General features: G+C 37.5%; 9 protein-coding genes and 3 long non-coding RNA genes across 15 annotated transcripts; 9 read left to right on the top strand and 3 right to left on the bottom strand.

Annotated features, from left to right (window-relative positions):
* The first annotated feature begins 31,741 nt into the window (after nt 1–31,741).
* LOC110866663 (E3 ubiquitin-protein ligase SINAT3) lies at nt 31,742–32,647 on the top strand. Its single transcript, XM_022115806.2, has one exon. It carries the CDS (start codon nt 31,844–31,846, stop codon nt 32,645–32,647), a length of 804 nt encoding a protein of 267 aa, XP_021971498.1. The 5' UTR covers nt 31,742–31,843.
* Nucleotides 32,648–42,150: 9,503 nt separating this feature from the next.
* Nucleotides 42,151–45,557, top strand: LOC110868051 (glutamine synthetase). The gene is made up of 12 exons (XM_022117136.2): nt 42,151–42,325; nt 42,766–42,805; nt 42,907–43,010; nt 43,109–43,157; nt 43,836–43,942; nt 44,034–44,121; nt 44,233–44,361; nt 44,445–44,519; nt 44,616–44,669; nt 44,752–44,789; nt 44,874–45,033; nt 45,112–45,557. Exons 1-12 carry the CDS (start codon nt 42,252–42,254, stop codon nt 45,265–45,267), a joined length of 1,074 nt encoding a protein of 357 aa, XP_021972828.1. The 5' UTR covers nt 42,151–42,251; the 3' UTR covers nt 45,268–45,557.
* A 2,174-nt stretch (nt 45,558–47,731) lies between these two features.
* LOC110866316 lies at nt 47,732–54,487 on the top strand. 2 transcript variants are annotated; one of them, XR_004863252.1, is made up of 4 exons: nt 47,732–48,312; nt 48,422–48,808; nt 49,499–49,587; nt 50,580–54,487. It is a non-coding gene; the product is annotated as an uncharacterized LOC110866316 (long non-coding RNA). The 2 variants fall into 2 exon arrangements; XR_004863251.1 differs by having other exon boundaries at nt 48,422–48,824.
* Nucleotides 54,488–54,644: 157 nt separating this feature from the next.
* LOC110866315 lies at nt 54,645–64,319 on the top strand. 2 transcript variants are annotated; one of them, XM_035975569.1, is made up of 8 exons: nt 54,645–55,344; nt 55,455–55,841; nt 56,532–56,620; nt 61,373–61,484; nt 61,620–61,835; nt 61,939–62,759; nt 62,890–63,150; nt 63,830–64,319. In XM_035975569.1, the coding sequence occupies exons 4-8, from the start codon at nt 61,439–61,441 to the stop codon at nt 64,286–64,288; spliced, it is 1,803 nt and encodes a 600-aa protein (XP_035831462.1). In that variant the 5' UTR covers nt 54,645–55,344; nt 55,455–55,841; nt 56,532–56,620; nt 61,373–61,438; the 3' UTR covers nt 64,289–64,319. The 2 variants fall into 2 exon arrangements, with proteins under 2 accessions (XP_035831462.1, XP_021971204.2); XM_022115512.2 differs by having other exon boundaries at nt 55,455–55,857.
* Nucleotides 64,320–64,404: 85 nt separating this feature from the next.
* On the top strand, nt 64,405–66,444 carry LOC118480559. The gene is made up of 5 exons (XM_035975570.1): nt 64,405–64,536; nt 64,624–64,704; nt 65,177–65,357; nt 65,440–65,718; nt 65,817–66,444. Exons 1-5 carry the CDS (start codon nt 64,463–64,465, stop codon nt 66,234–66,236), a joined length of 1,035 nt encoding a protein of 344 aa, XP_035831463.1. The 5' UTR covers nt 64,405–64,462; the 3' UTR covers nt 66,237–66,444.
* A 10,344-nt stretch (nt 66,445–76,788) lies between these two features.
* Nucleotides 76,789–78,614, bottom strand: LOC110866314. The gene is made up of 4 exons (XR_002551325.2): nt 78,246–78,614; nt 77,613–78,169; nt 77,462–77,523; nt 76,789–77,233 (listed from the first exon to the last, which is right to left on the bottom strand). It is a non-coding gene; the product is annotated as an uncharacterized LOC110866314 (long non-coding RNA).
* A 13,683-nt stretch (nt 78,615–92,297) lies between these two features.
* On the bottom strand, nt 92,298–98,548 carry LOC118480558. Of its 2 annotated transcripts, none has more exons than XM_035975568.1 (5): nt 98,465–98,548; nt 97,371–97,456; nt 96,891–97,108; nt 96,756–96,798; nt 92,298–92,515 (listed from the first exon to the last, which is right to left on the bottom strand). In XM_035975568.1, the coding sequence occupies exons 2-5, from the start codon at nt 97,452–97,454 to the stop codon at nt 92,492–92,494; spliced, it is 369 nt and encodes a 122-aa protein (XP_035831461.1). In that variant the 5' UTR covers nt 97,455–97,456; nt 98,465–98,548; the 3' UTR covers nt 92,298–92,491. The 2 variants fall into 2 exon arrangements, with proteins under 2 accessions (XP_035831461.1, XP_035831460.1); XM_035975567.1 differs by having other exon boundaries at nt 98,157–98,536.
* Nucleotides 93,653–96,183, top strand: LOC110868050. The gene is made up of 2 exons (XR_002552138.2): nt 93,653–93,907; nt 95,777–96,183. It is a non-coding gene; the product is annotated as an uncharacterized LOC110868050 (long non-coding RNA).
* Nucleotides 98,549–111,180: 12,632 nt separating the features above from the next.
* Nucleotides 111,181–113,121, top strand: LOC110866662 (protein FAR1-RELATED SEQUENCE 5-like). Its single transcript, XM_022115805.1, has 2 exons — nt 111,181–111,214; nt 112,307–113,121. Exons 1-2 carry the CDS (start codon nt 111,181–111,183, stop codon nt 113,119–113,121), a joined length of 849 nt encoding a protein of 282 aa, XP_021971497.1.
* Nucleotides 113,122–113,207: 86 nt separating this feature from the next.
* LOC110868049 (protein FAR1-RELATED SEQUENCE 5-like) lies at nt 113,208–115,176 on the top strand. Its single transcript, XM_022117135.2, has 3 exons — nt 113,208–113,483; nt 113,595–114,158; nt 114,250–115,176. Exons 1-3 carry the CDS (start codon nt 113,232–113,234, stop codon nt 115,006–115,008), a joined length of 1,575 nt encoding a protein of 524 aa, XP_021972827.1. The 5' UTR covers nt 113,208–113,231; the 3' UTR covers nt 115,009–115,176.
* Nucleotides 115,177–116,346: 1,170 nt separating this feature from the next.
* Nucleotides 116,347–122,873, bottom strand: LOC118480200. Its single transcript, XM_035974923.1, has 12 exons — nt 122,837–122,873; nt 122,636–122,749; nt 121,804–121,923; nt 121,543–121,710; nt 121,327–121,452; nt 120,458–120,855; nt 119,748–120,041; nt 119,383–119,682; nt 118,005–118,624; nt 117,678–117,858; nt 117,345–117,593; nt 116,347–116,757 (listed from the first exon to the last, which is right to left on the bottom strand). Exons 1-12 carry the CDS (start codon nt 122,871–122,873, stop codon nt 116,347–116,349), a joined length of 3,018 nt encoding a protein of 1,005 aa, XP_035830816.1.
* Nucleotides 122,874–132,122: 9,249 nt separating this feature from the next.
* LOC110866661 (glutamine synthetase cytosolic isozyme 1-1) lies at nt 132,123–134,951 on the top strand. Its single transcript, XM_022115803.1, has 5 exons — nt 132,123–132,180; nt 134,318–134,349; nt 134,430–134,467; nt 134,552–134,711; nt 134,796–134,951. The coding sequence occupies exons 1-5, from the start codon at nt 132,123–132,125 to the stop codon at nt 134,949–134,951; spliced, it is 444 nt and encodes a 147-aa protein (XP_021971495.1).
* The last annotated feature ends 9,228 nt before the right edge of the window (nt 134,952–144,179 follow it).

Here is a 144,179-nt window from a genome sequence, read left to right as displayed (position 1 = left end):
ATCATTCAAGCCTTAACAGATTCAACAACATTCATCATACAACTTAACTCAGACAAGTGGGGGGGGGGTTTCCCCTGTTTAAAACTCAGATAGCACATGAGAAACAAATCACAAAACTAGGACAATAACATCAATACAAAAGTCGGGCAACTCATTTGTCTTGAAAGAAACTCTGATAACATGTTGCCTTACAAAACTCGGGCCATGGGTAAGGGTTTTGGGCCAAGAACTCGGACCAAACAGGTGGTTGAAACTCGGATAGGGGTGTGGGATGCTAAAACTCGGACCAAGGGAAATCCCTATCAAAAACTTCGGACCAAGTGAGGAGGGGTTAAAACTCGGATCCCCCTTAGCTTTGTTTGAAACTCGGACCTCTACAAGCTTAAAGGTCGGACATACAACCAACACTTAAACTCGGACATCCTACATGATTACTTCGGACCACTTGACAACTTCAAAGCTCGGACCTATCAATTGCGTCAAGAACTCGGACTTCTAACAAATCACAAAAGTCGGACATGTGTTTGGGTTGAAACTCGGACTATCAATGTATGTTATAAAATTCGGACTACATATTATGTTCATAACAGGAACTCGGATCTAAATGTTTTCATTGCAAACTCAGACAAAACATATGTTTATAAACTTCGGACCTTCATGCATTACCCAAAACTCAGACAAGAGCATCCAATAAAACTCTGACTAACAGCAACATACATACAAATGATCAAGTTCGACAGGATTATATCAGTTACGTTTCTTATATTCAACCAGTTACGTTTACATGCAATCAAAACCCTAATTCACATTACAGAAATCATAGGCAGTCAATCGATGATTACAATAACTATCACAAAACAAACGATCCATCAAGCATAAAGTTAATCATCATTGTCATCACAGTAATTCCGAATCAAATCAATAATCACAGCCTATCTCATGAAGAACTAGGGTTTTAACATCAATCAATCAATCAACAATTAATCATGAACAATGATTAAACAATTACCTTGATTCGATTCTAGATGGATTGGCAACCAAACTCGATGCAAAAGAACTTGTGACTCCAAGGATGATGAGGAGGTAGAAATACGTGCTTTGATTCTTTGTGAATGATTAGTGAATGATTAGGGTAGGAGATTAGGGTTAAGTATGATTTAGATTTTTCTAATAACTCCTTACACCCTTTACTATTATATTTTACAATAGTGCACCATCTCAAACAATTTCACAGTTTCACCACCAAGTTTATGTATTGGACAAGTCTAACACAATTAACACATAACCATACTTAATCACACAATACGCCTCATTGTATTTAAAACGCATACAATTCCATAGCAATTAATTGTGCAAATAATCAACTAAACAATACAAGAACGTGCAATAAATGCGAAATGGAAATCTTGGAAATTCGAGTTGTCACAGCTGAGCCCACTGCTTAAGGTGATCAAGGTAGCCAAACCGCTGCCTTGAAACCCACACCTAAAATCACCAAAAAGCCACAGAAAAAAAAATCAAACCCCCCCCCCCAAACCCACCAAAAAGGCAACTCTGGAGGATGAGATACCAGAGCAACTGCCTGTAACAGCACAAAAGTCACAACAAACCACTGCTGCTTCTTCTTCACAGCAGTTGGTAAAAATATCTCAACTCATACCTGAAAATCCTCCTGTCTCTTCACAAAAAGAACAGGTTGTACAAATAGGGTCACCACATCATGATGCTCTGGAAGCACTCGTTTCCATCAACCACAGCCCAATACCCGGGGGAATTTCGCTTTCTAAACCTACCTTCACATCCCCAATTCCACCAAATACCAAACTACTGTTGGATGCAATTGATCTGAACCTGGCACAAATCAGTCCTTCTCAATCACCTGTCCATGAGAATATACCTCAACAACAGACTGGGCCTGATGTATCAATCTTTGCTAACCCACCAACACAACCTGAGGAGGTTACACCCGTTGAGTTACAAGTAACTCTTGGTGGTAATCCAAGTGAAGCAGCCACTACAAGTGTTGAACCTACAGGTTTACACTTGGATAGTGGTTACATCAATAAGACTTCCTTGGAGGCAATTCCTTCCATAACACCTTTGTTATCTGCTAGTGAGTTTGTATTAACCACTGGTTCCATCAAAAGATTATCAAGTGTTGAAGGAAGAAGACCCCAGTACCAAGAAAAGGGGGCATCAGTTGTTGATGTTTGGAGTACACTCCCTACCTCAACATCTGATAAAACCACTGCTAGTGGGAAATCAGATGATCCCATTAAATTGGGTGATGGTTTAAAGTACCAGGAATTGACGGCAAGAGTTGAAAAGCTGGATACATCTGTTGTAGAAATCAAAGACATGCTGCAACAGTTGTTAACAGTTCATGTGGTACCATCCACTGCTGTTCCACCTCAAGCACCTGTTCCACCACCAGCAGATGTTACAAATGAGCTCTGGAATCTTTTTCAACCATTTCTCCACCAACAACAACAGATGGCTGAGCAGCAGCATGAAAAACATGTTCAAGAGCTCAGAGAAGCAATGGAGTCTAGTTTGAAAACCACACAAGCAGACATCAAGGCTCTAAAAACACATCTGTTGGCAACTACTGGCACTGCTCCTCCAACAGTTATTTATATTGATGAAATCCCCTCAGATAATGCCAAAAAGGGGGAGAAAATTAAGGAGTGGATAAAGAAAGGGATTGATAATGGGGTGTATCTTGAACTAGAAAAGGATGCAATGCTCAGAAACATTCCTTTGCCAGATGGTAGCAAAAAGGTTGATGTTACCCAGAACGCACTTGATGATGGTGTCATAAGTGTAAAAAGGGATAGAGCGGCAAAGGATTTATCAAGGTGGAATGAGGAGAAGAGAGCTTTCATGGAGCTGAATGAGCAGGGTTGTTCTGGTGAAAAGGATGATCAAAATCCTGTTCCAAAAAGAAATCTTACTAGAAAAGTAAGGAAACCCAAATCCACACCATCCAGCCTTCCTAAACATACTTCAAAACCATCATCCAAAAGACACCAACATCAAACCTCCACCCAAACAGTTGCTGAAACTTCTGTTGTTCCAACATCTGATGGTACTTCAGTTGTTACAGCAACTGCTCTCACTACAACACACACCACTTCAACACACACCACTACCACTGCCACTCAAATCACTTCCACTGTTCCACCCAAAACATCATCTGCCTCTCCTAAAATTAAGAGGAGAAGGATTATCATACCAGATGATGATTCTCCATCACCACCACCAACAGCTTCAAAATCCCAAGCACTTGTCACAATTCCAAAACCCATTTCTCTCTCTTCAACTCAAACTCAAAAGCCATTACTTCCTGCAGGTGTTGTATTTCCTTTAGAACTCATAGCAGTTAGAGATGAAATCAAATCTTTCTACTTTGAGGATAACCCTGCCAAAAGGAGGTTGCCTTCAGTTAAAGGATATCCTAGGCCAAACAACATTGAAGAATATTTAGAAATTAAAGCCAAGCAAGCAGAGGATATCGCTAACAAAAATAAACAAGGGAAATCTGATAGGGAATTTCAGCAAAACTCTCAGTTTCTTCTCACACAGGTCAGATCAATGGAGCAATTTGCCAAAAATGTTAGTCAACAAATTTCAGAAAGGGCAGATGAGACCCTGAGAAAAGACTACATTGAAAATATCATGACCTACAAGAAATACAAGGGGGAGAAAAACATGTACAAAAACTGGACCATTCCTGAGCTTGAAAAAGAAGTAGCCAGGATTCATGAAATGATCAAAAATAAAGTCCAGCAGACTCCTCCTGAAAAATTCAAACAGTTTGAAGCTGAAAAGGCATTAGAGTTGAAGAGAATGAAAGAGGAGCTTATCACAGCTGATTATGGGTCAAGGAACTCTGTGTCAAAGTGGGGAGAAGCTAGGGTCACGGCAACCTATAAAAGGTTGGAGGAACTTAGGAAGAAAGATCCAACAGCTCCACAAAAGCCTAACTACTCCAAAGCAGAGTTCTCGAAAAGACCACCAAAGCTGCAAGCCAAAAGAACCACTGCTCCTGCTGGTGCTTCCATCTACAAAAGAAGGAGTCAAAACTAGTTGGATGCTGAAACAGTTCAAGATGTAATTGCTAGTAATGACCTTGTAAAAGAGGGGATTATGTTAATGATGAAAGAAGAATCTGAACGGGAACAATCTGCAAGTACTGCTCAGCCAGTCATGAATAGGCCAGCATCTCCAAATACCTCATCAAATAAATAACTCCCAAGAAACCCACCAGGCTCAAAAGTACTAAAGTGGAAAACTGATAAACAGACCCACGTACTGACAGTGTTCAAGTCTAGTGGCGAAGTGAAGAAACTAACAAGGGAACAAGCTCTAGGCCTGAGTCTTGAAGATTTGCAAGATCTCCTTGATCTTCCACTTAGCAGGGATGATGATGATACAAATGCCTTAACCTTTGAATTACAACTCAAAGGGCAAATAAGGGAACTGCTGATGAGGCAATAAAGATCTACAATAATGGAGAGTTTTGGCATTATCTGTTCTAGTGGGGGATTGTTGGGATTGAACCCTACCAAAGGAACAGATAATGAAAGCCAAAACTGGGTCAGAGCAGTGGATCCAGAATAAGCAGATGTTTGGTTGCAAGTCTCTCCCCTTGGAAGTGGTTTCAACATCTGCTGACCTCCTATCTGCTGATCATGCAAAATGCTGACCTACAACTGCTGATCAAGTCAAAGTCTGTTGAAGAACTAAAGCTCTGCTGCTCAATCTACTGCCTTGTTTCAAGCACTGCTGATCATGACAAGTAATGTTGGGTTCACAGCAGTGGAAGGATGCAGCAACAGTTTATGTTTACTTTATGTATTGAGTTGTAACATCAGTAGTTAGCATAGCAGTGTTTGTATAGGTCAGTTGTTAAGAGTTTGTTAGGAGGCTAGATGTCACTTTCATGGTGACGTCAGCTTTGATGCTTAGTAGTTTGCTAGTGCCTATAAATAGAACAATGCTCTGTACTGTTCTGTTTAGCACTTTCACCATCATTCTTCCTGCACGAACAAATACTGAGCTCGGGCTGAGGGAGAGTTTGCAAATCATACATGCATTGTAATCAAAGTTTGAAATAAATTTAATCATTTGATTCTGTGTATAAAATGTATGATTGAAAGCATTTCTTCTGTTTGATTGTGAAAAGTTTGCTTCCATTTAAATTCCGCTGCACTACTCTTTCATTGTTCATCTAAATTCAAACACAAATCACAATCAATCCAAACTCAAACCACTGAGGCATCTCAGCTGACGTCACCATGATAGTGACATCTAACAACCTAACAACCTATAAACATTGTTCTATACAAACTACTGATGTTAAACAACTGTTTATAAGTACAATACAAAATAAAATAAAACTACTGCTTCACGTTCTGCTGTTGTAGCCTGAGCACTGATGTTGAGCATCAGTGCTTTCTTCAAAGGTGATCAGTCCTTGAATGAGCAGTGCTTGTGTCTTCAGCAGTACTTAGGAAACGACAGTAGATAGAGCAACAGTGTTTGTCTTCAGCAGTCTTTAGAGTTTCATCAGTGTTTGGTTCATCAGTTGTTATAGTGAGCAGTACATAAGATCCATCAACTGTTAGATTACCACTGTCAAGGGGAAAGCAAAGTGTAAACAGCTGCTTATTCTGAATCCACTGTTGTGATCTGGTTTTGGCTTTCATTATATGTTCCTCTGGTAGGGTTCAATCCCAACAATCTCCCCCTGGAACAGATAATGCCAAAACCCTTCATTATTCTGGACCTTTATTCCTCATCAGAAGTTCCTTAGCTTGTCTTTTAAATTCTTCTTCTAAATTCTTGGAACTTGTGTCATCTTCATCCCTACACAGTGTAAGTTCAAGGAGATCCTGCAAATCTTCAACACTAAGGCCTAGTGCTTCTTTCCTTGATATGTACTTCACTTCACCATTGGATCTGACCAAGGTCAGTACGTGGGTCTTTTGATCAGACGTCCACTTTAGTATTTTTAATCCTAATGGGTTTCTTGGGAGAGATTTATTTTTTGATGAGTTTGGAGATATTGACCTTGAGAACACTTGCAGACTTTCAGACATTCTTTTGAAGGCCATTTCAATGACATTGTTTGCTGCAGCTATGTCTTCTGCAGTCTCTCTTTCAATTAGCTCTTGCCTCTCAATGTTTGTCATGCCTGTTGAAGTGTTTGGTGATGCAGGTTTGGTTAATACCTCTTTAAAAAGGTTTTGAAGTTTTGCTGACGTATCTTCTTTTAGACCCATTTTCATGATGGTATCCTTGAAGTACTCAACTTCCTTTTCTTTTACCTCTTCACTAGACGACTGTTTTCCTTCTTCTTGGTTTGACACAAGAATAGGATTATCTGCTGATTTGAATAGTTTTTGGAGGTTTTCAATCTGCTGTTCAAGCTTCATCATTTGTTCATGCTTCTTTGAAGGGCCTGAAACAGTTATCTTCCTTTTCTTCAGCCTTTAATAGGCTTCATCAGTCTGCTGTTTTGACCATTTTGATATATGTCACACCCCGATTTCCACGTGTCTCACCGGTGGGCCCGGTGGGGGATTACCGTGACGTAGTTGGCAACATTATAGTCAAACCACACAATATATATGAATGCACAGCGGAAGCATAAAGATAAATATATTTCAACATTAAGTGTAATATCAATGTATCACCGTTGTTGAAATAATAATCCATAGGGGATCAAATAATAATAATAAAGTATTGTTCAACAGACTTCAGGCATCTTAAGCTTGCGAGACTTCTAATGATGCTAAGGAGAAATCCCAGCCAATTACGCATAGTACCTGCATTTAGTCTTTTTGGGGAAAATACGTCAGTTTACACTGGTAAATACATTCAACTGACACTTTTGTAAAGGTTTGATAAAATTGGTTTAAATGCTCGAGGCACAAACTCTTTATAACTTGGGATAATTTATAATCAAATCTTGTAAAGAATTACATGTTACTATGCGTTCGGTCGCCCGGGTCGTGCCGGGTTAAAGTTTAATAGACACACCACATAGCATAAAACCGTGGCGGGTAACCAACGGCTACACTTTTATAGTTATGGACATAATGCCGGGTGTACGCCTACACCGGGATGTCAAGGTCGTGGCCATTCGTAAATGCTGCCAAGGATATCCGGGACATGGTCATTAAGCCCCCAAAGGCGTAAAGCCAACAAAACAAGTTTTTAAACGGGTCACATTGATAATACCCAACTACTAATGAGTTGGGGTCAATTGCCCGACTAAGCGGTATTTTAGATACCGTAACCCAAGCCCGTATAACGGAAAATAAGTTAAAAGTATTTACCTTTGCAAGTATAATTCCTTAATTGAAATAAATTGCAGATAGCTTTTACTGGTCCCCTATTCTAGAACGAAGGTTTAAATTAACCTATTAGAATCCTAACGGGTCTTTAATTTAGCCGTAGCTTAGACCGGTCAGTTTCAAAGTATAGTTACGGTTTAATCGCGTGAAAGGCGAAAACCGTGAATGGAGTGTGATTTTGACCCAACAAGTTTGAAGACTTGTTTTATATGGGTATGATAATCATACTCTGGTTTTTGGGGTCAAAACAATATGGTTTGACCCGTTTCGGCTAACTTATGTAAACTAGTTACATAAGCCGAATCGTGCGCGCAAAAGGCGCAACGGGTAACCGTAAGAGTCCTACACTGTTTTCCTAAGTCAACATGCTTTAAAGAGGTTGTGGTATCAGTAGGATACCTTCCATAATGCCCGTAACAAGTTTAAGTTCATATTATGCCCCGTAGGGGTATTTCGGTCTTTTTAAAGATTATGAAAGAGGTTTATGAGTTCTACAGGAAATCTGAGTTTCCCGAACAGTTTATAAGGTCTAAAATACTTTATTTATTAATTAAAATCAGTGGCAACTGGAATCGGGTCAAAAGACCTTGTAGAACTCAAGTTATGGCCGAAAAGGGCATATTCGGTATTTACCAAACCGTTGCCATAACCGCAGGTTATGGGCAGGTTAAAAATAATTAAAAATATTTAAAAATCCCAAAATATTATTTTACATCAGTGAGTAAAAGGTTTGGTGTCGAAATCCGGGTTTAGATAGGCGTTATGCTAATTGCGCTATTTAATTACTAAAGTTTCGCAATTTGCGCTATTTAGCATAACTCCTATTCTGGACCTCGGATTGACATGAAATTTTAGAGACATGCTTAGAAATCAGTAACCAAGGTTATGGCTCTTTCACATGTCCGAAATTCTCGTTTTTAATTAAAAAAGGCGTTACGGTCAACTTTTAAGCATTTAACGGAAAAGTGTAAAAGACTCGGACAAACAACGAACCGGTCACAGAGGGTTATACCATCATGTAACCTGGTCCTAAGAGAGTCCTAAGGCATATCTAAATCAAACTTTAACAGGTCAGAACCGAAGTCAATGCAAAAGTCAAACTTTTGCGACTTTCGGCTCCGAACCGGGTCTAAACAGAAAATGGTCGGATCAAACAAGCTTAGACTAGTTTATGTACTTATTATCATGTTTTATGAGTGTTCAAACAGGTTACATATCATCTACATTATAGATTATGCAAGAATTCGCAAAATAACATTTCTGTTGACTTTTTCTAAGCATGTTTGACTCGATATTTGAACTAGTTAGAGTGGGAATCAGAGGGTGCCCTTTTAGGGGTTTAATGCCCACATGATTACCATCATATAACCATCTTTGATTCGACAAACCACTGGACCATTCATGATTTATCGCAAAGTCAACCGTTAATTACGACGGATTGACTTTTAAGCCAAACTAAGCAAAAACTAAGCCATAAAAGAGTTGGCATACTTACAGAAGCTTGGTGCATGACTTAGAATGTTAGAAGAGTGCTTGAGAGCTCCAGAGATGGTTTAGAATGCAGGTTTGAGGTGTGATTTACTTGTGCACAATGTATGGCCTTTTATAGTAACATTTCATGCATAAGATCATTACACATCAACCTACAAGGCATCATGGATGTTCAGCAGGTGGCCCTGGGTGCTAGGGGGCATGTAGAGGGCGCCCATGCTTCATTTATTGCTCAAATGATCGTTCACAACTTCAAACAGCAAGTCTGTCCAAGAATTCTGCATCTGGGACTTGTACGCGGCCCGCATTAGATTTAGGCTACATGCACGCGGGCCGCCTGAATCTTCATGTCAGGAAACGTATCCACAGGTGGCTCGCGGCCCGCATTAACTTGCTTATTTCACTCAGGCGGGCCGCCTGAGGCCTGATTTCCAAGATTTTCAAATCTTTTGTAATCATTAACCTGACCTTTCGGTTTCGAAGGGGTAACTTTGCGATTTGGCCCTCGATTATTTACCGTTAACGGCCTCGTGACCTTTACTCGCATTATTAAGTCCCCGGTTAGTTTAATTATTATCCGAAAAGCCTTAGCTTTCATTGTTGATGCTTTTAACCCCTCTCGTACGAATTTGATCATAACTTTCTTGTTTTAAAACGGAACTTCACGAAATTTATATAGTATATTCTAGTGAGTATATTTTACTGTTACAAAACCTCGGGTTCGTCAAAGGGTTACTCAGAGGTATAATTAAACATGTTGACACAGTTAACTCCTGTAGCTTGTAATCTCTCACTTTCTTTCGCGTTTCGCTCCGTACAATCCATGATTTATTCGTTTGAAGGTACGAGCATCGTTTAGGGTTACTATACAATATATTTACCCTTTGTTGACATTTATAACCCTCGAATTTACATACTTTCAAGGTTTGTCAACTTTAGTCCTTTATTTAATATTTAATGCCACGTGTAAACTCATGACACGTGTTAACACATTATTGGACACAAAATTTTGAGGTGTTACATCCTCACCCCCTTAAAATAAATCTCGACCCGAGATTTACTCAAACAAATAAGGGTATTTTTCTTTCATTGTGGATTCAACCTCCCACGTGAATTCGGGACCTCTACGGGCATCCCACTTGACCTTTACTATAGGTACATGCTTCCTTCAAAGCTTCTTTACCTGTCGATCTTCAATCGATAAAGGCTTCTCCACAAATTTCAAGCTCTCATCTATATGCACATCTGTGTGTGTGATCACCAATGATTCATCAGCGAAGCACTTCTTTAGATTGCAGATGTGGAACACATTGTGAATTCCATTGAGCTCCTCCGGTAAGTTTAGCTTATAGGCAACGGACCCGACACGTTCGATAACCTCGAAAGGTCCTATGTATCTCGGGCTTAGTTTGCCTTTCTTACCGAAACGCATTACCCCCTTCCAGGGTGATACTTTAAGTAACACTTTTTCACCTACTTCGAAGTGAAAGTCTTTACGCTTTGGATCCGCGTAACTCTTCTGCCTATCTCGGGCAGCTTTGAGATGGTCTCGAATCTGGACAATATTGTCCGTCGTCTCGAAGACTATCTCCGGTCCTGATAATTGGACATCTCCAGTTTCCGCCCAACAAACAGGCGATCTACAATTTCTACCGTATAATGCCTCGAAAGGCGCAGCCTTAATGCTGGTATGGTAGCTATTGTTGTAGGAGAATTCGATTAATGGTAGGTTCTTATCCCAACTACCACCCAAATCGATAGCACATGCACGTAGCATGTCTTCCAACGTCTGAATAGTACGCTCACTCTGACCGTCTGTCTGAGGATGGTAAGCCGTATTAAAATTCAAATGTGTGCCCAAAGATTGCTGGAAACTCTTCCAGAAATGCGACGTGTATCTAGTATCCCGGTCAGAGATAATAGACACAGGTATGACATGCAAGGCTACAATCTTATCAACGTATAACTGGGCTAACATATCGGAGCTATAAGTCTCCTTGATGGGTAAGAAATGCGCTGACTTAGTCAGTCTATCAACGATAACCCATATTGTGTCATTTCCTTTCCTCGTCTTGGGTAACTTGGTAATAAAATCCATAGTTACACATTCCCACTTCCATTCGGGAAGTTCAGGCTGTTGTAGCAAGCTAGATGGCTTTTGATGCTCAGCCTTGACTTGCGCACAAGTTAAGCATTTTGCTAGATAAGCGGCTACAGACTTTTTCAAGCCTATCCACCAATAATTTGCCTTTAGATCCTGATACATCTTATCAGCTCCCGGGTGAACAGAATATTTGGAACTATGGGCTTCCTGGAGGATAACATCTCGAAGTCCTCTTTAAATCGGAACCCATATTCGTCCATTCAATCGTAAAATTCCGTCCTTGCTAAGAGTTAACTGCTCCTCAGTCACTCCTAGCTTCTCTTGAGGATAGTTAGCTTCCAACACAGCTTCTTGCTGTGCAGCTAACAACCTTTCAATTAAATTATTCTTCACTTCAATGCTCTTGGCATTGATTCGAATGGGTTTCACCCTCTCTTTCCTACTTAAGGCATCAACGACTACATTCGCCTTGCCGGGATGATATCCGATTTCACAATCATAATCATTTAAAGTTTCCATCCAACGGCGTTGCCTCATGTTTAACTCCTTCTGATTAAACAGATGTTAAAGGCTCTTATGATCAGAATAGATCACAAACTTGATACCATACAGATAATGTCTCCACAGTTTTAGTGCGAACACAACGGCACCCAGCTCCAAGTCATGGGTGGTGTAATTCTTCTCGTGCACCTTTAACTGTCTCGAAGCATAGGCAATAACCTTGCCTTTCTGCATGAGCACACACCCCATGCCAGTGTGTGATGCGTCGCAGTAAACTACGAACTCCTCGGTACCTTCCGGTAGTGTCAGCACAGGAGCGTTGCTCAGCTTTTGCTTTAGAATATCAAAGGACTCTTGCTGCTTAGGGCCCCAAACAAACTTTACTTTCTTCTTGGTCAGGGAAGTTAAGGGCGCAGCAATCCTTGAAAAGTTTTCAATGAAACGCCTGTAATATCCTGCTAACCCCAGGAAACTACGAATCTCTGTAGGCGTCTTTGGCTCTTGCCAGTTCATAACTGCTTCAACCTTAGCGGGATCCACTTGGATGCCCCGCTCGCTGACGACATGTCCAAGGAATTGGACTGCTCGTATCCAGAGTTCGCACTTAGAGAATTTGGCATAGAGTTTCTCATGATGTAGCAGTTTGAGAATACAGCGAAGGTGTTTCTCATGGTCAGCTCGGTTCTTCGAGTAGATAAGAATGTCGTCGATGAAAACGATGACGAATTTGTCCAAGTACGGCTTGCAAATGCGATTCATGAGATCCATGAACGCAGCCAGTGCATTTGTGAGCCCAAAAGGCATCACTAGGAACTCGTAGTGACCGTAACGAGTCCTAAATGCGGTTTTATGTACGTCTTCATCTCTGACTTTCAGTTGATGGTAGCCTGACCTCAAGTCAATCTTTGAAAAATAACTTGCCCCTTGTAACTGATCGAACAAATCGTCGATCCTCGGCAAGGGATATCTATTCTTTATCGTGACCTTATTAAGCTCGCGATAATCGATGCACAGACGCATCGATCCGTCCTTCTTCTTAACAATCAGGACAGGTGCTCCCCAGGGAGACGAACTAGGTTTGATGAAACCTTTAGCTAGCAGTTCATCCAGCTGGGTCCTTAACTCTATCATTTCGGTTGGTGCTAGCCTGTAAGGTGCTCTAGCGATAGGTGCTGCTCCAGGGATGATATCGATCCTGAATTCCACTTGCCTATCTGGTGGCAAACCAGGTAGATCTTCAGGGAAAACTTCTAGATATTCCGAAATGACGGGAATGTCTTCTATCTTTGGTTTAGGCTCTTCAATAATCACCTGTGCCATGTAAATGACACAACATTTCTTTAGACATTTTGAAGCCTTGAGCATAGTCACTTGCTCAGGCAATCCGTACTGGGTATCTCCTCGAATGGTAAGCGATTCACCAGACGGAGTCTTTATCTCCACTTGCTTTCTGTTGCAGACGATTTGGGCCTGGTTGTGAGATAACCAGTCTATACCCAATACTAGGTCAAAACCGGCCAATTTAAAGGGAAGTAGAGATAGTGGAAAAGAATGGTTCTTAATGGATATCACACATCCATCTAACACAGTGGAGACGGTTTCTATGGTGCCATCTGCTAGCTCTACCTCGTAATTCACATTTAAGGTTTTGACAGGCATATTCAGCAATTTGCAAAATTTATGATCTACGAAAGACTCATCAGCGCCCGAATCAAAAAGTACTCTTGCAAAGATATCATTTACGAGAAAAGTACCTGTGATCACGTTGTCATCTAGCACTGCGTCTTTCGCCTCCATCCTGAAGACTCTAGCATTGCTCTTCTTGGCCTCTTCAGGCTTCTTGGCATATTTAGGGCAGTTGCTTTTAATGTGCCCTTTCTCATTGCAGTTATAGCAAGTTGAATCCTTTATCTTCTTGCAATCCACGGTCTTGTGGTCCTTGGACTTGCACAACCCGCAAGCATACGACTTCGACTGAGTCTGCGAGTTTGATTCGAGCCTACACTTTCCAAAGTGATGTCTCTTGCAAGTCTTGCACTTGGGCTTCTCACCAGACTGTTGCCCATCCTTCCTTGACTCTGACCACCTCTTGTTATCACCGTTTCCACGGTGTTTCTTGCTCGACCTCCGTGAAGTTTCATCTTCACGCTTTCTCTTTTCAGCTTCTTTGTTCCTTACCGATCTTTGTCGGACCGCATCCAGAGTAAGGGACAAAGATATATCGGCTACAGATCGAAAGGTCGCTGGCCGAGAGGCCTTTACGCTTGCCTTTATTTCGGGGGCTAAACCACCGATAAAACGAGCGATTCTCTTTGGCTCCGGGGTTACCAGATACGGAACCAACCGGGACATCGTGTTGAAGCTCGTTAGGTAAGCTTGACAGTCAAGGTTTGTCATCACCAATGACAGGAAGTCAGTCTCTATCTTTTCAACCTCATGTTGAGGGCAGTAATTCTCCTTGATGAGAGAAATGAATTCCTCCCATGTCATGCTGTATAGAACAGCCTTTCCCGGGGCCTGAACCAACGACCTCCACCAAGCCAGGGCCTCGCCCTTGAATGATTGAGACACAAACTTTACCACGTCTCTTTCTGCACAGCCGCTGATGTCCACCACGGTGTCCATCTCGTCAAGCCACGTCATACAATCGACCGCTCCTTTCTCCCCAGTGAAGTCTCGGGGTTTGCATGACACAAAGTACTTGTAGGTGCAGCCCCTGGCGCGAGACGCATCAGTATACACTCTCTCTTGACGGACACTGTTTTCATTGGACGAGTGATTATCATCGTCCTTTTTAGGCTTGGACAGCGGTTTGCTGTGAGATTTTGTGTGGGTTTTCGGCTTTGAGTGTGGTTTGGATATGGTTCGGCTCCGAGATTCAGTATATTCCTCGTATTGTCGATCCGGAGCAGCCTTAACAGCATTGTCGACAAGAGCTTTCAATTCTGCGCCCGTCAAATGAACCTGGGCATTATCATATTCGTCTTCTTTCGAGTGGATATTTTCCCCACTAGGATCATCCATGGTAACTTGAATCTGTTACAGAAGATAACGAAAATTTTATTTAGGAGTTTATTATGGAATTGTCTTTTATAGCAATTCATTAACCATGGTAAACAGAGACCATATCTGGTTAATTTGTTACTCACTTTTATTTAGGATTTGAATATACTTATCCTAATTACAAACAATATTGTTATCGGCACAAAAGCCTAGTCACGAGGACGTTTTATTATATTTAGCAGAATTACAGAGAATCAAGGTACGAAGGTTTGAACCGTAGTCCTTTTACCTTTTCTGACAGGGAGTCATAGACCACCACTGCCTTTTGTCTTATATGACAATAATTATGGCCCGTAGGCACGACATCACTAATGGATGTTTTATAATTTGGCCCGTAGGCACTACATCACTAATGGATGTTTATAAGTCTGGCCCGTAGGCACTACATCACTAATGGATGTTTAAATAAGTTTGGCTCGTAGGCACTACATCACGAATGTATGTTTTATAATTGATCATCTTTATTGACGATTTAACCCATGATTTACAAATCATTAATTAGGGCTTTTGGAATCCTTAGAAGGATTCTTATATAAGAATGACGCGTGCGATTTTTAACGAATCACATCTGCCATGAACGTTAACATGATTACAGAGGTTAACAGGGAATCTGAATCTTTTAATCAGGTCTTACCATCTTGGCCGGATCTTTATAAAGACACCTGGCTAGGTTTCACTCTTAAGATTCTTCATTTAGGCAGATTTAAATTTAAAATGAATGATTTTGATTTATTTCATATATAGTAATAACAAAAATGAAATTTATAACATAACATTCCATAAACTTCAAATACGATTACACGCTGCCCTAAGCGGGACTTTTAAATAAATAACTACCTACGCAGAGGTTTATAGCAAAAACATATCCACGCAGGAACCAAATACAAGATAGATGTCCGCGCAGGGACTAAGAGATAAGTCCACGTAGGGACTGAAATACGATAAATGTCCACGCAGGGACTAAATTGCAAATACAATATTACATAAGGATACTAATGGTCTCGTTTCTTCCTTCCTTTCAGTAGGTTTGCAAGGCCCTTGAGAAATCCGCGATTACTCTTTCGTTCTTGTTCGAAGTCGCGTTCCACATGGTTTAAACGGTGGAGTATTTCTTCTTGCTCCGGTGGAGAAAAACGTGGCTGCTGCGACGGTTGCTGAACCGGAGGTCTAGGAGGTATTGGATACCCATGAGCTGAGTAATCTGGTCTCCAAGAGGTTCCATGAAGGGCATTATAATTAGCCGCTACCACATATGGATCGGCATCATAGTTATAGTTGTAGTGCGTGTGAGTCGGCTGCTCAAACGGATTGTACGCCGTGGAAGCGCCGTACGCTGGTATCGGATTGTCATATCCGAATGGTGGCGGAGGTGGTGCAACTGGTGCAGAATTCACCTCTGCAGGGTGACCAGAAGGTTCCCCTAATTGTGGTTCTTCTTCAGGTACTGACGGAAAGTGACTCGCACTCGAGTGGCGAGGGGTGCTGAAATGAAATTCCCCTCCTCGGGTAGACATCCGTGCGCCTGATCTTCTACGCCTTGGCGGATCTGGAATTACTGGTTGAACCGGTGGTGGTGGTGGTGGCGGTGGCGTAACTGCCACAAACCGCGAATCCTCAGAAGGATCCTGTTGTTGCTGTTGATCATGAGGCGAGTAATGGTGTGAAGGTGTAAAGTACCAATTACATTGGTCGAACCTTGCCTGGTAACTATCGGGACCTTGATAGGGTGTTCCATGGAAGGATGACCCATCCGAGATCTCGATTGAATGATTGGGAGTACCCCGTGCAGGCTTGACGGGATCTGTATCCTCGTCCATATCCACTGCATTATCTTCAGAAAAGTGATCCTCTGGTCCTAGAGGGTTATAACCTATTGGCTCTTGGACATAATCCGCCGGGTTAAACTATCCTACGAAGAAAGGTGAAGGATCGCCATAAGATCGGTGCGAAGCAGATCGCTGGAGAGGTATAAAGGATGGTTGAGGGTTATTGGGATTGTTTTCCGAATCTGGTCCGAAAGAATGGCGGTATGAGGGTGTTGAGCTATGCGAGGTAGAATGTCTCGCAGGTTCAAAAAGGTTCCTTCTTCATCTCTGTGGTTCCTCACTTCTTGTACTGGAAGGAGCTCGCATGTTCGAAGGTCCAGCCTCGTGATCATTGTGAGTAATGATCGTTCCTCTGCCTCTTCCTCCTCTACCTCGTCTGATTGCAGGTGGCATATTCCTGCTTTCAAAACTTTAAATAACAATAAACAATAAAAAGACAAACTGGAATAACAATTCGAATTTATCCTATGTTCTTGTCTAGACTCAAGTATGTGCAATTGTGTAACTGAGATTAAACACAAAGGTTAGTGTTTAATTCACTCAGTGTTGGCTCACATACCAACCTGTCACACCCCGATTTCCACGTGTCTCACCGGTGGGCCCGGTGGGGGATTACCGTGACGTAGTTGGCAACATTATAGTCAAACCACACAATATATATGAATGCACAGCGGAAGCATAAAGATAAATATATTTCAACATTAAGTGTAATATCAATGTATCACCATTGTTGAAATAATAATCCACAGGGGATCAAATAATAATAATAAAGTATTGTTCAACAGACTTCAGGCATCTTAAGCTTGCGAGACTTCTAATGATGCTAAGGAGAAATCCCAGCCAATTACGCATAGTACCTGCATTTAGTCTTTTTGGGGAAAATACGTCAGTTTACACTGGTAAATACATTCAACTGACACTTTTGTAAAGGTTTGATAAATTGGTTTAAATGCTCAAGGCACAAACTCTTTATAACTTGGGATAATTTATAATCAAATCTTGTAAAGAAATACATGTTACTATGCGTTCAGTCGCCCGGGTCGTGCCGGGTTAAAGTTTAATAGACACACCACATAGCATAAAACCGTGGCGGGTAACCAACGGCTACACTTTTATAGTTATGGACATAATGTCGGGTGTACGCCTACACCGGGATGTCAAGGTCGTGGCCATTCGTAAATGATGCCAAGGATATCTGGGACATGGTCATTAAGCCCCCAAAGGCGTAAAGCCAACAAAACAAGTTTTTAAACGGGTCACATTGATAATACCCAACTACTAATGAGTTGGGGTCAATTACCCGACCAAGCGGTATTTTAGATACCGTAACCCAAGCCCGTATAACGGAAAATAAGTTAAAAGTATTTACCTTTGCAAGTATAATTCCTTAATTGAATAAATTGCAGATAGCTTTTACTGGTCCCCTATTCTGGAACGAAAGTTTAAATTAACCTATTAGAATCCTAACGGGTCTTTAATTTAGCCGTAGCTTAGACCGGTCAGTTTCAAAGTATAGTTACGGTTTAATCGCATGAAAGGCGAAAACCGTGAATGGAGTGTGATTTTGACCCAACAAGTTTGAAGACTTGTTTTATATGGGTATGATAATCATACTCTGGATTTTGAGGTCAAAACAATATGGTTTGACCCGTTTCGGCTAGCTTATGTAAACTAGTTACATAAGCCGAACCGTGCGCGCAAAAGGCGCAACGGGTAACCGTAAGAGTCCTACATTGTTTCCTTAGTCAACATGCTTTAAAGAGGTTGTGGTATCAGTAGGATACCTTCCATAATGCCCGTAACGAGTTTAAGTTCATATTATGCCCCGTAGGGGTATTTCGGTCTTTTTAAAGATTATGAAAGAGGTTTATGAGTTCTACAGGAAATCTGAATTTCCCGAACAGTTTATAAGGTCTAAAATACTTTATTTATTATTTAAAATCAGTGGCAACTGGAATCGGGTCAAAAGACCTTGTAGAACTCAAGTTATGGCCGAATAGGGCATATTCGGTATTTACCGAACCGTTGCCATAACCGCAGGTTATGAGCAGGCTAAAAATAATTAAAAATCTTTAAAAATCCCAAAATATTATTTTACATCAGTGAGTAAAAGGTTTGGTGTCGAAATCCGGGTTTAGATAGGCGTTATGCTAATTGCGCTATTTAATTACTAAAGTTTCGCAATTTGCGCTATTTAGCATAACTCCTATTCTGGACCTCGGATTGACATGAAATTTTAGGGACATGCTTAGAAATCGGTAACCAAGGTTATGGCTCTTTCACATGTCCGAAATTCTCGTTTTTAATTAAAAAAGGCGTTACGGTCAACTTTTAAGCATTTAACGGAAAAGTGTAAAAGACTCGGACAAACAACGAACCAGTCACAGAGGGTTATACCATCATGTAACCTGGTCCTAAGAGAGTCCTAAGGCATATCTAAATCAAACTTTAACGGGTCAGAACCGAAGTCAATGCAAAAGTCAAACTTTTGCGACTTTCGGCTCCGAACCGGGTCTAAACAGAAAATGGTCGGATCAAACAAGCTTAGACTAGTTTATGTACTTATTATCATGTTTTATGAGTGTTCAAACAGGTTACATATCATCTACATTATAGATTATGCAAGAATTCACAAAATAACATTTCTGTTGACTTTTTCTAAGCATGTTTGACTCGATATTTGAACTAGTTAGAGTGGGAATCAGAGGGTGCCCTTTTAGGGGTTTAATGCCCACATGATTACCATCATATAACCATCTTTGATTCGACAAACCACTAGACCATTCATGATTTATCGCAAAGTCAATCGTTAATTATGACGGATTGACTTTTAAGCTAAACTAAGCAAAAACTAAGCCATAAAAGGGTTGGCATACTTACAGAAGCTTGGTGCACGACTTAGAATGTTAGAAGAGTGCTTGAGAGCTCCAGAGATGGTTTAGAATGCAGATTTGAGGTGTGATTTACTTGTGCACAATGTATGGCCTTTTATAGTAACATTTCATGCATAAGATCATTACACATCAACCTACAAGGCATCATGGATGTTCAGCAGGTGGCCCTGGGTGCTAGGGGGCATGTAGAGGGCGCCCATGCTTCATTTATTGCTCAAATGATCGTTCACAACTTCAAACAGCAAGTCTGTCCAAGAATTCTGCATCTGGGACTTGTACGTGGCCCGCATTAGATTCAGGCTACATGCACGCAGGCCGCCTGAATCTTCATGCCAGGAAACGTATCCACAGGTGGCTCGCGGCCCGCATTAACTTGCTTATTTCACTCAGGCGGGCCGCCTGAGGCCTGATTTCCAAGATTTTCAAATCTTTTGCGATTTGGCCCTCGATTATTTACCGTTAAGGGCCTCGTGACCTTTACTCGCATTATTAAGTCCCCGGTTACTTTAATTATTATCCGAAAAGCCTTAGCTTTCATTGTTGACGCTTTTAACCCCTCTCATACGAATTTGATCATAACTTTCTCGTTTTAAAACGGAACTTCGCGAAATTTATATAGTATATTCTAGTGAGTATATTTTACTGTTACAAAGCATCGGGTTCGTCAAAGGGTCACTCAGAGGTATAATTAAACATGTTGACACAGTTAATCCCTGTAGCTTGTAATCTCTCACTTTCTTCCGCGTTTCGCTCCGTACGATGATTTATTCGTTTGAAGGTACGAGCATCGTTTAGGGTTACTATACAGTATATTTACCCTTTGTTGACATTTATAACCCTCGAATTTACATACTTTCAAGGTTTGTCAACTTTAGTCCTTTATTTAATATTTAATGCCACGTGTAAACTCACGACACGTGTTAACACATTATTGGACACAAAATTTCGAGATGTTACAATATGGCTTCGGCAGTATCCATTTTTGCATCCACCAGCTCCTGTTTCTTTCTTTTGTAATCAGCAGTTAGGTCAGCGATGAGCTTTTTGTATTTGCTCCAATTTGGAGCATTCTTCTTCTTTTCAGGATCATTCTTGATTCTATCAATCCTATCAACCTCATGCTTTAAAGCCACTATTGGCCATTCTTCAAATTGGTTTTCTTCAGCAGGATAAAATTTTTCTTGCATAATGTATGCAAGAAGTTTTCTTCTCGTCTCTTTTCGTTGATCTGCCTTTTCTTTGCTCAGCTCTTGTGCAAAATCTTTTATCTGTTTGACTTTTGTGAGCAGAAATTCCAATCTTTCAGCAATGGCTTCAGCACTATGAAGCCAATGAGTGAAGGAAATCTTCTGTTTGAAGGATCATCATCAGTGTAGAATTGCCTCATCTCATTTTTTATAGCTTCTAGTTCCAATGGATATTTTGCAGCAATGGGATCATATTTGTCCTCATTTGCCTGAGTAAGTTTTCTTTTTTTGGTATCAGAGCTTGGACAGTCAAATTCGATCTAACAATCAATTTGACGTAACAGTTCAGCTCAAAATTCTATGATACTAAGGTTGTTAGTATTTAGTTGAAAAACAGAGCACAAGTGCTGAAGCCATTGCTGAAAGATTGGAATTTCTGCTCACAAAAGTCAAACAGATAAAAGATTTTGCACAAGAGCTGAGCAAAGAAAAGGCAGATCAACGAAAAGAGATGAGAAGAAAACTTCTTGCATACATTATGCAAGAAAAATTTTATCCTGCTAAAGAAAACCAATTTGAAGAATGGCCAATAGTGGCTTTAAAGCATGAGGTTGATAGGATTGATAGAATCAAGAATGATCCTAAAAAGAAGAAGAATGCTCCAAATTGGAGCAAATACAAAAAGCTCATCGCTGACCTAACTGCTGAGTACAAAAGAAAGAAACAGGAGCTGGTGGATGCAAAAATGGATACTGCCGAAGCCATATCAAAATGGTCAAAGCAGCAGACTGATGAAGCCTATGAAAGGCTGAAGAAAAGGAAGATAACTGTTTCAGGCACTTCAAAGAAGCATGAACAAATGATGAAGCTTTAACAGCAGATTGAAAACCTCCAAAAACTATTCAAATCAGCAGATAATCCTATTCTTGTGTCAAACCAAGAAGAAGGAATTTAGTTGTCAAGTGAAGAGGTAAAAGAAAAGGAAGTTGAGTACTTAAAGGATACCATCATGAAAATGGGTCTAAAAGAAGATACGTCAGCAAAACTTCAAAACCTTTTTAAAGAGGTATTAACCAAACCTGCATCACCAAACACTTCAACAGGCATGAGAAACATTGAGAGGCAAGAGCTAATTGAAAGAGAGACTGCAGAAGACATAGCTGCAGCAAAAAATGTCATTGAAATGGCCTTCAAAAGAATGTCTGAAAGTCTGCAAGTGTTCTCAAGGCCAATATCTCGAAACTCATAAAAAAATAAATCTCTCCCAAGAAACCCATTAGGATTAAAAATACTAAAGTGGACGTCTGATCAAAAGACCCACGTATTGACCTTGGTCAGATCCAATAGTGAAGTGAAGTACATATCAAGGAAAGAAGCACTAGGCCTTAGTGTTGAAGATTTGCAGGATCTCCTTTAACTTACACTGTGTAGGGATAAAGATGACACAAGTTCCAAGAATTTTGAAGAAGAATTTAAAAGACAAGCTAAGGAACTTCTGATGAGGAATAAAGGTCCAGAATAATGAAGGGTTTTGGCATTATCTGTTCCAGGGGGAGATTGTTGGGATTGAACCCTACCAGAGGAACAGATAATGAAAGCCAAAACCGGATCATAACAGTGGATTCAGAATAAGAAACTGTTTACACTTTGCTTTCCCCTTGACAGTGGTAATCTAACAGCTGATGGATCTTATGTACTGCTCACTATAACAACTGATGAACCAAACACTGATGAAACTCTAAAGACTGCTGAAGACAAACACTGTTGCTCTATCTACTGTCGTTTCCTAAGTACTGTTGAAGACACAAGCACTGCTCATTCAAGGACTGATCACCTTTGAAGAAAGCACTGATGTTCAACATCAGTGCTCAGGCTACAACAGCGGAACGTGAAGCAGTAGTTTTATCTTGTTTTGTATTGTACTTATAATCAGTTGTTTAACATCAGTAGTTTGTATAGAACAGTGTTTATAGGTTGTTAGGTTGTTGGATGTCACTATCATGGTGACGTCAGCTGAGATGCCTCAGTGGTTTGGTTTGCCTATAAATGGAGCAGTATCCTGTACTGTTACATTTGATTGACTGAGTGGATTTTTCTTCTCCAGTCCAATCCTTTTATCTTGTGCAACCAACCTTGGAGTATCAGGCTGAGGGGGAGCTTAGTTCTGTAAGTATGCTTGTATTCATTTGCTTTGTAATTGAATCATTCAAGTTAATGAGAAGCATTTGTTTACTAAGCTATTTTCTCTCTTGATTGTGTTTACAAAGTTTGTTTTTCATTTCCGCTGCACTTAATCTTATTTTATATTCATTGATTCGTCAAATTCATACAAACAAGCACAATCATGACAGCCTTTGATCCTAACAATTATGACACCATTCTTTTGATACCAGATGTTTCGTTGCAAGTCTCTCCCCTTAGAAGTGGTTTCAACATCTGTTGACCTCCTATCTACTGATCATGCAAAATGCTGACCTACAACTGCTGATCAAGTCAAAGTCTGTTGAATAACTAAAGCTCTGCTGCTCAAACTACTGCCTTTTTTCAAGCACTGCTGATCATGACAAGTACTGCTGGGTTCACAGCAATGGAACGATGCAGCAGCAGTTTATGTTGTAGGATCGTGATCTGACCCGAATGAGTCGTTCAGAGGTGTTCTTCTATGTTTCAGGTGCGGAATAACAAGAAACGTAGATAGAAATAGCTTGTTCTTCACTTAAACTACTGATTTCATTGATTTAACAATGTTTACAGCTCAAAACATCACACCGGCAGCACCTCGGTATGGAATCCGTCAATCGATACAAATGATTTCGCTTATCAGGTTTATATAGTGTTTAGGTTTCGCTTCAAGTAACATGTTCACATAAGCGAAACCTCATGTGAACACATAAGTGAAACCTATAGCTTACCATATAAGCGAAACCTCTAAAATAAGACCCTATAAGCGAAACCTACCTATTACACACATACAATCTTCAGTTTTCTCATAGAATGTGCCCTAATCTATACAATACAATGTAGGACTCGATCCAAGACGAAATCAACAGATGTAGTGCACCAACAGACTCCCCCTCAGATGTTGATGGAGTCGTTCATCGAGTCACGATCATGCTGTATCTTCACATCTTCTGTCTTGATCAGTCTCTGGGCTTTTCTTTCTCTTTCTTCACCAATAGACTCCCCCACTCGATTTGCTGGCATTCCTTTGTTCTTCAGCAACATCTTCAGGGATCGTTGTCTGTCCTACATAGGTTCTCAGGATCAATCAGCCTGACTCAAACAGAGATCTTCAGGAATTGAAACCTGGCACTCTATCTTCTGATCCTAGATCAAATCTGACTATACCTGCACATTCTTAACCTAGCAATAAGATTTCTAAATTTAACAACTTGAGTGCATCAACTACAAATCTCCTTCAAATATGCATCAACAATCACTCTCTCTCAGATTATTCACTTATGATGAACCACTTGATAATTTGAAAAACATATTTTGACAATTAGACACTCTCCCCCTCACAACAATGTCATCATGTTTAGCACTTGGAACTTTGAAAATCAGCTTTCCAACATCAGTTGTCGAAAATCTTTTTGAATTTTCTGAAACTTTATGCTAAAACACACTAAAAATCCTTTTGGATTTTTCTTAATAGAAAGTAAAAGACACCACTTGTAAATGTAGAAATGAAATATATACAAACATATTTTTGTGAGTTTGTGTAAGAGGATCATCAGTTTATGAGACATGTCACTAACACCGTTAAGCTTCATTTCATTTTATGTTCTAAACAATTCACCTAGATTGTCAGTATATCGATCCACTGAAATTTTTACACAAAGTTCAATTGATCTGAGATACGATATTAATGTCTTAGATACTAACTTATTCGTGTGTCTCACTACTTGAATATACTCCCGTATCCAGATCCCAATATTCAGTCTTACAGGCAGTGTTGCAAAAATCGCGATTACTCGGCGATTAATCGCCGACTAGTCGCTAGTTGGCCTCCTACTCAGTAATTTTTCACTAATCAGTCAAAAATCGCTAGTCGGTCAAAGCCGGTCCAAGCCGCCCTAGTCGGCCCAAGTCGCCCTAGTCGGCCCATTTGAAATTCTTAAAAAACAGGACCAAGATTACAACTTTAGCCCATTTTCCTTATCCCTTACCCTAATATGACGAAAAATTTGAGTCGGAGAAAGAGGATGAAGTAGACGAGGAGATTGAATATGAGTCGGATGGTGTCGAAATCATTGAACACTACGGGGATGACGATTACATTTGAGCTATTTGTTAATGTTTGAATTTTAAGTACTGAGACTTGTTATGTTATGACTTATATGTAAGTTTATTTTGTATTTTGAACTACTTTTACCTTTTTAAGTATTATATTGATATGGATGTGTGAGTATATATATACATATTTATAAAAATAATAAAATTTACATATAAAGTTCCGATCCGATTAATCCCGAGTAATCCTGAGTAATCCCTAGTAGTCGCTAGTCCCCACCTCACCGGCCGACTAGCGACTAGCGAGTTCTCCAACCTTGCTTACAGGTGAGTATACCACAGCTGATATCTGTATAAGGGTTAGATGCGAGGGCCGTGAGAGCTCAGGTCGATACTTCCGTATACGCAGAGAGATGACGGCTTCGACTTTCAGTGTGTCCCCTTTAGAGGATCTTTTTATTTCAACAGCAGCGACTATCAATTTTATTGTTTCATCAGCATGCTGAGGGCGAAGCTATGTTTCAAGCTTTTGCGGAAAGCATTATCCGGGGACTAGGTCAGTACTTCCATACAGCAGAAGTCCCGGGATAATACCCAAGATATCACTGAGCATAAAGACCTAGTATCTCAGAATACGGGACCTTTCAAACAAGATTTCAGGGGTTACCTATATATCCAAGTTTGTGTTAACCCATAGAACAAGCAAGTTTGAAATTTAGTTTAAATCTCGTCACAATCTACTAAATGTGTGAAAACCTACTGGCATATCCGCAGTGAGATTGTTTATCACATTTTATCTTTACATTTCTTTAGCATGTTGTGACAGCCTACTGATGTACTATCATTTCCTCTTTTCACAACGAAACTCATTTTTGAATTTTATCAAGTTTTTGGCTTTTTCAAATTTTCTAATGTTTTTGGATTTTCTGAAATTTTCTACTCCCCCTAAAATGCAAACACATTTAAAAGGAAATTTGAAAACTACTAGACTCTTGACCCAATTAAAGAAAATTCAACACAAACTGTACAGAAACACAACAGCTGACATCGAGTCACCTCAAATCGCCATTCACTCGGCATAAACAATCTGAACTCCCCCTTTCACAAACAATTTTCTCATTTAGATTTCAAAACACTTAAGTTTGTTTTAATCAAAATGATTTTTCCGGAAAATGAGTTTGTTTTTACCACTTGTAAGTTTACCACTTGTTAAGTATGTTCATCATATTGTCTATTTTTATCATGTGTAGTAAATCAAGTACAACTTAATGTCCCTGATTTACCATTTGCAATTAATCAACCTCTGTACCACTTAAAAGAATCACAAACAATACCACTTGTAAGTATAACCAACAAATACCACTTGTAGGAATGAGTCATCTACATGCAACACTTTATCAATCAGTATGTCGGTTCCTGCTTCACACTTACCAACCTGGAAGCTCCGGCGTAGTCCTACAACCTGTAAACATTCAAACATTATCAAAGATTTTCAAACAAACTTTACAAACACTAGAATGATGCAGATTCCTGATCCACGATATAAACTTGGGATCTCCGGCATAGTCCTTCGACTATCATGGAAAACAGACTTCCATCCAAGTCTTTTCAGACTTGATGGATTTCAACTCTTGCACAGTGGGGTTGTATGTTTCCTTTTTAGTTACGTAAAAGTCTTTAACCCCCTTCGCTTTCCCATTCAACATTTTCCCAAAAATTTTCTTTACACTTCCATTAAAAGTTTTCTCGACATCAACTTCATTTTTCTCTGTGTAAAACTGTTTCGAAATATCAACTTTTTTTCTTTTTAACTTCTTCAAATTTCAGTGATGGAAATTCATCGTCATTCACTGAAATTTTCTCCTCAACCTGTGGCTCTTCTGGCTTTGTGGAACCAGATTCATCGCCGACATTCACATCAACTTTCTTAATAACCCACATTTGGTTGTCTTTTCCTTTCTTTTCATACATATTTTTCTTTGAATATTCACCAAACTCATAAGTTGAATTTTCAAAAACTTTAAGTTTTTTAGTTGGTGGTTCAATATCAACAACTTTTTCTTTTAATTTCTGAGAAACTCCCTGTTTTGTTTTTCCATTTTTTGAACAATTCCATGCAATGTGACCAGCTTCATTGCACTTGTAACAGGTTCGAGTCTCTTTTTGATAAAACACTTCAGTTCCATTCTTCTTTCTTTCAGCAAGAAACTCTTGATTTGACTGTCTCCAGAATGGTTTCTTCTGTTCCTCATCTGAGCTTCCACCTGACACAAATTCTGTTTTTGTTTTAGAATTTTTATCATTTTTATAATTTTCGGGTGGAATAAAACCAAGACCTTTCTTTTTGTAGCTACGATTTTGATTAGGTTTCTTTTGAAAACCGTAACTAGAATTGTAACATTTTTTCTTGTTTAACAGTTGTTGAACTCTTGAAGTATATTTTTTAGATTTTTCAAAACTTTTCAAAACTTTCAATTCAGGAATATTAATCTCTATTAGTTTGAAAGTTTTGTTAATCAATTCCGTTTTAATACTCATTATTGGAAACTCTTTGTTGTAATATAATTTGTCAGAACCATTCAAAGTATAAACAACTTCGAATGTTTCATCATTCAAATTTGATTTTGATAACAAAAATTCTTTACTATAAGACCGTTTAACAGACGAATTTTCCCTGTTGACTGACAACTTTAACCCTCCAGACCCAGACTTCGACTCGGACTTCTCATCAGTATCCAACACCTGATCGACCACCTTTTTTATTAACTCAGACTCGTGATCGGTATCGGACGAGGTAAACGTGACATCAATGTTATCTGGTAAAACATCAGTTGTGTCGGTTTTAAGCGTTATATTGACTGCTTTTTCCAGTTGCTCCTCGTTTGGTTTTCTAGGAGAATACCCTTCCCAAATTGGAGGCGGACACTTGTTATAGCTAACCGTCGGTTTCTTACCACAATTTTTCTTCTTCTTTGGCTTCTCAACTTGAAAAGCTTCCATTCCTGCAACAGTTGGGTAAATACGATCAATGAGATAATCAGAACTAGAATAACTTTGTAACAAACGTCTAATTCTCTCATTCTCGATCTTTTCTGTCTCCAACTCTTGCTTCCACTTAGCACTTTCTTCGATGTAAAAGTTTATAGCTTTCTGCTTTGTCATCATGACTGCATTCATCATCGTTAGTGCTTGTTCTCTCTCTGAGTTTGTCTTTTGGAGACCAGTTACTGTTTTGTTCAAGACATCATATGATTCTTTTACATAGTTGAGATTGAACAGTAACTGCTCCTTCTTCTTCTCATACTCAGCAATAATGTCGTCTTTTGTTGCACATTCCTTGCAAGCTTCCAAACACTTTGTGCAAGGCTTGATAACTTCAACAATCTTCTCAACTTCGATTGTTTTCGCAACTTCAATCACCTTTTCTTCTTCTTTCACCTTCTCAGCTTCAATTACTTTCTCAACTTCAGTAATCTTCTCAGCAACACTTCCAACATTCTCATTCTGAACAACCTTTTCAGATTTCTGTTGTTGTTGTTCCTTAGCAGCTCGTTTCTCCTTTAGCTTTTCCATGCGATCTGCAAAACAGAAATGAAAACTTTCAGGAGAAAGATGAGATTTTGCAACATTTATATGTTTTTCTTCCTCATCATCACTGCTACTATCAACTGGTGATTGATCAAATTGTACAGATTTTCAGAATCAACATCTGATACACCAGAATCAGACGGTGTTTGATCAAATACAACTTCTTTTTCTAAATCAACAGCATTTTGTTCATTCTCATCTGAACTTTGTGACTTTTCATCAGAACTTTCTAAACTTTCATCAGAAGTAACAGATTTTTCATCTTCACTCGTCACATTCACACCAATAGATTTCATCCATGTAGCAAACATGTCTGGCTCTCTGACAATCTTGGCGATGAAGGCTTTGAACTCTCCCTTCTCATCAACAAACATGTCCCAGCTGAAGCCTTCAGGTAATCTCTCATCATCTTGATCTACTATACAGGCTTTGCTGTCAGGAGATATGTATTTGTTCCAGCTAAAGTCCACTAAACATGCTCTCTTAGAATCCTCAATCTTTCTACCATGAGCCGTCTGTGAATCTTGTGATTGACCAACCTGCTAATAAATGGCTTTCCGGTAGTAATCATCTTTTCCGAACGGATTCTTAGCTCCACTAGCTTATCTACCCTTGCACTCCCGTTTGAAATGGCCTTTTTCCCTGCATCGAAAACAAGTAACTTTAGATTTATCAAAACCTAAAGTAGATACATGAGCATCAAGAAAGTCATTTCTCCCGGTAATCATTTTGAACTTTTCAGCACGTTGAAGAACACTTGCAAGACACCATTTAATATCCATTAATTCCATTTCTTTGGCGTCTATTTGATCGTAATCCTCTTTAGTGAGCATGGGATTTCCGATCCTACCAGCTACTAGACCTTCATAAGACAACAATACGGAACCAAGAAGTGCCATGTGGTCTTTAGCAGTGTCTTCTGAAAAGCTTTGACCTTCTGGAAGATTTAGAGCTATGTTGCACTGGATCACGTATCCATTTCCTGTCTTTGTGCCTTAAGACTGAAAACTGGTATTTGATTCTTTAGGATTGACACTCGGAAATGATGAGAATCCACTGCTGCTGTTGCCTGAACCTTGATCAACTTTTTCTGATGAATCTCCAGCACTGAAAGCAGTTTGGATTTTCGGACTTCTCTCAGATTCTGGAACCGGAACACTCCCTTTGTAATACACCTTTACATCCTGTTGACCACTTGGACTATTCATCCTAGCAATCTTCTGTTGTTCCAGATCCTGTCTCTCGATCTTTTCAATAAACTGAGATATAGTCAACCCATCATAAACACCCGTGTTCTTCAGAATCATCAGATATGTTCCCCACTCTTTCTGTGGTAGTGCATCAGCCAACTTATCCACCCACTGTTCACGATCTTTAGTAATGCTCAACATAGACATGGATCGCACTAAGTGGCAATAACGTTCAATCAGCTTCTTTGTATCCTCTCCCGGTAAGCTACTGAACAGATCAAACTCTTTCTTAAGCAGCGCCTTCTTGCTCTTTATCATGTTCTCGCTTCCCTCAAATTTTACATTAAGAGCATCCCAGATCGACTTTGCAGTTTTGTCGTGCTGTAACAGAATGAATATGTCTTCTTTGATCGCTTGTTGCAATAAACTGATCATCATCTTCTCGGCTTTGTACATCACCCGTTCCTGATCCGTGAATTCGGATAACTGTTTGATAACCTGCAGTTCTGTTCGAGGCAACACATACTTCTTCAATATACACTCCCATGATCTAAGATGATTCGCCTGAACCCAGTTCTCGAATCTATCTTTCCACCCGTAATATTCTTCGATACTCATCAATTCCGGGGGCTTTTGGGTGGTTCCCGTCTCGTTCTCTAAGTTCATGGCCTGAGCAATCGCAGCTGGAGTAGACGGTGTAGCAAACGCATTGTAAAATTCAGTATCCATGACGACTTAGCACGTTTTTCAAAAACAGTGATGAATAAGCGAAACTACTGATGTTCACAGAAGCGAAACTAGGATTTGTCCGGATAAGCGAAACCCTGTTATGCACTTGGAGCGGAACCTTAGATGTTCAGATGAAGCGAAACCTAATAAGCGAAATACCAAAACTGTTCTATAAAGCGTAACCTTGAAGCGGAACCCTTGATGTTTTTGAAGCGGAAACTCACTTATGGTGACACACAAGCGGAACTACCACGTAATTTGGAGCGGAACCTCAGAAGATTGACCGAATAAGCGGAACTATGAAGTAGTTTGGAGCGGAACTACTCAAGCGAAACTCCAAATTGTCAATTTAAGCGGAACCTTTTAAGCGAACAGTTAAGTGTACCTTGAAGCGAAACCTAGTCCGAAGATCATTTGGTCCATTTTTAGTTCGTATTTTGGTCCGAAACTTTCCAGGATTTGTCTTTGATCTATTGCGCACAATCTGAGAAATTTTGAGCCAATTCTGACCGTTACAACTTTCTGAACTAATAAAAGAAGGTGTAGAAGTAGAAAACAATGACAAAATCCAGCTAAATTCTGTAGAAAACCTCCTCCCAAGCTCTGATACCACTTGTAGGATCGTGATCTGACCCGAATGAGTCGTTCAGAGGCGTTCTTCTATATTTCAAGTGCGGAATAACAAGAAACGTAGATAGAAATAGCTTGTTCTTCACTTAAACTACTGATTTCATTGATTTAACAATGTTTATAGCTCAAAACATCACACCGGCAGCACCTCGGTATGGAATCCGTCAATCGATACAAATGATTTCGCTTATCAGGTTTATATAGTGTTTAGGTTTCGCTTCAAGTGACATGTTCACATAAGCGAAACCTCATGTGAACACATAAGCGAAACCTATTGCTTACCATATAAGCGAAACCTCTAAAATAAGACCCTATAAGCGAAACCTACCTATTACACACATACAATCTTCAGTTTTCTCGTAGAATGTGCCTAATCTATACAATACAATGTAGGACTCGATCCAAGACGAAATCAATAGATGTAGTGCACCAACATATGTTTACTTTATGTATTGAATTGTAACATCAGTAGTTAGCATAGCAGTGTTTGTATAGGTCAGTTGTTAAGAGTTTCTTAGGAGGTTAGATGTCACTTTCATGGTGACGGCAGCTTTGATGCTCAGTAGTTTGCTAGTGCCTATAAATAGAACAGTGCTCTGTACTGTTCTGTTTAGCTCTTTCACCATCATTCTTCCTGCACGAACAAATACTGAGCTCGGGCTGAGGGGGAGTTTGCAAATCATACATGCATTGTAATCAATGTTTGAAATAAATTTAATCATTTGATTCTGTGTTGAAAATGTATGATTGAAAGCGTTTCTTCTGTTTGATTGTGAAAAGTTTGCTTCCATTTAAATTCCGATGCACTACTCTTTCATTGTTCATCTAAATTCAAACACAAATCACAATCAATCCAAACTCAGATCCTAACAATTAGTATCAAGAAAAGCAAAGCACCTCATGTTCCTCTTCTTCATTCTCTTCCCCTCCCCCCTGGTTATTGATTTCATCATCTTTACCCTAATTGGGGAGGGTAAAGCTTTCATTTTCCAACAAAATAAGCAAAACCCACATGATCTTTATCAAGATCTAATCAATTTGCTATGTGGGTCTTGATCTTTTTCTCATTTCAACACAACATGGATATTGATAACATCGAATGTGTTTCAACCTCTGGTGGATTGGATGATGAAATCCCATATCACCATCATAATATTAATCATCACCATCATAATCATAATCACCCAAACATTCCCCAAAATCCGCATCCGAAAAGTCATAATGTTAATGTTGTTCTTTCAACTATTAATCCCACAACCAGTGTTCATGAGCTTCTTGAATGCCCTGTTTGTACCAACTCAATGTACCCTCCAATTCATCAGTGTCACAACGGGCACACAATTTGTTCCACTTGTAAGACACGGGTCCACAACAGGTGCCCAACATGCCGTCAAGAACTTGGGGACATAAGGTGCCTTGCTTTGGAAAAAGTTGCAGAATCACTTGAGTTTCCTTGCAAATATACCTCTCTCGGGTGCACTGGGATCTTCCCGTACTATAGCAAGCTGAAACATGAGGCCATCTGCAATTTTAGGCCATACATTTGTCCATATGCTGGATCAGAATGGTTGATTGAAGGGGATGTCCCGTATCTAGTTTCCCACTTGAGGGATGATCACAAAGTGGATATGCACTCTGGGTACACTTTCAATCACCGTTATGTCAAATCCAATCCACGCGAAGTTGAAAATGCCACGTGGATGCTTACGGTCTTCAACTGCTACGGGCAGTATTTTTGTCTCCACTTCGAGGCGTTCCAGCTTAGCATGGCTCCCGTATACATGGCATTTCTCCGGTTCATGGGTGACGAAAACGATGCCCGTAACTACTTGCATTACAACTATTGATATATCAGTAGTTGTAATGACAACAGCGGTTGAAACACCAGTTGTTTCAACCTATTAGTCAACCATCCACCACTGCTCTCACCATTCTCACATCACAACCAGCAAAGCTCTATACCAGAAAAAGAAAACTTACTCAGGCAAATGAGGACAAATATGATCCCATTGCTGCAAAATATCCATTGGAACTAGAAGCTATAAAAAATGAGATGAGGCAATTCTACACTGATGATGATCCTTCAAACAGAAGATTTCCTTCACTCATTGGCTTCATAGTCCCAGAAGACATGGATAAATACCTTGAGCTCAAAGCAAGACAGGCTAAGATAAGAGCCAAGGTTGAATGTGAAGGTCAAAGTGCTGAAGCCATTGCTGAAAGATTGGAATTTCTGCTCACAAAAGTCAAACAGATAAAAGATTTTGCACAAGATCTGAGCAAAGAAAAGGCAGACCAACGAAAAGAGATGAGAAGAAAACTTCTTGCATACATTATGCAAGAAAAATTTTATCCTGCTAAAGAAAACCAATTTGAAGAATGGCCAATAGTGGCTTTAAAGCATGAGGTTGATAGGATTGATAGAATCAAGAATGATCCTAAAAAGAAGAAGAATGCTCCAAATTGGAGCAAATACAAAAAGCTCATGGCTGACCTAACTGCTGAGTACAAAAGAAAGAAATAGGAGTTGGTGGATGCAAAAATGGATACTGCCGAAGCCATATCAAAATGGTCAAAGCAGGAGACTGATGAAGCCTATGAAAGGCTGAAGAAAAGGAAGATAACTATTTCAGGCACTTCAAAGAAGCATGAAAAAATGATGAAGCTTGAACAGCAGATTGAAAACCTCCAAAAAGTATTCAAATCAGCAGATAATCCTATTCTTGTGTCAATCCAAGAAGAAGGAAAACAGTTGTCTAGTGAAGAGGTAAAAGAAAAGGAAGTTGAGTACTTCAAGGATACCATCATGAAAATGGGTCTAAAAGAAGATACGTCAGCAAAACTTCAAAACCTTTTTAAAGAGGTATTAACCAAACCTGCATCACCAAACACTTCAACAGGCATGACAAACACTGAGAGGCAAGAGCTAATTGAAAGAGAGACTGCAGAAGACATAGCTGCAGCAAAAAATTTCATTGAAATGGCCTTCAAAAGAATGTCTGAAAGTCTGTAAGTGTTCTCAAGGCCAATATCTCCAAACTCATCAAAAAATAAATCTCTCCCAAGAAACCCATTAGGATTAAAAATACTAAAGTGGACGTCTGATCAAAAGACCCACGTATTGACCTTGGTCAGATCCAATGGTGAAGTGAAGTACATATCAAGGAAAGAAGCACTAGGCCTTAGTGTTGAAGATTTGCAGGATCTCCTTGAACTTACACTGTGTAGGGATGAAGATGACACAAGTTCCAAGAATTTTGAAGAAGAATTTAAAAGGCAAGCTAAGGAACTTCTGATGAGGAATAAAGGTCCAGAATAATGAAGGGTTTTGGCATTATCTGTTCCAGGGGGAGATTGTTGGGATTGAACCCTACCAGAGGAACAAATAATAAAAGCCAAAACCGGATCACAACAGTGGATTCAGAATAAGCAGTTGTTTACACTTTGCTTTCCCCTTGACAGTGGTAATCTAACAGCTGATGGATCTTAAGTACTGCTCACTATAACAACTGTTGAACCAAACACTGATGAAACTCTAAAGATTGCTGAAGACAAACACTGTTGCTCTATCTACTATCGTTTCCTAAGTACTGCTGAAGACACAAGCACTGTTCATTCAAGGACTGATCACCTTTGAAGAAAGCACTGATGCTCAACATCAGTGCTCAGGCTACAACAGTGGAACGTGAAGCAGTAGTTTTATCTTGTTTTGTATTGTACTTATAATCAGTTGTTTAACATCAGTAGTTTGTATAGAACAGTGTTTATAGGTTGTTAGGTTGTTAGATGTCACTTTCATGGTGACGTCAGCTGAGATGCCTCAGTGGTTTGGTTTGCCTATAAATGGAGCAGTAGCTTGTACTGTTACATTTTATTGACTGAGTGGATTTTTCTTCTCCAGTCCAATCCTTTCATCTTGTGCAACCAACCTTGGAGTATCAGGCTGAGGGGGAGCTTAGTTCTGTAAGCATGCTTGTATTCATTTGCTTTGTAATTGAATCATTCAACTTAATGAGAAGCATTTGTTTACTAAACTATTTTCTCTCTTGATTGTGTTTACAAAGTTTGTTTTTCATTTCCGCTGCACTTAATCTTATTTTATATTCATTGATTCGTCAAATTCATACAAACAAGCACAATCATGACAGCCTTCGATCCTAACAAGAACTTTTGTTATGGTTTTGTTCTAGAAATATGAGGTTCTAAAGCCTCCATTTTCTTATTCATGTAATGCTCTAAGTAATCTCCAAGCACTAAAATGAGCAAGACTACACCAAGTCTCCGACCAAACCATGTTGGAAGTACTCGTCTAGATATCCTCACTTGGTTGCTTAGTGAATTAGATAGTTTATGTTCTTCATAATTAAAATTCATGACCATCTGAATCATCCATATGGTGATTTTGTGAATGGTGAAAGTCTTGAGGTAAATGGATTACCCTACCTCTAATATATGACAAATACATTACTATAATATACCTAATAATATACATATATAATACTTCCACAAAACGGAACCATAGTATCAACCAAAACCATAGTTGAATATTATGTGTTAAGGAGACAGGATAATAGATCTTAGTTTCCACGGATTGATACTTGGGTACTTACCTAGGCTATACTATATACCGATAGGTACGCTTGCCTAGAACGTGTGTTGTTAGTATTAGTGTTTTTATCCTTAAAAGTCGGTTGTGTTATATGGCAATTTAATTGTTACTATCTAAGCACGTCACCCTACCTCTAATACGCTTTAGACTCTTTATTTTGGACTTCTAATGGGTGTAACACTCATGAAAAACACAAATTAAAAATAGTGTTGAAATACGTATCTAGGTGAGATATGTTTTATGTATTTATATACTTATAAGTTTTCCATTTATGTTCCAATCCTAAAGTCCTCATACTCATACATATTTGTTTATCATTTTATGGTAAACTTTGGTGACTCCATCCTTCAAGACTGATTGCTTGCTTTTGTGGAATATCTTCACAAACCATGAGTTCATACTTGACTCATTTTACGCTTTAAACACTATTTGGGTTGCAACATGTATCCGTATTAAAATCACAATCACACATACAATCAATATTATGCAAACACTCAATCCTTAAACATGCTTACTTTTTATGCTACTTGTTTATTGTTGGTGCAGTAATGTCTATCGCCTCCGTCAATTCAGAACGTAGCAGAAACAGTTTAATCTAGGCTTTATAGCAGTGGCGGATCTAGAAGTAAAATTCAGGGGTATCCTAGAAAATTTTTACCGTGCATTTATAAAAGAAATCAATTTTTTAATCGTACATTCAATGGTGGATGATAGATTTTATTTGTATGAAGTCACTGGTTTTAAATGCTTTAATTCATACAAGCGAGCGAACATAAAAATTTCTGGTTCAGTTCGGGTCAGTTCCTAACCTAAGTTTTTTATCTACTAATATGTACTAATATATCATCACGAACTTTAATTTAGTTTATTTGTTTTTTAGGTACTAAATAATATCGACAATAAAACATTTTTCTACAACGAAAAGTGTCACCTCATATTTACATAATTTAAAAAATAGATTACTTATGAATACTAAGCTCTAGAAAAAATAAAAGATTTAATAAACTAACAGATAGTTAGATAATTAAATAATAAATAATATGTTTGATTAATAAACTAATTGACAGTAAATTAATTAAATAATAAATGGTATTTTGATTAAATACTATGGGAAAAGTTCCGGTACAGACAGTCTTATCGTACAAAACGTACAAAAGGCATGAAATAGTTAAAAAAAAACACGGTGACATATTTGTAATTATTTACTCATAGGGTAATTATCAAAATTACTCTACTAGTTTATCAAACAACATATCAAACAACATACAATTCAAAATTACCTTACAAGATCATTTGTAGAGTAGTTATGATACTTTATAAAATTACCCTACAAGATCAAAATTACCCTACAAAATCGTTTACAAAATTATCATACATTATCAAAATTACCCTGCAAGATCATTTGCAGGGTAATTTTAATAATTATTCTACGAGTAAATAATTACAAAAATGTCATCACGTTTTTTCAGCAAAACCTTCAATTCATACATTTTATGCGTTAAAAGTATTTCTATTTGATGTTTTGCCTAAATACTATACCTTTCGAAAAGGGTTAAATACTATACGAATAATAGAATTATCATATCCAACTTATGAAATTTAAATATATTATGTAATATAATAACAATAGAGCCCACGTGTAGCAGTAACTTTACAGTTTTCAAGAGAAGAAAAGGTTTCATTAATTAAGGGTCTTATCTTTTGTTTTTAAAAAACAATAAAACATACTCTTCTTCTTCTCCATTTAGTCTCTGCAACTCCGGCCGTCTCATCTTCTTCAAAATATTTTATTTTTCTTATCCATCTCTCCAATAACTCAGGGGTATCCTAGTATTACATTTAGCGGTATCCAAATACATAAAACCGAGAAACAATATTTTTTTTACATTTCGCCAAAAAAGTTGAGGGGTATCCCGTGTGACACCCGCGGAAAATGCACAGTCATCTTGATTAGCATCGCATCGTGTTGCGGACGGCCTATCAAATTTCGGGACGAAATTTCTTTCAAGTTGGGGATGATGTGACAACCCGAGTTTCTGACTTTGACTTTTGTATTTAATGTGCATTGACTTTGACTGTGTAGTCATCTGACTTGTTAAATTGTAACTGTATATGTGATGCTATAACGAAATGTATTGTGTTTGCTCGTTATGTGTTGGAAATTTAAGTGCATAAGTTGTTTAGAAACTGAACCACTCGACGAAACAGAAGTTGATTCGTCAAACAACCCACCGACGAAACAGGAGTTTGATTCGTCAACTTCAGTTTCGGCGAAATGGATCTGATTCGCCGGCCCACCAGTTTCGCCAAAGCCCTTTACGGCCCAAAACGTGTTACGTGACTTTAAATAACTAACCGACCCATTCGTCACACACTTTAGCAAACTGAAACCCTAGAACTCTTCCCTGTGTGACGGCAGCTCTGCATACTTTCACGCCCGCTTGACGATCAGACCATCCTTACGAATATCTCGGTTAGTGTGATTAGTCTTGTAATTTGTCTTGTATGTGTATATGGTTGTTTTCGTTAATCTGACCAGGGCAATCGAGTAGAGTGCTAGTAACGATCATGTGTAGACTATTGTTCTAACGATGAGTTATGTTGCGTGATGTTGGTGAACGACTGTGTATAAATGCGAAAATTGTTGATGTATACGAATTGGCAAACTACTAGGGTTTTTGTGATTAAACTAAATGACGATATACTTATTGTTCTACTACGTTAACGGTTACGTTGTGATGCATGTGGAATAGTGATTCGTAGTGTAGGCTTTGTTATGTATGAACGACGATTATGTAATTTCTGTTTGATGATTTCTGTTGATGATGATTGATGATGTCGGTGACGGCTGAACTACAAACCATGATTAGGGTTTCTGTAAAATTGTAACTGATGAATACTTTTGACGTAACTGATGTTCAACGTAACTGGCAAGTGGACGAAACAGAGATCTTGGCGAAATAGAATGTGTTTCGCCAAAAAGGAAGTTGACGAGATGGAATCTTGTTTCGCCAAAAGGGAGTTGACGAAACAGGTTGTGTTTCGCCAAAAGGGAGTTGACGAAACAGGTTGTGTTTCGCCAAAAGGGAGTTGACGAAACAGGTTGTGTTTCGCCAAAAGTGTGATTCGCCAAAAGTGTATTTCGCTAACTTGAATACTTGCACAGTAACCTGATTTAACATTGTTAGAAGTTAACTGAGATATTTAACTGCTGTTAAGTGATACCCATGACTTATATGAATTCGAATGTGTACAATGTGCTACTTAGTAGTTATCGATGCGTTGTCCTTTGCGATTACACATACGTGCCAACTTTGTGAATACCAACTGATCATACACATATACGTACCGTAGGACTTGACTGATTGTTTGTGAGCACTTACTGTAACATACCGAGCAAATCAAGGTGAGTTCAATGCATTTTTCTCAAGCATGCGTCCCGGTGGTTTGGGACAACTGGTAAACCTTTGGAAGGGAAACTTTGGGTAAACAACTTAATCGGTTTTGGTTATTGCCTGGAGGGCAATGGGGGTAATTAGTTGATAGCGCTATTAGGTACTGATTATCTGGGTTTCACTATGGTTGTTTAGAGGCACACTCCTCGGTTACGTAAGGGCGTTTTCCCTAGGGTAACTAACTGAACAACATAGTGGGTTGCTAAGAGGCACACTCCTCGGTTACGTAAGGGCGTAGTCCCTAGGGTAACTAACATGAGCAACATCGTAACACAACATTGAATCGTATTAACATATATCTGGTAACACAACTCATTTACAAACCTTGAACTCACCAGCGTAGTCTGACACACTTGTTTGCATGCTTGTAGGTCGTTAACCTTGGAACTTGGACTTGCTATCTGGGCGTGCTGGAGTGGTTATGGATCGAAGCTACTGGATTATTTATAATTGATACATTGGTTTTAAGTTTATTTTGAAACAATTACTAAACGACTTGTCATATGCTTCCGCTACATAACTCTTGAGTATTAATATTGTGTTTGACCTTTAATCTTGGCTATTAACGACGTGTTTAATTAAGTATTTATTATTGGTTCAATGTGATTGGTGGCTCAGACTCTGATGTGTAACACGCCCCGCGGGGTTTCCGCAGGTGGTATTTTGGGGGTGTTACATCCCGGGCAACCCCTGACCATTATGTAGATCCGCCCCTGCTTTATAGTGTTATATTTAGAGAAATGGCAAGGTGGCATTTCTGTAATAATGAGAAATCTCATTAAAGCCCCTTGGCCTATAAATAGAAGTCTTGTGTTAGGCTTTTAAGACTTTTGCCATTTGGAGACTTGGAGAGCTCTAGTGTTAGAGAGAGAAGCTAGAGAGAGAAAGTGCTCCACGTGATTCAGGTTCTTGTACGATTTCAAATCTATCAATAGAATCACCGATTATATTACGTCTCGTGTGTTCGATCACGTTCGTGTACAGATTCCGCACGTCACACGTTCGGTTCGCAATCATTTCGGAGTCAAAACCGGTCCTAACATTTATACATACTAGGACAAATATTATGCATGTTATCTATCATTAACTTCAAAAAGCCTCCCTTAACATGTATGGTGCTATAGGATTAGCACACTACCTCGTTTTTTGGGTCATTGTTAAGTATTCAATCTTTACGGTGTTATTCACTTCGGTGATAAGGTTACACTAGTGGATACTTTGGGTTGATATTTAGTCTTGCATGCTAGTATGATTATATGACTTAGTATACAATTAACATTTTATTCATACTTATGCTATGTAGTAGACAAACTAGTATGATCACCGACATAATTTGTGTTGACGAATATTTTATACATGTAGGAAATATTTGATGATGATTTCTCAAGAAAAAACTTAGGGTGGATTTAGATACTTACCTAGTTTTATTTTATGCATTTTAATATTGTTAATTATGAATTTTCAATTGTCGTACTTTCCATTTTCATGAACAATGTAATGCTTGATTTAGTGAAATGAAATGAATTTGAACTTTAATTTATTGTCACAAATTTAGTGTTATCTTGTCACAATAAGATAAGGTGTCAAAGACAACACCTGCAAGTAACAGGAACCAAAGACAAAAATCTCAAAACCCAAACAACAACAAAGAAACAGAACAACAATCTCACAGGGGAATGAACCACAGCCCCTTATCCGTCAAAATAACCACATGCAACCACAATGCCTTCAAAGTACAACACAAACAACTAAACCCAAAAAACAGGCGGAAAACAGCCTCAAACTTACCGTCAAAACCCTAGAATTTTAGGGCAAAACGGAGATAAAGGTATAAATATACCTAAACAGGAAACAAAGCTAGCTCGTCGCTGAAAGTTAACAACGATCAGAGTAGGCGACATCGATGAAGATGACCGGTGGGTGTTTGAGAGGCGGATGTGCGGTAGTTTAGGAGGAAAGACAGGGGTGTAGCGGTGGAAGGGGGCAGAGGGGCAATGTTAGAGAGAGAAAGCACTGGTTTCAAAATAAAGCCAACCAACAAATATTAAATACCAAAAGATACAACCCAATAAGTACAATGTACAACAAACATAAACATAAACTATTACATAAGCATATATTACAACCCACAATGCCTATTAATGTTGCTAATTGAAAATATATATAACGTGTTAATTTTTTGAATTGTTTAATTGTTTAATTAAAATTGGTAAATTGATATGTTATTTAAAATTTAGATCGATCATACATGACATTTCAAACATATTTATCTATTAGGGATTGCAATGCGACATGTATGAGTAATACCAACCCTATACCAGATTAAAAAAGTGTGTGCTATATCCGCCCAAAACTCGCCGGGTATGTTTCGGATATTGGGTATACCCATAGTTAGTCAGGCATACCCGTTAATGTCTATAATAGTACCCGTTGGATATAGGCATCGGGTATATCTGTTATTCCATGTTAATTTAACACAATTCAATATTTGATTTACTACAAGTTCACAGACCACAAATTCAAGATTTTTTTGCTTTGATTTGATTTTGAAACTAATTTGTTTATTTTTAGATTCTTGGTGAGTTTAAGATTTTTTCTTTGATTTTATTTTAAATTTGTTTTGTTTATTTTTAGATTCTTGGTGAGGTGAAGTGAATGTAAAGTTTGAATGTATATTCCAAATCTATACTCCTACAGTTTAAGAAAAAATGTTCAATACTCCAAATCAAAGTTCCAAATAAATACTCTTACGCAGTAAAAAAAATCTATCTAAACTAATATTACTTGATTCATATTATCGCCTAATTGAGTATGCATTATCGGGTAACCGGGTCGGGTAAACGATTATATCATGTAATACTATACCCGTTCCATACCTGCAAAAACCCATCCCCGCTTACCTAACCCTATATACGAAAATTTTCATTTTTTATAAAAGTTATTAGTAGTTTTAGCCAAAGTTTATGTTTTGTAAATAAAAGAACAAAAAAAGAATACTAAAAAAAGGAACTTTTTCAATTCCATTTTTTTGTAAATAAAAGAACAAAAAAAAGAACTAAAGAACACTAAAAAAAGGAACTTTTTCAGTTCCATTTTTTTGTAAATAAAAGAACAAAAAAAAAAAAAAAACTAAAGAATACTAAAAAAAGGAACTTTTTCAATTCCATTTTTTTGTAAATAAAAGAACAAAAAAAAGAACTTAAGAATACGAAAGAAAAGGAACTTTTTCAATTCCATTTTTTTAAAAATGTTAAATTATCACTTGGTATCATTATCAACAAGAGCTACTGCACTTATATAAACGTGCAGCCTGCCCATGTTATTCATTATCATCACCTTTGTTATCTCCTTCATCACAACCCCCAAGAACTTGAACATTCGGTTCCAATGGCCCAGCTTTCAGATCTCGTCAACCTTGACCTCACAGACTCCACCACTAAAATCATTGCAGAATACATATGGTATGGAAATCCCCAGTTTTCCCATCAAAATCTCTGCTTCAGTTCTTGTTTTCTGCTGTAAATCTCTCTTGTTTTGTTTTGTATCTTGATTCATCACCATGTTGATCATTTTGTACAACATAAACTGAGTATGTTCATATATATGTATTGGTACTGTATTGTATATGTTTGGTTGATACCATTGGTGTAGCTTCCAACGGGCCGGAAGGGGCGCCCAACATCTGAACTTTTCGCTCAGTAGTTATATATGTAGTTTTCGTATAGAAATTTTTGGGTATATACGTTTTCGACCCCCGGTTCTATAGAAATTTTTTGGTATATACGTTTAACGTCAAGCTTCGACACTGGTTGATACCATGATTTATAGTTATATAAGTGATTTAACATCTAGATAAATGTTTCTGTTAGTTACTAATTAAAAATGGTTAATTTGTAAACAGGATTGGTGGATCAGGCATGGATATTAGAAGCAAAGCAAGGGTAATTAGAATTGTTACTTATGATTTATTTAAGTATTTAATCTATGATTTGAACTCAATTTATTTAATTTAATTTTTGTTTTGTTTGTTTGTGGGTTTTAGACACTTGCTGGTCCGGTGGATGATCCGAAGAAGCTACCAAAATGGAACTATGATGGGTCCAGCACAGGGCAAGCCCCTGGGGAAGACAGTGAAGTTATTTTATAGTGAGTATAGTAGTTTAACTTGTAATTAGTCACTAAAAGTTTTCAAATTTATTTTGGTGTTTTGGCCTAATATTGTGATGATTTGATGTATTTAACAGCCCTCAAGCCATTTTCAAGGATCCGTTTAGGAGGGGCAACAACATATTGGTACGTTTTCAGGAATTTCTATATACATAGATTAGTATACTGTATAATGTAAAATGGGCGGGTAACAGGTTATACCGGGTTCAGGTCAGAAGAGTTCTGGCCAAATTGACTAACGCATAAATTATACACGGGTCGGGTTGGGTCAGGTCAGGCGGGGTAACGGGTTATACCGAGTTCAAGTCAGAATGCATTTTGGGAAAACTGGGTACGGTAAGGGGTCGTACTAGGTTCGGGTCATAATGGGATCCGACCAAACTGGGTAACGGGTCAAAACTGATCATTTCAAAAAATTCAAGTTGGTTTTGGGTCGGAACAATTCTGACTAATATGAAAATTATACATGGACGGGTCAGCTTGGGTCGGGCTGGGTGGGGTAACGGGTCATAGCAAGTTCGGGTCTGAATGAGCTGTGACAAACTAGGTGCTGGTCAAACCGGATTGTTTAAAAAAGTGGTCATCTTGGTTTGGGTCAGAACAGTTGTAGCGGGTTCGGGTAATTGGGTCTGCATGGGTTCTCATCAAAATGGGTACGGGTCAAAATGGATTGTTCTATTGTTTTAAAAAGTAGTCATTTTGGTTTTGGTTTTAGACCAAAATGACTAATAACAAAAGTATACTGCGTAAAGATTGCATCTTTCATACCAGAATTCAACTTTTTTTTTTTTTTTTGTGTTTTAGGTGATGTGTGATGCTTACACTCCGGCCGGTGAGCCAATCCCGACTAACAAGAGGTGTGCTGCTGCCAAGATCTTCAGCAACCCGAAAGTCGAAAAGGAGGTCCCATGGTATTTTCCTTGAATTTCTTTTTTCAATTGTTAAAATCTACTTTCTAAACTGTTATTCGTTCAAAAAACTCGCTACTTCCCCTGTTAATAGGTACGGAATTGAGCAAGAATACACCTTGTTGCAGAAGGATGTCAACTGGCCTCTAGGTTGGCCTCAAGGTGGTTTCCCTGGTCCACAGGTAATCAATTATGTTTTTTTTTTTTTTTTTTTTTTTTTTTTTCTTTTTTTTTTTTTCATAAATTTGAAAGATTTGATCAAATTGTTACTAAATAATTGTGATTCAATTTAGGGGCCATACTACTGTGGTATTGGCGCGGATAAAGCTTTCGGTCGCGATATTGTTGATGCACATTATAAGGCTTGCCTTTACGCTGGCATCAACATTAGCGGTATCAATGGCGAAGTTATGCCTGGTCAGGTAATTTAATTCCATTTTGACCCAAACCCGACTAAACTTTTGTCATGTGCAACCTTATAAAACACAACTTTGTTGGTACACAGTGGGAGTTTCAAGTTGGACCTGCTGTGGGCATATCTGCAGGCGATGAACTGTGGGTGGCACGTTACATTCTTGAGGTATTCACATGTACCGATTGTTTTCGTTTTCTCGATACATGTTTTTGTTAAGAATCTTGAAATTTTATTTTGACATTGAGCTTTTGTTTTGTTCAGAGGATTACCGAGATTGCTGGAGTGGTGGTTTCGTTTGACCCAAAGCCGATCCCGGTTAGTTTTGTTTTAACTTTTTGAGTTATAACTATGTTAAAACGATGTAACTGTCGTGTATTAAAGATGTAATCTTGTATAGGGCGACTGGAACGGGGCTGGTGCTCATTGTAACTATAGGTAAATCAGCTCATTAGATGTATTTAAAGCGTGTTCTATGTTTATTATAATCATAAACTTATAATCATCGTCATCTTCTTTCAGCACCAAATCCATGAGGGAAGAAGGCGGGTACGAGGTGATCAAGAAAGCGATCGAGAAGATGGGCTTAAGGCACAAAGAACACATCGTTGCGTACGGAGATGGCAATGAGCGACGTCTTACGGGGCGCCATGAAACGGCTGACATCAACACATTTATATGGGTACATCAAGTCTCATATAAACAGTTAAAAAAAACTTTCAGCAGTTTGTTTGATCTTGTGTATCAATTGTTTGTGTAGGGTGTTGCAAACCGTGGCGCGTCTATTCGTGTGGGGCGTGACACCGAGAAAGAAGGCAAAGGGTATTTCGAAGACCGAAGGCCGGCTTCTAACATGGATCCATATGTTGTGACCTCCATGATTGCTGAGACCACCATTTTGTGGAACAAATCTTGAAGAAAAATGATTTAGATGATGAAGTTATGAAGCCTGTTTTGGAGGGGGAGATTTGAAAACAAATTTACTAGAAAATAATTAAATACAAACCTTAATATTATCTTGAAAACTGGTTGCATGTTACCTTGTTTACTTGTACTTCATCTACATGTGTCACATGTAGTTCTATATCTACATGTGTCACATGTAATTCTATGGATCTGAGTTGAGATTTTTACCATGGTGTTTGCTTCCATGGGAGTATTGTTATACTTATATTAATAACAATAGTGAAGGGTTGATTTTGATTGTTTGCGGTTGCTTGGTCTGTTTTCATAAGTTTAGTATCTTTAAGAGGTAGTAATGTATTTTTTAGAGGTGACAAAATGGGAGGGTGGTAGGTTTTTTTAGAGGTGACAAAATAGGAGGGTTTGTTGGGTTTGTGAAGGCTTAGAGACTTTGGGTCCATTTTAGCCCATGTTAGGTTTCTTGGGGCCCATGATAGAAACCCTAGTTCTATCTCTATATATACCTATTCATTGTATTGTAATCTTGGTTCTGAGCATAATAAAAATATATCTAGTTGCAGCCAGTGGACGTAGGATTCACACTGAATCCGAACCACGTAAATTCTCGTGTGTTGTTTATTGCTTTCGTGTGTATGTGTGATAGTGTGTTCCGCTGCGTGTTGCTCTGACTGAGTATCAGAACTCGGGTTCTGTCACACAGGGGTGCAGTGAGACGAGAGCGGATTTATCTTCGGTTTATACGAATTTTTCGTTCATAACCTTGGAAGCAAGAAAAAGAATACAAAGTTAGTGCTCGGCTTTCTAGAAGAATTATAGGTTAAAATAATTCAAAGAAGGTACCAAATTGACTTTGTTGTTGTCGTGGCTTGCCAGGACAATTTTAGGCTGATTCTAAATACACCCCCTCTCTCCTGATTATACCCCCCTTGTGAGAGGAAAACTGCCGGTCCCACGCGGGCCCCACCTGTATGTATGTGAGAGGAGGGGGTGTAAAAAGTAGTTAGGGGGGTGTAGAAAGTAGCACCCCAATTTTATTCTTTTCTTGGCTTTTGCAATTAAGCCATTAGGGTTATTTATCCTTTGAGTTGCCGTCATCACATCCGATATATATATATATATATATATATATATATATATATATATATATATATATATATATATATATATATATATATATATAGGATTAGGTTCAAGAGTAAACACTAGTGTAGCTTGCGAACTGAGTGAACTAATCCTGGCCATACACGTGTGTAGATCATTGGCCAGGATTTGATGTTGAAGTACACTAGTGTATTTTACGATTTGATGATGAGACCCTGGCCATACACGTGTGTAGATCAATGGCCAGGATTTGTTCACTCAGTTCGCAAATACATTAGTGTTCACTCTAGAACCCCACCCTATATATATATATATATATATATATATATATAGGCTAATTATAATGAGAAAACTCACTCCAGTTGACTAAACCCTGAAAACTCTAACATGTGGCTAGGATTGATCCACGTTTAAATTTAGATTGAAAGGAGTAAGGGCATGATCGTCTTTTTCTATCTTACATTTTTGACATTATGGTGATGGGTTGGTGATGTGTCTGCACATGCAGACTTCTCATACTTGCTTCTTCTTGTCATCTTTTTAATTAATTAATGTTGTACTTGTGTAGACTTTTCAAGTTTGCCTTTTCTGTGACAACCGGTAATTAACGGCTTCTAATAACGTGATTAACAAATGTTTAAGGCAATAATAAATAGTGTTTAAGGCACGAATTAACTTAATTAGGCTATTGGAATGCCTAGGAACACCTATTCGACTTTACAGTACGCGAATGATAATCCACAGAGAATCTGCGTAACGATAAACGATAACGAACTGATGCCGTACAAAATACTGGCCACGCCGAAAAATACGAAGTTTATACGTATTACTTATAGTTATGAATATGGTTATAAAAAAATGCATTTAAACATGATTATATAATATCTGGATTTAACATGTATCTACATTAATAAAGATTTAGCTTTTTCTTTTTCAAAATACCCAATTTATACGTGTGTGTATACAATTCTATATGATTAATTTATATGGTCCCTATATATTTCAATTGAGTAAATAATATTTCAACCAAAATACAATAGTTTTATCTAAACAATTATCTGTCGTATATTAGATCACCATTCCATACTCTAGACTATTTATTATATAAAATATCATCCCTTATACCTCATGATTCCATATCTTTGGCCACAAATCTTTGTCTGACAAAAAGTAATATATACCATGGGAACTCTATATATATATATATATTTAAAAAGAAAAAAAAAACCATCAAGAATGTATGGATGGTATGGAAGCGTCAGGTAACCAAAAAATACTTATTTGACTTTTGTCATACTTTAGCAAATGTGTAAAAATAAAATTATAATAAATGAATGAATAAATAAAAGTAACAAAACCCTACCTATTTAACATCTCTTTCTCCTCTCTGATTATATACGCACACATACAGACAAGATACAAATGGAGTTCTTTGAAAACCATATCAACATCACCTAAAAAGCTGGTTTAGAACATGCTTGTTCTCTCCTCCTCCCTCAACCTCACGCAACACCCCCCCCCCCTTCTCAGATCTTTATGATTTCCTTCACACACAACTCAACATAGCCTACACCCCTCAACTCACTGAAGAACCGGTGATTACCGACGACAAGTCCAGAAGAGAGAGAGACTTCAAGAGAGAGAGACGGCGAAGAGTTTCGGTGCCGCCGCCGCTGCGGTGGTGGTGGATCTTCACGACGGCGGCCGTAGCCACCGTAAGATACGGCGGTGATGGCGGTGAGACCCGACGGCTATTGGAGCCACGTCGGAAGCTGTACGGCGGTGGTGGTGCTCGGTCCGACAGATTTCTTGTCACGGATCAGGCTCGGGTTCAGCAGGTATCATGTTCAAGCGGATCGGGTCATGGTTCTATTCAACAGATTCAAGTTGGGTCCTGGTCGACTTAGTTCGGTGTCGGGTCAGACACACGACTCCGGTGAGCATTTCTTTATTTTATTATTTCGGTTAAACTCGAAACGATTGCGCAGATTGTAATCAACATACCTTTTTTTAATTTTGTTTTGGTTCGGATTGCTACAAGTCAGGCTCGGCTCGATCATGGTTCGGGTTCACTCCGGTCAACTTCGGGATCGGTCAACCGGTCAAAGCAAGTCAAGGCTGGTCAAACTTAGTCAACGGTTCGGTCTCGGGTTCGGTCAAAGGCGGTCAACAGCAGATCCGTTCGGTTTGGAGTTCAAGGAACGGGTCGACTCGGTCGAACCGAGTCAACTCGGTCAAACCCGAGTCAACTCGGGTCCACACAGTCAAACCGGTCAGCAGCAGTCAACGGAATTGTCCGGGTTCAGATTTTGGCTCGGGTCTTAGTTCGGTTCAATGAGTTACGATTCGAGTCAGAACAGGTCAGAAAGTCAACAAAAGTCAACTGGTCAAACCCCAGTCAACGGCAGTCAAATGATCGGCCACGAGACTCGGTAAAAGTTAAACATAGTGAGTTAGTTTACATTATTTTTTGAATATTCGAATACGCGAACCGAGCTCGAACCATCGTTTATATAATGATTTATTTACGATTTTTGCATACTTGACGGAAATTATATACTTTGGTTATATCGATTTGTTAATTGAATTTTGAAAAATAAATCGACACTTAGTTGTCGGGATCGTCCAAAAACAGAGGAAACTCTGCCCGATTTTCCGTAAAAATCCAAAATACCAAACATATTTATATTGTATAAGCGGCACCTATGAAAGTATTTTCGCGAAATAAATATAAAGTATATCTATACTTTTGGCGACGTTTTACGACTTACGAAATGGATGCATAGCATCTCGAAAAAAAAAACACAAGCTACTAGTTTATAAAAACTACGAAGAGTCGTCTTACTATTTCTAATACGCCTTTCTATTCATGACAACTAACACGAATTAGTATATTTATATTTAAATATATAAATATATATATCCTAAATCACTCGGAAACTAAGTCGCTTCCGAGACTTAGCGTCATCCTGATTATGAATGGGATCAAATAACAATAGTTTGGTTATTTCAAACCAAAATAATAACACCTTTATAGCCGTTTAGCTAACAACTCGGTAGAGCTCGGACACGTAGTTTAGCTACGTCGGTTAATTAGAAACTAACAACTTATTCCCTGTTAGGAATACCATATATGCACGCTAGCTAACACACGTTCTTGGAACGACACTATGGAATGCACTTTAAGCTAGCTTTGCACATGGAAATCCAGGTGAGTTCATAACCCCCACTTTTTACGGTTTTACATTTTTATAAATGTTTTCGGGGGTGGAAAGACATGCAAGTTTTTGCAAAAGAAAACACTATTTCGATGAACGAAAACATATATTTATAAACCACGTTGCAAATGATTTTCAAAGAACTTGAATGGTTTACGAACGATTATACTAAACATACCGGTTTTACAAAACATGCATGATTTTCATGACTAGTGACGAGAATGTCCTAGTTACAACAACGGGACTGGGTTGGCCTGCGTACGAAAAACGAGACAACTCAGTGAGACCATGTCCCCCTTTTCTTTCAACGTTTCGGTTAACAACTTTCAGGGGGAAATATATGTCAAACTTAGGTATGATTAAGTTATGGAATGAACTCTTAGATCATGTGAGCATAGGCTGTAACTGAGGTGCCATTAATACTTTTGAGGACCAAGGAACAAAGGTTAGATCTAATGGGTACGGGCGAGCCCCACTCACGGTCCATGGGTGACCACTTAGAGTGCTGTTGTGTCCAGCGTCGAGAGTTCGACACTTAAATTGCCTACGCGGGTTGAGTACCTCCTATGTCGTCGCATATATTAATGTCCTCGTGAAACATTAATGATCAACATGTTCATAGACGCTTACATACCAACTTACAACACTATAACTTTCAAATGTTTTTAATATTCATTTGACGCAAACTCATAATACATGTATTTACAAACTTTGATAATGTTTTCAACTTATGTACAAGTAAGAGGACATGTTGGTCCTGCTTACAAATACTCTTTTGGGCTTGGCCCATTCTCTCTCGTACAATGCACAAAGATTTTCGTGGGCTAGACTCACATTTTTCATATATCATGCCGAGAAAATGATTTTTACTAAATTTTCTCCACAACTTTTAAACCGGTTATCAAAAATATTTATTTTAAATCTTTTCAAAACAAACTATGAACTCGGTCAACTTTATGTTGATTTTTCGCATGTTCTTTCTCAGGTTGCATTTTCAAAAATATGGAACGGTTGGAATAGGAGAACCCATGGTGATTTGAGTACTTAGCGGGCATTCACTGTTTAGAAGTCTTAGCTTATTTGCTTCCGCTGTGCAATGAAGATACCGGTCCAGTCACGCCAGCTCTGATTTTTCTGGGTGTGACAGATTGGTATCAGAGCCATAGGTTTCAGCGAATTAGGTTTCTGTAGAGATACCTAGGCTTTAACCTCACTTTCCTCTAGGGACGTAGATTTTTAAGACTTAAAACACATACAGAACGCCTAGTACTCGAATATGGGTTCCAACCATTTCCAAAACAATGAGTCAACAGTTTTGGTTTTTAAACATGCACAAGAGTTATGTTTGATACACGATACACGGAACGATTACATAGTGTAAGCAAAACCTTGAGTGTTTTGATAACATGCTTCTAGGACCTTTAGAGAATTTATGTCAAAATCCATAAAAGGTCAATACGTAGGAACTGCGACTATTAACTCGGGCAAGCGCCATTACCTATGTTGTCTATGCTATTTTAGTTACCCAAGCAGGTAACCTACGTGGAACGAAACGCTATTGCACAACTATATGTGAAGCATAAACTATACGTCAGCGGACGTCGGAGTACATCACACACGACTTTCGAGGTAATGCCTTTGGAGAACACACTTGGGCACGACAACAATGATGCTAATTCTGTCAGCAAGAGAATTACTGCTCGAAATGCGGCAATTTGCCACGTAATCCTGCAAGCAACACGAATCACGCCGAGGTACGCTTAAACAAGATTTCATAACGATCGATACTTAGTCTAATGAGACTCACAACTACTAGCGCCGCAAAAGAAGTCACATGCCTCCGCATTCCCCCTACTTCATTCATGGCGATTATGCTATGTACAACATTCTATGGTAATGTCACATAACAACCAATCATCACGTGAACTTCCAGGTAAAGTCCTTAAATTTGTTTTGTTGAAATTTTGACTTCTTACATATAGTGAGTAGATTTTTGCATTTCTACTCCCCCCTAATGATCGTTGCACCACAAAGATTTTCTTCCATGATAGCAAACACTCGATTGTTTTATTTTTGATGAATTCATATCTTGGTTTAAAAAAGCGCGCTTGAAGCGCGCTTGAGGCGATGAAGCGATGAAGCGATCGGAAAAACGCTTTTTTGGCTCTGAAGCGCTGCATTACATGAAGCGAGCTGAAGCGAGCTTTAAGCGGTGAAGCGTTGAAGCTGTGAAGCGACGCTCCAGCCAATCAGATCACTATTTGGGCCATTTTTTAAGCGACAAATTCCGGCGACGGAGTTGCTTTCAGCCGGAAACCAGGAAGAAGGGGGAAGAAGAAGAAGAGAGATGCTGACGGCTGCGTATATGTCTTTTAGGTTTTTAGGGTTTTTATAAGTTAAGGTTTTTAAACATTTAACCCCTCTATCTTTCATTAGTTTACATTCAGTCCCTAAAACTTCTAACTTTTTACTTAAAAAGTGTAAAGATAGTTTGTCTATTTAAACATTTAACCCCCTTTATCTTCAGTAGTTACATTTGGTCCTTAAACTTTTTAATTTATGCATAAAAGTACAAAATTAACATTATAAAATACATATATATAATATGGATAGCTATTTTTTATACATATATATAAAATTAACATTATATATAATTATATATAATATGGAGCGCTTCGTATACGTGAGCTCTCGCTTCGCGCTTGAAGCTTCGCTTAAAGCTTTTGGAACCAAAATGCTTCGGAGCGCTTCGCGCTTTTTTAAACCAAGATTCATATGTACGCATGCATTGTTTTTCGCGCATGTGGTTCGTTGATCCGTGAAGACCATTAGAGGGCTTCACTCCAAATTGTCGTTTTATCAAAGCTCAAATATCGTTCGCTATACTTGATCTTTGCATTGTGATCTAGATGACCCGCATTGTTGTGAAGTGTTGACTTTTTGATATCGAGTCAACGAACTAGTTGAAACTCTTTTCTTTTGTGTTACATTACATGGTTTGTTCATTGCAACCATTTCGAAATTCTATTGTCAACACATGCATTCATCGTTCAAATGTGACTAAACCAAGTTCAATTGTTTGAACTTGCTCGTAATATTCGATTCAAGATTCCATATGATGGATTGAGGCCATCATATTCAAAATAATCCCAACGAGCCCTTCAATTGCGTTGAACCATAACAGGCTTGTTTGGTTTTCGACTTCATTGTATCATTTCTTTGATCACGATCACCTTGTGGTGGCGTATTTCACAAGTTTGAAGCTTGCGCTAATCTCGTTGCTCACATCATGCACGGATTTCATTATTAAATTATTTATTTGTTTATTGATATTAAATCCGCTTATTTGATTTCTTGTATTAAATCAGTCTCATTGCAATTGTGTGGTAAGATAATGGTACCTAAGTTCGTGTTAAATATTCCGGTGTACCTCTTAACGGTTCTTCCGTCATCGATCGAACATTCTGTGATATTTATTGCTTTCCATCCTCGATCGAAAACATTACTTATTTGTTTCATTTTCAATTGAAAATCCTATGGGATTTGTTGGAGCAAATATTCATAATTACTTCGTTAAACCTTTCATCTGATTTCAACACGGTGATACTTGTTCGATCACCGCTATCATTGAATTATTTCAATAACTACGACACCTTGTGGCGTCGGTATAAACTTGTAGCTTGTGCTAATCACGATCAGCCGTCTCATGCGAAATTATATATGCTTTTCGTTTGACACATCATTTAAGTAGTCTTGATGCAACTATGTATTAAGACAATGATACACCAGGTTCAGTTGTATCTCATTTCGGTGTATCCTTGCAACTTAACAATGTCAAAACATTGATTTTATCTTATTCATTTATTGGTCCAGTAGTTGACAAATCATTTCATGATTCTATCTATTTGAACTTGTCGATTCGAGTTTTCAATCATACAACAACCAACGCAAGTTTCCGTTGGTAGAAAATTCGACTGTTCCAAAATTGATTTGCATATTACGAACGTTCATTTGGAATTCTATTGGTCGAGATTCCTCTTTTGTCGAATCCCGTAAATTTGATCGCATTGGTGATAGTATCATTACGCTTCGTTCACTTGACATCGATTTCTGGAACAAACTCAGTTGAACCGTTGGGTTCTTATTGATTCAAAATGTCTTTACACTCACGTAATCCGAATAAGTCTTGATTCGGTTACGCAGTCACTCACTTTGTTATTATTCGGACTTACCTAGGAACGACATAACTCTGAGGAGATAACATAGACTAAATTTCGAGGACGAAATTTCTGCAACAGGGGGAGAATGTGACAACCGGTAATTAACGGCTTCTAATAACGTGATTAACAAATGTTTAAGGCAATAATAAATAGTGTTTAAGGCACGAATTAACTTAATTAGGCTATTGGAATGCCTAGGAACACCTATTCGACTTTACAGTACGCGAATGATAATCCACGGAGAATCTGCGTAACGATAAACGATAACGAACTGATGCCGTACAAAATACTGGCCACGCCGACAAATATGAAGTTTATACGTATTACTTATAGTTATGAATATGGTTATAAAAAAATGCATTTAAACATGATTATATAATATATGGATTTAACATGTATCTACAATAATAAAGATTTAGCTTTTTCTTTTTCAAAATACCTAATGTATACGTGTGTGTATACAATTCTATATGATTAATTTATATGGTCCCTATATATTTCAATTGAGTAAATAATATTTCAACCAAAATACAATAGTTTTATCTAAACAATTATCTGTCATATATTAGATCACCATTCCATACTCTAGACTATTTATTATATAAAATATCATCCCTTATACCTCATGATTCCATATCTTTGGCCACAAATCTTTGTCTGACAAAAAGTAATGTATAACATGGGGACTCTATATATATATATATATATATATATATATATATATATATATATATATATATATATATATATATATATATATATATATATATATATATATATATATATATATATATATATATATATTTAAAAAGAAAAAAAACCATCAAGAATGTATGGATGGTATGGAAGCGTAAGCAGGTAACCAAAAAATACCTATTTGACTTTTGTCATACTTTAGCAAATGTGTAAAAATAAAATTATAATAAATGAATGAATACATAAAAGTAACAAAACCCTACCTATTTAACATCTCTTTCTCCTCTCTGATTATATACGCACACATACAGACAAGATACAAATGGAGTTCTTTGAAAACCATATCAACATCACCTAAAAAGCTGGTTTAGAACATGCTTGTTCTCTCCTCCTCCCTCAACCTCACGCAACACCCCCCCCCTTCTCAGATCTTTATGATTTCCTTCACACACAACTCAACATAGCCTACACCCCTCAACTCACTGAAGAACCGGTGATTACCGACGACAAGTCCAGAAGAGAGAGAGACTTCAAGAGAGAGAGACGGCGAAGAGTTTCGGTGCAGCCGCCGCTGCGGTGGTGGTGGATCTTCACGACGGCGGCCGTAGCCACCGTGAGATACGGCGGTGATGGCGGTGAGACCCGACGGCTATCGGAGCCACGTCGGAAGCTGTACGGTGGTGGTGGTGCTCGGTCCGACAGATTTCTTGTCACGGATCAGGCTCGGGTTCAGCAGGTATCATGTTCAAGCGGGTCGGGTCATGGTTCTATTCAACAGATTCAAGTTGGGTCCTGGTCGACTTAGTTCGGTGTCGGGTCAGACACACGACTCCGGTGAGCATTTCTTTATTTTATTATTTCGGTTAAACTCGAAACGATTGCGCAGATTGTAATCAACATACCTTTTTTTTTATTTTGTTTTGGTTCGGATTGCTACAAGTCAGGCTCGGCTCGATCATGGTTCGGGTTCACTCCGGTCAGCTTCGGGATCGGTCAACCGGTCAAAGCAAGTCAAGGCTGGTCAAACTTAGTCAACGGTTCGGTCTCGGGTTTGGTCAAAGGCGGTCAACAGCAGATCCGTTCGGTTTGGAGTTCAAGGAATGGGTCGACTCGGTCGAACCGAGTCAACTCGGTCAAACCCGAGTCAACTCGGGTCCACACAGTCAAACCGGTCAGCAGCAGTCAACGGAATTGTCCGGGTTCAGATTTTGGCTCGGGTCTTAGTTCGGTTCAATGAGTTCGGATTCGAGTCAGAACAGGTCAGAAAGTCAACAAAAGTCAACTGGTCAAACCCCAGTCAACGGCAGTCAAATGATCGGCCACGAGACTCGGTAAAAGTTAAACATAGTGAGTTAGTTTACATTATTTTTTGAATATTCGAATACGCGAACCGAGCTCGAACCATCGTTTATATAATGATTTATTTACGATTTTTGCATACTTGACGGAAATTATATACTTTGGTTATATCGATTTGTTAATTGAATTTTGAAAAATAAATCGACACTTAGTTGTCGGGATCGTCCAAAAACAGAGGAAACTCTGCCCGATTTTCCGTAAAAATCCAAAATACCAAACATATTTATATTGTATAAGCGGCACCTATGAAAGTATTTTCGCGAAATAAATATAAAGTATATCTATACTTTTGGCGACGTTTTACGACTTACGAAATGGATGCATAGCATCTCGAAAAAAAAAACACAAGCTACTAGTTTATAAAAACTACGAAGAGTCGTCTTACTATTTCTAATACGCCTTTCTATTCATGACAACTAACACGAATTAGTATATTTATATTTAAATATATAAATATATATATCCTAAATCACTCGGAAACTAAGTCGCTTCCGAGACTTAGCGTCATCCTGATTATGAATGGGATCAAATAACAATAGTTTGGTTATTTCAAACCAAAATAATAACACCTTTATAGCCGTTTAGCTAACAACTCGGTAGAGCTCGGACACGTAGTTTAGCTACGTCGGTTAATTAGAAACTAACAACTTATTCCCTGTTAGGAATACCATATATGCACGCTAGCTAACACACGTTCTTGGAACGACACTATGGAATGCACTTTAAGCTAGCTTTGCACATGGAAATCCAGGTGAGTTCATAACCCCCACTTTTTACGGTTTTACATTTTTATAAATGTTTTCGGGGGTGGAAAGACATGCAAGTTTTTGCAAAAGAAAACACTATTTCGATGAACGAAAACACATATTTATAAACCACGTTGCAAATGATTTTCAACGAACTTGAATGGTTTACGAACGATTATACTAAACATACCGGTTTTACAAAACATGCATGATTTTCATGACTAGTGACGAGAATGTCCTAGTTACAGCAACGGGGCTGGGTTGGCCTGCGAACGAAAAACGAGACACCTCAGTGAGACCATGTCCCCCTTTTCTTTCAACGTTTCGGTTAACAACTTTCAGGGGGAAATACATGTCAAACTTAGGTATGATTAAGTTATGGAATGAACTCTTAGATCATGTGAGCATAGGCTGTAACTGAGGTGCCACTAATCCTTTTGAGGACCAAGGAACAAAGGTTAGATCTAATGGGTACGGGCGAGCCCCACTCACGGTCCATGGGTGACCACTTAGAGTGCTGTTGTGTCCAGCGTCGAGAGTTCGACACTTAAATTGCCTACGCGGGTTGAGTACCTCCTATGTCGTCGCATATATTAATGTCCTCGCGAAACATTAATGATCAACATGTTCATAGACGCTTACATACCAACTTACAACACTATAACTTTCAAATGTTTTTAATATTCATTTGACGCAAACTCATAATACATGTATTTACAAACTTTAATAATGTTTTCAACTTATGTACAAGTAAGAGGACATGTTGGTCCTGCTTACAAATACTCTTTTGGGCTTGGCCCATTCTCTCTCGTACAATGCACAAAGATTTTCGTGGGCTAGACTCACATTTTTCATATATCATGCCGAGAAAATGATTTTTACTAAATTTTCTCCACAACTTTTAAACCGGTTATCAAAAAGATTTATTTTAAATCTTTTCAAAACAAACTATGAACTCGGTCAACTTTATGTTGATTTTTCGCATGTTCTTTCTCAGGTTGCATTTTCAAAAATATGGAACGGTTGGAATAGGAGAACCCATGGTGATTTGAGTACTTAGCGGGCGTTCACTGTTTAGAAGTCTTAGCTTATTTGCTTCCGCTGTGCAATGAAGATACCGGTCCAGTCACGCCAGCTCTGATTTTTCTGGGTGTGACATTTTCTCTCACATCTTCCTCTCACAACCTTCCTTTTCTCTCATTAATACATATCCCTCATCATCTCACATCATTTTTTCGAACCAGAGAGGAATGAAAACAATTAAAAGTTGTACATAAATCATCCTCTCTCTCTTGTTCCAATATAGATGAAACAAGATCAAAAATCAAATCTCTCACATCTCATTTCTCCCAAACAGAGTCTTTTTGTGTTTTATGAAGCATTTCTCAAATGAAGAACATATTTTACTTCCCAAAAATCTAGAGAGATAGATGGTTAGAGAGAGAAGATCGGAGAGAGAGAAGCAATGAGGATCGGTGAGAGAGGCAGTGAAGATCGGAGAAAGATCAGAAGATCGAACCGGTGTTCCATACAACATCAGACTCAGATCTGGTTCAGATCCGAAATCCAAAAAGGCGTTCCAGTTCCAAGATGTTACCAGATCCAAAAGATGCTCCAGATCCGGTTAAAGATGTTCGATGTTGAAGATGATATTCCATATAATGATTCGATGTTGAAGATGATCCAAAAGATGTTCGATGTTGAACATGATGTTCCAGATCTAAAAGATCCTCCAGATCCATAAGTATGTTTGTTTTCAAGGTTTTTTTTTTCAGATTTGCATTTTTTTGTGTTTTATAGATCTTCATTTTTTGTGATTTATAGATCTGCAACTTTTTTCATTTTTTTTGTTCAAGAAGATGAATGTTTTTTAGTTCTTGTTTTCTGGATATGTTGTTTTTTATTACTGATTTTTTTCATTTTTTTGTGTAAAATATGTTCTTATATAAACAATTTGATTTTTTTTTCATATCTAAACAAATAGAAACAATTTGATTTAAGTTCTTATGTATTGGATTAAAATCTAAGTTACTTTCTTGTTTATTGTTATGATGATTGAATCTAAAAAATCTGTTGTTGTTGGATTCTTGTTAATAAAGTTATATTTTTATATGCATGTTATATTTTTGATGTAACAATTCTCATGACAATTGTATGCGTCTTAGTTATGAAACTCCAAGATCTAGCCATTTTTTATGTAACACCGTGTAACCGGGTGTTAGAAATGTAACAATCGAAGAAAAAAAACATGTTACATTTTTTGTGTTACATAAATAATGACAGTTACGTTTTTTTGTGTTACATAAATAATGCCCGTTACATTTTTTGTAACAATCAAATCAAAAATGTCTGTTACATTTTTTTTGTTACATAAAAAATGTAACAATCAAAGAAAAAATGCCTGTTACATTTTTTGTGTTACAGAAATAATGCACGTTAAAGAAAATAAAGTGCATTGTTACACTTTTTTTAAATTACTGTAAAAAATAAAGTGTGTTGTTACATTTTTTCCAGGTTATATGTTACGTTTCTATGTAACACATGTAACAAAACCAAAAAAAAATATGTTACAAAAATAGATTGTCATATACACATGTAACAAAACCAAAAAAAAAAAAATATACGTCCAAAAATATATTATAAAAATATACGTACAAAAATAGATTGAAAAGTAGTCTTACAACTTGCAGACTTTTGTAAGAGAAGAAAAGTATTCTTACAACATGCAGACTTTTGTAAGAGAAATTGAATTAATATTCCAAAATTACCATTCAGGACATGAAATATATTATAAAATTGAGACAAAAGTACACAAAAGCAACTTATGGGCAAAAGTGAATCATAGCCATCCATCAAGTATGATCAATGGTTGTTATTGGGTTTTCAGGGTTTAGTCAACTGGAGTGGGTTTTCGATTTATCCTTCCCCTATATATATATATATATATATATATATATATATATAGGGTGGGGTTCATGCGAGAACCACCTTTATTGCGAGAACCGCGAGAACCAATGTGAACGGATGTCAATTTTGTAAATAAAAAAAAAATTAAATTCGCGCTCCCCCGCTACGGACGTCAGCGTTTAATTAAAACATGATCTATAGTACAATTTCAAGTCCAACCAACACAAACTCTCCCAAATCAGGCGATTTTCCCCCAAAAATCTCACAAAAACATTCCGATATCAATCGCCGATACTCAATGCCGCTCCCTATTCCAGCAGTTCATCAGAAAAATTCGCTATACGATCATCCTATTCAATCGCCGTCCGCACATTAATCGCCGGCTCGAAATTAGGGCAAAAAACGGCCATACCGAATCGATTTAGGGCAAAAAACGGTAATACTCGGCATATTCGGCGAGGTTTATATATCACGAAGAGCATACGTCGTTGCATAGATTTACGAACTTGAAAGTTCATACAGCCATGTACGTTCATACTATGTGATATCATACAAAGTTCTTTGTGCTTGTTCATGTATGTGCTTGTTCATATAGATTACAGCCGATTATATGTATGTGCTTGTTCATACTTACAGCCGATTATATGTATGTGCTTGTTCATATAGATTACAGCCGATGTAGGTCAATACAATTATGTGTTAGTGATTGATTTGGAATGCACATGTGCATAGATTATGTGTTTGTGATTGATTTGGAATGCACATGTGCATAATATTGTTCATGTAAATACGATTATGTGTTTGTGTTTTGATTTGGAGTGCACATGTGCATAATATTGTTGTATGTATGCACATGTGCATATTTATATTACATCCGCATGTAAATACGATTATGTGTTTCTGTTTGTTTTAGAATGCACATGTGCATAATATTGTTGCGATTATATGTTTGTGTTTGTTTTGGAATGCACATGTGCATAATATTGTTGTATGTATGCACATGTGCATAGTTATATTACATCCGCTCTTTATTGTCTGTCCGAGGTACTGGCTACTGGGTTTACTGTCTGTGCTTTTGGGATCCGTATTTACTTCCCGAGTTGTTGATCTCCGGGTTAGTCAGCTGCATACATGTAGGGTCTATTGTTAATGCTGGTAGTTTGCTGCATGTTGTGAGTATTATGTTAATGGTGCACCGGATAACAGACCTACTGTTTGTACGTCTGCAAAGTGTGAGCCTAAAGCATAGTGCTGAATTTATGATGCTGCTGGATCTTAATATAGCCTCAAAATGCTTGTGTATGGCTGTTAACAGCTGGCCGCATCACTTATTCATTTGGTCCTGCGGTAAAAGTTCCAGGGGTATTTTGGTTGAAAAGACTGAAGGTTTTAATGTTTGTTGTTGTAGATTACAACCGATGTTGTGCATATGTGTTTGTTTGTTCGTGTAGTGTGCATATGTGTTTGTGTTTGCTTTGGAATGCACATGTGCATAATGTGATAACTTATGTTTATACTTATGGTTTTGGTTCATATTTATGCTTGATTGGTATGCACATGTGCATAACGTGTTAGAATGCACATGTGCATAATGTGATAACTTATGGTTTTACTGATAACTTATGGTTTTGGTTCATATTTATGATTGATTGGTATGCACATGTGCATAACATGATAAAGTATGTTTATAATTTGTAACCGAATTTGTTTTTGTCGGGTCAATGTGTTAACATGTGTATATATTGATAAATTGTTTAATAGTTGTATGTATGCACATGTGCATAATTATAGTTGCTTAGTTATAGTTATGCGCGTGTGTTAGTGTTAATATACATTCTCCTTGTATGCAGTAAAATGGAAAAAAAACAAAGAAAGTTACGTTTCTACTGAAGCCGAGAGATGAAGGGTCGAAAAGAATGCCTGATGCGACAGAAGACGAGCATGCGGTTGTTAAGCAAAAAGGTTAGAAAGTATTGAGAACTTACTGTTAATATTAGTATTGTTAATGACGCAATATGCATTTATGCACATGTGCATTATCAGTTTTTTTTTTCAAATGTTATAACTCACGCAAACGCATTAATTTTTTGAATTCAGGTATTTTAAAGGTGGAAAAGAACGCACAAAAGGAAAAAAGCATACAGAAACGAAAAGATGCAACTAAATGTGTTGATGTAGAAAGAAGGACTAGCAAACGCAAACACGAAGAAACAACCAAAGGTTTGGATGTAACATGTAAGACAAAGAACAAAAGGATTGTAAGATCGCGAAGACAAGTGAAAGACACCAAAGTTGATAACAATGATAGTGATGGTACGTGTTATTGAAAATAATTAATAAAAATTTGAAATGCACATGTACATTTTTTTTGTACATACATTATATAACATGTGCATGTTATTATGTTGATAAACAGGTTCAAATAAAGAAGTTGTGTCACCGAAAGTTAAGAAGACGGTGAGTAAAAAGGTTATGAGGGTATCTAACTGGCAATCGATACGAACACGCATATCTCCGCATCAACTTTTGGTGGGGTTAAACACATTCTCTAAACAACAGTTGGTAGCAATAAAAAATATGGGGTTTGGAAGTATTATGAAGCTTAAAACTGACAGCTTGCCAGCGAAGATGTCACATTTTGTGGTAGACAATTTTAGCAGGAAAGATATGGCAATCAAGTTGACTGTTGGAAACATTGAAGTTAACGAAACTGTTATTAGCGAGTTGTTGGGATTGAGAAACAGCGGGGCTGTTATAGAGTATAAAAAGAAGGAGAAAAAGAAGGATAAAGAGAATGAGGAGCAGAAAGAACATAAGGATGAACAAAAGGGGAAAAATAATGATAAAAACAGTGGGTTTGATATAGAATCTGATGTGAAAGAAGACGAAGACGAAGAAGAAGAAGATGAGGAAGTTGGGATATTGGCTGAGTGGAAGAATTTATACAAAGGGCGTACAATAACACCGAGTAGAATTGTCGATAGATTAAGAGATAACCCAACGGAGGATGGCATGATGTTTAAATATGATTTTTTGACATTGTTCATGAATACAATGGTGGAAATAAACAAAGATGGTAGATGCAAAATTGATTTTCTGAAATGCTTAGGCGAAGATGTGGCGGTTGAAGATGTGAACTGGTGCAAGTATATTTGTGATAGCATGAAGATGAGCAAAGATGGATGGCAACGGGATAGCACGTCAAAATATTTTAATGGTGCTCTTACAATATTGGTGGTAAGTTAAGTGTTATGTTTGAAATAAGATATATAATTAATTTGAATTTTTGTATAAATTATTTTGTTTTTAGTTTGTATATATATATGTATATATAGTTTTCACATATGGTAATAATGCACATGTGCAGATGTTATATGTGGATAGAACATTGTGTGGGGACATCAATACGGTCCGAATATCGAGTCCATTATCATTCTGGACTAAAGAAATGTTGAGCAGAAGGCAGACATGGGAAATAAAGAATGGCGGTTTTGGAAAAGGGGCATTACGTGAAGGATATGTCGACACTCAAGTTGACGTGGAGCATGAAACGAAAGAGGATAGAATGAAGAAAGTGGAGCAAATGGTAGATAAGAATGAAGGCGAAAAGAAAAATGTGACATTTGAGGTACGTATAATGTTTTAACATGATTTATTTATTTATTTTTGTTTTTTTGTTTTTTTATGCAATTATAAATGTGATCCAGTGCAATTATAATTGTGATCCAGCTTTCGTTGATTATATTGTTTAAAATAATAACTTGTATTTTGTAGATTGTATGTGGTTGACATAGATTTGTGTTAGGTTAATAGACATGTGGTGGGGTTAGTGGTTAGGATACGATGAATATGATACATGTTGTGCAACCTGATGCACATGTGCATAATGATGTGTTGATATGAACATATAATTTATGCACATGTGCATACATATAATTTATGCATATATGATATGTGCATGATGTTGTGTTGATATGAACATATAATTTATGCACATGTGCATACATATATTTTATGCATATATGATGTATACGATAAATGTTGTGCAAGATGATGCACATGTGCATAATGTTGTGTCGATATGAACATATAATTTATGCACATGTGCATAATAAGAATTTTAAGATGATTTGTGCAAACTGATGCACATGTGCATAATGTTGTGTTTATATGAACATATAATTCATGTTCTACAAGTTGATGCACATGTGCATAACCGTGTTTTATAATGTGATAAAGCTGCTGAATATATGCATAATGTTGGGTTGATATTACTAACTTTGTTTTATTGATGTGTTATTAATTAGGAGCATGTTCGTATGGTTGAAAGCTTAATGGCTGAGACATTAAGCAAAAAAAAGTTGTTAAATAAAGAGTTGGATGATATTTGTTACAAATATCCAAAGAATGAGAAGGTTGAAGAGTTGGTGAGGGAGTATGATAGAACGTTTAGAGGTGAAAACAAAATGTCGGTTTTGCTAAGCACAAAGGAGATGGGTGACAGCAAAGAAAACAAAGTGATGGCGCGTGAAAAAGACAAAAAGGTTAATGTTAAAATCAAAGGTGGGATGAAGGTGTTTACAAGGTCAAGAAAAAGAAGTTTAAAAGATGAAGGTGATGTGTTGGACGGTGTATCAAAAAATGACGAATGTGGTGCAACGAAGGTCGATGGAGTGACACAAAACGATGGGGATATAAAGTTAGACAAAGTTATCGGTGAGACCATTAAGTGGGCAGAAACGGAAAAGAGTGTTATGAAGAGGTAAACACGTAGGAGGAAAGAAGTAGATAACACCGTACCGAGTTTTGAGTTGTTGTCACAAAGCTCGCAAAGCTCACAAAGTTCACCAGAAGCAGACATTGGAACAAAAGTGCATGCGAGTGTTAAAGATACAAAGGTAAACGTACATGTGAGTGGTAGAGATACAAATCTGGTTGACATGAATGAGCCATTAAATGATGATGAAAAAACGTTATGGCAATATTTGCTGACAACAATCGATAACAAACGAAGGTATGGACGTGAATTATAATGTTATGTTATTATTTGTTGTGACATAATAATTTAAATTACAATCTGAAGTACAAATTAATACTGTAGGGCGGAGAGCAAAAAATGTAATGTGGACGATAAAGAAATAGATGTTGAAAAGGAGAAGAAAGAGGTCAGCCTGACATTCAAGTAAGATTAAATATGCATTAATTTTTATTTAAAAATCTGTTACATATTGTAGTATAGGAAGCAATTTGTTTAGTAATGACATAAACTTTTGTCATATAAAGCATTTAATCAGTAAATTCAGAATAATTAGGTGGGTTGTTTATATTGTTCGCATGTTATAAGGGTCTGGTTGGTTGCGATTGATTAGGTTAGCGGCTGTTGTGATTTGAAGGGTAGTTAAAAATATGGTGTAGGTATATGGGCTGATGAATTTTGGCATAAAAAATATGGTGTATAGTATATGTAATGTATTTTATGCACATGTGCATACAGAACATAACTGATTGTGATTTGAAGGGTAGTTAAAAATATAGTGTAGGTATATGAGCTGATGAATTTTGGCATAAAAAATATGGTGTATAGTATATGTAATGTATTCTATGCACATGTGCATACGGAACATAACTGATGTAATTTATTGTGACGATTACAGCTCAACTATTTTTGAAACCTCACATGGAATGACAACGCGCGCATTTTTGATAAACACATTGGAGGATGGGCAATGGATCTCACAAAACGTGATAGATTGTTGGGCGGCTATTTTGAATTACGAAGAGAAAAAAAACAATACATCAGGGAAAAGGCGATTATGGTGTTATACGACAACTATCGTAAGTGTGTTATAATTCATGTTTAACAATCATATTTAGGATATTTATACTTGTGTGTGACATGTATTTATGTAACGTGCAGCCGGATTATGTGTTGAAAACGAAACAGACGGAACAACAGGCGTTTACAATATTAACTTCACACTTGAAGGAGGTTGTTGAGTGTAACAATAAAATGTTGGAGTTAAAGGAATTTAACATCATAATAATACCAATGACCGAAAGAAAGCATTTCTATATAATATGCTTTGATTTGGAGAACACAAAGGTCGAAGTTATTGATAATATGGTGAGTAGCCGCGGGTTTTATAGAATGTCAGCAGAAAGAAGTTTTAAAGAAAATGGAACGCCATCTAAAGTGGTAAGTATAGATTTTTTATATTAAATGTTATATTTGAAAATAAGGATATATGAATATGACATGTAGTAACACTAAATATTATTATTTTTTTTTTGTAGAAAAATTATATGGTTGGCTATTTGAAGAATGTTAAACATCCAAGCGCGGCACGCATGGCAGCCGCACCGTTGACGAAGAAAAAACTGGAATGGGCGACGAGCGATAATTTCAACGATTGTGGCGTGTTTGCTATGAGGCACATGGAAATGTACAAAGGGAGTGATGTCGAGTTTGAATGCGGTTTTAGTACGCAAAAAAATATTCAAGACATGCAATTGCAAAACATGAGGATGAAGATTGCAACAAAACTGTTACTATCAGAGGCGAACGTGTACAAGGCAACGGTTATGTACCTCGCAAGAAAAGCAATACAAAATTTGGAAGATGAAAGAATGCGGGAATTGTTGGAAAAAGAGCGAGCAAAACAAGAAAAATGTTGGGACACTCTTAGCAAATGGAAGAATGCGGATAAAGTTTGAGGGTAGTAGTAGTTCATGACACGTAGGTAGTATTTGAACATTAAACTGGTAATTTGGATTGTTTTGTTTGGTTAGGCATGTTAGATGGTTGTGTTGGGAAGGTAACAAGTTGATACAGTTATGATGCATGTTAAATTTTGGTTAGGTGTGGTTGGAATTAGATAATCATGTTACTAATAGTTGGTTGATATATTCAAAATTTGAAATCTTAGCAAATTGGTAATGTGTAGTGTAAAAATTGTTGTGTTAGATATGTGATATGGTGATCAATGTTTGGATTTATAGTTCATATAGTTCGTTGTTTATTCACACGTGAATTAATTTGGTTACAGTAACAAGTTCGTGTTGTGTGTTGTTTATGCACATGTGAAATAATATGGTTAAATGACCATATGCACATGTGCATATAGTGTTATTAGTTATAAATGTATATGTTTGTTAAAATATGGAATGTTACGTTGATTAGTAAGTTAAATGACCCGTATGCACATGTGCATACAGGTGCATGAAGTGATATAACACAGTTGATAAGTAAGTTAAATGACTGTATGCACATGTGCATACAGTATGTGCATGAAGTGATAAAACACACAGAGATTAAATGTTAAGTTTGTATATGTAATTGGGTATAACTAACAAATGGTTTTAAATTCATATTAGTAACATGTATAATCATACTAGTAATCATACTAGTAACATGTATAATGTTAAAAAATATTATATTGATAAACAGGTGGTTTTGAAAAACGTAAAATACAATTTATAAATACATATGCACATGTGCATATGACAAGTTAATCACCAGTATCAATACTGTAAGTTAAATGGGTACTAATAAAAAATAAACAAAACAAACATTAGTAGTCATAATTAGATAGTAGTCATAATTAGATAAGTTTGCTAATCATAAGTTGTAATACATAATAAATCAATCAAGAATCACGAGCTATGTTGGATGGTTTGCGACGTCTAGTTGAACGCCTAAGGTTTTGATCAGGCTCAAAAGACTGTTCAGGTTCACGCCCAACATGTGTTTGCTCGGGTACGGGAGCTTTTTGCATAGAGACGGGGTATTCAGATGCATCGTAATCAGAAGAATTATACTCATCGATGTCATCATTGGTGTCATCGTCGGTGTCATCGAAATCAACATCAGTATCATCAGAATCAGAATCAGACGAGGCGGGTAGTCCAGCGGCGATAGCAGAAGCACGTTTAGCTGCTCGTGCAGCAAGTTTGGCAGCTTTGATTTTCTCGCAGTTGCGAGAATCATGGTCAAATACATACTTGTTGCATTTGTTGCATAAGCGGGCGACTTTTTGTCGTTTACCGGCTTTCTTTCGTTTATCTTTAATGTTTTGACCACCGGGGCTGATCCGTTGTTTTTTGGTCCCACAACCTTTGTTTCTAATACCTTGCGGAGGATGGACACTTTTGCTTAGATTTGAAGGTATGTTTAAGATGTCACTGATGTTTGCAGTTTTTTGAACGGAACGAGGTTGAGGCTCACATGGGAACGATTCAAATACGCGGTTTCTGATGCGTTTGATCTCAGCAGATAAGGAACGTAGCTGATCAGGATTGCGTCTGAGTCGGGTTGTGCATTGAGTGACTAAATCCATTATTTCATTGTGGATGATAGCAAACTCGCTGTTGTTAGATGAGTATATGTTAGATATGCTATGAACAACCGACGGGAGCGCATCTCGTTTCCAACGTGGAATGATGTAGTGGGACGGTATCCGTTCAATTTGGTGGTAACGGAATATACAGAATACATGTCGGCATAGGTATCCAATACGAGTGAACCCAAGACATGTACAGCTTACAGTTTGTTCAGGTACATTGAGCGACACCTGCACATATGCATAACATATATTATAAATAGAATGAATACATGAGTGGTAATATGAACAAGTTTAAATAATTGATTCAAATACACTGTTTGATATACGAACGAGTGAATAACATAAGATAAAATTTGATACATGCACATGTGAATAACAAAAAATTATTCAAACAGACAATAGGTATAACATAAGACAAAGTTTGATACATGCACATGTGCATAACAAAAATTAAAACCAAAAAAATTAATCAAACAGACGGTTACAATAGTTGTAACATGGCAAAAATTGATATATGCACATGTGCATAATAAAAATTGATCAAACAGACATAACATGACAAAAATTGATATATGCACATGTGCATAATAAAAAATTGATCAAACAGACAGTAGACAGTTATAATATATATATTGAGGTTAATATGTAGTAATGGTATATTGGGGTAAGGACATACCTCGAATTCATTGACATAAGACATGTTTGATTTGCAGTGACGAACAGTGTAATTTTTTACGTCGGTTGTTCCAGGACGTTCAATTGGCATACAATGGAACATGCCCATATATATTTCTTTTCGGACTTCAAGAAACATAGACCATGTATATGTTTCGGACGCGTGTGCCTCTATGCGAAGACCGGTAGATAAGCGAGGGGTCGACATGTCGCTTTTAAATTCGAGATCTCGTTGTGTATGCCGTTGAGCATCGATACTGGTTTCAAAACACATTAAAAATTGAACTAATGTGTTAGTTTCTGCCGAGTTGACTTTAAAACGCGCGTTTGAGCTCTCACATCTGGATGTAGTCTTCATCAAACAACACATCGGTATCTCTCTAAAATAACACGGGACCCATTCGTGACGTATAGCAAACATCTCACAAAGCCACGGATGATTGTCTAGGTGATATTCGTCCATCAACACGTGCCATCTTTCTTCAAATGTTTGTGGTGTGATGAATAAATTCCACACCAGCTTATGTATTGACGAACGAAGAGTGGTATTATCAAGGATGTCATTTGAAATCTGTAAATGAGGAAACATGAATAATAAAAAAGTTGAATTATTTACTCATATTATATGGTTTAATTGGAGCCGTGTTAATATAAAAAATAGAGTGTTTACCTTGGACGGAAGTTTTCTCATTATGTGCCACATGCACAAACGATGGATGGAGTTTGTGAAAACGGTTGATACAGCTTGTTTCATTGATGCGTCTTGGTCAGTGAGAACAAAGATTGGTTGTTTCTTATGTGCAGCCAGAAAGGTGTTTAGTAACCATGTATACGACTCTATAGTCTCATCGTATAACATGCCAGCGCCAAAGATAACACATTTGTTGTGGTGATCAACTCCGGTGAATGGCACAAAAATCATTTTGTATCTGTAAATAAAACATATGATATTAAAAAATTATCAGTAGTTTCACATGATGAAAAAATATAGTATCTTACTTGTTGGTGTCATATGTAGCGTCGAATGCACACACATCACCGAAAGCATCATAATTTCGCAATGATACGAAATCAGCCCAAAAGAAAGATCGCAACTCATTGTCAACTATGACACAATCAAAATAGAAATCATTAAGATTGGTAACTCGAGATCTCATGGTATGTAAGAGGATGTCTGCATAGCGTTCACCGATGAATGCACGTATGTCTCTAGAGCAATTTTTGAAATCTTCTGTTGTGCCACGAACATTTTGAGGTCCGCCTTTAAGTGATGCTTGAATGTTATGTGCAACACTTGGGCCGATTTTGTTAAGACTAACTTTGTGAATGAACTGTTGCTCCTCAAATCCAAGTTTCCTGTTTTGTTTTAACATGTTGGCGTGATCGCTACCAATCATGCAATGGTTGTGCGCGGCGATGAAACCATATATTTTGTATTGTTCGGTAGCACGATCAAACCTCACTTTAATACACGCACGGCACCCGGAAACTGTGAATCGGCTTCGTCTATGTTGTTTCTTGGATTTATCATAAATGGTTGGAGCATTTTTGGATGGAGCATTGGGGTCAGATTCTGTGACTCGTGGTTGTCCTTCTCTTGAACATAATATATATCTATGAGTGGAGATTTTCGTATTAGGATTGTCATGATACTTTTTGTTCTTCGATGTACCGATACGAGTAGAAAACCCGGATTGCGTAGCATATGTGTTGTACATCATGACAATATCTTCCCAATGGGTAAATGTACTATTTACCACAGGAAGGTATCTAACATCAACTTGAGGTATCCAATACGGGGTGCCATTAGGTGTAGCATGTATGGCAGCCGTAATAGTTCCTGTAAGAGATAATTAATAAATTAAATGATAGTGAGAAATAATTAATAAATTAAAAAAAATTGTCAACATGATATAGGGACGAATAGTATAATTGTAATTAATATGCACATGTACATTGGCAGTTAATGTACGATGTCATAAGTTATTGATTTGCAATCATAATGCATACGTGCATAAATTTGCTTTGAAAACATAATTTGAGATAAAGATAAATAATGTGTAATATGAAGAACTTAACACAATACACATGTGCATATAACATTAAGTAATCATATTTTCAACAAAAAACAATTGTAAACATGCAATGCAGTTAACACAATGCACATGTGCATATTGAGTAATCGTAATGAACAACATACACAATGCACATGTGCATATAATATTGAGTAATCGTAATGAACAACATAAACAGTTGTGAACATGATAAAGTTATGAACATGATAAAAAGGAGTATATCATTGAACAATTCACATTTTACATAAAATGGATATAAAATACCTTTAGTTTCAAACCGAATGAACTGTAAATGTTCATGTTCTGTGCTTGTAGGTGTTGTACCAGTAGATGTGGTGGTACCAGTAGATGTGGTGTTACCAGTAGATGTGGTGTCAACGGGTAACGATTGATCAGGTAAGTTAGCAGTTTCAGAGCCTACGTTGCCTGATGTAAACATTGAATCAAGCGTCTGAATTTCAAACCCATGAAGGGTGTGTCGATTTGCAACTGGGTTTGCAACTGTTGTAAACACAGGATTGTAACTTTCAGTTGGATTAACAGCAGGTAAGGTATTGACATCAACATCAGACGGACCTACAGCAGAAATATCAGACGGACCCAAAGCAAAAATAGGATTTACAATGACATTAGATGGGCCGCAAAAACTAGCATCTTGATGTGGATGATATGAAGAAGATGTTGTATGATGATCACCCGATGCAGAAGGTTCAACTCCAACACGAGATGAGTCAGACGAAGCCATTAGTATCCGAAATCAGTATACCAACGACGAAATCAGTATCACAATTGAACCCCCCGTAAAATGTGTAAGTACACGCCGCCGTGAAAACGTAGAAAAGCAGTCGCCGCCGTGAATATGTAGAAATCAGTCGCCGCCGTCGTTGATTATGCAAAATATCAAACGAAACGACGAAATCAGTATCACAATTGAACCCCCTGTAAAATGTGTAAGTCCACGCCGCTGTGAAAATGTAGAAAAGCAGTCGCCGCCGTGAATATGTAGAGATCAGTCGCCGTCGTCGTCGATTATGCAAAATCTCAAACGAAACCCTAGTTTAAAAAAGACAACAGTGAACATTGAAAACGATGGCAGTGAACGATATGATAAGCGCGTGTTTTTTAATTAAATATCATTAATTACAAGTTTGCCACGTGTTCACATTGGTTCTTGCGGTTCTCGCAATAAGAGGTGGTTCCTAACGGATCTTTATCCTATATAATCCTATATATATATATATATATATATATATATATATATATATATATATATATATATATATATATATATATATATATAGAGGATAATGCTAGATAAAAAACCCTAAAATTCTTAGAAAACTCTGGAAACCCAAATGGGAAGCCATTTTTACCCAACCTCCCGACATTTTTTTTTTTTTGAAAAAAATTACACATGTAATATACATGTTTTAGAGTGTTTTGGGCCAAAAAAAACAAAAAAGCGCCGAAGGGATTTTTTTAAAAAAAATAAACAAATTTCAGCTCCTAACACGTGTTAAGCAAAAAATCCATAATTTCGCTGAAAATTGCTGAAACTTGTTTTTTTTTTTTAAATATCCCTTCGGCGCTTTTTTGATTTTTTTGGCCCAAAAGTCTTAAAAACATGTATATTACATGTGTTATTTTTTTCAAAAAAAAAAAATGTCGGGAGCTTGGGTTTTCTCGGGTTTTTTATATATATAGGGTTTTCTATCTAGCCCTACCCTATATATATATATATATATATATATATAGGTAGAGGATCCTGTAAAAAGTGCTCAAAGTATGAGAAGTGTATTATAATACTATATATAATATTATATAACACCATATAAACACCGTATAACAATATGTAACACCATATAATACCATATAAAACTATGTAACACTATATATCATTATATAAAAAATATAACACTATAGGTTGTCTGATAGCATGTCTATGATAGATGTATTGTGTTATATTTGTTATATAATGTTATATAGTGTTACATAGTGTTATATGGTATTATTTGGTGTTACATATTGTTATACGGTGTTTATATGGTGTTATATAGTATTATATATAGTGTTATAATACACTTCTCACACTTTAGGCCCTTTTTACACTATCCTTACCCTATATATATATATATATATATATATATATATATATATATATATATATATATATATACTAGTCATTTACCCGCGCGATGCGGCGGGGGTGGCGATTTACAATAGGATACTCATTTATCGTTAATTTATTAGTCGCCTCGTGATATATTGTATAGTACTTAAGTTAGTTTTCTTATTCGTGATATGTTGGCACTCATTTTTCTATTAGTTTATCAATTATCTCACGATATATTGTATAGTACATCTATCACTTTTTTTTTCTTAACATCAATGTGGTCTATCTATGAGATGAGCTTTATATATGATCTCAATTAAATAATAATTTAACCTTGAACGCACGATTAAGAAAATATTAGTAATAATTTAACATAAAAAAATTGTGTATCAACTACTTGAATTGGGTGTGTAGACTAATTTCTCATAGTATTGCATGGATTTGTTGGATTACATTATTGACACAGGAGCCAAATATTTTTGGTTGTTCACCTACTCAATACAACATTGGTCTACTTATTTGACAATCATACCCTCACAATGCACTTTGAGATTGTTCGTGATTCTAGCTTACACTCAGTTTTTGTTACAGCAAATTATAAATTAATATTGTAAATATAACAACAGCAACAGAGTAAGGAACCCTTCATTCTCTTTGCAATATAACAAGAAAATCAACCAAAATAACATGTGGATAATTTTAATACATTGTCTGAAGTGTTTAGTATATGATTTTGTGAAACTAAAAGGTAAATGAGTGCTGATGATTACATGTTGATGAAAAACAAGCTCATTCATGTGTCACTACTGAAACCATTTACAACCAATCAAATCCAGAGCCGGTTTTGGGCCTGTGCGGGAGGTGCCACCGCATAGGGCCCAAACTATTGAGAGGCCCAAAGTTTTTTAGTAAATATATCTTTATTGTATATAAGCCTATTGTAGGATAGATGAATAAGAATTCCCCTTTGGCTGAATGGAAACAACACTTGTATATGTACATGGCCGTCCAGAGTTCGAATCCTACTAACAGTGTTTTATTCTTTTTTTATTTTTCTTTAGTTGCTCCATGTTCTGTTGGGCCTCAAGGGGCTGATTCAACTTATACTATTAACAAGGTGAAAGATCCATAAAGCTTATTTTTTAGTCTTTAGTTCCTCATTTAACCACTTACATAATAAATTTTACATATTTTCTTGTTTAAATGAATAATTTTGTATGTAACCATTTACATAAAAAAGGGTGTACATGTTTTCTTGTTTGAATTTGTAAGTTTTTTTAGTTTCTCATTTTTATATAACCATTTACAATATAAACCAAGTAGAACTCAATATATAGTTTATAGTTTATTTATTTGTGAGAAGTTCGTGTCATCAAACTAATTCACACTTCTTTTGGCCGGAAATATATAAGTGTTCATTAACTTTTGCTTGTCTGGAGGGTGTTAAAACTAATTTAGGTGTATTAATTTATTTGTAACATAAAACTTGGATTTATTGTTTTAATTAATGCTAATTTGAGATGTTTATTCATTCTATGAACATGGATAATTGTGACGACTGATAAACCATTCTGAAACTAAGTGTGCTCATCTTTATACTGATTTTTAAGATAACACTCAAATCCTATATTTTGATTGAAAAGATGATGTGCACATTAAAATTTTGGTTGCTAACCGTGGACTTTGAGACATGCAAATTGCCGTCGGACCCTGGCAACTTACTCATTAGTTGAATACAAATGGAGAACCTCATGATTCGTTTAACTATCTAACAAAGATCATTTTGCTATTTTTTTATGTTTATAGTTATTACAACCATTGTCCTATCACTGATTTTATACAAATGGGTTTATATGTAGGGCCCATATTTTCAACTCGCACAGGGCCTAAAAATTCTTAACGATTCTCAGGGACGGCCCTGATCAAAACATTTTATGAATTAAAATACAAATGCAATTTACATAAGATCTTTGGCAAGATACATCGTCACACTAATGTATAATCAAAGGATCCGCTGAGAACTTCATGCTTGTTAACTGTTCGTTACCAGTGACCAAGAAGTCAACATGTCGTTTTTTGTTCCAACAAACAGCCCATTCTCAATGAACATAAAACAATGCTTGTACCTGATGCATAACCTTTTGTACCTTTGATAAAATCCATCATTCATCAAGCAAATCAAGATTTCACAATAGTGACTTCCCATCAAAGAACTTGTTGAGGCTCACATCCTCACTCATTCCCTATCATATAGAACAAAATACAATGTGGTAAACTAATCCCGAACATTTAAACAACTTTCAACCTACAACATTCACAATGCATGAATGGTTCACATCCTTACTCATTCCCTAAGAGGTTTTGGGTCAACTAACAAGAATCTTTTAGATAAAGGGGTTGGGTTTGGGTTGATTCTTATTAAAAATAGGTCGGGTTCAGTTGACCTGTATTAAAAAAGGGTTGACCCATCAACCCGTTTAAGTATTTATAAAAAGACGGAAACAAAAAATCTGCAATGGTACTGCAAAATTTAATGATAATATAGACTCCTAGAGCTTTGTCAAATATCCAATTGCTTCAAGATGAAGTCACTAAAGAAAAAGGTTTTCTTCTCCAACGTGAAATAAACTTAAACTGAATATTACTTTAGAAAAATATAAATTCAAAAAAGCATCAATATAAACAAGTAGAGGTGCCAACTGCCAACTTTGATCCATATATAATATAGAGTAAACTGCCATTTTGGTCCCTGTGGTTTGGTCACTTTTGCCACTTTAGTTCAAAACTCAAACTTTTTGCATCTGGGTCCTTGTGATTTCAGTTTTGTTGCCATTTTGGTCCAAAAATGAAATCAGTTCATATCTGTCTTATAAAATCCTGCTATTTTGTCCTTTTCCGCAGGGGCAAAATGATCATTTCTTTTTTATAAATAAATACCATATTTTATAAGACAAATATCAGGATTTTATAAGTTAGATATGACCTGATTTCATTTTTGGACCAAAATGGCAATAAAACTGAAACCACAGGGACCCAGATGCAAAAGATTTGAGTTTTGGACTAAAATGGCAAAAGTGACCAAACCTCGGGGACCAAAATGGCAGTTTACTCTATAATATATTAATATTATTACTTAAACTATAATCTTAAACCTTCAAACATACTGTTATTAAATCCACCTGAAAACACAACTAACACACCAAATCATTAATTCAAATTGAATCCAAAAAAGAGGTCTGAATATCCAACTAAAAACAGTGATACATCAACTAACTGGATAAGATGATTCAGCTGGATTCTCTTCTACTTTTTTCTCTTAAAACTACCACTTTACAATGCAAATAGTAGAATATCCAACTAAAGGCTCAAAACCATCATCATAATTTCGCATTCTAATGAATTACTCAATAAAGAACAAAACATATTCATATCCAGGTTATAATCAAACAAACTCAAGGTCTTATCATTCGTGTGACATATTTTGCAATATTAACAATAAAAACCTAAAAAAAACTCGCTTTGTGTTGAGCGGTTTATTAAAAAGGTTAGGGTTTTGTCATACTTATAGTGAGTTGAAAGAGTTCATGCTAATCGAGGCCAACCAAGAAGAAACAATCAACGTCACGATCGTAGTACTTCCAATTGACTTTGTGACATCACCATTCTGATTGGCTTCCATCAACACACCTAGTTGCTTTCCTATCACGTCCATCTGAACAAAATCATAGTCTTCTCTTTCAAACAGTATATGGATATATTAATTTGTATGGTCAAATGGGTCAAGTAGGGTTGGTTAAGATTAACCTCTTTCAACCTACTTTTTTTTCTTTAGATAAAGCCATTTTATAGGTTGTATTCTCCCAGCCTTCTTTGACCCATTTCCTTTCGCTATAACTTTTTATTTACCAATTTGACCCGTTAAATTCTGGATAACTTACGCTGATAAATAACGCAATTTATGCATCTAGAAAGCAATGCAAGATTTAGATAGAAGCAAACCAGCTACTACAAGCTTCTTGGGCTCCAACGGTCATAATATCCTGTTCTGAACTGATCTAATAATATAAAATATATAGAATATTTGTAAAATTTGCATAAGGTTGCCAAATGTACCTTCTTTTTCTTCATAGGTTTCCTTTTTTTTTTCTTTTATCGTACACATGTTTCTGCCTCGATTATCCTCTTCGATCCTTAAAAACACCTGAAACAGTTGACGTTCCAGGTTCCATAAGGTTCTTATTGGAGTTATTTGCGCACACGTAAGTTGCAAAAACATCTTCAAGGGCACGAATTGCCAAACTGTAGTTCTCTTGAGTAAACGATCCTTCTTCACCCAACTTAATTGCTTTTTGACATAAATAACTGGTATGGGGTATCTTTGAACCCGACGTTGCAGCAACTCACGTCCATCTTATCCATAATAAGAATGCCAAAAGCAAGAGCCTTCCATGTTCTTGTCCTAGCTCGGCCTATCATCCCCTACATTGCTGGCATTAGCACCGCTCTCTGAAAACAGTACCAAAAGTGTTAAGTTGAACGACACATGTATTTTATAAGGAAGAATGAATTGAATTATATGGTAATACTTAGGTGCCAAAGCAACCAGCATACAGATATTTACAAACTAACCGATCAATAAATTCTAGGGTTTTGAAGTTGAAAATGTGATTCCAAAGGATGTTAATTGACAACTGACAAAGAGTGCATATACGATAAAAGGAAAATAATACTTACATTTCCTCAAACTCAGAACCTGCTATATAGAAAAAAAGAACCCCTGCTTCTCCAGCAATTACCTATTCAAAGACATAACAGGAATGACCAATCCTAACCTTTCAATATGCATATTATATATAGTGTATATATATATATATAGGAAACTTACTCCAGTTGGAATGGTTCCCTCTCTTTGCTCGGGCTGTACTCGTTGTCTCAGCCCCACCAAAAACCGTCAATCTTCGGAGAATCTGTGGAGTCAGCAGCAAAAGTAGATAAAAGTTCAAAACAGTTATATTCATCTAATCCTTCTTTCATCAACTATAACAAACACATCCGATTAAAAAAATGAAATCATTTAATCACAGTTCATAAACAGATTTCAATCAATAACAATCAAAATTAAACAAAAAAAGCCTAACAAAACAGTTATTAATCATTAAATTCATCTTCAATCAGCTACAACAACAAATCCGATTATAACACAACAAAAAATTAGTCAATCACAGCTTTAAAAACAGATTTTAATCAATAACAAACAAATAGTTATACCAGATTTACCGTAAACGTGAACGTGAACACACCAGCTGAAAATTCAGATAAATTTTGCCGTGAAACTGAGTTAAGATCTGGCCAGTACCTTCAACTTCAAACGGTAGATCTGGCCACCAAACGGTAGATCTTTGTCTCATCGCCACCATCTTCCACCCACAACCACCAGGTAATCTGAAATATTACACAGATCCGATTCAAATAACAAAAAAAAAGATATGGTAAAAAGAAAGGTACCGAGCGGTCAAACCAGTTGATCTGGTGTCGGATCTAGAGAGATTCATCACTGAGGAAGCGTGGATCTTGAAGCGACTGATAAAGAAACCCTAGATTCGCCTGGAGAAACCTCGGGTTTACCTCGGGTTGAATCGACTGATCTTGAAGCGTAGATCTTGTCTTGACCACTTTTACAGACCACACCATTGTTGGATCTGGTGAGATCTTGCTCATACCATAGATCTCGTGAAACCCTAAATTGAAAATCGCTAGAGAGAGAAAGAAGGAGGAGCGGCTGTAGATGAAATGAATTTAGGGTTTAGAAAGGATGGAAAGAAACCTTATATTGGATCCATAAGAGGGAAAACGGGTCAAAGAGATCCGGTTAGGATCCATACCATCTACACCGCGTGTTAAAGGATTTTTCAACACCTTTATGCTTTAAAGGTTGTATAATGTGCTTAAAATGGTTGTACAATGGCAAATGACCATTCTTGCCCTTCCTATATGCTTATTAAAGTAGTATAGATATATAGATATATATATATATATATCGTTGTGATTCATAGAGAAAAAAAGAGATCTTTTTTTGTGAATCGTTGGAACAAAAAAAAAAGAATACCGACTGGCGTCAACATCATCCTTTGAAGCATCATTGTCAACTGTTGCTGCCTACAACCATTATCTAAGCCGCCTAACAAGTTCATTCGTTTCGTACTTTCTGATTAGGTTGTTTTTCTTGGATTGGGTTGTTGTTTCAGATTTTGGGTGCTCAAGTCATTGGGTTTTACATCGACTTTTTTTTTCTTGGTTTTGGGTGTGATAAGAGGGTTTTGGTTTTGCTTGTCTGGTTTTTTGACTAAATTATCAACTGTGATTATCAATTCTATCTCGTTAGCTATGGCTGAAGACGGGAAATTTCAGATTGAAAAGTTTGATGGAACTGATTTCAGTTGGTGGAAGATGCAAGTAGAAGCTCTGTTGTGTCAAAAGGATTTGGACATGGTTATGGTGAAGGATAAGCCTGCGAAGATGGAACAAGCTGATTGGGAATTGAAAGACAAATGAGCGAGGGTTGTTATTACATTGGCACTGACTAAAAGTGTGGCGTTCAATATTATGAAGGAGACTACTGCGTATGGTATGATGAATGCACTCTCAAATATGTATGAAAAGCCTTCAGCTGCTAACAAAGAATTCCTAATTCGAGAGCTTGTGAACACGAGGATGCGAGAAGGAAGCTCAGTGACTGCTCACATTAACAACCTCAATTCAATCTTGGCAAGACTTGTATCAGTTGGGATTAAGTTCGAGGATGAGGTTCAGGCTCTATTGTTGTTATCATCTCTACCTGACAGTTGGTCTGGAACTATGACTGCAATTTCAAGTTCTTCAGGGACAACTGGTTTCACATTTGAAGGTATTCGGGATCTCATTCTGAGTGAGGATGTCAGAAGGAGAAGTTCGGGTGAATCATCAAATAGTGAGTTATTGAACGTTGGTAGAGGTAGGGGAAATAACAGGAACAGTGGGAGTCGGGGAAGGAGTTCATCTAGAACTCGGAAGAATATGAGGTGTTGGGGCTGCAATGAGGCAGGACACATTAAGAGTGAGTGTCCGAACTCCAAGAATAAGGAGATTAACAGTGCTGTTGGGGATGTCTCTGATGATGAGGCATTGTTACTTAGTGTGGAGAGCTCTGTGGACTCTTGGGTCATGGATTCAGGGGCTTCGTTTCACGCCATGGACAGCGGAGAAAACGATGGTGAATCTGAAACAAGGTGATTTTGGAAAGGTACGATTAGCCAATGACGAGATTCTTGAGGTAACGGGCATGGGTGACATTCAGTTGGTTACTCCATTAGGAACTACATGGAACCTGAAGAATGTTAGGGTGATTCCGGGTCTGAAGAGGAAACTGATTTCTGTTAGTCAGCTGGATGAACAAGGATTGGAAGTAAGGTTTAGTGGTGGTAAATGGAAGGTGGTCAATGGTAATCTGGTTATTGCTCGTGGTATGAAGCGTGGGTCATTATACATGGTTGAGGTACCTGCTGAGGGAAGTATGACTGTCCCGGTTAAGCATGACAAAATCTGGTTCGCTAAATCTATTGCTAAGAGAGTTCATTTTGAAAACGTGAAGTCTGGAGCAGGGATGTTAGCTGAACGAGTTCGAAAGTCTAAACCATTCAGGGGATTTAGTGACAGTGGGAGCATGGGGCGTGTTCCGGGTACAGTTACGAAGAACCGTTGGGTTTTGAAGACTAAGACTGAAAAATTCTCTCATGTGGATTGTTTGCTGAGTTTGGAGAGTGTTGGTGATCCTTGGTGTATCTCTGGATCCGGCGGAGTGTCCAAACCGGTTGAGACAGAGGATGGGTCATTATTGGATTTAGCTACGATTGAGTTGGAGCTCGTGGGAGCTTCAACTGGCCCTTCTGGTACTTGATAATGAGGGGCGGCTGCAACTAGAGGATTTGAAGATTACTGGATGACTGGTTTGCTTTGTGCTTGGAGGGCGTGGAGATTATCGCAAGCCTTCAAGTGGGAGATTGTTGGGTTTTGTGAAGGCTTAGAGACTTTGGGTCCATTTTAGCCCATGTTAGGTTTCTTGGGGCCCATGATAGAAACCCTAGTTCTATCTCTATATATACCTATTCATTGTATTGTAATCTTGGTTCTGAGCATTATAAAAATATATCTAGTTGCAGCCCGTGGACGTAGGATTCACACCGAATCCGAACCACGTAAATTCTCGTGTGTTGTTTATTGCTTTCGTGTGCGTGTGTGATAGTGTGCTCCGCTGCGTGTTGCTCTGACTGATACCTAACACGGTTGTGGGTTGGGTCGCACGTCAAAATGTGCTGGTGTTGAAATGGGTTGTATCTTTAGAGTGGATTGTATCTAGGAGTGGCCCATGTTGAAATGGGTTGTATCTAGGAGTGTTAATCGAGGGGTTGTATCTAGGAGTGTTCATCAACGTGTTGAAGGGTTTCGTATTTGAATCGGGCAATCTGAATTTTGAATTAGACATAGAACGGGTTTCATATTTGAATCGGGCAATCTGAATTTTGAATTAGACATAAATTAGATTCGAAAAGTTAATTTGAAGTTCAACTAATAACAAACACTTAAGAAATCATCAAATTATCTTTTAGGATATTTAAGAGTTCTAATTAAGATTAAAAAAAGAGTAAAATGCCCGCATAGTCCCTGTGGTTTGGTGAAATTTCACCTTTAGTCCCCAACTTTTGGAAATTACACCCGTGCTCCCCGTGGTTTGTCAAGTTGTTACTCGGATAGTCCCTAGAGTAGATGGCCGTTAGTTTTCGCCGTTAAGTCCATGTAAAATTACTAAAATGCCCTTACTCAAGAAAAACAATAATCTTTTTATTTACTAAAATGCCTATTGGCCCATCCCCACCCTCACTTCTTCTTCATTTAAAAAAAACACCACCTGCAACCATACATCGCCACCTATCTCCACCATAACTACCACCCTGCAACCACCATCATTAAATTCAACCCCTACTTCTTACATTTTCCGATAAGATAAAAATTTGAAACATCTTCCCATTGTCATAGAGTATACACTAGTAGGAAACCCGCGCGATACGGCGGGGTGACAATTTACAATGCGGTATTCATTTTATGTTAGTTTATCATATCTCTTGTAATTGTATAGTATTAGTACGTATGTTAGTTTTTTTATCCGTAACATCAATGTAGTCTATGTCATGAGCCTTACAAATCTCAATTTATTTAACAACTAATGGTACACAACTCCAAATCTCTACTAAATTACACCAAATTATCATTTTACTTGAGTTTGGACCCAAGACCTCTCACGGAAAGGCATAAACATATTACAAGTTTTGAAAGTGTATAACAAGCTAGTCACAAGTCTAAAGTATATTACAAGTAGCCCGGTTTCACATACCTTTAGTATTCTTTATTGTATATAAAAATTTGCACCAAAAGCAAAGAGAGATTGCAATAATATGATAAATCAAAGTTGATCTTTCCACAAGTTTTAACACTAAACCATCACAGAGAGATAACTTGGTCTAAAAAAACAATCATTTCTCCAATCAAAATAAAACAACAGAATTCTTCAATCTAACTTGTTCAAATAAACAGAACACTGCAGCAAATAGCTAACCCTATCATCCTAAATTATCATCAAACTTTACTTTGCTTATTTCCAACTTCAATACATCAATAAAATAATTGTTTTGACATTACCTCTTAACCGAAGAAACAAACATGTTGCAAACCACATGTCATATCTAGATAAAAACAAAGAAACAAAACTAAACCATAAACTATTAAAGTGTCATGTGATGATCTTAGCATTCCTGAGCAGGAACTATTGAAGCCTTGCAACAGTGAACGTCAACTACTTTGGTTACAGACAAATGTTAGGACTCTACCCTTTTACTTGCAAAATCTATCTACAAAAAATTGTGGTTCTAATCAGCAAACTAAGCAAGCTGGTTGACTCAATTGGACAATCAAGCAGCTAAATCAAACAAATTCATAAAAAATATGGATATATGAACAAAAATTACTAAACGAAACTATAGTTATATTGTGCCATCTTCATTTGTTTCTAAAGTAGCCAGTAGTCGTAAATTGCATCCATACTTTAAACATTCTGAAAATAAAATAAACTATATCTATATTGTGTAAATTCTGAATATAGAAGAGGAGCTGAAAGGTTGAAGGAGAGATGAGATTCCGAGAGGCTCTCTGTAACAACTGTCACTAAAATCCATAATTAGGATGGTAATTAGCTATTAAGAAAACCTTAATTGAGACACCCAAGTGATTCTACGCAAACCCTAAAATTTTCAGAATCATCAGAATCAGGATCAGGGCCCCTAAAACTCAGGGGGGGCAAAACCCTAGTTACGATTATCCTCATAACTATCTGTCAAATTCGAAATTTAAGAAACTGTCGACTCATCCAGCCTACATGCACGAAGGGCTACCCTATGAAGTAGGGTGACCCCTCGCGTAGCGCGACGCCCATAGGGGTACCCCTCGCGCTACGCGACAGGGTCAAATTTCGGGTATAAATAGAGGAGTCTGGGACTTGAAATTGGGCACTTGAACGACGAAAAAACTCACAGTATACGCTGAGTTATAGCAGAAATCGTTCACAACACACACAATTCACGAATCGCTGCCGCAATCAGGGTAATAACTCGATCGCTATTACGATTCAACGTCCGATCGATTATAACTATCCAACGATAGTCCAGGTGCTGCTCAATTGAGCTTGTACTTTGATTATTCGTCATGATTTCGACTTGAATATTAGAGTGCTGTTCGAATTCGGACTATGCTCTGTTATTCGTTGTGAATCCGATTGAATTATCGAGTATCGCACTGATTAATCGTTGTGAAGGTTTAATCTCGTGAATTGACGTAATTGCTGTATTAGTTACTAACCTGTGTGTGTGCATTATGTTAAATTAGGTTTAATCAAGGCTAATCAGTAGGCATTATCTAATTGCTCGTTAATCTGCAATGTGAGTCATTCTTCTTTTTAAATTGTTTTCTCACCGTTTGTGAGTAAGTATTACAATACCTCAAATTATTTTCAAGGTTATAATTACAGGGATTAAGTCTTTGTAATCACCAAATTACAGCTGGTATGTGGGGTATTGTGCACATTACTATTATTATCACTCTATGTGAGTGAATATTACTCTATGTGAGTGATTATTACTCTGTGTGAGTTAACCGTCACTATTTGGGGCAACGGGACCCAATAGTGGTATGACCACAGTCACAGATCCGGTCGAGTGACAAATACCTATTCTTGATAATTGGTTGATAGAAACATTGTAATCGCTCTTAATACTGTGATTTATAACTAACGGGTCGTTTTAGAAAATGGAATGATTCACTCAGTATTTCCCTGCTGACAAAACCTTTTTCAAACATGTTTCAGGTGATCTGTGTGATCCAGGAAAAGTGCAGTAAAGCACTACAAGCTCAAAGAAGTGGCTCAGTGTAAATAAATGAATAAAACATGTTTTGGAAAATAAAGATTTCTATGTGAAATCAACTTATTGTAAATTATGGGATTTATCCCTTAAACTTTGTGTAATATATTAAACGATCATTTTCTGGTGAAAAGATCCTGTTGTAAAAAGACTTCCGCTGTCGCATAAATTAAATACCACGGGTACCACACTGAAATCTGCACCGCGGGCCCCGGCTCCGTCCAGGGTGGGTCGGGGGCCGCGACAGAAGGTGGTATCAGAGCTAATAATTAAATTGAGCCACTGATCGAGCCACTGATTTAAGCCTATTACGGAATTAAGTATTGGACAAAATACTTAATTCTATTAGTTATCATTCTGTGATTATTTGTTTTATTAACTGATTATTTGATAGTTACAGTATGGGTAAACAAAAGCTGTCTGCCATCTACCACAAACTAGATGTTGCATCTTCTTCTAAAAACCCAGTAAATTTAGAAGAAGGAATCTTTGTCCGCAAGGCAAATTATGAAAATCCTCTTTCCCCAGAGAAAAGGGATTCGATACTTAAAAAGAGTCAGGAGAAAAAGAAACCCCGAACCAAGAGAGTTAGGTTTAACCCAGAAGTTCAAGAATTGGGTAATAGTGCACCTTGGGAAGATAAAATAGACGGGAAATGGGCAAATCTCTATATGCTAGCTACTGTAGCAGAAAATGCTAATCTCTAAATATCCGATAAGTTGGGTCTAGTAAGAGAAATCACAATCCCGTAAATAAATAAAATCCCAGTGTGTTTATTTCAGTTATTTCTATACGAAAAGTAATATGCAATAAAACTTCAGTGTTTGTTTGTTAAACTTTGTTCCAAAGTTTTAACATTGCATTTTGCATATATGCTATGCAGCATGAATGAGATGTCGGAAGCCTTCCAGAATCTCAACTTATATCCAGTGCCTATCGAAGTCTCTCACGACTTTACTGGTTACATTGCTGACATAGAAGAACCTGTGGAATTCAAAGCTCCACCGCTGGAAAAAGCCAAACCTAAAAAGAAGAGAAGATACGTAGGGTGGAGGAAAGTATGCCGTAGGAAACCTGCCACTAGGAAACTCCCAAAAATAGAAAATCCTGTGAGTGTGAGCAAGGGAAAGGAAATAGAAACTGGAGAAAGTTCAAAACCACCCGAAAAGGAAATAGGAATAGATCTGAAACAAAAGGGAATAGAGATTGGCGAAAGCTCTAAACAATCTGAGGAAATCACGTTCCAGGACTAAATAGATCGCCTACTGGAAAATTGTGATGTTTTAGAGCCTATCAACGATAATCTCTTCTCTTACCCGGCTACAGTTCAATTCCCACTAAACCTAGGACCAGCTATTCCAGACCCACTAGTTCATACCAGACCATTAGGCCAAATGGAGGAATGGTGGACCAATGACTGGCAATTCCAAAACATAGTCCACAGTCCTTATAGTTTTCTTCCATAATTTGACCCAGAACCACTCCCAAATCCTCCCATGAGTAATGAAAACCTAGCTGAACTCCGTCAGTTCGGTGAAGAACTGATAGGTACAGGTAATAGGATCAGGGAAATGGGGGAGCATCTAACTTGGAAGTACGATGAGAGGGAGCATCGTTACTAGAACCGTCAGTTAAACCACAGAAAGTCGTATTGTATAATAGTAACTCAAAATTCTGTAAAATGGGCAATAAAACTCTGTAAAATACGGTGTGTATGGATGCATATACAATATACCATAACAAAGTAAAAGTCGAGAAATCGACAATTTTGGTTATGCTTGTATGTTGTGATAATCTATGTGTTTATCTATGTGAATTTTGTCATTGATAAGTTAGACACTAATAATTTTTACCAATAAGCAGATGGAAAACACTAATAATGAACCAATTAATGAAGTAAATCAATCTGAGCAAGAACAGGAAGATCAATATATAACTCGACAAGATATCGAGCACTTTATCGCCCAAGGGATAGCTCATGCTATTCCAGAAATTGTAGCTGCTGTTCAGAAACCTGCCGAACCACAATTAATTCCTAGTAAACGTATTCCAGAAGATAACGGCAGTAACAGCATAAATGGGGGCGGCAATCATGACGATCATGATCTGCAGCAGGCCCCACTCCCTAAAAGAATGAAAGCTGCAACGTCTGGTTGCACTTACAAAGAATTTCTTGCTTGCAAACCCGCTGAATTTGCAGGTAACGAAGGGGCAACTGCAACACTGCGTTGGTTAGAGAAAACCGAAGCAGTAATTGCAATAAGCAAATGTGCCGAAGAGGATCAAGTAATGTATGCATCAAACCTGTTCAAAGAAGGGGCACTCGAATGGTGGAACACGGTCCTCCAGGCAAAAGGAAGAAGGATAGCCTACGCCATAGGTTGGGAAGAATTTAAGAGTTTGGTAGAAAGAAAATTCTGTCCCGAATACGAGAAGGAACAGATGGCAAACAAATTCCTTAGTCACTGCATGATAGGAGTAGATTGTCGGGGCTATACTTCGACATTCTTTGAATATGCAAGGGTAGTGCCATCACTGGCCTCGCCAGAACCGGTACTTATTTCCCGTTACATCTGGGGGTTAATTAGTGAAATCCGAAACATCGTTAAAGCTGCGAGACCTCGTACTATTGACGATGCTGTAGAATTAGCTAATACCCTAACAGATGAGTTGGTGCGCACAAGAGAAGAAGACCGGAAGAAGGAATTAGCTCAGAAGATTACCCAAGGATTTCGTGCGGGTAATACCAAGAAAAGAGGAACAGGGCAATCCTCATCATCTCCTTTCTGCAAAATTTGCAAAAAGAAGCATTATGGACAATGCAACATGGTTTGCAATTTTTGCAAAATGAAAGGACATCGGGAAGAAGACTGCAGAAAGAAAACCAGAGTTTGTTATAATTGCAGAGAAAGGGGACACTTTCAATTTGAATGTCCTAAATTAGCTAAACCTATAGCCAACCAAACCAAACCAGCTGAAGGAGCAACCAAGAGAAATGCGCGTGCATTCCAGCTAACCACTCAAGAGGCCGAACTCATTCCAGATGTGATAGCCGGTACGTTCCTAGTACATGACGTATTTGCAAAAGTATTATTTGACTCTGGTGCGAACCAAAGTTTTATTAATACTTCATTTTGTCAAGATCTTAAGTTACCTTTAACCACTCTTAGGCAAATTTTCACAGTTGAAACCGCAGAAGGAAATTCTGTGAACATAGATAAAATCTGGCAAGGAGGAAAAATAGAACTATTAGGCCATAAGTTTTCTGCAAATTTGTTACCAATGAATTTAGCAGGATTTGATGTAGTCTTAGGAATGGATTGGTTAGTAGCCAACCATGCACGAATCCTATGTGAAAAAAATGCAGTAGAAATTCAAACCTCTACAGGAGAAGTAATTTTAATTACTGGAGATAAACCTCGAAAGCCATTGAAATTCATATCAGTAATGAAATTGGCTAGTTATTCGAGAAAACAGGAAATGGTGTATATGATTTCAGTAATCATTAACACTAAAGATAAGGAAATTCAGGACATCCCCATAGTCTCAGAATACCCAGACGTTTTTCCAGAAGAATTACCTGGATTACCACCTGATAGAGAAGTAGAATTTAGAATTCATTTAATTCCAGGTACTGCACCAATAGCCAAAGCACCATATAGATTAGCACCTACCGAAATGCTAGAATTGAAAAAGCAATTAGATAAATTATTAAGCAAAGGATTCATACAACCGAGTTCATCCCCTTGGGGTGCACCGGTACTATTTGTGAAGAAGAAAGATGGATCGATGAGAATGTGTATCGATTACAGAGAATTAAATAAGGTTACGATTAAGAATCGATACCCACTACCTAGGATTGATGATCTTTTTGATCAATTGCAAGGAGCTAGGTATTTCTCTAAGATAGATTTAAGATCCGGATACCACCAGTTGAAAGTACAAGAAGAAGACATACCTAAAACTGCCTTCAGAACTAGGTATGGTCATTATGAGTTTACAGTCATGCCCTTTGGATTAACGAATGCCCCAGCAGCATTCATGGACATGATGAATCGAATCTGTAAACCATACTTGGATAAATTTGTGATCGTTTTCATCGACGATATACTTATTTATTCCAAAAGCCAAAAAGAACATTGTGAACATTTACATGCACTCTTAACTTTGTTAAGAAAAGAAAGGCTTTATGCCAAATTCTCAAAATGTGAATTTTGGCTACAAGAAGTACAATTCTTAGGTCATGTGGTAAATCACAAAGGTATCCATGTAGATCCTGCTAAGATAGAAGCAATTACAAAATGGAAAGTCCCACAAACAGCTATGGAAATAAGAAGTTTTCTAGGCTTAGCTGGATACTATAGACGATTTATCAAAGATTTTTCTAAGATAGCCGTACCATTAACTAAGTTAACCTGTAAAGCTGCTAAGTTTGAATGGGGACCTAGACAAGAAGAAGCCTTTAAGATTTTAAAGCATAGGTTGACGAATGCACCAATCTTAGCTTTACCCGAAGGAACAGAAGATTTTGAAGTATATTGTGATGCTTCAAAATTAGGATACGGATGTGTGTTAATGCAACGCAAGAAAGTAATTGCGTATGCTTCTAGACAATTGAAAAAGCACGAAGAAAATTATACGACTCATGATCTAGAATTAGGAGCCATAATCTTTGCCCTTAAGATATGGAGACATTATCTGTATGGAAGTAAGTTTACTGTTTATACAGATCATAAAAGTTTAAGATATATATTTGGGCAAAAAGAATTAAACATGAGGCAAAGAAGATGGATGGAGATGCTAAGTGATTACGACTGTGATATTCAATATCACGAAGGAAAGGCAAATGTAGTGGCAGATGCCTTAAGTCGTAAGTACCATGAGAAACAGAAACGAGTCCGTGCTCTGAGGTTAAATCTACAAGTAGATTTAATGGCACAAATTAAAGAAGTTCAGAAAACAGCCATCCAAGACGATGCTGAAGGAATGAAAGGTTACCTAAAAGAATTAGAACAAGGAAATGATGGAATTTGGAAATTCCATAAAAGACGAATTTGGGTACCTAAGCAAGGAGAATTAAGAAATAAGATTTTAGAAGAAGCTCATAAATCTAGGTATACCATGCACCCAGGAAACAATAAGATGTACCAAGATTTAAGAAATAATTTCTGGTGGATAGGAATGAAAAAGGATATAGCCGAATACGTATCCAAATGTTTAACTTGTTCACAAGTTAAGGCAGAACACCAGAAACCTTCAGGATTACTTCAACAATTAGAAATGCCTGTATGGAAATGGGAACTCATAACAATGGATTTTGTTACAAAGTTACCCAAAACCAAAAGAGGTAATGATGCAATTTGGGTAATTGTAGACCGATTAACCAAGTCAGCTCATTTCCTACCAATGAAAGAAACCTTTAGCATGGAAAGGTTAGCACAACTGTACGTAGACGAAGTAGTATCCCTACATGGAGTCCCACTCTCCATTATATCGGATAGAGATAGTCGTTTTACATCTCATTTCTGGACAAGCTTTCAGAAAGCAATGGGAACTCGACTAAATCTAAGTACTGCTTATCATCCACAAACAGACGGACAGAGTGAAAGGACAATACAAACGCTAGAAGACATGCTCCGAGCATGTGTAATTGACTTTGGTGGTAATTGGGATAGCCATTTGCCATTAATTGAATTCTCCTATAACAATAGTTATCATTCAAGTATCGAAGCTGCACCATTCGAAGCACTGTATGGACGCAAGTGCAGAACTCCAGTATGTTGGGCAGAAATCGGAGAAAGTCAATTATCAGGTCCTGAGATTGTACAAGAAACTACTGACAAGATAACTCAGATCAAGGAAAGACTGAAAACAGCTCGAGATCGTCAGAAAAGCTATGCAGACAATCGTCGCAAGCCTTTAGAATTTCAAGTCGGAGATAAGGTACTTTTAAAAGTTTCTCCTTGGAAAGGAGTAGTACGATTCGGTAAGAAAGGAAAGTTGAGTCCCAGATACGTAGGACCATTTCCAATAAGCCAACGAATAGGACCAGTTGCTTATCGTTTACAACTACCAGAAGAATTATCTGGAGTACATGATGTATTTCATGTATCCAATCTCAAGAAATGTTTATCAGACGAATCCCTGGTAATACCTCTTCAAGATGTAGAGGTGAACGAAAAATTAAAGTTTATAGAGAAACCACTACAGATCGAAGATAGAAAAGTCAAGTTTCTCAAACACAAACGACTGGTGTTGGTCAAAGTCAAATGGAATTCAAGGAGAGGACCAGAATACACTTGGGAGCTGGAATCAGAAATGAAGCGTAAATATCCTCATTTATTCCAATAAATCTCGAGGACGAGATTTTTCTTAAGGTGGGGAGGATGTAACAACTGTCACTAAAATCCATAATTAGGATGGTAATTAGCTATTAAGAAAACCTTAATTGAGACACCCAAGTGATTCTACGCAAACCCTAAAATTTTCAGAATCATCAGAATCAGGATCAGGGCCCCTAAAACTCAGGGGGGGGGGGCAAAACCCTAGTTACGATTATCCTCATAACTATCTGTCAAATTCGAAATTTAAGAAACTGTCGACTCATCCAGCCTACATGCACGAAGGGCTACCCTATGAAGTAGGGTGACCCCTCGCGTAGCGCAACGCCCATAGGGGTACCCCTCGCGCTACGCGACAGGGTCAAATTTCGGGTATAAATAGAGGAGTCTGGGACTTGAAATTGGGCACTTGAACGACGAAAAAACTCACAGTATACGCTGAGTTATAGCAGAAATCGTTCACAACACACACAATTCACGAATCGCTGCCGCAATCAGGGTAATAACTCGATCGCTATTACGATTCAACGTCCGATCGATTATAACTATCCAACGATAGTCCAGGTGCTGCTCAATTGAGCTTGTACTTTGATTATTCGTCGTGATTTCGACTTGAATATTAGAGTGCTGTTCGAATTCAGACTATGCTCTGTTATTCGTTGTGAATCCGATTGAATTATCGAGTATCGCACTGATTAATCGTTGTGAAGGTTTAATCTCGTGAATTGACGTAATTGCTGTATTAGTTACTAACCTGTGTGTGTGCATTATGTTAAATTAGGTTTAATCAAGGCTAATCAGTAGGCATTATCTAATTGCTCGTTAATCTGCAATGTGAGTCATTCTTCTTTTTAAATTGTTTTCTCACCGTTTGTGAGTAAGTATTACAATACCTCAAATTATTTTCAAGGTTATAATTACAGGGATTAAGTCTTTGTAATCACCAAATTACAGCTGGTATGTGGGGTATTGTGCACATTACTATTATTATCACTCTATGTGAGTGAATATTACTCTATGTGAGTGATTATTACTCTGTGTGAGTTAACCGTCACTATTTGGGGCAACGGGACCCAATAGTGGTATGACCACAGTCACAGATCCGGTCGAGTGACAAATACCTATTCTTGATAATTGGTTGATAGAAACATTGTAATCGCTCTTAATACTGTGATTTATAACTAACGGGTCGTTTTAGAAAATGGAATGATTCACTCAGTATTTCCCTGCTGACAAAACCTTTTTCAAACATGTTTCAGGTGATCTGTGTGATCCAGGAAAAGTGCAGTAAAGCACTACAAGCTCAAAGAAGTGGCTCAGTGTAAATAAATGAATAAAACATGTTTTGGAAAATAAAGATTTCTATGTGAAATCAACTTATTGTAAATTATGGGATTTATCCCTTAAACTTTGTGTAATATATTAAACGAGCATTTTCCGGTGAAAAGATCTTGTTGTAAAAAGACTTCCGCTGTCGCATAAATTAAATACCACGGGTACCACACTGAAATCTGCATCGCGGGCCCCGGCTCCGTCTAGGGTGGGTCGGGGGCCGCGACACTCTCCAATATTTAAGAATTCATATAGCTTTTATTTGTGTTCTCTGGCTCCACTAAGTTATGCCTTGGGAACTTGTACAATGAGCCTAATAGGTTGTAAATTGTATGCTGTGACGGGTTCCATCTGTGGTGCTTCGCTTATTTACTCCTTCATACTCACAAGTAAAGATCGTGGAGGCTACAGGAGTTTGAATTTCTAATAATGCCCTCGATTAAACAATGATGGATAATATAATGAAATATAGTAAAATTACCTAAGAAAAGGGAACTGAAAATTTCTAGCAAGCTCCAATCGTTAGACTTTGTAGAAGTCATAAAGTACTTACAGTTGCAACCCAACCTTCCTTTTAGTCAAGTTAGATGTCACCCAAATGGGGCAATCAACATCTGTAATAATAATGTTATTGTAAAAAATATAAATGAAGAAAAATGTATCATGGTTTCAACCAAACTCCATTTGACCTGTTACACAGAGCTTTCATCTTGCGACCACAATCAATAGCATCATGGAGTTGTAATGATCGATAATATAAGTATTTAACTTCGATAATTACGCCTGAAAATTGCTAATTTCATGGGATGGTTGCAGTGTATGGAAAATATCTTAATTGAATGGTTGCAGAGTAATGAATCGTGGCACTTCATGACAACTGGCACGCTAGGGCACTACTAGAAAATGAAGCTAATGCAACCTTTTTGATGCAACCCTTTTCAATTGTGTTGCATTTGACTCTAACGCAACTTTGTTCAACTTAAAGGTTGCATTAGAAGATCTAACGCAACTTTTCTGTAAAAAAGTTGCAAAGTTTTATTGAAATTGCAACCTTTATTTTAAAAGTTGCGAATTTTACTAGTGATTGCAACTTTTGTTAGAAAGGTTACATTGTTACAACATAAATGCGACTCTTATTTTAAAAGGTTGCGTACAAAAAAAATACAAAAACTTTTAATTTATATATAAAGAGTAAAAAACTTTCATTACTGTTTTCATGATATATATTTATATAATATATTTTTATAATAAAATATAATAAGTGGTAGGATTAACGTAGAAGTATCTAAAACTAGAAAACAAAGGAAGTTACTGATACTAAAAAATAGTGACTTTTAATGATCAGCAAGACTCGAGCGCATGTATATTTTGGAATAGATGTAAACGTAGAAGCATTCGGCTAAAAAGTCAATTAATTTCATACCCATATATATTTTACTTAAAAATACTGGACACTTGTAACTTGAAAAAAAAATCTACATTTTCTTACTTGTAGATGAACTTGTAATTCTCTAAAATAATTGTTGTCATAATATATAAATATATATTTCTATTTTACAAATGCTAAACGGCTTTATTTTATAGTATAATTCAAATCTCATTTTATTTTTGTTTTATACCTTACAATTATTTTCTACAAAGAAGTTAAATACTTTTACCCGAAGTTTTGAATTTTACTTGAGCTGACCCAAATTTTTTGATAATCCCACCCCTTTATTATATGTTCCCCCAATTTAATTTCCCTTCCAGACTTCAACCACTCCCCTCGTTTTTTTTTTTTTTTTTTGATGAAACCCTAGATCGGTTACTTTGAGGGCGAATGTTCGATCGCCCCTTCTTCCTCTGCCATATACATCTTTTTCAATATATGTTATCATCCCTCATTCTTCTCTGTTTCCAGTCGACTATCCCTTCTTCGCACCAAATTCGACCAAAATTAAAGTTAAAAAATGGTAAGGCAGCAACGATGTAGGCCGTTATAAGGTATGCTTACCACTTGCGATCCGGTAAGTCTTTATTTTCTATTCATTTCATTGTTCTTTACTTCTTTTTATCCGTATGTTGTAGAGAAATTAATTGTTTACCAACATGCTCACCAATTGTTTGATGAATTGCCTATCACCGGGACTTGTTAGCTTGCATATTTTTTCTCCCCTTTAAATGCTTTTATTTGTTTATGTTATAATCTAGGAATTATAATGGTTCTTGTTGTTAGAGCTCGTTAGAGAGTAGCGACCAGTTTATCATTGTAGGTAAGGTGTTTGAAGAAATGATGAAATGCGTTTTCATATGTTGATTTTGAGCATTAAAAACCTTGTCCTTTAAATTTCCCAACTCAAACTTGTAATATGTATTCTGGTACATTTTGATCTACCTTCAAGGTTGATGTTTACAAACATATGAAATGATTATTGTTTTTGTTTATTAATTTACATATTACAAACATTTAGACTTATGGCCTTAAGTTTTTTGTATTCACTTCTTGTGGTAACTGTTGATATTTATTATTTTTTTCAGATTATGTATTTTATGGTGAGCTTATAGAGAAACAAGTTAACTTTCTTTTTTGAACAAATTATTAGGTTCATTTGAATACATTGAAGAAATTTATAAATGATAGTCTTGTACTTGCCGTGTATCTGCCATCATGAATAATCTTGTACATATAAAATGTGTTATTTAATCTGCATTTTCTTTTTTATATCCTTGTTGCTCAGATTGTTTTGACTTGTATAGTTGCTAAATAACAAAATCATGTATTAAACTTCATTTTGGTTCTTCATTTGCCCAGAAAAGAAACCCCTATAGTTTAAAAAGTGATTAGCTCGTTACTAATAACTTCCATCCCAAATAGAAGTGGCCCTGATTTCTTACTTTACTTTAGCCCCCAAAATGGTTGAGAGGCCTCTGCTGATCATATTACCCAACTATCATCTTCATGCATCACCACCATCGTCATGCATATCTATACTTCAACATCTCTATTCTTAGGTTTGATTTTATAGCCCGCTTATTCCATTTTTTACAACTCACCAACTTGATTAGCATGTTTACAACTTGGTTATCACTCACCACCCGCCTACCCTTTCACACGTTTTAAAAAATGGGTTAAACGAGTTAATCCAAGCTTTCGATGATTTCTGTTAAAAATGTTGATTTATAATATATAAACAATTTATATTACAAATAATGAAATTTTTACCTTTAAATAGATTAGACATAATTAAAATTTTAAATTATTATTTATTTTACACTTAGCTGCACTATGCTCTCTTTATACTGAATAAAAATGTTGTTATTGACACTTTGAGGAATAAAAAGTGGTTATTTTATCCCTGTAACATATTTATTCATATATAATCATGAATTATTTGAATTAGTGATTAGAAGTGTTTCAATTATGAGAAGCTGTTTAATCGCATGTTGGTGGTGGTTCAATCGGTGCTTCAACCCATCTTTAACTAGCCCAGGTCAGTATAAAAGAAAATAAATATGTTCAACTGATTAAAATATGTGATTTTGTGTTTATGTGAAAAGATGCGACTATGTTGTTTTGTTTATTTATACCAGTTCAAACTGAATATGCTTTTTAATTTTGTTTGAATTGATTTGCATTGGCCAAATCTATTGTTATATCATCACCAGTAGAAAACACATTCATCTTTGGACCCATTTGACCTTTATTGGATAGAAGAAAAATAAAAGAATACACAACTGTTTTTTTTTGTGTTAAATATTACTATAAACTTTAGGATACGTGGGACTTGTGGAATGTTAGAGATTAGATGTATTTACCTAGACAATATCCTAAAGATGGAAGTGCTTTGGTCGATTCCTTCTCTCTTTTCTTAATATTTCTTAATTCTGTTTTGTAGGAACATACAAATGAAGAACTACAAACCTTCAGAAGATGGAAGATTCTTTTACAGTCGTAATGACCAAGGAGCATGATGGCTAGCTTGTTTGTTTACGGCACAACCATACATGTTTTCTGGTGGACTTAGGGAATCATTCATAGCGGGCCTTGAATTTGAAAAAAAAAACACATCTTAAAATGAAAAAAGAAATTGAAGAGCATACTTTGAAAGAAGCTATGCATAAAGATGGACAAGGAATGAGCAAACTTGAAGCTACGATGCGAAGAATTATGGAGGTTTTCGTTATGTTTTATCATTGTAATTGACAACTTTATTTCACTTACACCGTAATTGTGACTTTGGTCATATGTTGTATTACACTATAAGATATCTATAATAGTTATGTTATTATTGTGTTGGTGTAATTGAGATACTAGCTATTACATATTAATAGAAATTTTAGTACTTCAAACGATGATGTTATAGAGTTGCATTTGATTGTAAAAAAAGGTTGCATTTGTGGTTGGTATAATCTTAAAAAAACGTTGCATTTGAATGTAACAAAGGTTGCATTTTAGTGTATCAATGGTTGCATTTGTTGTATCAAAGGTTGCATTTTACTGTTAGAAAAGTTGCATTAGCATATAAAAAAGGTTGCATCATAAAAGGTTGCATTTGTATAAAAAATGCAACCCTTTAAAAAAAGATTGCATTATCTAAAAAAAAGGTTGTATTAGGTCTAATGCAACTTCATCTAATGCAGCTTTTGATAAAAGGTTGCGTTAGGCCTAATGCAACCTTTTCAAGACCTAATGCAACATTTTATCAGGGTTGCATTAGCTTCATTTTCTTGTAGTGGGGATAGACGTCATGCCCACAAAGCTGGAATTACGGTCGCAAGATGATACTGAGGCATCTCACACTCTCACCTACTTTTTATACAAAAAAAAGTGCTAGATAACTTATAAAGTGCAATTCTTAAACTTTTTAACAATACCTGAGAATCTTTTGACATGCTCACTAATAGGGAATTCATGTGCCTGGATACGAGGATACAAAAAAAGTGTTTAAATGTGTAAGCATGAATGTGTACGTACGTAAAAAGCATTCCATATGTAAAAAAAATTTTTACCTGGTAATGGACATGAATACCATAGGCTTCTCATGACCATAAACTGTAGCTTTCAAAGCATGTTGACCACGCTTTCCAGTTGACTTGAGTGACCAAAGGCAAACGGTATTGTCTTCACCTTGACTTGAAAAAGCTTTTCCATTTTCATTTCCCAACAATTTATCAAAAAGAACAGTTACACGGGCATTGTGACCTCTAAAACGTAGCTGGCAACTTTCCTGCGGTCACAAACCTAACGCTTAAAGCATGGATGCAATTTACGACTACTGGCTACTTTAGTTACACGGGCATTGTGACCTCTAAAACATACCAACTAACGTTTTGTTTTGAGAAAAGCTTTGGTTGAGATTATTTTAACAGGCCACGTCTAGTAACCTCCAAACATGACTATTAATTGACATGGGGTCATTAGCTCATTGCATTAATTTAGTGCTGTAATAATAATAAAAAACAATGGATAATTTGGTTATTTTTTCTAACCTTGGAACCATCTTCCTCTAGGATAATATCAGGCCACTTCTCTCCAACTTCACCAAACATTTGTTCAGTTTTCAAGATCATCATTCCTTTATATAAAAGTAAAAATAAGATACAAAAAGTACCCCAAACCAAAACGTTATTGGTCACTTTGACTGGTTTGGCTGAGTGCAAAATCCCACATTAGCAGCATATAAAATAAAACTACAGAAAGGTACTTGCCTCAAAATTTTGTATGATTATCATGCTAATGTCAAAAGGACATTTATTTTTACTACCTAACTTAGGGGCTGTTTGTTTACCTCTTAATGGACCTCTTACTGGTTCAACAATTAATGGTTCAGACTGTTTGTTTCGCGAGTACATGTCTGAATGGTTCAGACATTTGCCTCTGAATGGTTAAGCATTATATTAAGTCTGAATGGTTATGACATCTAATCTGAAATTGGTCAGACATTTGCCTATAAAGGGTTAAGCATTATACTGCCGCCTCTTAATGGTTCAGACCTCTTATTGGTTCAGCACTTAATGATTCAGACCTCTTACTGGTTCAGCACTTAATCATTCAGAAGTTGCCAAACAGCCCCTTACTTTGTAAACACTGAACCTTACCAAATTTAACTCCAAATATTGTACAACCGCCTTTTAACAAAGAAAATGTACAACATATCATGTAAATTAGGTTTAAGATTAGTTTCACTACAACTACAACTATGATTAACCACATAGAGAAAATAAACTACTGTTACTTCTCTAATTTAAAAGTAGCTTTAAAATAACTATAATAACCTGGACATTTCCATGGGGATGTCTTTCAAGCAACAATCGATTTTGAAGTGCTGAAGGAAGCAACTCAAAAGGCTGCAAAGATTGAGATAAAAGTTTGTGTATCCATATTCCACTATCGTCAATGGTTTAATGAGCCATATTAACATCATAAAGTAATCGAACTTAGTTCAACCGGGAATTAACAATCTTATTCTCAAAATTCATAAAAGAGACAATGAAACCCTAGAAACAACAAAGAGGCGTAACAAAATCGTAACAATACAGACCAAAATACATACAGAATAATTGATTATACTGAAAGATTTTACCGGTGGTTACAGCTCTTCATCGTCGTTACAGATTCGAATTTAAAAACAACTGGTTTGAATTTTGAAATGAAGGGGAAGTACAACATGACGGATAATTATAAACTTTACTACTAAGTTTAAAATAGGGAGTTATGTTGATGTTTGACTGAAGGATAAAGAAAATTTTTAATAATAATAGATTTAGTTTTAAAAATGATAATGTTTTTAGCTTTTAATATATATTTTATTTGTGATGATAACTAAAAATATGTCGGGCTTTAATCACTTGTACACTAAGACATCATCTACTTGTATATTTTAATCCACACGCCAATACTAACCAAGTTAACTATCGAAACGTCGACAAAAATGAGTAGGTCGTCACGGTACATTTGGATTTTTTTTAACATTATAATTTATAAGATATAGCAAGAATACGAATTATAAATTTGTTGTGGAGAGATAAAAGTGTAACTAATTAGCTATAATTTTTTAAAACTCAGGGATTTAAGTGTAATAATTGAACAAGACAACTACCGAAACATAGACAAAAATGTGTAGGTCGTCATGCTATCTTTGAATTTTTTTTAAACAATATAGTTTATAAATAAGTTTAGGGGCTAAAAAATAAATAGTGTTTAAAAGACCAAACTACCCTCATTTAGGGGTATTTCTATAAATAAAGGGATGAAAAAGTTCTTATTTTTTGGGTATCTTAAAATGCCCTTTTTTTGGGGTAAAGGGTTACCCTGGTGATTCTATCATAAACAACCGCAAATAAGTACAAGTAGTGAGGATGAGTTCCACACTAGTTCATATACAGGACATGCCCCATATATGTAAGCCAACAAACATAAAAGTACCTATGACATCACATCAACCTAGCCTACTATACATCATGAAAGATATCTGGCAGACAAAAACAATACATAACCAAAAACTTCATCCTCCATCATCAAATATGAAGTTGCCACAAAACGGCAGACCCTTTAGACGAAACAAAACCAATCTATCCATTGGAGAACTTTGTGGAAGAGGTGCTTGCCCCTGTTCTTGAAGATGAAGGATATGTACCCGAAGTCATAGACTCATTGGTTTCATCATAGACAACTTCAACTTCATCCTCATCTGACTCCTCATGAATCTGTCTACTCTCTTTATTTCTTCCTTGAATTGAACCACCATGTTCCCCAACAGAATCAAGAGCAGAAAATGGATTATGAGTTTGAATTTTAGGGGAAGTAGTAACCTGCTGAGCTGCAACGGCCTTTTTCTTCCTGTCCACCGGTCTATACTCAAATTTGGGCTTCTGGTTATTAACTTGAAAGCCACTCTTCTTAGCACTCTTATTAACCTTAACTTCAGTGAAACCATCCTCATCTACTTTTGGCCTGTTAGTAGGAGGTTTGGATGTTGAGCCAATACGATTAGGGCATCCCTCAGAGTCATGCCCAAACACACAGCAGTGAGCACATCTCGGGGGTTCCCATTCATACTCCACCCGAATAGTCTCCGTAACAAATTTGTTTCCATCCAATTCAGGAATAGCCATGGTCAGAGTCCCTTTCAAATTCTGATCCGCCGAAACTTCAATGAGAGCCCTAGCATAGCTGCTTCGTCCCCAAGCCTCATTACACATATCAATAGTATACGAATCCAGCCGCACAGGAGACCCAATTTTTGAAGCCAGCATACTTAACCCATCATTAGAATACGCCACTAGAGGAACATCATGCAATTTCACCCAAACTACAACCTTTTTAACCTCTTCGTTTTTAAGGGTGTTTGTAGGGGACCAAATGTTGAGAAACATAGGCTTGTTACGGATCATCCAAGGTCCCCCTTCAAGAACAGTGTCCATTCCCTTTTTGTCTTCAAACTTGAAGAAAAAGAACCCATTTGAATTCATCATCGTTTTCTGAAGACCATGTTTCTTCCAATTTGTTCTAACAAAATATTCAACTACTGGATATGCAATTCTATCCCCCAGGAAATAACCATAAAGAGTGTTAGCTAACCTGTTATTAACCTGGCGAACAGAATCAATCGGTAGCACTACATCCACACCATCCAATGAGGCATCTGAGTTTAGCGTTCTAAAATTGACTTTCGGAACTTGATTAGCCGCATCATTGGCCTTCCTAGCTTTTTCATCATCACTTTGATTCTGATTTGGATTACCAGCCTGCTTAGAACCTCCCTGCTCAACCTGTTTGTTTAGGACCACATCAGCATACAATTGCTGTTGGACTTGAGCATTATCACCCTGTTCCTGCTTTCGAACACGAGCAGGACTGACATCATTTAGTGGTAGCACCAATGATACCTTTCGCTTATCAAAAACCACTGCATAATCCTCGTCCGAGGAATCAGAACAGCCAAGAACGTAATCAGTATCATTCAGCGGTAACATGAATCTAACCTTCTTATTACCTACTTCTGAAACCGTGGGCATCTGTGACGTTTGTCTTGGCTCAAATGGTTTTCCATCAATATTCTTGATCTTCCTCGCAAACACGTTTGAGTTGTCTGCATTTTGAACATCCATATCAATCACCACAGAAACACAGACTAACCTTCAACCAGCCGCAACCCTAGAGCAGGAAAATCTCGGACTTGATTTGCTGAATGGGAACAGACCAGTCAAACCAATTTAAACAAAGCAATGATCAACGAATGGAATCAGACCTGCTGGATGATGTCACAATCACCGACCAAAACCCTAATAATGAATAATGATGCAATACGGACAGCAACTGGTATCACAGATTCACCGGAACAAACGCCTTAATCTGATCGATAATACCTAATTACGTTTGAAAGCAAACCCTAAAAACGAAATAGTCACATTCGATTGTGAATAAATTGATCAGATCAGAAGAAGAGAACAGCAATTCTAGCGTAAAAACCCTCAGCCGATCCTTCAATTAACAAACCCTAGTATCTAATAGAATCGATGCAAGATCAGGAACATATTGAAGAAACTAGAGTTGTGCAGAATCGCTCATGATCGCCCAAGATCGCCCAGAGCCCCCCATGTAACACATAAGGTTAAGATTATGTAACTGTTCGTCATCTTAAAATGCCCTTGCCTCATGCATTATAATATAGTATAGATAATATTCAAAAAAGTGCAAGATTTTTGTATGGATATGAAATTTGGCCAAAGGCAATATAAAACTAAAACAAAAGTGGCAGTGACATATAATGAATTTGCCAATGATTCCAGCAAATCATCTTAAAGATTTACCTTTTTATAATTCCATTTAATACTTCATATTTAATTTCTATCATACAGACATACAGTCTTCAATCTCCTTGCACCAAACTCTGATTAAGTTCATAGAATATAATTTCATTAATGATAAAATTACCAGGATAGAACGACGCCATTAAGGCCCATTAAAATGTCGACGCCTGCCAGAACTCCTTTTCCGGTCATTTTTTCCCACCGCATCCACCATTGTTGAAACCCACCATTGATGTCCACCAAAAATCGACACCGGATCCCTGACTATTATAAAACCCAGCTACGGATCTTTGATGGTGGTGTTAAGATTTGGGTTCATGGAATCCGATTGAGGGGGTTATAATGATTAAAGGAAGAGGGTGGTTGGCATGGTTTCAGTGTAATGTTGGTCGGCAGTGATTAAAGGAGACAATGATGATGGTATATCTCTGCAACACACGGTCGTGGTGATGGTGTGTGCGGTGAAAGGGGTGGTCGGGGATTGGGGGTGGTCAGAGTGGGCAGTGGTGCTGGTGGGGTAGAGAAGAAGGAAGAGGTTGGTGGGATGGGGAAGGAGTGAGGGCATTTTAGTAAATAAAAAGATTATTGTTTTTCTTGAGTAAGGGCGTTTTAGTAATTTTACATGGATTTAACGGCAAAAACTAATGGCTATCCACTCTAGGGACTATTCGAGTAACAACTTGACAAACCACGGGGAGCACGGATGTAATTTCCAAAAGTTGGGGACTAAAGGTGAAATTTCATCAAATCACAGGGACTATGCAGGCATTTTACTCTTAAAAAAATCAAAAAGTTTTAATTAAGGTTAACAAAAATCTAAAAGTTATAAACTTATCTTTTAAAATTTGATCAAACTTTGAGAGTTTATTATGGTTCATCACATTTTCACTATGATTTGAGTGGCTGAGTAGACCATGTGTGATTATTTTTTTAGGATTAATTTCATATATACCCTTATAAACTTGAAAATTTTCATATATACCTAACAAAAAACTAAAAATATCATATATGCTCGTACAAATTCGTTAAAATATCAACTATATCCAGTTTATTAAAAACAATCTAATAAATAAACATTTTACCCTTATTTTTCTACTTCAAGTATTCGTATATACTCATCTTTTAACTTCATATTTTTATATCACATTTCAAGCTTAAATTTATTTTTACCCATTTCTTTTATTTTTTCCCATAAGCAATAGTATTCTTCATATATCATATTAAAGCTATATTAGTGAAGCTAGAAATGAGTAAATATAATATTTGAAGTTAAACGTCATATGTAAAATTTCAGATTTTTAGAAAAATAAGGGTAAAATTGTCATTTATTAAATTGTGTTTAATGAATTAGGTATGTATGATATTTCAACTATTTGGTAAGGGTATATATGATATTTGTAGTTTTGCATGGGCATATATGATATTTTTCAAGTATGTAGGGGGTATGGGTCAAGTTATTCTACAAAGACTCCTAATTGTAATAAATGACAGTGGTGTGAAAGGGGTGGTCGGGGATTGGGGGTGGTCAGAGTGGGCAGTGGTGCTGGTGGGGTAGAGAAGAAGGAAGAGGTTGGTGGGATGGGGAAGGAGTCAGGGCATTTTAGTAAATAAAAAGATTATTGTTTTTCTTGAGTAAGGGCGTTTTAGTAATTTTACATGGATTTAACGGCAAAAACTAATGGCTATCCACTCTAGGGACTATTCGAGTAACAACTTGACAAACCACGGGGAGCACGGATGTAATTTCCAAAAGTTGGGGACTAAAGGTGAAATTTCATCAAATCACAGGGACTATGCAGGCATTTTACTCTTAAAAAAATCAAAAAGTTTTAATTAAGGTTAACAAAAATCTAAAAGTTATAAACTTATCTTTTAAAATTTGATCAAACTTTGAGAGTTTATTATGGTTCATCACATTTTTACTATGATTTGAGTGGCTGAGTAGACCATGTGTGATTATTTTTTTAGGATTAATTTCATATATACCCTTACAAACTTGAAAATTTTCATATATACCTAACAAAAAACTAAAAATATCATATATGCTCGTACAAATTCGTTAAAATATCAACTATATCCAGTTTATTAAAAACAATCTAATAAATAAACATTTTACCCTTATTTTTCTACTTCAAGTATTCGTATATACTCATCTTTTAACTTCATATTTTTATATCACATTTCAAGCTTAAATTTATTTTTACCCATCTCTTTTATTTTTTTCCCATAAGCAATAGTATTCTTCATATATCATATTAAAGCTATATTAGTGAAGCTAGAAATGAGTAAATATAATATTTGAAGTTAAACGTCATATGTAAAATTTCAGAGTTTTAGAAAAATAAGGGTAAAATTGTCATTTATTAAATTGTGTTTAATGAATTAGGTATGTATGATATTTCAACTATTTGGTAAGGGTATATATGATATTTGTAGTTTTGCATGGGCATATATGATATTTTTCAAGTATGTAGGGGGTATGGGTCAAGTTATTCTACAAAGACTCCTAATTGTAAGAAGGATTTATAGAGTGACAAATATCCAATAACCTAAAATTAAACCCACTACATCACCACCCAAATCTTAAACACCCACCCCCACCCCACCCCACCACCACACCATAAAAGTTATAGAACGATGTTTAGCGAAAGCTCGAGATTGAGCAGGATGTTGGATCGCCCGAAAACGAGACAAAAATGTTCATATCTAATTTAGAAAAAGGAAATGAGCTTGTTGTCAAGTGCTCAAGGATCAAATTCTGGAATATGTACCAGAAATTAATTTATTAAGGTAGATTTGTCGGCGATAATGATGAGCACTAGTATGAGGAGTTTGGTTAGGATTCATGATTTAGAGGACAAAATTGACCGAGGTACTTCTAGGTGTTACTAGTCATGTGCGTGTTACTCGTGGTTTATGCGGAGTCTCGGAACATATTATTAGGTTCAGTTGACATCTTGAAGAGTTGAAGCGTAGGCTGCTCGATTATGGCACGCAAGCGTTGGTGATTTCAGGTCCTGCAGGTTGTGGAAAGACTACTTTAGTCAAGTTGTTCTGTCATGACAATGGAATAAAAGGTACCAATGTTTCAATGGTTGTCTAATTCAATTTTGTATTTATCTACGCAGCTATAATTGTGAGTATTGAAGAACATTTGGAACTGATATAAAATTTTTTTAGGTCCTTTAGGATTTTGAAGAGTGTTAACATGCCTTATGGGCATGGTTGCAAAAGTCGTTAGGCGCTCCCTATGTGACAACCGGCAAAATTACAGGGTAATTCCGTACAACTTAATCACAATTATTACATTTAATTGCGTGTATTAGACTTGATTTGTGAATGATTGAGTCATACAAAGTCTAGCAGTTTTAGGACATATCATTATATTACAACTTATATTGCCATTTTCGTCATGTTGCGGAATCAAACAATTATGTCGTAATACGTTGGTAAACAATACACTATTCATGCCAGGAGAGTCCGGAACTCCCTGAAACAACTACTGGATGATATGGAATTATATTAAGTTAAACGTTTATACAAAAACCCTAATTAGGGGAAACATTTGTAACAATATATAAACTTTCCGGAAAAATGTCTAAACACCTAAATTGTTCAATCCGAATTATAAACTAACAAATTCAGCATTTCGCAGCAAAAGTTCAGCATTGTTGGTAATGACAAAGCCCATAGATAATGTTAATTACCCTAAACAATCCTGAGTATACCAAATATATGTTAAGGATACTATTACCGGTATTACCATGCACCTTAAATATTTCTTCTGGTAATGACCCGATGACGAAACTAGTGCTAAATTCAACATCCTAACATAACAATAACTAGTCTAGTGAACTAGTTAAGATTAATTAGCACCCTAAAACATCATTAGCATGTTAATTATCCAAGTAAACCCTTCATGACTTAAGTATCTCATGTAAGAATTCAACATGTGCCTATTACATTTTCAAATCAAAAACCCATACACTACCCCCCCCCTATTAATTTCGGCCATGGAGGGCCTCACACACACTTTCCCTAGCATGTGATGAAGATTGTGGGTGAAGTATGGATCCTAGATCTTCTTGTTAACTTGCAAGAGATAAAAAAGGCTCATAAACACTTCATCTTACTTCCCTCCTTCATTCTTAACATTTCAAAAACACCAAACACCCTTTCCTCCTCTCTCTTGCTCATGGCACACACCACACACCCATACATCAATCTTTCTTCAACACTAAACACCATATACAAACATTACACAACCCTTTGAAGATGATCTAAGGTGGTTCAAGGCATGGAAGTTCAATAGGACCAACATCTTCTCTTTTTGGAGCTTCAAGATCTCCTTATTATCTTCATCTTCTTCATATAAGTTCATCCTTAGCCTTATGCTAGTTGTAAGATCTCTAAAACTCATCTTTAAGTTTCTTAAAGTTAGTAGATCATGGAAGTACAACTTGTTTATCTTGAAGCTCACTAACTAAACACATGAAACCCTAAAAATAAACATGATAATCTAACATAATTATGTGTTTTTCTTGTTGATCTTGATGGTTAGTGTAGTGTAGATTATCTTAGATTGAAAGATCTTGCAGGATTATGTTCAAAATTATGATCTAAGCAAGAAGATGCTTAGATCTAGCAAGATCTACACACTTGAAGTATCATGAACTTTGATCTAGACTTAATAATGATTTTTGGAAATATAAAGTTTATCAAGAAGGTAAAAGTATATTTTTAAAGTGTTAATCTTGAACTTACAACCTATACAAGTTATGAAAAGTGGTAAATGATGTGCGTGAAGTGTGTTATATTTTAGGTATATATTTTAAGCCCTTTTTACACTTTTTTTAGCCAAGTTTTAAATTTATAAAACACGATATTTACTAACACTAAACACACATATGAGCAAGTGCACCCATCGTGGGCGTAGTATAGTGTTGGTAAGATACCGAGGTCGTCCAAGGACACAAGAGCTTTTAGTACCGGTTTATCCTCAACGTCTAATCAAATCAAAAGTTAGAAAAAGGTTTTTAAACTAGAAAAATATAATTAACTAAAATGCTGAAAATAAAAATAAAAGTAAAAACAGATAGACAAGATGAATCAGTTGGATCCGACTCGTGTGTAGTGTAACCTTTGATTATTTCCGCACTTTTGCACTTTTTAATAGATTATCTTAGTTATTGTAGTAGGCCCCTCTTTTGAAGGTGACGTTACCCTCAACCCAGTAGTTTGAGTCAGCAAGGATGAAATCCTAAACGATTGGATTATTAAAAGATAATTAATTAAGTTATTAATGCATACTGTGGTAGGCCCCTCTTTTGAAGGTGACGTTACCATCGGCTAACTAGTCTGAGCTAGCAGGGATACAGTCCTAAATAGCCGGGTTAAAGTTTTTAATAGTAGCTTACTTATGAGGGGATCAAAGAGTTTGGACCCCCGCCATCCAATACCGGTGGGTATTGAAGGAGGTCCTACTAAATTTGACCCAGGTTCTTTGCAGGATCTATACACTGAACAATGGCAAGACTCTTACCAAACCGTTCCGTTAACCCCCGACCAGGTAGCCAACATATTTCCATATAGACCGTGGAGATATGAATGGTGAAAATCTTTTATTTTATATAGACAGTAAAATAATGCCAAGACACCACGGACAAACGATAAGGAAGAATCACCTTCAACATAAGAAACTAGTTATTAAAGTCATTCATACATAACCAAATAAAAAGTGCGAAAAGATTAAAAATAAAAAGTATTACACTAAACACTTGTTTTCACCAAGTGATGTAAGAGACTTAGGCAAACATGGCCTTTGATTGTCAAGAACTCTTATGATCAATCTTGGATCCCGAGACGACTCACACACTCTATGATGGACAATGGATGATGGTGGTGGATGATGGTGTTGTGATGGTGGTGGGTGGTGGGTGAAGTGTGAGAGAGGTGGTGTGCCAAGGGATGGTTTGCAAATGAGCCAAGCATCCCTATTTATAGCCTGAACAGTAGCTCGGGCACGGCGCCGTGTCCATTAGGCACGGCCCCGTGTCCATCCTTCTTCCCTTTCTTCATTAATTGCAGTTTATCTGCATTAGTTGACCACGCCCCCGTGTCCGCTGGGCACGACCCCATGTGCAGAAGCGTATCTGTACTATCAAGATTTCCTCAGATTCTGCGAATCTTAGAGTTGACCACGGCCCCGTGCCCAGTGGGCACGCCCCCGTGGTGGGTGATAGAAGCTTCTACAGCTTTGTCTTTTCTGCTGATACTTGGGCACGCCCCCGTGCTCACTGAGCACGGGGCGTGTTTAGCCTTCTGTTCTCTTGTTTTGCTTGGGAAGATGTTGTCGGGAGGCCGGGCATGCCACGTTTGTTCCTTATCTTGTATGTATGTTAGATTTCGCTACCTTTTTGCTTCTTTTGTTCATTTGAGCCCTTTTAATCCTAAAAATACAAAAGGAAGACAAAAACACACTTTTTCCGACATTAGTACTAAAAAAGGGTTAGTTTTATGCCACAATTGATGTAATTTATATGTTGCATTTTGTGCACATCAAATACCCCCACACTTGAATCTTTGCTTGTCCTCAAGAAAAACTCTTTATAATGTGGCTTACACTCCCAAATGAAATGGGTAGAAGAGAAGGTTTTTGGGCTTGTCATAGAGTGTCGGGATTTCCAAGATTCTTTATTAAGTTTTATTTTTATTTATTTACAATCCTATTTGTCATGATTTATTAAAAACATTACATAAGATAAATTACTTATTAGGGCATAACATGCCTTTTTAAAATTCCATTTATATACAAGTTCACATACCTCACGGGGGATCACTCAACACTCGGCCGAAGATGTATTTTAGTGAATCACTCGAGAGCGGCGTGGAACTTACTCCTACCTTAAGCTTGCCAAGCAATCAATCCTCCTCCTTTTTAACTATATACCTTTGTAAATATCAAGAGGACTTTTTGGGGTGAAGGGTTAGGCTTGGGCTAAAGGTGGGTGGTTGGGTTAGTGGTTAGTAAAAAGGGCGAAAGGCGTAAAAAGCATCGGTTTTTGGAAGACTTTTTATTTTTCATAACTTGTTTTATTTTGATGAACCATTTCTTTCAAACAAAGTTATTTTTGATAAACTTGTTTGTTAATTCCTTTTGGTTTCATCATCATTTTTTTTCATAAGTCATAAGAAAAACCGAGCTTTGTTACTAAAATAAAGGGTTTAAAATGAAAAAGCGTTTAGGTGGGTAAAAAGGGCGTTTGGTTTAGGTTAAGAAATGAAAGGGTTTAGGCTCAAAGGGGTTAACTAGGGGGATTTTGGATAGGTGGTAAAAAAAAAGAAAAATAATGGTGTAGAAATAAAAAAGGTTAGTCCTAATGCCTCCATCATTTACTTACATGAGTTTAAGTTGGTAAGGACCGGTAATGCATCGTCGTGGCAAGTTCTAGAGTCGTAAGAACCAAGCGACTATTCACACAAGAAACGAAAAATGAGCATTTAGTTTAAAGATATATATTTGTATGCTCAATAAAGGCTCAAAACTAACTTTTGTGGGAATGAGTTTTTATGTAATCAAGTATATAATCAAATTTTAACTAAACTTATCATGCCGTTTCCTAATTTTCTTACGTTAATTCTTTTTTTATCACGACGCTATCGGTTGTAAATTTGTAAAAATATAACCTTTTTAGAATTTGAAATTCCCAAATTAAACCTAGACAAGTAAGAAAAAAAATGAAAAATTTTTGAAAAAATTTGGGGTGATTAGCGGTACCAATAGAGTTTTGTGTAAGGCTTGTTAATTAGGACTTTGCAAGATTCAAGGTTTTAGCATCCCCCCACACTTAAATTACACATTGTCCTCAATGTGACCCAAAAATAAAATTTTAGGTTGATTAAATGTGTAAAAAGGTGTAAAAAGAAAAATTTTATGTTACTGGGCGTCTGGACACGGCCCCGTGGTGTCCGGGCTCGGCCCCGTGTTCAGATCGCCAGTAACAAAAGTTTGTAAAAAGAAACAGAAGCCTGGACACGGGGGCGTGTTCAGTGAGCACGCCCCGTGTCCAGTTACCTGAACTGTGCATTTTCTGCAGACTGTGCAGCACGGGGCCGTGTTGGGCGGACATGGCCCGTGCCGAACTTGCTGTAATGAAGAAATTTTGTCGGGAAGCTCTGTTTTCGTGCATGGGGTGCTGGTTCAAGTTTCCCTTGTTATCCTTCACCATCCCCGGCAACGGCGCCAAAAACTTGATGTGCGTGAAGTGTGTTATATTTTAGGTATTTATTTTAAACCCTTTTTACACTTTTTAGCCAAGTTTTAAATTTATAAAACACGATATTTACTAACACTAAACACCCATATGGGTAAGTGCACCCATCGTGGGCGTAGTATAGTGTTGGTAAGATACCGAGGTCCTCCAAGGACACAAGAGCTTTTAGTACCGGTTTATCCTCAACGTCTAATCAAATCAAAAGTTAGAAAAAGGTTTTTACACTAGAAATATAAAATTAACTAAAATGCTGAAAATTAAAATAAAAGTAAAAACAGATAGACAAGATGAATCAGTTGGATCCGACTCGTGTGTAGTGTAACCTTTGATTATTTCCGCACTTTTGCACTTTTTAAGAGATTATCTTAGTTATTGTAGTAGGCCCCTCTTTTGAAGGAGACGTTACCCTCAACCAAGTAGTTTGAGTCAGCAAGGATACAATCCTAAAGGGTCGGATTATTGAAAGATAATTAATTAAGTTATTAATGCATAATGTGGTAAGCCCCCTCTTTTGAAGGTGACGTTACCCTCGGCTAAGTAGTCTGAGTCAGCAGGGATATAGTCCTAAATAGTCGGGTTAAAGTTTTAATAGTAGCTTACTTATGAGGGGACCAAAGAGTTTGGACCCCCGCCATCCAATACCGGTGGGTATTGAAGGAGGTCCTACTAAATTTGACCCAGGTACTTTGCAGGATCTATACACTGAACAATGGCAAGACTCTTACCAAACCATTCCCTTATGTGACAACTCGAAATTTAGAACCTTTCCTGTATCTCGATGTAACATGCTTGAACATTTCGTGACTAAGTTAACTTGTTAAAGTTACTAATATAAGTGAACTTTTATGTGAATATGTGTTTTGATTGTATGTATGTATATATAGAGTAGGAGTTGTGTGGAAAGTCCTATTTTCCTAGAAAGTCTAGGAAGCAATAGTATAGTGACATGTGGCATGGATGTATTTTAACTAGAAGGGCAAACATGTAATTGCATATATTTTTTTTATTTTTGGTAATTATCTCAATTTATATATTTTTGCATGTTTCGTTTTGTAACTGATTTCTATGCATCAAATTCGGGATTGTAGTTTCTTTTCAATCCAAATCTATTCCAAATTCCACGAACACGAAACACACATCTATATATTATAATCCGATCATCCTATTATTCATCAGCAAAGTTCTTATTCTATATTTTTTAAGTCTGAAAGATCATGGCTTCGAACACCCTCGCTGATGTTGCAGATGGTAATTGCAGTTACCTTTTTTGCATTTTTGTATTGTTTTACTATAACCTTTATTCAAAATATTCAGATTGTTCTTGATGCTGTGTTTTAACAGCAGAGTTGTCGAGCTGTATTAAGTACATAAAGATTACACATTGTTTTCATAACCTTGATGATGTGTTTTAACAGCAGAGGTCACCTTGTTAAAATCCACAGTTTTTTTTTTTACGAGCAAGACCATCAAGCTTTGTTGTTGGTGATGTGTTTTAACAGTTATACAGATTCTTATTTGTCTGTGTTTTAACCGTATTGTGTTTAACAAGTTTCCTGTTGCAACAGATATTGAGGGTGTAGTCAACCTTTTATATAAATCATGTTAATGTTGTCTGTTAAATAGTGTTGTGTTTTAACAGTTATTGAGCCTGAAGACAATTTTTTTTAATGTTCCAGAGTGGATGTTGTGTTTTAAAAGTAATATGTTTTACTAGTTATGTGTTCTATTTTAGGTTCTTATTGAATGATGTGTTCTAAATTGACTGTGTTTTACTAGTTATGTGTTCTAATGTAGTTTCTTATTGAATGATGTGTTCTAAATGTACTGTGTTTTACTAGTTACGTGTTATTATTGGATGTTGTGTTTTAAAAGTAATGTGTTTTACTAGTTATGAGTTCCTTTTTGTAGTTTCTTATTAAATGATGTTTTTTTTAACTGTAATGTGTTTTACCAATTACTTGTTTCAACAGATGCTGAGGTTGTGCCAAACCATCATCATGTTATTGGTGTTGTGTTTTAACAGTCATACATGTTCAGGGTGTTTTTGTTCATTGTTTCACATGAGTTGGATGATTGTTTGTAGTATGAAGGTCACCCCTTTTTTTACATAGTTGAATGTTGTGTTTTAAATTCCATAGTTGCAGTTTTTTGTTCATGTTTATTTTAAACTCTTTATGTGTAAACATCAGTTTGTTATATGTGATGTGTTTTCAACAGTTGTTGAGTTTGATGTGAATGTTTTTTATAGGTTCACCTCTTATCATTGAATCGCTGTTTTTTAAGTTGCGTTATGTTTGGTTAGTTATGTGTTTTATACCCTTTTTTTGTCATGTCTTGTAGATGCACCTAATTACCAAGTACGTGGTGTTGAACAAGTTTCTCCAAACACCGGAACGAAGAGATATATTCCGGATTCACCCTCTTCGTTGACGCCAGCAGAGGGAATGTTATTCGACACAGTTGATGACGCGTATAACTTTTATAAAACTTACGCAGAAGCGGGAGGTTGGACTGTAAGGAAGGGCACACAGCACGAGAACCGTGGTATTGTTATAAACAAGTACTTTTTCTGTTCAAAGGAGGGTCAAAAAGACTTTCGACCAGTTGATACTTTAGTAGATCAGCCGTCCGATAGGTGGGTACGTAGGGTACCATCAAAAAGGACCGGATGCCAGGCTGCGATCAGAATAAAACTTACCGATGCTAAGAAGTATTTGCTTTATCATTTTATAGAGGCGCACAACCACGATTTTGTGCATGAAGAAGATTTACATCTTCTCAAGGAAAACAGGGGTATTAATCGTGCACACGAAGAGATGATAAACAAGATGTCACATCTCAACATCGGGCCTGTTCGTGCATTTAACATTATGAAGGAAGTGTATGGTGGGTTCGACAAAGTCGGTGCTACCAAAGTCGATTTTAAAAATTTCAAGAAGGAGTTAAATCTTTTTATCGGAGAGTTTGATGCGGAAATGTTTGTCAAGCGTTTGATGAGAAAAAAGGAGTTTTTACCGAACTTCTCTTGTGAATATGAAACCACAGACGAAGGTGTGTTGAAGTGCATTTTTTGGGCCGACGAGGATATGAAGAGAAATTATTATATGTTTGGGGACGTTATATCATTTGATGCTACATACAGGCGTAACAAGTAACTATGAGTTTATTTTTTTACATATTTATTGTGTTTTAAATCTTACTGTGTTATAAATACATCATGATTTGTTTTTTCATCGCTGATTGTGTGTTTTTTTAAAGGTATAACATGATGTTTGTCCCTTTTACTGGGATTGATAATCATAATAGGAACGTGACACTTGGTGCTGCAATTCTCGGTTCGGAAACGGCAGAGACGTATAGCTGGTTACTTAGGGCGATCAAGAACGCATACGGGTACGCGCCTCCTGTAATCGTTACTGACCAAGACCCTGCGATGAAAAGGGCTATAGCTGATGTTTGGCCTGAGTCGAGGCATCGGTTATGTATGTGGCATATCATGGATAAACTCACTACAAAGGTATGGGTTTTATATGGCAGGGTTTTATTTTTTTTTATTTTTTGTGTGATTTGTTCTGTGTTTTAAAATTAATTTTTTTTTTGTCATTCACGATACAATGTGCCATTTTAGGTTGGGGCTGCCTTATGTTCAAATACAGATTTCAGGAAAAGATTGTCTGCAGTTGTTTGGACTGATTCTCTATTGCCCGAAGCTTTTGAGGCTGAATGGGCCGCTATTATTCATGATTTCGGGTTAACCGACCATGAATGGCTGACGTATATATATGGGCTACGTGAATCATGGATTCCAGCTTACTATCGTGAAGAAGAAATGTCTGGTCTTATGCGGACATCATCTAGGTCCGAAAGCGAGAACCACTTTTTTGGAAAAATTAGCAATCCAAAGTGCACGTTGGTTGAATTTCTTAGCCACTTTGATACGGCTATTGAAGCGCAAAGGCATGAGCACCGAAAAAACGATCATGACACTCGATACACCAACCCTGGAGAGTGGAGTGATTTTGTTCTCGAGAAGCAAGCAGCTCAAATATATACTAGAACTTTATTTTTTGATGTTCAACTCGAGATTCAACATGCTATTCATCGTTGTGCGAGTATCAGATTAGATCACGTCGGTGATTTCATTAAGTTTTTTATAAAGGATCTCGATCAGCCATGTTCTTCGTACTTTGAGGTGATTGTTTATTTTTTCTTTATGTGGTCTTATTTTTTGTCTATTATTTATTTTTTTATGAACTGTGTTTTATTGATATTAAATGTTACAGGTTATGATACGCGAGGAGGATGTTACTGTTAAGTGTACATGCAACAGGTTTGAGCAGTTTGGGCTGTTTTGTAGTCACATTTTTTGCGTGTTACGGATTCTTGATATAAGGGAGTTTCCTAAACAATATATATTGAGGCGTTGGACGCGTGAAGCTGTTCCAAATAGTTCCCCCGGGTCCATTCTTACGGATGGTGGAAATCCAGATCGTAGTGACGAGGTTAACCGGTGTGTTCGGGAGATTAGTCACGCAACGGAGTATGTCGTTAACAAGCTGATTTCAAATTTTGATAAGTTGTCTGATTTTCGAGACCATATCAAGCAGTTTATGTCAGCCGCGGATGAAGCTCAAATAAATGCACCTCCCAAGACACGACGTAACCGATTTGCTGAACTGCTAGGAGTTGCTCCAGAGAGCACGGCCACTATCCGTGTTCCAGTTGGTACCAGGTTCAAGGGCTGTGGTTCTCATAAACGCCTTAAATCTCAAAAGGAGCGAGCCGTAAGTCAGTCTGGAAGTAAACGTCGTCAATGTTCAGTATGTAAAAAATACGGTCATAACAGAGTAACGTGCTGGAAATACAACGTGGCTGGGGCTGAGGCAGGTTCTTCGCGGAATGCTGGTGGTAATGAAGACACAATTCCTGAAGGAGATGCTGCTATGGTTGTTCAAGGTGATGGTACTGGTTTGAACGATGATGATGATGTGTTTTACACATCTGGAAACGATGCAGATATGGACGATGAGGAGATGGCATAGTAGGATCTTTTTTTATCAATATTTTTCTAAGTACTTTTTGCTGAACTATCCGTTTTTTAGTTTTATTTTTTTATCGTATGTTTGTGTTGAGATTTGGTTTTGGTGATTTTAAGACTGATTTGTATTCGACATTTTATGAAAATAGTTGCTTTAGTGTTTTAGTTTTAAGCTCTTTATGTAGTAGCCATATCTGTTTTACGGGATTCTGGATTTGTTCGTGGGTTTGGCATATTTGTTTACTTCGTTAAAAATGTGTTTTAAACTTGTTTTAGTCCATAAAGTGCAGTTTTCAACTGTGTCTTAAGTACTCACTTTGTTCCAGAGTAACGAGCATACTTTTTAAATGTTAATGTGTTTTAGTAGTCATATGTGTTTTAGCATACTATAAATGTTAAATGTTAACTTTGTTCCAGACAAAACACAAGCCTTTTAAATGTTAATGTGTTTTAACATTTTTGATTTGGATTATGTTCCTTAGAATCCATCCGCCTGTTATACGTAATGTGTTTTCACAGATATTCGAACCTGAAGTCATTCTTTTGTATACTTGAAGGTTTTTTCAAATATTTAGTTTATGTTATTGATGTTAAAGTGCGTTAACTTGTTTTAATGTATGTTTTCACAGATACTCGAATCTGAAGTCAATCCTTTGTATACTTGAAGGTTGTTGTAAACTATTTAGTTTTTGTATTTGATATTTAAAGTGTTTTAACTTCGTTTTAAGGCATAGACACTTGATGATATAGATAGGTTGCTTACCAGATTTCATTATTGGCACTAAGTATGTAGACTGTGTTTTAAGGGGTCACACAACTGTAACAATGCCTTTTCCAGACAAACCATCAGACTCTTTAATTGTTAATGTGTTTTAACAATTTTAATTTGGCTTATATTCCTTAGGATCCATCAGCCTATTATATGTAATGTGTTTTCACAGATATTCGAAGTTGAAGTCAATCTTTTTAATACTTGAAGGTTTTTGTAAACTCTTTAGTTTCTGTATTGATATTAATGTGTTTTAAGTTTGTTTTAAGGTACAGATGCTTGATGACATAGATAGGTTGGTTCCCAGATCACATTATTGGCACTGTGTTTTAAGTATCTAGACTGTGTTTTAATAGGTCATAGCACTGTATATCTTTTGTAGATTGAAACAAAGTAATAATATAGCCACAAATTCACAAGGTTCAAGAGGTTCAAAGTTAACATATTTGTACTTGTTAAAGTCATTGAGATAACTGAACAAAACAAACTAACTGGGTTTTAAGAAAATCAGTGCACAATACGTCAACAAACTACCGCTAACAAAGTTTTTTTTCGAGAACATGTCATTTTAAGCTAGTTATCCAATCTTGCAAGGATTGTGTCATAGGCTTTTGATTCTAGCCTCTTTTTTTCATCCGCCGACAACTTGTTATATTTAGCAACCTCGGCTTTAACAAAACCTCTGTACTCGTTTCCTTCACTTAGGAGCATCTTCGTAATGTACTTACGCCGGAGATCATCAATCTCTTTGCTTTGCTTGTATGAAATCTCACCCGCATCAGTGCACTCATTTGAGAATCCGCATTCCCAACCTTTTCCAGATACGCCCTTGTATGTTTCCATATGGCGCATCAGGAAGACGCCACAATCGATTACATTATTTTTTGTACGCCATGGCATTTCCAATCGTACCGGCTCAACCTTATCGATCACCCCGCCCGCCGGATGCCCATTTTTTTCCAAGTACACCGATAAAGCATCACGCTGCACGATAAACAGTTTAAATCAGCGCTTGTGTTTTAAGCTGAATGCATTATAATGATCAACGTAATTAACAAAGAGATAAATTTAAAGTTCTGACTCAGTGTGTTTTAAGCTCTTAATACCGTTATTAAGTATAGGCACAATACTGTAGTAAAGTAATAAAGTAATACACATGTAGAGGCACAATACAACGTAGAATTAAGTAACAGTGTGTTTTAATTTAATATTTATATGTTATTATGTTCTACACTGTGTTTTAAAGATTCACTAGTGCTGCTAACGTATCATTCATTTTATCAAGTGTGTTTTAGCACACTAAACTTATACTTATCATGAAGTGGGTTTTAACACATTAAGTAACAGTTTAAGTAACATTTTAATGTGTTTTAGCACACTAAACTTATAATATCATCATTTAGAGTCATTTTATTATCACATGTGTTTTAACATCAAACCTTATTCATATATATTTTGTAAACATTTTTTTTGCAGTTTTTAATTTTTTGTGTTTATAAAAAAATTGTAATCCAAATGACATGCATTTACATAACATAGGACTTTTGTATTTTATATACAGACGGGCGTACCAATTTTTCCAGCCTTTTTTTGTATTTCGCTTGCATTGAGACATCCTTAGCGCTGTTGTCCAAAACTTCTACCTTCATGTCCTTTAAATTAAAGCATACACAATAGAAATGAGCTTCGTGTAAGACTGGTACAAAGATGAGGGCATGTTCAGGTATCTTTTTGACATCAGCTGAAACTAAAACCGGTTCCATGTTGTCTCCGAACGTTTTTGCTCTTGATTTTGCATTTTTAATGTAGTCGTCTTCATTCTGCATTTCAAATTAATCGTGTTAAACAATATTTATTACTAAAGTTGACAACTTAAATTGCAATTCCAATATGATCAGCCTTACCAACATATTGACTGAACAGAACAGGCGTGCGATGCTTCCCTTTAGCTTGAATTTTTCTTCGTAATTCAACAAATCCGCCCACGCGCTTATTACCAATATGTGCACCTCGATTCCCGGCAATAATGATTCGAGCGGAGATCTCATCACCGGCACTCCTTTCTTAGTTCTGAAGACAACATCCCTAATGTATACAAATGTGTTTTATTAAATGTTTTACAATTTATTCATCAGAATCAGTTTCAAACTGTTGTGAGTATATCGGTGCATTACTATTTTTTCGAATACAATATTAATGTGTTTTACCAAAACAGATGTGTTGTAACATACCACATTGAACCCCAGGCTGAAAACATGTATGAGCTGACGGAGAGCTCAGCGTTTTCAAGCTTTGCCTTAATCGACACTGCCCGCTTGACGTAAGGTGACCTTAGAGCATCGGTCAACTCTGTTTGTCTTTCCGGTCTTATTTTCGGCTTTCCAAGGTCCAGATCGTGTATTAGCCGCCCACGTCTAATTGTATATTCGTACTCTTCCTGTGTTTTCTGGGAGATTGGTGTGACGGCGAGTGCGGTCTTCTCCATTTCGTCAACCTGAGTCTTCTGTGCGGGCGGCTCAATTACTGCAAGCTGAGTCGTCTGCGTGGTTGTCTTGTCAACCGTCTTGCATACCTCTTCGGCCAATGAAGGTGTCCACTGCGACAACTGTGACATATCCAAATTCTCCTTATTTGCCTCTTTTTCCGGTGTTTTATCATCAGGAGTTTGTGGTTGTTCGGTTGTCGTACACGTTGATCCGACCTTTTTCAACTTATCTGTCCACAATTTGTGTACTTCTTTGATTTTTTCACTTTGGGGGTACAATTGGAAACCTTCTGTAAAAGTGTCGGTTATCCTTTTTACACATTCGTCGAATTGATTCAAGAAAACCTCCAACATTCCCGCATGTACCTGAATTACATCATACACACTTTATCATATTCTTATTTCTCCAATTACGCAACGTGTTTTTACCATGTTATAATGTGTTTTCCCTATCAATATTTGTGGTTCTTTCTTAATTTTTTATGTTGTTTGTGTTTTACCTACCAGCAGTGTGTTTTATTAGCAAACAGAATATGTGTTTTAAATGATCAGGCTGTTAATACTTTAATGTGTTTTACCATTCGTAAAGTGGTTTACCAATCACATAAATGTGTGTTTTAACATTTAGCAGTGTGTTTTACTAATACCAAATATGGTTTAGCTGCAGTGTGTTTTAGCAATCACAAGGTGTATTAAATCAGCATTGGTGCTACTTCCAAACCCTGCACTATGTTTTTACCATTATTAAAAGTGTTTTACCTTTTTGGAAAATGCTATTTTCCAATCATTAGTTTGTTTTTTTATTATTAGTGTGTTTTTACCAAATAATTATTAAATCAGCATCAGTATTCTGTTTTTACCAAATAATTAGTGTGTTTTAATAATTCCAGATTAAGTTTTTTGGTATTCTGAATGTGTTATTAGCAAACAGAATATGTGTTTTAAATGACCAGGCTGTTAATACTTTAATGTGTTTTACCATTCGTAAAGTGGTTTACCAATAACATAAATGTGTGTTTTAACATTTAGCAGTGTGTTTTACTAATACCAAATATGGTTTTTAGGTAGTATGATTGTGTGGTTTAAGATGTTAAGTGTAAATAATTGGAAAATTAAAAGATTACCTCGTCGCTTTGTGTCGCTGGTGTCGATCCATATTGAGATGCCATAGATGAGCTAATTCCCGGCTGACTTTGTTGTGTTTGTCCCCACTCGCCGGTTTCTCGGTAGTATCTTTCTATATCGGATGTATCTATAATAGGCACTCGTTCCTGGCCAGCTTCTTCATTCATGCAATCTGCGAAATCGGCTTGGAAACCCGCATTAACCGGTATTTCTTCTACAACACGCGCATTTTCCGGAACACTTTCATTTAAAATTTTCTTCTTCCCAGCCTCTCCGGCTTTCGGCAGCTTCTTTTCAGTCTGTTTTTTTTTTTCGGTGACGGTGAGACCGGAGGTTTACCATGTGCTTTACCGGCCGGCTTTACGAATGTTTTTTTCTTTTTTTCAGGAACACACTTGGTAATGTGTTTTTCAGCCTTCGGTTCATTTTTTTTCTTTGTTTTCACTACTTCTGCTTCGATGTCATCATCACTCTTTTTTGCAAATGGATACCTTTGTTCCGGTTGCAACTCGTACTCTTCCACTAAGATTTGATCTAATCTGACCGAGTCCAACTTTATGCTCACTGCCTCGATATCGTCATCATTGATATCTTCGATGAGATGCGCTGCTCTTTGTTCACCTTCTTTGTATATCTTCTGGTCACGTATCAACGCAGCCTGTAAAAAACCAAATAACGAAACTAACGTCAGATGTGTTTTAAAGGTTTGGTATACTCCAGGTTGTGTTACATCACCTATAATACTGTTTAACTATTCTTAGAATGTGTGTTGATGGTTTTTATATACATAATGGTCTTCAAAATAAGTTTTGAGTCTATCGGTGCATTTCTATTTTTTCGAATACAACATTAATGTGTTTTACCAAAACAGATGTGTTTTAAAGGTTTGGTATACTTCAGGTTGTGTTATATCACCTATAATACTGTTTAACTATTATTAGAATGTGTGTTGATGGTTTTTATATACATACTGTGTTTTACTAGAACAGATGTGTTTTTACCAAAACAGATGTGTTTTAAAGCACATTACTCTTTGTTTTATATTAGGAAATTACATATCTATTTAGAACATACCACTAGCAATGGCATTGGTCCAAGGAAGGGCTCCTTTGGTGTCCATGCTTCCACCGTTCGATTCAGACACCTGATCATGTACTCACACCAGTTAAAACTTTTGATATCCTTCCCTCGATGCAATGCTGGTAAAAACTTCATATTAATTGATGAATTCGTAGTTGTCTCTCCCAGAAGTGTGTTGTAGAACAACAAAAAGTTCAACACAAAGATCCGTCCGCTCGCTTGTTGCCCCTGCATGTATGTTTTGAACTGAACAGGCGTCAAGCGTGCAGGATCACTTTCGAATTGTGCTTTCCATTCTGCCACAACCTCGTGGAAATCAGCCCTTGCCCTCGCTACTTCCTTTATTTCTTCATTCCCTCTCGGTACTCCGAACACATCGTGCACCAATTCCTCTGTTATTTGAATGTGGTGGCTACCGCAATTCAAGACCCGTGTTTTAGTGTCGTAATTATTTACCAACCACCAACTCAGAGTTGAGGGAATCGGACCCATTCGAAAGCTAAGTATTGACCCGAAACCTATGTTTCGGACAGCCCCCCGTTGATTTTCGTTCAAAGATTCCATTAACTCCCCCATGTGTTTAAGAGCCAATCGCATAGTTAGTTTCCCATCAGCAAGTAATTCTTTACCGGTTGTCGCTTCTTGTGTGTTTTAGAGTCTTTGATTGATGTAGCATATGCGGGTTGTTGTGTTTTTTCAACTACTTTTTGACCCGCACCTGACCTTGTTTTTTTCCAAGGTGGGTTGTCAAAATCATCATCAGAATCGTCTATTGTCGTACTTGACAAAACACCAATATACCAAGCCGGTCAGCAAGTCAGTCTTTTAAGTATCTGAAATTTAGTCCTTAATATTAACTTTACCGTGTGCTGCTTCTTTAATCGGCTTAACCGTTTGTACAGTCGCAGCTTTCTTTTCTTCCGGTATGATTCCAGCCTCTTTGTGCTTCCTCTTCTTACCGGTTTCGTTTCCCTTTTTGTTTGTGGCGGCTGATTTAAAGCCCATAAAATTTGTTAGTACTATGCTGTTGTGTTTTAACTCATTGAACATATGGTTTCACGTTCGTTCATTTAACTTACATATGGGAATTTCACTTTTTTCGTTTGGTTCCGACTGTAATACGACATCTTTATCCATTACGTTCGGAAAGAGATGTGCAATGTCAGACAGAAGGGTACCGGCAGGCGGTTGTTGTGTGGACGATACTTTGCTGTCTATTGTTTCTTTATGTTTTTTAACACGCTCAACTGTTTGTAACAAAAATTAACACAACTTATCAGACAGGTGGCCATATAAGTTACCCACCCCCCCCCACCTTTAACTGCCACAACTAACCGTACCCTGTAAAGGTGATCCTTCTTCTGTGTCCGATTCATCCAGTATTATTGGCTTGTCCGGTGGGTTTCCGGGTACCCTTGAAAGCCATTTTCCTTTTATTCTCTCACTTTTTCTCCGTTTGACTGAAAACACATCTTTGTTATTTATAAAACACATTTCTACTGCCTTATCTAATAAATTAACCTTAAAACAAACATGTTCACCGTAAACTTATGACCAAAATGACCTTAAAACACATATGCTTTACACCCACATCTAATAAAAAACCCATTAACAAAAACAGTTTTTTCGACAACACATCATTACCCTAACAGTAAAACACAGCATGCTAATACATTACAATAAAACACATTTTGTTCAAAAAGTGTACATCAAACCTATTTTTAATACGAATAAAGCACTTACAGGCTGACAGTAAAACACATCTGCACTGTTCAAGTAAAAGGCTGACATTAAAACACATTTTCAGTACCCTAACCATTAACAAACACAGTTTATGGAGAACCCACCACACAACCTATCCATAAAACACATTATATTTACACCTATCCCATAACAGATGTATGTTCAAAAAAAAGGTACATAAAACACATTTGTCCATTGAAACCATCTAACTACCTGTGTCTAAAACACATCATCGGAAACACACCCATAAAACACATTTGGGGCAAACTCATTAACACAGAGAATTGGTCTATACATAGTGTAAAACCTATATAAACATTCCATATCACACATAACCAACAACAAAAAAATTAAAACAAAAAAAAAAAAACACAGTCATCCCAAACAATCGTAAATCATACTCACCTTTTTTTACTCTAAAACACATACCTGAGGTTCTCGCTACTACAACTTTGCTCCCGGATAATCTGTTTTCACTTTCACCCACTTTGATTTTGCTGGATTCCATCTTGTTTAAATCCTCTTTTTTTTTGAATTTCTTACCTGCAAACATAAAACACTTCAATGTAGAGAACTATCGAACCCTAATCGCCTTCTAAAACACAGCAACCAATGTCCAATTGATCTTACGTATATAAAAGATTGAAAATCTCTTATCTTCATCCATGATTCTCGGTATTTTTGGTATGAATATTTTCTGACTTCTTCGAGGGTTTAGAGAGAGAAAGTGAGAGAGAGGGAAATTCGCGTGTATTAAGGAGATGTGATGTGTTGATGGTTATACTTGATTGTTTTAAAACACTGTGAAGACGATTTTGCCCCTCATCATTTAAAACATTCTATTAAATTTTATTGAATATTACAATCTTGCCATTGATTTGATCTCAACCATTAAACACACCAATCCAATGGACAAGATCGCTTCCTAGGCTTTCTAGGAAAAACACACTTTCCGTGCGAACCCTACTCTGTATATATATATATATATATATATATATATATATATATATATATATATATGTGCGTTTTATGTGAACCGAGAACAAAGGACCCGACTCGAGACCATGAGGTCTCGAGTGAACAGTAACTAGTAGACCGGTTTGGGCCTTTGGCCGGTTGGGCCAAACGGGCCGTAAACCCTTAACCGGCTCCTAAGCCCTTTAGGGTGCATTTGTGAAACAAGTATATCTACTATGCTTTTAACCATTTTGCCATTCTTTGGGCAACCAAACACACTCACTCTCCTACACACACTCTCACTCTTTCCCTCTCACTAAAACCCTAGCAACACCACCCTTCTCTCTTGTGCCGGATTCAAGGATCAATCGGATTCACTTGTGTTCCTCACTCGGAAGCTCTCGGACAACAAACTAACTCTCCTTCACACGCACACCTCATCAACCGGTTAGTGATTCTTGTGGTGTTTTGTGTTTGGGTTGATGATTTTGACATTATGTTGCTTGCTAAGTTTGAACATGAGAAATGGTTGTTTAGCTATGATAAAGATGTTGATTGATAGAAAATAGCTACTTAGTATCAAATGATGATAAATCGGTTAACATGTCTTAATTTCGGATACATTGCATGATGGATTATGATATCTTGTTTAAACCACTAGTTGTTGATGTTCATAAAACCGGTTTCGCAATTGTCATGTAATCGGATTAGTTTAGAACCGAGTTTGTGGTGCTATGTTTAAGTGTTTTGATGGTTATTCATGTTACGACTAGATTAAATGCTAAAAACCCAAAAATATGATGAACAAGTTTGATGATAAACATGAACATGACTTGAATATATGAAGAACTTGTTGAATATGATATGAATGTGGTTTGGATGTTTGAATTCTGCATATTTGATCCGATTTTGGTTAGTTTTAGACAACAAAACATGTTTTAGTGGATAGTACCATATAATGTAGCATGACATTTGAATTTCATTGGATAGTACAACTGTGCAGAATCAGCAACTGTTGGGGAGTCGAGACCCCTGGTTGCGACTCGCAACCACAGCATTACAAGCCGAGACCGCCAGTTGCGACACAGGTTGCGAGTCCTGTTGCGACTCGAAACCATAACATGACCAGCCGAAACCACAGTTGCGACATAGGTTGCGACTCGCAACCACCTATGACCAACATAAGCAGCACAACTCGAAACCACGCTTGCGAGTCCGGTTGCGACTCGAGACCACACTTAGTGGGCTTGCCTGGTTACGGGCCTTAGTTAATGGGCCGGCCTTATGGGCTCCTTGTGCTACTGTTTAATGCATGTTTTGGGCTTAAGTAATTGGGCTGAACATATGGGCTATACGTGCTACTGTTAACCGAATATGTTGTGCACTGTTGTTGAAACTGCCATGATAGAACTGTATGCTAGGATCGTTACTTGTACGTGCACTGCTTGGTTTGAATCTGATTATAAATGGTATCTATGTTAGGACATAGTTGACCACTTGCAACTTGACCGACCTTTCTGTGATTAACTGCCGAGCAAACCAAGGTGAGTTCACACCCTCTACAAAGCATGGGATTCCCTGGGTTAGGAACGGGGTTAAGGAACGTGGATTCCTCGTCCTCCTTGGGTAGGACAGCAACGGTTCAGGAATGTGATTCCTCGTCCGGACGGACGGATAACTCGTACTAGACCAAAACTCTATCACGAAGTCCCTCCTTTTTATATCGACTTAATCGCCGGGCCAATGGCGAGCGGGTCATTAGTTAGATAGCGCTATTTAGGTCTGACAAACCTCACACCGTGCCGCAGAGGACGGGCGTGAACTAATGGATCTGGGGCACGTCAATGATGATAGACATTGACAGTTTTCAGGGCACATAAACATGACTACAGTCAGCAGTCGATATGGTAACGAGTCTAGTGTACGCATGGGGTAGCCCCCACGGCCGAAATGCCTGATAACTATCATGGGGTAGCCCCCACGGCTGGAATGCCAGAGTAACTGGGAATGATTAAGTCACGTTTTCAAACTATGGGGTAACCCCCACGGCAGGATGCCAGATAAAGGAAACTGTTTTCGAAACAACTAAAACAAACATCCAACTGTGAACTCACTCAACTAGTTGTTGACTCGTTACTACATGCTTTGCAGGACCATAGGTACTCAGCTGGAGCTTGCATGGAGAAGAGTCGTTGTGGGACATGGATTGCTGCGTGCCATGTTAAACTTGAAAACATTTGAACTTATGTTTTAACTTTAAGACTTATGCTTCCGCTTACAACTTAAACTTTGTTTTGTTTGAACACCAATCGTATTGGTTAGACTTTTATAACTCTTTATATGCTCGTTCAGTATGATTGGTGGCTGGATCCTGGTCAGTCACGCCTCCAAGCGGTAGTACTCCGCGGGTGGATTTTTGGGGGTGTGACAGATTGGTATCAAAGCCATTGGTTATAGTGAACTTGGTTTTAATAAAGGGGAAACGTTTTTGTTAAAACCAGACTATAACCGGTACAGTGCTCAACGGTCCACAACGACGCTCCACTCCACATGCAAGGCTCGACATTCTAAGTGATATGATATGTGTATATTGCCTACTTGTTAGTTACATAGTACATTGCCCATGGTATGCTTGATTAGTATAACTACTGTTGTTTGAATACGTGCGTGCTTACTCTATCCTACCATCGTACTTTCGCGAACCTCTCTCACTCGTGTTACTCTTGATATGAAGAATCATGTCTGGACGCGTTAACATGACACAAGCCCAGTTGACCGCACTGATCAACGAACGAGTTGCCGCAGCACTTGCAGCTGCATACGCGGGAAGTATATCCTGCAGTCCGAACTTATCCTAGGATCTTTAGGATCCTACTCTCGTGAACCAACCTTTGTGTTAAACTCTGTCTTTCTTTCACCTACCTTAGGTCAACATGCTCAGGCACCGGTGTGCACTTTTAAGACCTTTATGGACTGTCGACCCACTACTTTTAGCGGAACTGAAGGAGCAGTAGGTCTCCTCCACTGGTTTGAGAAACTAGAATCTGTGTTTGAAATGTGTGAATGCCCTGAAGCACGCAGGGTGAAGTATGCTACTGGTACTCTCGAGGGTTTGGCCCTCACGTGGTGGAATGCTCAAGTGCAAATGCTGGGGTTGGTTGCTGCCAACGCCACCCCATGGGAAACTTTCAAGGAAATGATCAGGGAGGAATACTGCAGTCGCGATGACATCCATAAGTTGGAAGACGAGTTCTACAACCTCAAGATGACGGGGTCAGAGATTGAGGCGTATACTAAGAGATCGCATGAGCTTGCCTTGTTGTGTCCTACTATGGTGGACCCTCCGTATAAGCGAATTGAACTCTATCTCAAGGGCTTGGTGCCAGAGAAAAGTCATGTGACTTCAGCAAACTTGGCCACTATCCAGCAGGTTGTTCAGTTGGCTCACCGTCTTACCGATCAGGCGGTGGAGCAGAACAAGTTACCAAAGCGCATAGGTGCTGCAACTACTTCTGGTACCTCTAGTGAGAACAAACGGAAATGGGATGGAACTTCAAGCAAGGGTTCAACTTCTGTGCAATCTCAGTCTCAGCAGAGAAAAACTGACGACCACAAGAGCCCCAGTCAGCAATCGTCTGGTGGTCAAAGTCATGGTGGGTACAAGGGGAATCACCCCAAATGCAATCGTTACAACCTACACCACAGTGGGCCATGCACCAGGGGCAACTGTCATCGGTGTAACAAGCCTGGTCATGTTGCAAAGGATTGCAGGAGCGCATACCCCGCCAATCAGAATCGTCAGCAACCTCAACAGAATCAGCGGCAGCAACAGGGTAACAACAAAGGGTGCTTTCAGTGTGGAGCTGAGGGCCACTTCAAGAAAGATTGTCCCCAACTGAACCAGAACAACCACAACAACAATCAAGGGAATGGCAACAATGGGAACAGCAACAACAACAATGGTGCTAGGGGGCGAGTGTTCGTGATTGGCCAAGGTGAAGCAAGGAATGATCCCAACGTGGTGACGGGTAAGTTCCTTCTCGACGACTTTTATGTTACAGTTTTATTTGATTCGGGTGCCGATACTAGCTACGTGTCCCTAGAAGTTAGTCAAATGCTTAAGCGTATTCCAACACCCCTGAACACCAAGCACACTGTAGAGCTAGCTAATGGTAAGAGTTTGGAGGCCTCGCACGTAGTCAAAGGTTGCCAACTTATTCTCGCTAACCAGACCTTCTCTATTGACCTTATCCCTATCGTCTTGGGTAGTTTCGACGTTGTCATTGGGATGGATTGGTTATCCCAACACCGAGCAGAGATTCTTTGCAACGAGAAGATCGTTCGTATTCCTGGTTTTGGTAATGAACCTCTTCTGATTCGTGGCGACAAGAGAAGTGCTGTTGAGAACATCATCTCTCTCCTTAAGGCCCAGAAGTGCTTACGAAAGGGCCACACTGCGGTTTTGGCTCTAGTTACTGACACCACGGAGAAAGAGAAGAAGCTAGAAGATTTTCCAGTTGTACGAGACTATCCTGAGGTATTCCCTGAGGAATTACCTGGTCTTCCGCCCCATCGCCAAGTCGAGTTTCAGATTGAACTAGCTCCTGGAGCTGCGCCTATAGCCCGTGCACCTTATCGTTTAGCTCCATCAGAATTGGAAGAACTCTCCACGCAACTACAAGAACTCTTGGATAAGGGTTTCATTCGTCCTAGCTCATCGCCTTGGGGAGCCCCAGTACTATTTGTGAAGAAGAAGGACGGTACCTTCAGAATGTGTATCGACTATCGTGAACTCAACAAGGTGACTGTGAAGAACCGTTATCCTCTACCGCGCATTGACGACTTGTTCGACCAGTTGCAGGGGTCGAGCTACTATTCAAAGATCGATCTGAGATCGGGATATCACCAGCTGAGAGTTCGAGAAGAAGATGTCTCTAAGACAGCCTTTAGAACTCGATATGGGCACTATGAGTTTTTGGTCATGCCGTTTGGGCTGACGAACGCACCCGCAGTTTTCATGGACTTGATGAACCGAGTGTGCAAGCCTTACCTGGACAAGTTCGTTATAGTCTTCATCGACGACATCCTGATCTATTCTAAGAGTCAGGAGGAACACGAACAGCATCAACGACTTATTTTGGAACTCCTTCGAACAGAACAGCTTTACGCAAAGTTCTCGAAATGCGACTTCTGGCTTCTTGAAGTCCATTTCCTAGGACATGTGGTGAGCAAGGATGGGATTCACGTTGATCCATCCAAAGTGGACTCTATTAAGAACTGGCCTGCACCTCGCACACCAAAGGAAATTCGCCAATTCTTGGGATTGGCAGGTTACTACAGGAGATTCATTAAGGATTTTTCTAAAATCGCGCAGCCTCTCACCTCGCTAACGCAGAAAGGCGTTGTTTATCATTGGGGAAATGCACAAGAGTTAGCTTTTCAGCATCTAAAGGATAGACTTTGTAGTGCACCTATCCTTTCACTGCCAGAGGGCACAGACGATTTTGTGGTTTACTGTGATGCATCAATTCAAGGTCTTGGTTGTGTATTGATGCAACGAGATAAAGTCATAGCCTACGCCTCGCGCCAACTCAAATTTTACGAGAAGAACTACACTACGCATGATTTAGAGCTGGGAGCTGTCGTTTTCGCACTCAAGCTATGGCGACATTACCTGTACAGAACCAAGTGCGCCATCTACACCGACCATAGGAGCCTAGAGCACATATTCAAGCAGAAAGAACTGAATATGCGACAACGACGATGGGTCGAGCTGCTGAATGACTACGAGTGCTCCATCAGTTATCACCCGGGCAAGGCCAATGTTGTGGCCGACGCCCTAAGTCGAAAGGACACAGCGCCTAAGCGCGTAAGAGCTTTACAACTCACGATCCATTCTAGTCTACCTTCGCAAATACGAGCTGCTCAGATAGAAGCACTGAAACCAGAAAACGTAAGGGCCGAAGCCCTACGCGGGTCAAGACAACGCTTAGAACAGAAGGAAGACGGTGCTTACTACGTAACAGGACGCATTTGGGTCCCACTCTATGGCAACCTACGAGAACTTGTGATGGATGAAGCACATAAATCTCGCTACTCGGTACACCCTGGTTCAGATAAAATGTACCACGATATTAAAACTACGTATTGGTGGCCTAGCATGAAGGCCCACATAGCAACTTACGTCAGCAAGTGTTTGACTTGTGCGCGAGTCAAGACGGAATATCAGAAACCCTCAGGCCTACTCCAACAACCAGAGATACCACAATGGAAATGGGAGCAAATTTCCATGGATTTCGTTACTGGCCTACCCAGATCTCAACGCGGAAACGATACTATTTGGGTGATCGTGGATCGACTCACGAAATCCGCACACTTCTTGGCAATTAAAGAAACGGATAAATTCTCCACTCTAGCGGAGATATACCTCAAGGAAGTTGTTTCGAGGCACGGGGTGCCCACCTCTATCATCTCTGATCGAGATGCACGTTTTACTTCAGAACTGTGGCAAGCAATGCACAAATCCTTTGGCTCACGTTTAGATATGAGCACAGCATATCACCCACAGACGGACGGGCAGTCCAAGCGCACCATTCAGACCTTAGAAGACATGCTTCGTGCATGTGTAATCGACTTTGGCAACAGCTGGGAGAAGCATCTACCACTTGTGGAATTTTCATACAATAACAGCTACCACACTAGCATTAAAGCTGCTCCGTTTGAGGCATTGTACGGACGTAAATGCCGGTCACCTCTTTGTTGGGCAGAGGTAGGGGATAGTCAAATCACTGGGCCAGAACATGTGGTAGACACTACTGAGCGGATTGCTCAAATACGACAACGCATGGCGGCCGCTCGAGACCGTCAGAAGGCCTACGCCGATAAGGGCAGGAAACCACTTGAACTCCAGGTTGGGGAGCGGGTATTACTCAAAGTTTCACCCTGGAAGGGTGTGGTTCGTTTTGGTAAACGGGGCAAACTTAACCCACGATACGTTGGACCTTTCGAAATCATTGAGAAAATAGGCAAGGTGGCCTACAGACTGAACTTACCAGCAGAACTCGGTGCAGTTCACAACGTTTTCCATGTGTCGAATCTGAAGAAGTGTCTGTCAGATGAGACCCACGTAATTCCTCTGAAGGAACTCACGATCGACGAACAGTTGAAATTCGTCGACAGTCGAAATCACGGACCAGGATGTTAAGGTCCTCAAGAGCACTAGAATACCTCTCGTTCGAGTTCGTTGGAACTCACGTCGCGGCCCAGAGTTCACCTGGGAGCGCGAAGATCGGATGAAACAAAAGTATCCCCAACTGTTTGCAAACAGTACGACCACTACTGAGGCTGAAGCTACGGAATTTCGGGACGAAATTCCAGATCAACGGGGGGTGGATGTGACACCCCAGGAAAACCGGGAAAACCATGCAACTTAACTAGCTTCCTCAGTGAGTGCCATCAAATTTCGGGACGAAATTTCTTTCAACTTGGGGATGATGTGACAACTCGAAATTTAGAACCTTTCCTGTATCTCGATGTAACATGCTTGAACATTTCGTGACTAAGTTAACTTGTTAAAGTTACTAATATAAGTGAACTTTTATGTGAATATGTGTTTTGATTGTATGTATGTATATATATATATATATGTGTGCGTTTTATGTGAACCGAGAACAAAGGACCCGACTCGAGACCATGAGGTCTCGAGTGAACAGTAACTAGTAGACCGGTTTGGGCCTTTGGCCGGTTGGGCCAAATGGGCCGTAAACCCTTAACCGGCTCCTAAGCCCTTTAGGGTGCATTTGTGAAACAAGTATATATACTATGCTTTTAACCATTTTGCCATTCTTTGGGCAACCAAACACACTCACTCTCCTACACACACTCTTACTCTTTCCCTCTCACTAAAACCCTAGCAACACCACCCTTCTCTCTTGTGCCGGATTCAAGGATCAATCGGATTCACTTGTGTTCCTCACTCGGAAGCTCTCGGACAACAAACTAACTCTCCTTCACACGCACACCTCATCAACCGGTTAGTGATTCTTGTGGTGTTTTGTGTTTGGGTTGATGATTTTGACATTATGTTGCTTGCTAAGTTTGAACATGAGAAATGGTTGTTTAGCTATGATAAAGATGTTGATTGATAGAAAATAGCTACTTAGTATCAAATGATGATAAATCGGTTAACATGTCTTAATTTCGGATACATTGCATGATGGATTATGATATCTTGTTTAAACCACTAGTTGTTGATGTTCATAAAACCGGTTTCGCAATTGTCATGTAATCGGATTAGTTTAGAACCGAGTTTGTGGTGCCATGTTTAAGTGTTTTGATGGTTATTCATGTTACGACTAGATTAAATGCTAAAAACCCAAAAATATGATGAACAAGTTTGATGATAAACATGAACATGACTTGAATATATGAAGAACTTGTTGAATATGATATGAATGTGGTTTGGATGTTTGAATTCTGCATATTTGATCCGATTTTGGTTAGTTTTAGACAACAAAACATGTTTTAGTGGATAGTACCATATAATGTAGCATGACATTTGAATTTCATTGGATAGTACAACTGTGCAGAATCAGCAACTGTTGGGGAGTCGAGACCCCTGGTTGCGACTCGCAACCACAGCATTACAAGCCGAGACCGCCAGTTGCGACACAGGTTGCGAGTCCTGTTGCGACTCGAAACCATAACATGACCAGCCGAAACCACAGTTGCGACATAGGTTGCGACTCGCAACCACCTATGACCAACATAAGCAGCACAACTCGAAACCACGCTTGCGAGTCCGGTTGCGACTCGAGACCACACTTAGTGGGCTTGCCTGGTTACGGGCCTTAGTTAATGGGCCGGCCTTATGGGCTCCTTGTGCTACTGTTTAATGCATGTTTTGGGCTTAAGTAATTGGGCTGAACATATGGGCTATACGTGCTACTGTTAACCGAATATGTTGTGCACTGTTGTTGAAACTGCCATGATAGAACTGTATGCTAGGATCGTTACTTGTACGTGCATTGCTTGGTTTGAATCTGATTATAAATGGTATCTATGTTAGGACATAGTTGACCACTTGCAACTTGACCGACCTTTCTGTGATTAACTGCCGAGCAAACCAAGGTGAGTTCACACCCTCTACAAAGCATGGGATTCCCTGGGTTGGGAACGGGGTTAAGGAACGTGGATTCCTCGTCCTCCTTGGGTAGGACAGCAACGGTTCAGGAATGTGATTCCTCGTCCGGACGGACGGATAACTCGTACTAGACCAAAACTCTATCACGAAGTCCCTCCTTTTTATATCGATTTAATCGCCGGGCCAATGGCGAGCGGGTCATTAGTTAGATAGCGCTATTTAGGTCTGACAAACCTCACACCGTGCCGCAGAGGACGGGTGTGAACTAATGGATCTGGGGCACGTCAATGATGATAGACATTGACAGTTTTCAGGGCACATAAACATGACTACAGTCAGCAGTCGATATGGTAACGAGTCTAGTGTACGCATGGGGTAGCCCCCACGGCCGAAATGCCTGATAACTATCATGGGGTAGCCCCCACGGCTGGAATGCCAGAGTAACTGGGAATGATTAAGTCACGTTTTCAAACTATGGGGTAACCCCCACGGCAGGATGCCAGATAAAGGAAACTGTTTTCGAAACAACTAAAACAAACATCCAACTGTGAACTCACTCAACTAGTTGTTGACTCGTTACTACATGCTTTGCAGGACCATAGGCACTCAGCTGGAGCTTGCATGGAGAAGAGTCGTTGTGGGACATGGATTGCTGCGTGCCATGTTAAACTTGAAAACATTTGAACTTATGTTTTAACTTTAAGACTTACGCTTCCGCTTACAACTTAAACTTTGTTTTGTTTGAACACCAATCGTATTGGTTAGACTTTTATAACTCTTTATATGCTCGTTCAGTATGATTGGTGGCTGGATCCTGGTCAGTCACGCCTCCAAGCGGTAGTACTCCGCGGGTGGATTTTTGGGGGTGTGACACCTTAACCCCCGACCAGGTAGCCAACATATCTTATAGACCGTGGAAATATGAATGGTGAAAATTTTTTATTTTATATAGACAATAAAATAATGCCAAGACACCACGGACAAACGATAAGGAAGAATCACCTTCAAATAAGAAACTAGTTATTAAAGTCATTAATACATAACCAAATGAAAAGTGCGAAAAGATTAAAAATAAAAAGTATTACACTAAACACTTGTCTTCAACAAGTGATGTAAGAGACTTAGGCAAACATGACCTTTGATTGCCAAGAACTCTTACGATCAATCTTGGATCCCGAGATGACTCACATACTCTATGATGGACAATGGATGATGGTGGTGGATGATGGTGTTGTGATGGTGGTGGATGATGGTGTTGTGATGGTGGTGGGTGGTGGGTGAAGTGCGAGAGAGGTGGTGTGCCAAGGGATGGTTTGCAAATGAGCCAAGCATCCCAATTTATGGCCTGAACAGCAGCTCGGGAACAGCCCCGTGTCCATTGGGCACGGCCCCGTGTCCATTGGGCCCGGCCCCATGTCCATCCTTCTTCTCTTTCTTCATTAATTGCAGTTTGTCTGCATTAGTTGAGCACGCGGTCGTGTCCGCTTGGCACGACCTCGTGTGCAGAAGCGTATCTGTACTATCAAGATTTCCTCAGATTCTACAAATCATAGAGTTGACCACGGCCCCGTGTCCAGTGGGCACGCCCCCGTGGTGGGTGATAGAAGCTTCTACAGCTTTGTCTTTTCTGCGGACACTTGGGCACGCCCCCGTGCTCACTGAGCATGGGGCGTGTTCAGTCTTCTGTTCTCTTGTTTTGCTTGGGAAGATGCTGTCGGGAGGCCGGGCATGCCACGTTTGTTCCTTTTCTTGTATTTTTGTTAGATTTAGCTGCCTTTTTGCTTCTTTTGTTCATTTGAGCCCTTTTAATCCTAAAAATACAAAAGGAAGACAAAAACACACTTTTTTCCAACATTAGTACTAAAAAGGGTTGGTTTTATGCCACAATTGATGTAATTTCTATGTTGCATTTTGTGCACATCAGTAAACTAAGAGGATGAACATAAAAATATTGTTATTTTTAGTGATCTTGACAAAATATATAAATCACTATGTTAACGATGTAACTTGAGTGGTGGTTTCGTTTGACCCAAAGCCGATCCCGGTCAGTTTTGTTTTAACTTTTTGAGTTTTAACTATGTTAACGATGTAACTGTCGTGTATTAAAGATGTAATCTTGTATAGGGCGACTGGAACGGGGCTGGTGCTCATTGTAGCTATAGGTAAATCTCATTAGATGTATTTAAAGCGCGTTTCTACGTTTATTCTAATCATAAACTCATAATCAAATCCATCATCATTTTTAGCACAAAATCTATGAGGGAGGAAGACGGGTATGAGGTGATCAAGAAAGCGATCGTGAAGATGGGCTTAAGGCACAAAGAGCACATTGCTGCATACGGAGATGGCAACGAGCGACCTCTTACAAGGCGCCATGAAACGGCTGACATCAACACCTTTCTATGGGTACATCATGTTTCACATAGCGGTTAAAGCTTTCAATATACTTTTAGCAGTTTGTTTGATCTTGTGTTTCAATTGTTTGTGCAGGGAGTTGCAAATCGTGGCGCGTCTATTCGTGTGGGGCGTGATATCGAGAGAGAAGGCAAATGGTATTTTGACGACCGAAGGCCGGCTTCTAACACGGATCCATATGTTGTGGCCTCCATGATTGCTGAGACCACCATTTTGTGGAATAAATCTTGAAGAAAAATGATTTAGATGGTGAAGTTATGGAGCCTGTTTTCGGGGGAGATTTGAATACAAATTTACTAAAAAATAACTAGACACAACATTTAATATTTTCATGAAAACTAGTTGCATGTTACCTTGTTTATTTGCACTTCCATCTTAATGTGTCATATGTACTACTATGGATCTGAGTTGAGATTTTTACCATGGTGTTTGCTTCCATGGGAGTATTGTTACTTGACATACCTATATTAATAACAACAATAGTGAAGGGTTGATTTTGATCTTTGCGGTTGCAGTTGTACAGTATTTTTAGCGGTGACAAAATGGGAGGGTTGTGGGTTGGGTCACATGTCAAAGTGTGTGTGTTGAAATGGGTTGTATCTAGGGGTGTTCATCGAACCTAAATGGTTTCTTGAGTTGATTGGATAGGGTAATCTCAACTTTGAATTAGATTTAGATTAGATTAGATAAAAACCGATTGAAAGTCCAACTAATAAGTCCCCCACGTAGTGGGCGGTATATGGCGCTGCAACCCTACATGGCGCCCATAGCACCCGGCCACACTGCTACGGCCGACACTATGGGTGAGTGAATTTGATTCCCCGTGAAAATCTTAACGCCGCGAAGTTTATTGTTTTCAAAATTTATGACCGTTGAACGGTCATATTTATTAAAAAAAAATTTCCCTAAAATCTCAATATATATCCATTTAATCTTTAACATTTTACACTCTACCAAATCTTAAAAACACCCTCTAATCCCACATTCTTACAAAAAAAATACTTCTATAATGGGCTCGTCTTCATCGGAGGATTCGTTCACCGATCTTTACCAAAGATTTTCTTTCATCCGAAGAAATCGTGGAGGAGGAAGAAGCGGTTATGAGTACATGTGCCCTCGCGATTCAAGCCATGCAACACATTAGTCGTTTCCTCCACGCCCCATTTGAGGCATGCTTTTATTTTGCGAGACTCTGAAGCCATAAACGGGCTTGTGATGAAAGATTATTTTGATCTGACACCGGTTCAGGACCCCGATTTAGGAAATACATAACGCGTTAAAGACGGATTTGGTCGAGCATGCTTGGGCGATTCGCCCAATTCGACATGATGGCGACGTTGAACAAAGAAGAAGAAGCAGAAGAATTCAAAGTTGGGAACTTTGAAGACGGAGGTTTGGATGACAGAGAAAACGAAGAGGAAGAATGTGAATGCATTATGTCTATTGCTTTCGTCAATCAGGTCTATAATTGTAAGTGTATCGAGTCGTAGTTGATTGTATATGATTGTATGATAGACAAGACGAGTTTGTAATGTTAGTATGCATTCGTACGAATGGCACATTCGTACGAAAGGGACTCCTAGTTATCCCAAGGTGCCTCTCGTACGAAAGCCCCAGTCGTCCCAGATGGTTCATGCGACTAGGGATGCCTATAAATAGGGGTCTAGGTCTTGTCAGTTGTATCTTTTTGAACTTGAGAGGGGAAAATCTGTCCATTTGGTTTCGTGGTTTTGTAACTTCAAATAATCAATAGAACCCAATTTAATTAGCTTGTTCTTGTGCATGTCATCTTCAAACTCGAATTTCGCATGAGATATGGAGACATTGTGACCCGTTGCAGCTTTCGTAGACCCGAAACGGTCCTCACAAGTGGTGTCAGAGCTTGGAGACCTGCTTCAAGGACTGATAACACAAGATACCAGCAAAATCGAGCTGATTACATCATCTTTCTCATCACATCTCTTTAACTCATCTTCTTTCTACTTAAAACACAAAATTAACGCTGAATTCATGGACAATTTTTTTTGATTTTTGGAAAAAAAAACATGCGAAATCATGTTTTAATTAATCCTTGAAAGGACCAGATCAAAATTCAAACTAATTCATTTAAAATTTTTGGAAAAACCATGAAAAACATAACTTGAAGTTCGCAGGTCGTCCGAATCGTCCAAGACACTTTAGTACAAAAGTTCTTAAAGTCAGTTTCTTGAAAGATTGTCACATTTGTACGAAACGGACTAATCCAGTTCGTACAAAAGAGCTCATTTGTGGTTTAACTTGTTCAATTTGACACATTCGTACGAGAGTTATTTCTCTCTCGCACGAAAGGGATCTTTATATTGTTTCAAAGTTGTTTGATCATTCGTTGACTTTTGCAGGTGTTGAACAAGGATTCTGAATTTTATAATGCTTTTGCAACACTGCCGGATTGGGTGGCTCAGACTTTAAAGTTAGAAAACGAACATGGAACGCAATCTAAACCACCTAGGTTAATGAACATATATGAATATAAAAAATGGGAAGAATGGTTTGCAAATGGGGTTCAAGCTTACCATATGGGATGTTGGCATTCTTAATCGAATATAATGAACCAGTGGAGAATGATGGTCAAAAGATATCACTGATGGAATATAATGAAGAGGAAAAATTAAAATTCAAGAATGAAAAGAAAATGATAAGTTTTCTACAACAATTAGTGAAAGACAATATTCTATCACTGTTACAACACAATGGAACTGCTTATTCAATCTGGAATGCATTGAAACATAAATATGAAGGAAATGAGCAGGTGATGAAAAGCAAGAGAGCGTTAATGAAGAAAGAATTTGAAAATTTTACGAGTCTGAAAGGTGAAACAGTAAAACAATTGATAGAAAGATTTTGTTATTTGATTAAAGAATTGAAATTGTTAGGGATTGTGTAACACACCGAAAACGCGTTTGGTAATCAAACCACGTTAATACTAAAAGACGGGTAAAGTACCGTTAGTGGTAAAATTTACCCGGTGAATATTAGGATTTTAAATTAATAAACCTAATATTAAATAAAAGTTGTATAAAGGCTTTTGTTAAAAATAAAGTTTATAGGAAGCCCGAGTTAACGGGACTTAAAATAAACTTAGTCATAAATTCCCCAAACCCACAAAGTTAACTAGGAATGTTTAACCTAGTTAATAGATGGGAACGTTGCTATTAAAATAAATAGGTTGTGGCCTACTTAATAATGAATCAAACACGAGGGGTTAAAGTGGGATAACCTGAAAGGTTATTTAAGCAAATCAAAACACAAACACACACATATGTGTGTGTTCTAGATCGAGCAGGAAGGTTCCATAGGAGCCAAAACCCTATTCTCCCACAAATCCACCAGAGTGAAGGGCCAAATGAAGCCCAAATTCACAACCAAACGTAAATTAAAGATCACCCAAACAAGAGGATCATAAGGTATGTAAAATTTTGATGATTTGTGAAGTTGTGAAATTTGGATAATCATCATAATCGCGAATTATGTATGGATTAGATTAGCTGTGGCTAAATTAATGATGTATACTTGCTTAGGAACTAAACCCTAAGTGAAAAGCATACATAACATGCTATGAATTGAAAGATTGAATGATTTGTCACACTAGGTTAAGTGGGTTTTAATCATATGACGAAATTGATGATATAACTATGATTAGAATCATCATATGTGATTGTAATAAGGAAATACTTGAACAAATTATGTGTTTGAGTATGTACTCATACTTACTAAGGATATGGGTTTAGTATGATATGCTAAGAATTGATGATATGTTCATGTTAATGATGTTTAATATCATCAATCATTAAGTCGATAACGTATAGTTACAAGAACTTGGTAATTAAGTGAATAAAACAGTAACATAGGATTGTTGTTTACCGGATGATTGGCTAATTAATTAAACGAGTAGTTGAGCTACTTCGTGTAATTAATTATGTCAATAGGCAGTTGACTTTAAAAAGTCAAACTGACCTTTTATTTGATCGAATGATGATTTCGACATAAAGATCGTAGGATGGAATAGTCGTGAATGATTATGACTAGTCTAACCATCTTACAACTTACCATGATAGTTGACGCTTGACAAGCTAGGTGAAAGCTTGGGAAGGAAGCGGGTCAAACAAATCAAGAATGAAGGAAAAGCATAATCTGGATGCTAGGTAAGTAAAGCTTACACTCTATTTATTTAATACCTATTGATTTTATAGGTTCTGAATAATATAAAGTCTTGTTTGAATTCTGATGTTCCGGCACGACATGTGCGGTTCGGAACAAAAGACAATAAAGATAAACCATGTTTAATGGTTAAAAAGAGCTAATACGGTTATTTAGTCATGAAAGGACTAATAAATAACGAGTTTTGAATAATTACTGTATAAGATAAACTAATACAAATAATAAAGGTAAAACGGTAATTCGATCACTCGTTGACGATTACCGTTAGTTTTGAAAGCCACTTTATGGCGAAAGTCATAAGGGGTCAAAAGCATTTAGAAATGGTTTATAAGTAAAATGAACATACGGTGTAAACCGGAGCGAGTCATGTAGATGAGATGCTAGTAAATATCATCTTGCAAAGATAAACAGTCATTTAGACTAAACGGGTCAAAAGGTGAAAATATCACCCTTTGACGATATCGACTAATGACCTTGTCAAGTGTATGATTACAGGAATATATATCGAATGGAAATTTGCATCGCTATTAATTAGCGTTTATTAAGCAAAGCATTAAATGGGTCAATATGTTGATCCGAGCCAGGTATGTATGATAGGTTAACTACTCATTTAGAACGTAAGGTTCAATGAGAGTTAAGTGAAGTTGAAAATGAATATTCGGTTATCTTATAGGTAAACCAAATAATTTAAGTTATAATCATGGTGTTTTAGAAACCTAATGGTTTCTAAACAAGATTATGGTTAAAGGTCGGATTTTGGGGTCAAACAAGTATTAAAAGTCCTTCGTCGTAAAAGAAGGACTAAAATTGACTAAAACGCCCTTGTAAGCTAAATCGAGCAAATGACCCTTAAAGGTTGTTTGGGAATGAGTTATATGATGAAATAAATACTTTGAATAAGTATAAAAAGCGAAAAATGTAAAATATTTGTCAAATGACTCCATAAGAGTCTTTGACGTAAAATAATGATCCGAAGGGTAAAACTCGGAATATATAAATCACCACATTGAATCCACCACAAATATAGTTGTGGTGGGAGATCATTTGATAAGAAATGTGGACATATGCATTTAGAAACGAAGAAAAGCAATTTGTGCTTAAAATATGCTTAAATACCCTTAACGGGTCAAAATATGCATATGAGCGAAAAAGGGTTTAAGAAGGTATATGAACCTGTAACTGGAACCTAATACGATAAACATCATTGAATTAAATAGGTTCATGAGAAATAGCGGTCAAACAAACTTGTTTGTTTGATAAATGCACGAATGGGTCGAATAATTTGGAAAACCCCTACTGTGCAGTGAACACTCCTAATGTACAGTGAATACTTCTACTGTACAGTGAAAACTCCTACTATTCAGTAAAAACACCTACTATTTAATGAACATTCCTATTGATGGGCGAACTCGTTTAGACATGTTTTAAGCGCTATATGACTAACTCATTTCATATTTTATGAAATGTAGGTACTATTTGAGTTACCGGAGGACGATCAAGCTAAATGAAGAACCGAACACATAAAGAACAATGCTTCTGCGAAATGATTCATCATCACGTTTTAAGCGGCGAATGTTTTATAAAATGTGGAAATGTTTTATTTCTTAAAATGTTTTGACGAACCTGTATTTTTAGTGTATGGTTAACCGTAAATACACAATTATAGTCGAAATTTATATAATAATTGTATAATTGGACTAAGGGTCTTACAGATTGAAAAGATTCGGGAAGAGTTGGTAGATAAACTTGCTGATGCACTTCCAAACGAAAATGATTTGTCTACGTTTATCTTGATCATGAGAAACAATCTAGAATACGAGACCATTAGTTTTCACAGGTTAATTCAAAAACTGGAAGCAAAGTTGGAATTAAGAAAAGCAGGAAAGTTACGGAATGAACAACAAGATGTAAGTTTGTACTACAGAAATGGAAGTTCTTCAGATATTCAAAGTCAAAAAGTACAGATAACATTCAGTGCGGAAAATTCATCTGGTTGTTCTGTTTTTTCAACAAATAGCAACTCAAGTGACAATGAATTTGGAATGTTTTCGAGCAATGAAACAAATTTTTCAACTCCAAATTCAAAGTCATCACAGGGATCAAATTCATATTCAAACCAAAGAAATAGTCAGTCTCCTGTGCTACAGTGCAATGTTTCAGTAAATCTGTAAAATGCTCAAGGTTTGAATGAATCCACAGTTAAAAAACATATAGCATTTCTAGCATCAGTGCTTGATTCATATGACAGTCTTATAGCTGGAAAAAATTGAAAAATGTAATATGACAAAAGAGGACTATGACCAGATAGATCCAGAAGAAATGGAATCTATGGATATCATGTGGAATATGGCGAGTATTATGAGACGAGCTCAAAGATTTGTTGAAATTACAGGGAGACGGTGCGGGTTTGTATCGAATTCTAAACTGGGCTTTGACAAGTTAAAGGTAGCCTGTTTCAGATACAAACGGAAAGGACATTTTAAAAGAGAATGCACATATCAAGAAAATCAAGACAACATCAATCCTTTCAGTGATTACTACAAGCAAGCAATATATCACAAATAGGATAAGCCACAGATTGAAGCTGGATCGTCAAAATCGAAAAACAAAGCGTTAGTCGTCATACATGAAGATGAGTGTTTTAATTGGAATAACATGTTTTCTCAAATTGATGGACGAGAAATGCTTGCTGAAGTTCGTGAAGAAACTGTGTTGGACCGTGTTCCGACCCTAAACAGTCAGTTGAGAATGTTCATCTTCACATACGAAGGCGGAATCAACGTAAATGAAGTTACAAAGCTTTTCCTATTCAATTCCTTCTTTTTTATTGCTTTCTGATACAAATTTGACAGAGTTCCGTTACACAATGTATGACAAGGTTCCGTTCCAACGTCCCTACACAAATGAACTGATCAGGTATATATAGCCTAGCAGGTTTCGCTCATATGGACTGCCATATGAGCGGAACTACCATGATGACATAAAAGCGGAACCACCTGATGACTAATGAGCGGAACTACATCTAACCTTTGTACACAAAAGCGAAACTACATATAAACCTATGTACAAATAAGCTAAACCTCATAATAAACTCTAATTTTGACTCTAAAGATCCAATCTTGACCTTAGACTTCATGTAGACGTAGTCAACAGACATTCCATGCATCAACAGACTCCCCCTTGGATGTTGACGAAGTCTTCAGCTCTGAGTCTTCGGTCTTGGTCTTTTCTTCAACTCTCTGTCTTCTCATCATAAGCACTCTGTCTTCACAGGTTTAGGATCACAACCTAGCTCTATCTTCAAACTTCCCTTGGACTGTTGATCCAGACTCCCCCTTTCACAAACTCCCCCTCTCAATATGCTAGAATCTGAGGTCTTGATCTGGTTCAAGCTTTAACAGTTAACTTCCGTGGGAATAATGAAGTCCAAAACCTGTTACTCAACCAATAACATTACAAACTATCTTTTCAACAATAAATCACAAACTTAACCAGCTTTAGAAATCCACTCAAGTATTCAGGTCCAAGTTAATGACCCTGATTACTCAATTAATCTACCAAGTTCAATTTAATGACCTTGGTTGAACTTTTGACGAATCAAACTGATTTTAAAACAACAATTTTCACAGTTTCCTGAAAATAATAAGTATCAAGTTAATGAACTTGTTTTAACTTTGAAAACATCTTAGACTACAACAAAGTAAGCTCTTCTCATTCTTCAGCTCAGAACTTTCCTGCATCTGCTTCAATCTCCGAGAATCCAACGATTAACTCTCCACTTTGGTTTGTCAAAAATAAAGCAGAAATAAAATCTTTTTGGATTTTAATAAAATGTTCTAACCTAAGAAATGAAATGCAGAAAACTTAAATTGCAGAAAGTAAACAAACTGAACTATTTACAAACTTATTTTTGGCGAGCGTGTCAGGGAATCATATCAGCTTTTCAGACAAATTACTAGTACCGTTAAGCTTCATTTCATACTCAGACTTAAACAATTCACCTCGATTGTCAATATACTGATCCATCTTAAATTCTCACACAGATTTCAATCTATTCAGGATACGATTTAGATGACTTATGAACTTAGCTCATTCATGTGTCCCACCTCTTGAATATACTCCCGTATCCAGAATCCCAGATATTCAGTCTTACAGGTGAGTATACCACAAATGATATCTGTAAGGGGTTAAATGCGAGGGCCATGAGAGCTCAGGTCGATACTTCCGTATACGCAGAGAGATGACGGCTTCGACTTTCTGGTGTGTCCCCTTTGGAGGATCTTTTAGTTACAACAGCAGCGACTATCATTTTTATTGTTTCATCAGCTTGCTGAGGGCGATGCTATATTTCAAGCATTTGCAGAAAGTATTATTCGGGGACTAGGTCAGTACTTCCATACAGCAGAAGTCCCGGAATAATACCCCAGATATCACTGAGTATAAAGACCTAGTATCTCATAATATGGGACCTTTCAAACGAGATTTCAGGGGTTACCTATATATCCAAGTAGTGTTCCCCACGAATTTCACAAGTTTGAAATTTTAGGTTTATATCCTGAATAAATTTACTAAATGTGCGAAAACCTATCGACACATCATTAGTGAGACTGTTTAACTCATTTAGACTTTACTATTCTTTAGCATACTGTAATTGTCTAGCCGATGTACTATCATTTTCCCTTTATACACAAGCTCTTTTTCAGATTTTATATTGTTTTTGTATTTTTGCATTTTTCACTATTTTTGTATTTTCTGAAAATAAACTATATACATCTACCTACTCCCCCTAAATACCAAAACAAGTAAAAAATCGACAAAGCATTGCAGATTGTTTCTCATCTTCATCCGCAACAGTACTCTCATCAACGCCAATTATGCCATCCGACACCAAAAGAAGCTTCAAACCATTCAGTTTTAACAAATATTTAAACCGATTTTTATCAAAAGCTTTGGTATGTAAATCAGCTTTCTGTTCGTCAGTGTGGATTTTCTCAATTCGTTTCAACTTTTTCTCGAAACAATCGCGAATAAAGTGATGACGAATTTCTATATGTTTAGTTTTAGCGTGATGTACTGGATTCTTTGTTATATTTATAGCGGCCTCATTATCAACAAAAAGAGGTGTGTTAAGAAACTGCAAACCGCAGCCGCGCATCTGTTGCTATATCCACAAGATCTGAGAGCAGCAACTGCTAGCAGAAATGTACTCCGCTTCACATGTAGATAACGCCACAGACGTTTGTTTCTTACACTGCCAGGTAA

The sequence above is a fragment of the Helianthus annuus genome, chromosome 7, assembly GCF_002127325.2.
Source record: "Helianthus annuus cultivar XRQ/B chromosome 7, HanXRQr2.0-SUNRISE, whole genome shotgun sequence".
Lineage (NCBI taxonomy): Eukaryota > Viridiplantae > Streptophyta > Magnoliopsida > Asterales > Asteraceae > Helianthus > Helianthus annuus.
This window is presented reverse-complemented; position numbering and strand designations above follow the sequence as displayed.

Bases quoted from the DNA above. Each gene is read 5' to 3' on its own strand.
- LOC110866663 (XM_022115806.2), top strand. From the start codon at position 31,844: ATGTGGGTCTTGATCTTTTTCTCATTTCAACACAACATGGATATTGAT.
- LOC110868051 (XM_022117136.2), top strand. From the start codon at position 42,252: ATGGCCCAGCTTTCAGATCTCGTCAACCTTGACCTCACAGACTCCACC. The intron at 44,670-44,751 runs GTTAGTTTTGTT...AATCTTGTATAG, and splicing joins TTGACCCAAAGCCGATCCCG to GGCGACTGGAACGGGGCTGG. The intron at 44,790-44,873 runs GTAAATCAGCTC...ATCTTCTTTCAG, and splicing joins GGTGCTCATTGTAACTATAG to CACCAAATCCATGAGGGAAG.
- LOC110866315 (XM_035975569.1), top strand. From the start codon at position 61,439: ATGCCTGATGCGACAGAAGACGAGCATGCGGTTGTTAAGCAAAAAG. The intron at 61,485-61,619 runs GTTAGAAAGTAT...TTTTGAATTCAG, and splicing joins TGCGGTTGTTAAGCAAAAAG to GTATTTTAAAGGTGGAAAAG. The intron at 61,836-61,938 runs GTACGTGTTATT...GTTGATAAACAG, and splicing joins TGATAACAATGATAGTGATG to GTTCAAATAAAGAAGTTGTG.
- LOC118480559 (XM_035975570.1), top strand. From the start codon at position 64,463: ATGAATGAGCCATTAAATGATGATGAAAAAACGTTATGGCAATATTTG. The intron at 64,705-65,176 runs GTAAGATTAAAT...TGACGATTACAG, and splicing joins GAGGTCAGCCTGACATTCAA to CTCAACTATTTTTGAAACCT. The intron at 65,719-65,816 runs GTAAGTATAGAT...TTTTTTTTGTAG, and splicing joins ATGGAACGCCATCTAAAGTG to AAAAATTATATGGTTGGCTA.
- LOC118480558 (XM_035975568.1), bottom strand. From the start codon at position 97,454: ATGATGATCTTGAAAACTGAACAAATGTTTGGTGAAGTTGGAGAGAAG. The intron at 96,799-96,890 runs GTAAAAATTTTT...CCTCGTATCCAG, and splicing joins GTATTCATGTCCATTACCAG to GCACATGAATTCCCTATTAG. The intron at 92,516-96,755 runs GTATTGTTAAAA...TTATTATTACAG, and splicing joins GCATGTCAAAAGATTCTCAG to ATGTTGATTGCCCCATTTGG.
- LOC110866662 (XM_022115805.1), top strand. From the start codon at position 111,181: ATGGCTTCGAACACCCTCGCTGATGTTGCAGATG. The intron at 111,215-112,306 runs GTAATTGCAGTT...CATGTCTTGTAG, and splicing joins CCTCGCTGATGTTGCAGATG to ATGCACCTAATTACCAAGTA.
- LOC110868049 (XM_022117135.2), top strand. From the start codon at position 113,232: ATGATGTTTGTCCCTTTTACTGGGATTGATAATCATAATAGGAACGTG. The intron at 113,484-113,594 runs GTATGGGTTTTA...GTGCCATTTTAG, and splicing joins TGGATAAACTCACTACAAAG to GTTGGGGCTGCCTTATGTTC. The intron at 114,159-114,249 runs GTGATTGTTTAT...TAAATGTTACAG, and splicing joins CATGTTCTTCGTACTTTGAG to GTTATGATACGCGAGGAGGA.
- LOC118480200 (XM_035974923.1), bottom strand. From the start codon at position 122,873: ATGGATGAAGATAAGAGATTTTCAATCTTTTATATAC. The intron at 121,924-122,635 runs GTATGTGTTTTA...ATGTGTTTTCAG, and splicing joins TGTAGTAGCGAGAACCTCAG to TCAAACGGAGAAAAAGTGAG. The intron at 117,859-118,004 runs GTATGTTACAAC...TGTATACATTAG, and splicing joins TCAGCCTGGGGTTCAATGTG to GGATGTTGTCTTCAGAACTA.
- LOC110866661 (XM_022115803.1), top strand. From the start codon at position 132,123: ATGTTGTGCACTGTTGTTGAAACTGCCATGATAGAACTGTATGCTAGG. The intron at 134,468-134,551 runs GTAAATCTCATT...CATCATTTTTAG, and splicing joins GGTGCTCATTGTAGCTATAG to CACAAAATCTATGAGGGAGG. The intron at 134,712-134,795 runs GTACATCATGTT...TTGTTTGTGCAG, and splicing joins ACATCAACACCTTTCTATGG to GGAGTTGCAAATCGTGGCGC.